At 53.3% G+C, this 139955-nt stretch overlaps 18 long non-coding RNA genes across 18 annotated transcripts; 8 read left to right on the plus strand and 10 right to left on the minus strand.

Annotated features, from left to right (window-relative positions):
- Nucleotides 1–254: 254 nt before the first annotated feature.
- Nucleotides 255–4293, minus strand: LOC141579184 (uncharacterized). The gene is made up of 2 exons (XR_012510356.1): nt 3267–4293; nt 255–2630 (listed from the first exon to the last, which is right to left on the minus strand). It is a non-coding gene; the product is annotated as an uncharacterized LOC141579184 (long non-coding RNA).
- A 1857-nt stretch (nt 4294–6150) lies between these two features.
- On the plus strand, nt 6151–12074 carry LOC141579199 (uncharacterized). The gene is made up of 2 exons (XR_012510371.1): nt 6151–8439; nt 9356–12074. It is a non-coding gene; the product is annotated as an uncharacterized LOC141579199 (long non-coding RNA).
- Nucleotides 12075–12077: 3 nt separating this feature from the next.
- On the minus strand, nt 12078–16116 carry LOC141579187 (uncharacterized). The gene is made up of 3 exons (XR_012510359.1): nt 15090–16116; nt 12588–14453; nt 12078–12264 (listed from the first exon to the last, which is right to left on the minus strand). It is a non-coding gene; the product is annotated as an uncharacterized LOC141579187 (long non-coding RNA).
- Nucleotides 16117–19749: 3633 nt separating this feature from the next.
- Nucleotides 19750–23897, plus strand: LOC141579197 (uncharacterized). The gene is made up of 2 exons (XR_012510369.1): nt 19750–20258; nt 21179–23897. It is a non-coding gene; the product is annotated as an uncharacterized LOC141579197 (long non-coding RNA).
- Nucleotides 23898–23900: 3 nt separating this feature from the next.
- LOC141579186 (uncharacterized) lies at nt 23901–27503 on the minus strand. The gene is made up of 2 exons (XR_012510358.1): nt 26913–27503; nt 23901–26276 (listed from the first exon to the last, which is right to left on the minus strand). It is a non-coding gene; the product is annotated as an uncharacterized LOC141579186 (long non-coding RNA).
- A 1667-nt stretch (nt 27504–29170) lies between these two features.
- LOC141579198 (uncharacterized) lies at nt 29171–35720 on the plus strand. The gene is made up of 2 exons (XR_012510370.1): nt 29171–32084; nt 33002–35720. It is a non-coding gene; the product is annotated as an uncharacterized LOC141579198 (long non-coding RNA).
- Nucleotides 35721–35723: 3 nt separating this feature from the next.
- On the minus strand, nt 35724–39762 carry LOC141579188 (uncharacterized). Its single transcript, XR_012510360.1, has 3 exons — nt 38736–39762; nt 36234–38099; nt 35724–35910 (listed from the first exon to the last, which is right to left on the minus strand). It is a non-coding gene; the product is annotated as an uncharacterized LOC141579188 (long non-coding RNA).
- Nucleotides 39763–40940: 1178 nt separating this feature from the next.
- Nucleotides 40941–47543, plus strand: LOC141579190 (uncharacterized). The gene is made up of 2 exons (XR_012510362.1): nt 40941–43904; nt 44825–47543. It is a non-coding gene; the product is annotated as an uncharacterized LOC141579190 (long non-coding RNA).
- A 3-nt stretch (nt 47544–47546) lies between these two features.
- On the minus strand, nt 47547–51585 carry LOC141579203 (uncharacterized). The gene is made up of 2 exons (XR_012510375.1): nt 50559–51585; nt 47547–49922 (listed from the first exon to the last, which is right to left on the minus strand). It is a non-coding gene; the product is annotated as an uncharacterized LOC141579203 (long non-coding RNA).
- A 769-nt stretch (nt 51586–52354) lies between these two features.
- Nucleotides 52355–59371, plus strand: LOC141579195 (uncharacterized). The gene is made up of 2 exons (XR_012510367.1): nt 52355–55727; nt 56653–59371. It is a non-coding gene; the product is annotated as an uncharacterized LOC141579195 (long non-coding RNA).
- Nucleotides 59372–59374: 3 nt separating this feature from the next.
- Nucleotides 59375–63204, minus strand: LOC141579185 (uncharacterized). The gene is made up of 2 exons (XR_012510357.1): nt 62387–63204; nt 59375–61750 (listed from the first exon to the last, which is right to left on the minus strand). It is a non-coding gene; the product is annotated as an uncharacterized LOC141579185 (long non-coding RNA).
- A 1954-nt stretch (nt 63205–65158) lies between these two features.
- Nucleotides 65159–71035, plus strand: LOC141579207 (uncharacterized). Its single transcript, XR_012510379.1, has 2 exons — nt 65159–67404; nt 68354–71035. It is a non-coding gene; the product is annotated as an uncharacterized LOC141579207 (long non-coding RNA).
- Nucleotides 71036–71038: 3 nt separating this feature from the next.
- LOC141579189 (uncharacterized) lies at nt 71039–74773 on the minus strand. Its single transcript, XR_012510361.1, has 3 exons — nt 74051–74773; nt 71549–73414; nt 71039–71225 (listed from the first exon to the last, which is right to left on the minus strand). It is a non-coding gene; the product is annotated as an uncharacterized LOC141579189 (long non-coding RNA).
- A 1484-nt stretch (nt 74774–76257) lies between these two features.
- On the plus strand, nt 76258–82867 carry LOC141579191 (uncharacterized). The gene is made up of 2 exons (XR_012510363.1): nt 76258–79221; nt 80149–82867. It is a non-coding gene; the product is annotated as an uncharacterized LOC141579191 (long non-coding RNA).
- A 3-nt stretch (nt 82868–82870) lies between these two features.
- Nucleotides 82871–86909, minus strand: LOC141579204 (uncharacterized). Its single transcript, XR_012510376.1, has 2 exons — nt 85883–86909; nt 82871–85246 (listed from the first exon to the last, which is right to left on the minus strand). It is a non-coding gene; the product is annotated as an uncharacterized LOC141579204 (long non-coding RNA).
- A 7775-nt stretch (nt 86910–94684) lies between these two features.
- Nucleotides 94685–98723, minus strand: LOC141579205 (uncharacterized). Its single transcript, XR_012510377.1, has 2 exons — nt 97697–98723; nt 94685–97060 (listed from the first exon to the last, which is right to left on the minus strand). It is a non-coding gene; the product is annotated as an uncharacterized LOC141579205 (long non-coding RNA).
- Nucleotides 98724–99492: 769 nt separating this feature from the next.
- LOC141579192 (uncharacterized) lies at nt 99493–106509 on the plus strand. The gene is made up of 2 exons (XR_012510364.1): nt 99493–102865; nt 103791–106509. It is a non-coding gene; the product is annotated as an uncharacterized LOC141579192 (long non-coding RNA).
- A 3-nt stretch (nt 106510–106512) lies between these two features.
- Nucleotides 106513–110207, minus strand: LOC141579182 (uncharacterized). Its single transcript, XR_012510354.1, has 2 exons — nt 109525–110207; nt 106513–108888 (listed from the first exon to the last, which is right to left on the minus strand). It is a non-coding gene; the product is annotated as an uncharacterized LOC141579182 (long non-coding RNA).
- Between the last annotated feature and the right edge of the window lie 29748 nt (nt 110208–139955).

The following is a 139955-nucleotide window of genomic DNA, read 5'->3' on the forward strand; positions in this document are numbered from 1 at the left end:
TTGTAGCAAAGCGCCCCAGGCGAAAGCAGACTCAGTGCTCTGGGGATAGAAGTCGATGCGGACCCACCTTGGCTGTGCTGAGCAGGAGAACTTCCCCGGTGAGTGACTCTCACCGAGACCTACTGCCCTGCTTCAATTGTCTCCTAGGGATTCAGGGACAACCCCACTGTCCTGTGAGCAGACCTCTTTCTACCCAAATCTACATCACACACACACAAGGCAACATGAATTAAAATATCTCTACTACATTGCACTGATTGTCAAAGTCTTTTATTTAAATAGATATTTACAAACGCAGACGGTTGGAGGGAGAGAGGAAGGGACAGAGGTGGACACAGATGGGTGCTGGACACAGACTAACACATGTCTGTGTATCCCAAGGGACAACTTCCACTCAGTGGCCAACTTCTTTTTGTGAATTACAGTGTATTGAGATTAGACCTGAAATGAGATTGAAGGAAAAAACCAAAGCTCTATAGCTTAAAGAAATCCTCACTTTCTAAAACATGTTCTGAGGAGGGCTAAATTGGGAAGGACCACGTTGGAATGGAACAGTGTTTCTCAGAAGCAGTGACACCCCTCCCTCTGGTGGCCATATGGGAATGGCACGTGAGCTGCTGGCTCCATGGATGTCGGACAAACAGGCAACATTCACACAAACACAACATCAGTCTCACTGCTGGAAAAAAACAAATCCTCTAAGATCAAAATTCGGGGTTGCCTTCTATGTCCTTGTCTTGATCATGACATGACCGGCCACTTACCAAGGGCGGGGTCTCAGGGAGTGTTGATGGAGGCCCTGAGCTGGGCCCTGGGTCCACAGCAGACAAGGGAGAGGAGGCCGCTGCCTCACAGGACCTGCAGGGAGAGATTGGGAACATGCTGGGTTCACTTGTCCACATCCCCACCCGGTGTGCCTGGTACAGAGAAGTGAGTGTATCCAAACAAAGACATGTAGGGCACTTTGATGTTTCTATTAACAATAAAACACAAACACAACAGGCCGCAAGGAATATGTTATCACCTCTAAGAGTAATCCGGAATTGTAAATCACAGACACCTCAAGAACAGTGGGCGTCCCGGGCCTGAAGGCGACGGGAGGCAGCAGAGCCTGACTGATACTTACAGCGCGTCCCTCTGCTCTGGCTCTGGTGCTGTTGCAGGCAGGAGAGCTGGAGCTGGCTCTCCATCCAGAGGGGCTTCCCCAGCGGGTTCTGGAGCTGGTGCTGTAGCTCCAAGAAGGGAAACTCTCATCAATAGGACTGCTTTCCCACGTGTCTCCCAAAGCCAGGGGAGCCCTCACTGCTACTCAGTCAACTCTCACTCCCTGACTCCACCCCCAGGGAGTCTTCCCAGACTCTGCTCTGTGGGGTCCAGTGCCTTCCCCTCCCCACCCACCAGATCCCCCACCCTGCATCCTGCTCACCATCACTGTCTGCCTCTGGGAGCTCCAGTTGCTCCAGCTGTGCCAGGAGGAGGTGGGCCTGCTGCTCCAGGTCGGAGCCAGGCATGCTGAGCTCTACGTAAGCGACAATGGTCTTAAGGCATGGGAATTCTGGAGGCTGGTGGAAATCGTCTGGGTACTGGAACAGCCAGGTGCCCAGGATGGAGGACATGGCCCTGGGGGTAGTCAGGGGGACACCAGGGTCAGAGGCTTGGCCTTTCCTACCATGCTGGGCTCCCAGGGTAGCCCTGCGGGGTCCTGGGCCTTTTTGCCTTTGGCTCCTGCCCATCCAGAGGCCGGCTCTGCTCCATGTCCCATCTCAGCTGGCAGTGTGGGCAGAGGCGGGCTTGGACACAGAGGAGGGGCTGCTACCAGCCTTCTGAAGGGACAGCCCTGGCTCAATGGCGTGACCACCTGTCCACCGCTTCAGGGACAACTGTCACACTGCTATGTCCCTCTCCCTGCCCCTCCCCACTGGATGGCACATCTGTGAGGACAGGCAGGCTGTGCGCTCTGGGCACTGCCCTCTAAGGGACACGGGAGCTGCTCTATCAGTGCCTGAGCCAGGAGGGAACAGACAGGCTGTGTCGGCCATCCAGGCTGCCCACGGGCCTCCTAACTCCACAGACTTTAGCTCCTGCACCTGCTGGCTGCAGAATCCTCCAGGGACCCTGCCTGGGTCTCCTTCTGCCCCTGCCACTCAGCATCATCAGGATGGGCTCAGCTGTCCCCTGAGGCTCACTGGGTCCCCTGAGCACCAGCTGAGTCCCCACCATTGAGGCTCCACTAGATGGTGGGCAGGATGCTCTCCACCCCTTGCGTTCTGTGTCTCCCATAGGGCGTGTGGGCAGGGGTGGGATGTGTAGGGGATGGTTGTGGGTTTTCTTCAGGGTTGACTCTGTCTTCTGACCTCCCAGCTGCCCCTCACAGCACCACAGTCCCATCCACAGCTCTCTGGGTCTCGTCTCCTCTTTGCCAGGGGAAGCCCTAGGACTTTTGCTCTCAAACCAGACTCACTGGATATGTGGGATCCTGGATTCCACCCACCTTGGACCAACCAGAGAGCCCAGAGCTTCACACACTATTTGGGGAAGGAGTCCTTCCCGCTTCAATCCAAAAGACTCACTGTTTCAGCTGGTGCAGGGGTCCCCCGTCCTCCTCAGTAAAAGGGAGGATGCATCCGTATCTAGAGGAGAGCAGGAAGGCATCACATGGACTGTCCCGAGCACACGAGCTGGATGTGCTGTCTAGTGTGACAGTGTGACACCCGAGAGAATGGAAGCCCTGGAGGGCAGGGCTGATGTCTGCTCGATGCATTAAATGATGGTTGTTCCTAGAAAAGCCCCTGTCCCTGGGGGCCCTTCCTATACATTGGGGGAATGAGTGAGTGAGCCCACCCGGCCCCACAGCGCACATCTGAGTGGGCCTGGGACCCCACTTGTCCCTCCCAGGGATCCCTGCTCTCACTCTCCCAGGACAGGGACAGCTAATGGCGTCACAGATCCCCTTTGAAATGGGAAAACAGTTCCACCCAAGGCCAAAGTCCCAGTGACACAGGAGGCAGACGCTAGCTCTTGGGCAGGAGGACAATGACAAATTCGCACAACCACAGCCCCGCCAGCTGCTCTTGCCGTGAGCCAGGTCCCCAGAGAGCACCTTCCGTGAAGGTCTCCCTCTGATCCTACCCTCCTAGGGCCTGATCCTCTCTTGACCCCAGTGTGCAGGGGGGAAACTGAGGCTTAGGGAGGTAGAGGAACAATGCCTCATGGCACTGCTGGTAGGTGGCCAGGTCCCCAATGTCCCATGAAGACAGAGTGCTCACCTCCGGAACAGATGGTCCAGCACCTGCTGGGCGGTGGCAAAAGTTCGATAATTGCCCAGAAATGTGTTCACATAGGAGGGGTGGCCACCCAGGACGGCAGGCACCAGCTTTGCCACCAGCTTCTCCAGCCTGTGTCGCTGGAGGCTCCAAGCCCCGTAGGCTTCATCCCTGCTCCCTGATGGTCCAGCTCCCCCCTGGGGTGGAAAGAGGAGAGATGTGAATCAGAGGCAGCACCGGGGACCCCCAGGCACTTGGGGCTGGAGATTAGACCGAATCCTCAAGCCTCAAGCTCTTGTGACTGAGGTGGAACAGGGGAGCCCTGAGCAGATCCAAGGTTCTCGGCATCACCAGTACAAGGGGCGAAGGGCGATGATGAAATGCATCAGTGCCTCAGATCCCTGCGTCAGCACCGCAGTGCCGGCCCCTCCCTGCATGCACCACTTCATCCCCGTGACTGCTGTCACACATCCCATTCTAGGGATGAGAACACAGCGGCTGAGCCTGGGGTGGGTGGGCTCAGGATCTTCAGTTTAATGTGGACACGTGGGGATGCAGAAGAAACAGGACAGCGTGTAGAAAAATGCAGAAACACCCTTGACTGTACATATACTGAAGTTCTGTCCAAGTCTCTTTCTGAGATTCGGACTCATACGTGGGCACTAACTTTGCATCTGGCTAAGGCAGGGCCTGGGATGTGACGGCAGATGGGGGAGATGGGGCATCAGATCCCTTTGCCAGCAGCTCTCTTAAGAGGCAGCCCAGGGGAGAAGCGGGGCAGCAGTGGGGCCCGGGGCTTCCTGGGTGTGGAGTCTCCTCGCTCGCACTCACCCTCAGCGCGTCCTGGGCTCTGCTGCTGTCGTGGGGCACCTGCGCCTCCTGCAGGGAGGTGGCGCGGGGTTCTCCATGGACCAGGTCCTGTCCCGTCCCGTGTGTTGAGTCCTGTAAATACAGTGCCCACAGGCCAGGCAGCAGCCTCAGAACCCTGTCTGGTTGTCCGACCCATAAGAAATCTCCAGTGCTGACACACATCCACCACTGTCTGCACAGACCTCCTTCAGGGGCAGAAAAGCTGACAAAGTGGGAGCCTTGTATTCCCATTGACACAGAGAAGATGCCCCTCAGGAGTCCTCTTTCCCCCTTCTCAGCCCTGTCCTTGGGTGCGGCCATGACAGGACCACCAGGTTACCAAGTGTTCAACAAGCCATTCCTGCCCAGAGGGGACACCTCCTCTCAAGTCCCCCTTCAGCGACATGGAGATGAGGGAAAGCGGGCCTGCCCAGGGAGGGCCCCCAATGGAGGCCGGTCCCACACTGGCCTTCTCCAGGCCACCCTGCGTTACCTTAGGTGACCTGCGCAAAATAGGCCACAGGCGTCTGGGTGGAGGGTTCCACAGACGCCTACAGCCACCGAAGAACCTCGCAGTCCAGGGTTTCCTGGCGGAGAAGCCCCGGGAGACCGGGAAACAAGAGGAGAACATCCTGTGTCTTCAACTGTCTCCAGCCAAGTGCGCTGGCTCTGGAGCCGTCACTAGAATGTGGGTGCCTGGTAACCAGGTTCCATTTCGGTTGGGGTCTGTGAAGGATGTGATGTCACTTCCTGGGGTCCACTTCCTGGAAGCCCCTCCTCAGACAACACCTCCACACACTGCCCTATGGGCCGCTTGCCTGCTCACGCCCTTCTCCACGCGAACCCGCATCTTGCACAGTTATAGCAGCCCCGCCGTCTCTAGAGCTGCCGGGGAGGGTCTGCATGCAGCTTTGAGGAGACGCCCTGGCTTCCAGACTCCACCCCTCATACTTACCTGTTCTCCATCCTGGGGAAGTCCTGGTGTGTGTCCAGGCCCGTGTGTCTCCCCAGCTGCACAGTGGGAATGATTCTAGCAAGTACTTCTAGGGACGTCCTGAGGTGCAAGTGGAATAAGGCCTAAAAAATTGGAGAGTGATGTCACCTGGAGGTGTTGCCTGCGACCCAAGTTATCTTCCTCTGACTTCCTCCTCCATGGCTGTTCCTCTTAGGATGTGACGCGATAATTCTTATTCAATGTCATTGTACACGGGTGTCTATGTGTGTGTCTTTGTTGGTATGTGTGTGTGTGTGTGTGTGTGTGTTTGTGTGCCTAAACCAGTGCTCACACACTCTGTGTCGCCAGTAGGAAACTGTCCCCGCACAGGAGAAATGGGCAATAGCATCCTGAGGTCTGAGGGTTTCAGTTCTCTAAAGCAAATGGAATGAGAAATTCTGAGGCCCTTGCTGGAAGTTTAGAGCTCGTGAGTCAAGGCCATGCAGGTAGCAGGGCTGGAACTGGGATTATAGACAGCCTGTGTCCACTGTGCACACTCAGTAGCACAGTCCTGGGAGCAGGAAAACTGTCCACTTCTCTGATTACACAGTCTGGCACGCTGAACTTCTCCAGCTGGATATGCAGAGACCCAGGGACAGATGGGCAGATGGAGGCTGACATCACTAGAGTGACGTGACCATCTCGTTGGCTGCTTCCTTGCCTTCATGGAGCTTCCGTCCACGTAGGAGGAAGGCCAGCGGGTAAACTGAATGACAAGGAAGGATGTAATCAGGAAGTAATAACTGCTCTGATGGAATACACTGGGGACGTGAGAGAGAGCAAGGCCACGGGCAGCATGGCACGGAGCAAATGACAGTAGGGACCTCATGACCTGGGGGCCCGAGATCCTCAACTCGGCATCAGAGATAGCAAGGTGAGGCCGAGAGAGGGTGCCCACCCACAGGGAGCTGGCCTCTACCTCTAGCTCCGTGTGGCGCTCTGGCCTAGCTGCTTACCAGGGTCACTGCCTCCTGTTCGTGGGCACAGATGCGGCTGGACTCCATTTCCCGGCCTCCCTGGCAGTCGGGCGTGCTCAGCTGTTGAGGTCTAACGGTGGCATGTGAACTTCAGCACAGCCCATAAAGATCTCCCACACGTTCCCCTTCACGTCCTCCTTCACGTCCTTGAGACCTGAGAAGCCATATGTCGAAGATGATCGATTCAGCGGATAAAAAGAACCTGGATCCCCGAACTCTGGCTAGGAGAAGAGCTACCCACCAAGGAAGATAAACCCATCTTGGACGTTACGCAAGGGAAGAAAAGCCCGGGATTGTATTAAGCCACTGAGATATTGGGGGTTACACGTTCAGGCAGCTCACACGCCACTGAATCGCTGAAGCCACTGTGTCATTGCCACGGCTGCTCATTTGGCCCTTTCTCAGCCTTATCGTATTACCACTTACCTTTTTACTTTCAGGTCACTTTTCCTTCCTATAGGTCCCACTCCCTCAACTGGGATGGCAACAGGGCAGTCAGAGGTTTGCCCTTGTAAGGTGAGTGCTTTCTCTGTTCTCTGCTCCTTAAAGCGGATTCTGCCTTCACTGCTGTAGCATGTCAATGGATGCTCTTAGGGCCCTTGAAGCCATTTGTACTTTTAGGTGGAGGAATGCTTATTGCTCTGTCTTTCAGTTTGCTTAGACGACATGCTTTCTACACTACCACGAATACAGTCCTTATCTCAGTCCTTCCCCAAATTGTGATCATGTCTGAACTAGCGGGGCCCGGGTGAGTATGACAGAACCGCTCATACGCTGCTGTAGCTGCTCATTTCCATGTCCGACTGTACGCTTTTTCAGGACAGGGAGTATTTCCTGGGCACCAGGCACAGTATCAGGCACATAGGAGGCGTTCAACGAATGCTCGCTGAAGGAACGAATAGGGTCACTCCACGTCGTCAAACACACCAGGATGCTATGGAAATAACCCGCAGCTTTTTCTCCCCCCTGCACTTTTTGGTATTTTATTTAAAAAGGTTGATTTATATAGACAGGTATTTGGGCAATTAATGAATCTTTCTTTATAATTTTGTCAATTTCCCATGTAGAGCACAATTTTTCAGGGATACATGAACATACCCATGTTCATTGGAACAATGTCTTTGGCTGTGAGCTACCACAAGATCTTGTATGTATTTCCCTGTGCTATACAGTATAATCTTGTTCATCTATTCTGCATCTGCCTGTCAGTGTGTGCACATTTCGAACTCCCGGTCTGTCCCGTCCCACGCCCCTCCCGCTTGGCAACCACAAGTTTGTTTTCTATTTGTATGAGTCTGTTTCTGTTTTGTATTTATGTTCTTTTCTGTTCCTTTTTTTCCCTTCAAAATCATCTTTAAAGCAACAGCCTAGGGAAGCCTGCTTCCAAGATGTCGAAGGCGTGGCCCGGGCTTCCCGCACAGAGCTTGGGGCAGGGGGCAGGGGCGGTATGGGCTGTGCGGGGAGGGCCAGAACAGGAGGGGAGAAATCTGCGGAGCAGGGGCAGGGGAAGGGCTGGGCCAGGAGCGGAGAGCCCGGTTGGGGCGGTCTCGGCTGTGCGGGGTGAGCTGGGGCGGGGGGCGGCGTCTGCTGCGCGGGGAGAGCCTGGGCAGTGGGCAGCCTCAGCCGGGCGGGGAGATCTGGGGCGGGGAGGACCGAGGCGGGGAGAGCCTGGGCGGGGGTCGTTCTCGGCCTCGCCGGAAAGCCGGGGCTTGTGGGGCGGGGCGATCTCGGCTGTGGCGAGACAGCCTGGGAGGGGGGCGCCCTTGGCCGCTCGGGGAGATCTGGTGCGGGGGTCGTTCTCGGCCGCGCCGGGAAAGCCGGGGCATGGGGCGGGGGGCGATCTCGGCTGTGGCTGGACAGTCTGGTCCGGAGGCGGCCTCTGCCGTGCGGGAGAGCCGTGGCGCGGGGAGAGCCGGGGCGGGGTTCGGTCTCCGCTGCGCAGATCGTGGCGGCTGGGGCCTGCGGGCGGGCTGCTGTGGACAGCGCTGAGCCGCCTGCCGAGACTGTTGAGAGGCGCGCGACTCCCGGAGGCTTGGCCTGAGGTGGCTGCTGGGGGCTCGGTGCCTGCCTGGAGGCCGCAGGGAGAAGGCGGGCCTGGGGCTGGGGCTGGGGCTGGCGGCCCTCCAGCTCCGACAAGGGACCTGTGCCCGCGCACTACCAGCTAGTCTTCACCTGCGATGTCTGTGGGACTGGGTACTCCAAGCATATCTCCAAGCTTGCCTATCACCAGGGTGTGGTCATTGTGACCTGTCCTGGCTGCCAGACCCACCACACCACCCCGGACAACCTGGGTTGGTTCTCGGACCTGGATGGGAAGAGGAATATTGAAGAAATCCTGGCAGTCAGAAGGGAGAAGGTATGCCAAGTGGCTGGCAAGGGGGTCCAGGAGCTTGTTTTAGAGGCTGCGGGGTCCCCCAAATCCACCAGTGCTGTGGCAGGGGCTGAGGACCAGGATCCCACCCACCCTGGCAAGAAGGAGACCAGCTGACTCACCTTCTGCCTTCAAGAACTATACTCTGGCCCTGGGCTGCTCTGGACGTGCCAATTTTTTTTTTTTTTTTTTTTTTTTTTTATCAGTAGCTATCGTTTGCAGATGTGGGGCCTGGGGCTCTCCTGCTCTCCCTGGTTCTGGAGTCAGAAGGACTCCCGAGAACCCTCTGTGGGCTGCAGCTGGGGCCTTCTGCAGCTACAGGCCATGTCCCAGTGGGAAGGGGCTGGACTTGGAGTCTGCGCCCCTCCTGGCTGTGGCTGTGTGGCCTTGGGCAGGTCACTTTGCCCCTGTGGGCCTCTGTCTTCCTGTCTCCAGATGAAAATACTCAGAGCGCCACCTTGTCAGGAGGACAGGCAGAAAGACAAGACTCAGAACAGACATGGGGTGGCTCAGTCCTGCCCCAAATGTCAAGGTCCCCGTCTTGCTGGTTCTCAGGGATTCCAGGAAAGGATGGCCAGTTAGCCAGTGTACTTCCCGGGTGCAGGATCAGCACCCCCACACCCATCTGCAGATCTTGTCCCTCTGGCCAGACACAAGGAGGCCCCACAGATCCTTCTGTGGCACCTGCTGTCCCCTGGACAGCACTGGTGAACAAGTGCCAACTTCAGCCCTGACTTTTGGCCACTGGCCAAGCGGTCAGGAAAGCAGGCCACTCGCTGTCACCACTGACAGGCCAGGCAGCCGTGGTGACAAGGGGAGTGGGTGTGAGGGGTGCTTTCTGATGGGCGGTGGGCCGCGTGCCCCGCGTTTGTCTCCCAGCCTTGTCTGACTGTCTTCTCAGGATGTTCCTGTGTTTATGAGAGCGTGTTTATTTCCAGAAGCCTTCTGGGCAGTGTGAGCTTCAGCATTAATCACCCAGCCACCATCTCACAGGATCCCAGCAGGATGCGCGCTCCCAGTTGCCGACCCCCTCGCCCCCGGGCCTCAGCATGGTTCTCGAGGCACTGGCAGTCTGTGCTCTGACTCGGTTACCCCCGTCCTTCCCCTTGGCGAACAAGCCTGGATTATTCCAGCCCAGAGCCCCCTGTTCCATTTGTGAAGTCCAACCTGGAGGCTGAGCCAGCAGCCCCACCACTGCCTGTTCTCCTGTGCCACAGAAGCCCCAGGCGACCCACAGGCCTTGAAATGCCTGATCTGCAGGGCTGGGTAGAGGCATGGCTGCTTTGCTGACCCTAGACGGTTAGGACCTGAATTCGGGGAGGTCCTGGCGGCTGGCTGGACTCTGAGAGTGCAGGGCTGGACCTTGGAGGGCCACTGGGACCAATCCCGCCCTCCACGCATGCGGAAACAGAGGCCTGTGGTTTGGACATGTATGCTAGCCGTTTTTTATTGTCTGTTTTCTGACACTTTGACATCTGGGTCCCACTGACCCTGGAGGGGCTGCCCCTCCCAGGGCTAGTCAGTTCCTAGAGACAGTGGAAGATGCCAGTGAGCACACCCAGGGCGGGGACAGACAAGTAGGGGCAGCCCCTCCACCCAGAGATGCTGATTCCTCCCACCTGCTAGTCCTGCCTCCCTGTTGCTCGCCAGGGAAACCACAGGAGAGGCTCTTGCCCACTTTTTCCCCTCCCCTGCCTCCTGACCCGCGAGGGCCCTGCTGATGCTCCTCCAAGGGCAGTGCCCCATCTGCACGGATGCTTCTCAGCCCAGCCAGGGCCCAGTGGTCCAAGTGAGCCCACTTTGTGCGAGGCCAGGCTGCCACTGACTTCAAGACTTCAGAAAGACATCTCAGATGCGAAGGGACCCATCACAGGAATGTCCATATGTTTTTCCTTCTAAGCCATGACTCAGGAGTAAAAGCAAAATAACATTGTGTTCAGATCCAAGAGACTCAGAGAGTTTGCCGCTGTCAGGCTGTCACTGAGAGTGAGGACGGTTGGATTGAAGGAAGAAATGAACGAATCCCAGAAGGAACGAGTGGAGAGTGAGACACGAGGTGGGGAAATGGGTGAGTGCAGGTCTGTCTGACAGTCATGACTGTGTAAATCAAGCATCGGGGGTTAGTAAGAACGATTATCATGAGTAATGAGAAGGCAAAAACCTCTGTGGTTCGGTGTTGTGTCCTGGCCATCACCGGCCACCCTACCAGGGCTCAGGAAGCCTGAGCTGAGGTAGAAAGGGCAGAAAAATACCTATATACTAGTCACTCATATCCATCTGTGTAAGAAGAATTGTGCACCATGAACAAGTGGGAAAGATTCCTGGAATGCAGGGTGGCTTCACCCTAGAAAAATGCATGAGTATGTACTCCATTCCATTAACAGTGTGAGGAGAAAAAACAGGATCATCCCAATGAATGCCGAGAAGGAAATGGATGAATTCACCACCATCTTCTGAATTTCATGGAAACATGAGAAATTTAAAGGGTCATATACACACAATGTTTTTTTTTCAATAACTCTAGCCCAACTGGATAATAACAATTTTTAGAAGTATCACAGCATTATATACTGCGTTATAGCACAATATCACTTCAAACTGTTCCTCATGCTGTGCGTCAGGTCTTTTAGAGCCTCATCAGAGAAATGGCTCCATTTAGTAGGGATGCTCATTGCAAGAAAAACATGCTTCCTTTATGCCATCGAATTTAACATAGATTGTTCAAGGAAACCCCCCCATTATGACAGTCATGCAGAGCGGTATTTCTCCACGTGGTGACTGATTCCTAAATTCAGTCCCATAGTGAAACTACAGGTCTGTAGGATCTAATATTCTGACTTTGGATCCCTGAGGGAGTCAGAGGTGTCCCCTGAGTCCTAGAGTGGAGAGCCACACAGCAGGAGAGTCAAGGGGGCCAAAATGAGAACGGAAGTGAGAGCAGATGGTGAGATGTGATGTGGGAGAGCCCTGGGATCATGTGGGTCCTGGCTGAGGGGCTCTGTGGGAAGGCCTTCAGGAGTAAACGGCCTGGCAGGTGAGGAAGGTGCCTATGTATGATGACCTCCTGTCAGGAAAGCTCCAGGAGTGGCCCCATTTCAAATATATTCCCGAACCTGTCCTATCTTCCCTCCCAACTGTATTCACTCAGCAATACGTGTACATCTTCTTGGCCAAGTGCTGGGCTGGAGATCTGTAATATGCTCAAAACCAGGCATAGACTCTGCTCCCAGGTGGCTGAGCGTTCGTTATACTACAATCCAGGGAAAGCCGTTGTAGGTAGAGGAGCAGGTAATTGAAATCAAAACCTGTCCCTCTCCCACAGTTCTTATCATCACTGTTCTTTCTTCTGACACTTTAGGATACACAGGATTGTAGCAAAGCGCCCCAGGCGAAAGCAGACTCAGTGCTCTGGGGATAGAAGTCGATGCGGACCCACCTTGGCTGTGCTGAGCAGGAGAACTTCCCCGGTGAGTGACTCTCACCGAGACCTACTGCCCTGCTTCAATTGTCTCCTAGGGATTCAGGGACAACCCCACTGTCCTGTGAGCAGACCTCTTTCTACCCAAATCTACATCACACACACACAAGGCAACATGAATTAAAATATCTCTACTACATTGCACTGATTGTCAAAGTCTTTTATTTAAATAGATATTTACAAACGCAGACGGTTGGAGGGAGAGAGGAAGGGACAGAGGTGGACACAGATGGGTGCTGGACACAGACTAACACATGTCTGTGTATCCCAAGGGACAACTTCCACTCAGTGGCCAACTTCTTTTTGTGAATTACAGTGTATTGAGATTAGACCTGAAATGAGATTGAAGGAAAAAACCAAAGCTCTATAGCTTAAAGAAATCCTCACTTTCTAAAACATGTTCTGAGGAGGGCTAAATTGGGAAGGACCACGTTGGAATGGAACAGTGTTTCTCAGAAGCAGTGACACCCCTCCCTCTGGTGGCCATATGGGAATGGCACGTGAGCTGCTGGCTCCATGGATGTCGGACAAACAGGCAACATTCACACAAACACAACATCAGTCTCGCTGCTGGAAAAAAACAAATCCTCTAAGATCAAAATTCGGGGTTGCCTTCTATGTCCTTGTCTTGATCATGACATGACCGGCCACTTACCAAGGGCGGGGTCTCAGGGAGTGTTGATGGAGGCCCTGAGCTGGGCCCTGGGTCCACAGCAGACAAGGGAGAGGAGGCCGCTGCCTCACAGGACCTGCAGGGAGAGATTGGGAACATGCTGGGTTCACTTGTCCACATCCCCACCCGGTGTGCCTGGTACAGAGAAGTGAGTGTATCCAAACAAAGACATGTAGGGCACTTTGATGTTTCTATTAACAATAAAACACAAACACAACAGGCCGCAAGGAATATGTTATCACCTCTAAGAGTAATCCGGAATTGTAAATCACAGACACCTCAAGAACAGTGGGCGTCCCGGGCCTGAAGGCGACGGGAGGCAGCAGAGCCTGACTGATACTTACAGCGCGTCCCTCTGCTCTGGCTCTGGTGCTGTTGCAGGCAGGAGAGCTGGAGCTGGCTCTCCATCCAGAGGGGCTTCCCCAGCGGGTTCTGGAGCTGGTGCTGTAGCTCCAAGAAGGGAAACTCTCATCAATAGGACTGCTTTCCCACGTGTCTCCCAAAGCCAGGGGAGCCCTCACTGCTACTCAGTCAACTCTCACTCCCTGACTCCACCCCCAGGGAGTCTTCCCAGACTCTGCTCTGTGGGGTCCAGTGCCTTCCCCTCCCCACCCACCAGATCCCCCACCCTGCATCCTGCTCACCATCACTGTCTGCCTCTGGGAGCTCCAGTTGCTCCAGCTGTGCCAGGAGGAGGTGGGCCTGCTGCTCCAGGTCGGAGCCAGGCATGCTGAGCTCTACGTAAGCGACAATGGTCTTAAGGCATGGGAATTCTGGAGGCTGGTGGAAATCGTCTGGGTACTGGAACAGCCAGGTGCCCAGGATGGAGGACATGGCCCTGGGGGTAGTCAGGGGGACACCAGGGTCAGAGGCTTGGCCTTTCCTACCATGCTGGGCTCCCAGGGTAGCCCTGCGGGGTCCTGGGCCTTTTTGCCTTTGGCTCCTGCCCATCCAGAGGCCGGCTCTGCTCCATGTCCCATCTCAGCTGGCAGTGTGGGCAGAGGCGGGCTTGGACACAGAGGAGGGGCTGCTACCAGCCTTCTGAAGGGACAGCCCTGGCTCAATGGCGTGACCACCTGTCCACCGCTTCAGGGACAACTGTCACACTGCTATGTCCCTCTCCCTGCCCCTCCCCACTGGATGGCACATCTGTGAGGACAGGCAGGCTGTGCGCTCTGGGCACTGCCCTCTAAGGGACACGGGAGCTGCTCTATCAGTGCCTGAGCCAGGAGGGAACAGACAGGCTGTGTCGGCCATCCAGGCTGCCCACGGGCCTCCTAACTCCACAGACTTTAGCTCCTGCACCTGCTGGCTGCAGAATCCTCCAGGGACCCTGCCTGGGTCTCCTTCTGCCCCTGCCACTCAGCATCATCAGGATGGGCTCAGCTGTCCCCTGAGGCTCACTGGGTCCCCTGAGCACCAGCTGAGTCCCCACCATTGAGGCTCCACTAGATGGTGGGCAGGATGCTCTCCACCCCTTGCGTTCTGTGTCTCCCATAGGGCGTGTGGGCAGGGGTGGGATGTGTAGGGGATGGTTGTGGGTTTTCTTCAGGGTTGACTCTGTCTTCTGACCTCCCAGCTGCCCCTCACAGCACCACAGTCCCATCCACAGCTCTCTGGGTCTCGTCTCCTCTTTGCCAGGGGAAGCCCTAGGACTTTTGCTCTCAAACCAGACTCACTGGATATGTGGGATCCTGGATTCCACCCACCTTGGACCAACCAGAGAGCCCAGAGCTTCACACACTATTTGGGGAAGGAGTCCTTCCCGCTTCAATCCAAAAGACTCACTGTTTCAGCTGGTGCAGGGGTCCCCCGTCCTCCTCAGTAAAAGGGAGGATGCATCCGTATCTAGAGGAGAGCAGGAAGGCATCACATGGACTGTCCCGAGCACACGAGCTGGATGTGCTGTCTAGTGTGACAGTGTGACACCCGAGAGAATGGAAGCCCTGGAGGGCAGGGCTGATGTCTGCTCGATGCATTAAATGATGGTTGTTCCTAGAAAAGCCCCTGTCCCTGGGGGCCCTTCCTATACATTGGGGGAATGAGTGAGTGAGCCCACCCGGCCCCACAGCGCACATCTGAGTGGGCCTGGGACCCCACTTGTCCCTCCCAGGGATCCCTGCTCTCACTCTCCCAGGACAGGGACAGCTAATGGCGTCACAGATCCCCTTTGAAATGGGAAAACAGTTCCACCCAAGGCCAAAGTCCCAGTGACACAGGAGGCAGACGCTAGCTCTTGGGCAGGAGGACAATGACAAATTCGCACAACCACAGCCCCGCCAGCTGCTCTTGCCGTGAGCCAGGTCCCCAGAGAGCACCTTCCGTGAAGGTCTCCCTCTGATCCTACCCTCCTAGGGCCTGATCCTCTCTTGACCCCAGTGTGCAGGGGGGAAACTGAGGCTTAGGGAGGTAGAGGAACAATGCCTCATGGCACTGCTGGTAGGTGGCCAGGTCCCCAATGTCCCATGAAGACAGAGTGCTCACCTCCGGAACAGATGGTCCAGCACCTGCTGGGCGGTGGCAAAAGTTCGATAATTGCCCAGAAATGTGTTCACATAGGAGGGGTGGCCACCCAGGACGGCAGGCACCAGCTTTGCCACCAGCTTCTCCAGCCTGTGTCGCTGGAGGCTCCAAGCCCCGTAGGCTTCATCCCTGCTCCCTGATGGTCCAGCTCCCCCCTGGGGTGGAAAGAGGAGAGATGTGAATCAGAGGCAGCACCGGGGACCCCCAGGCACTTGGGGCTGGAGATTAGACCGAATCCTCAAGCCTCAAGCTCTTGTGACTGAGGTGGAACAGGGGAGCCCTGAGCAGATCCAAGGTTCTCGGCATCACCAGTACAAGGGGCGAAGGGCGATGATGAAATGCATCAGTGCCTCAGATCCCTGCGTCAGCACCGCAGTGCCGGCCCCTCCCTGCATGCACCACTTCATCCCCGTGACTGCTGTCACACATCCCATTCTAGGGATGAGAACACAGCGGCTGAGCCTGGGGTGGGTGGGCTCAGGATCTTCAGTTTAATGTGGACACGTGGGGATGCAGAAGAAACAGGACAGCGTGTAGAAAAATGCAGAAACACCCTTGACTGTACATATACTGAAGTTCTGTCCAAGTCTCTTTCTGAGATTCGGACTCATACGTGGGCACTAACTTTGCATCTGGCTAAGGCAGGGCCTGGGATGTGACGGCAGATGGGGGAGATGGGGCATCAGATCCCTTTGCCAGCAGCTCTCTTAAGAGGCAGCCCAGGGGAGAAGCGGGGCAGCAGTGGGGCCCGGGGCTTCCTGGGTGTGGAGTCTCCTCGCTCGCACTCACCCTCAGCGCGTCCTGGGCTCTGCTGCTGTCGTGGGGCACCTGCGCCTCCTGCAGGGAGGTGGCGCGGGGTTCTCCATGGACCAGGTCCTGTCCCGTCCCGTGTGTTGAGTCCTGTAAATACAGTGCCCACAGGCCAGGCAGCAGCCTCAGAACCCTGTCTGGTTGTCCGACCCATAAGAAATCTCCAGTGCTGACACACATCCACCACTGTCTGCACAGACCTCCTTCAGGGGCAGAAAAGCTGACAAAGTGGGAGCCTTGTATTCCCATTGACACAGAGAAGATGCCCCTCAGGAGTCCTCTTTCCCCCTTCTCAGCCCTGTCCTTGGGTGCGGCCATGACAGGACCACCAGGTTACCAAGTGTTCAACAAGCCATTCCTGCCCAGAGGGGACACCTCCTCTCAAGTCCCCCTTCAGCGACATGGAGATGAGGGAAAGCGGGCCTGCCCAGGGAGGGCCCCCAATGGAGGCCGGTCCCACACTGGCCTTCTCCAGGCCACCCTGCGTTACCTTAGGTGACCTGCGCAAAATAGGCCACAGGCGTCTGGGTGGAGGGTTCCACAGACGCCTACAGCCACCGAAGAACCTCGCAGTCCAGGGTTTCCTGGCGGAGAAGCCCCGGGAGACCGGGAAACAAGAGGAGAACATCCTGTGTCTTCAACTGTCTCCAGCCAAGTGCGCTGGCTCTGGAGCCGTCACTAGAATGTGGGTGCCTGGTAACCAGGTTCCATTTCGGTTGGGGTCTGTGAAGGATGTGATGTCACTTCCTGGGGTCCACTTCCTGGAAGCCCCTCCTCAGACAACACCTCCACACACTGCCCTATGGGCCGCTTGCCTGCTCACGCCCTTCTCCACGCGAACCCGCATCTTGCACAGTTATAGCAGCCCCGCCGTCTCTAGAGCTGCCGGGGAGGGTCTGCATGCAGCTTTGAGGAGACGCCCTGGCTTCCAGACTCCACCCCTCATACTTACCTGTTCTCCATCCTGGGGAAGTCCTGGTGTGTGTCCAGGCCCGTGTGTCTCCCCAGCTGCACAGTGGGAATGATTCTAGCAAGTACTTCTAGGGACGTCCTGAGGTGCAAGTGGAATAAGGCCTAAAAAATTGGAGAGTGATGTCACCTGGAGGTGTTGCCTGCGACCCAAGTTATCTTCCTCTGACTTCCTCCTCCATGGCTGTTCCTCTTAGGATGTGACGCGATAATTCTTATTCAATGTCATTGTACACGGGTGTCTATGTGTGTGTCTTTGTTGGTATGTGTGTGTGTGTGTGTGTGTGTGTTTGTGTGCCTAAACCAGTGCTCACACACTCTGTGTCGCCAGTAGGAAACTGTCCCCGCACAGGAGAAATGGGCAATAGCATCCTGAGGTCTGAGGGTTTCAGTTCTCTAAAGCAAATGGAATGAGAAATTCTGAGGCCCTTGCTGGAAGTTTAGAGCTCGTGAGTCAAGGCCATGCAGGTAGCAGGGCTGGAACTGGGATTATAGACAGCCTGTGTCCACTGTGCACACTCAGTAGCACAGTCCTGGGAGCAGGAAAACTGTCCACTTCTCTGATTACACAGTCTGGCACGCTGAACTTCTCCAGCTGGATATGCAGAGACCCAGGGACAGATGGGCAGATGGAGGCTGACATCACTAGAGTGACGTGACCATCTCGTTGGCTGCTTCCTTGCCTTCATGGAGCTTCCGTCCACGTAGGAGGAAGGCCAGCGGGTAAACTGAATGACAAGGAAGGATGTAATCAGGAAGTAATAACTGCTCTGATGGAATACACTGGGGACGTGAGAGAGAGCAAGGCCACGGGCAGCATGGCACGGAGCAAATGACAGTAGGGACCTCATGACCTGGGGGCCCGAGATCCTCAACTCGGCATCAGAGATAGCAAGGTGAGGCCGAGAGAGGGTGCCCACCCACAGGGAGCTGGCCTCTACCTCTAGCTCCGTGTGGCGCTCTGGCCTAGCTGCTTACCAGGGTCACTGCCTCCTGTTCGTGGGCACAGATGCGGCTGGACTCCATTTCCCGGCCTCCCTGGCAGTCGGGCGCGCTCAGCTGTTGAGGTCTAACGGTGGCATGTGAACTTCAGCACAGCCCATAAAGATCTCCCACACGTTCCCCTTCACGTCCTCCTTCACGTCCTTGAGACCTGAGAAGCCATATGTCGAAGATGATCGATTCAGCGGATAAAAAGAACCTGGATCCCCGAACTCTGGCTAGGAGAAGAGCTACCCACCAAGGAAGATAAACCCATCTTGGACGTTACGCAAGGGAAGAAAAGCCCGGGATTGTATTAAGCCACTGAGATATTGGGGGTTACACGTTCAGGCAGCTCACACGCCACTGAATCGCTGAAGCCACTGTGTCATTGCCACGGCTGCTCATTTGGCCCTTTCTCAGCCTTATCGTATTACCACTTACCTTTTTACTTTCAGGTCACTTTTCCTTCCTATAGGTCCCACTCCCTCAACTGGGATGGCAACAGGGCAGTCAGAGGTTTGCCCTTGTAAGGTGAGTGCTTTCTCTGTTCTCTGCTCCTTAAAGCGGATTCTGCCTTCACTGCTGTATCTTAGGGCCCTTGAAGCCATTTGTACTTTTAGGTGGAGGAATGCTTATTGCTCTGTCTTTCAGTTTGCTTAGACGACATGCTTTCTACACTACCACGAATACAGTCCTTATCTCAGTCCTTCCCCAAATTGTGATCATGTCTGAACTAGCGGGGCCCGGGTGAGTATGACAGAACCGCTCATACGCTGCTGTAGCTGCTCATTTCCATGTCCGACTGTACGCTTTTTCAGGACAGGGAGTAGTATCCTGGGCACCAGGCACAGTGTCAGCAGCACATAGGAGGCGTTCAACGAATGCTCGCTGAAGGAACGAATAGGGTCACTCCACGTCGTCAAACACACCAGGATGCTATGGAAATAACCCGCAGCTTTTTCTCCCCCCTGCACTTTTTGGTATTTTATTTAAAAAGGTTGATTTATATAGACAGGTATTTGGGCAATTAATGAATCTTTCTTTATAATTTTGTCAATTTCCCATGTAGAGCACAATTTTTCAGGGATACATGAACATACCCATGTTCATTGGAACAATGTCTTTGGCTGTGAGCTACCACAAGATCTTGTATGTATTTCCCTGTGCTATACAGTATAATCTTGTTCATCTATTCTGCATCTGCCTGTCAGTGTGTGCACATTTCGAACTCCCGGTCTGTCCCGTCCCACGCCCCTCCCCGCTTGGCAACCACAAGTTTGTTTTCTATTTGTATGAGTCTGTTTCTGTTTTGTATTTATGTTCTTTTCTGTTCCTTTTTTTCCCTTCAAAATCATCTTTAAAGCAACAGCCCTAGGGAAGCCTGCTTCCAAGATGTCGAAGGCGTGGCCCGGGCTTCCCGCACAGAGCTTGGGGCAGGGGGCAGGGGCGGTATGGGCTGTGCGGGGAGGGGCCAGAACAGGAGGGGAGAAAATCTGCGGAGCAGGGGCAGGGGAAGGGCTGGGCCAGGAGCGGAGAGCCCGGTTGGGGCGGTCTCGGCTGTGCGGGGTGAGCTGGGGCGGGGGGGCGGCGTCTGCTGCGCGGGGAGAGCCTGGGCAGTGGGCAGCCTCAGCCGGGCGGGGAGATCTGGGGCGGGGGAGGACCGAGGCGGGGAGAGCCTGGGCGGGGGTCGTTCTCGGCCTCAGCCGGAAAGCCGGGGCTTGTGGGGCGGGGCGATCTCGGCTGTGGCGAGACAGCCTGGGAGGGGGGCGCCCTTGGCCGCTCGGGGAGATCTGGTGCGGGGGTCGTTCTCGGCCGCGCCGGGAGAAGCCGGGGCATGGGGCGGGGGGCGAATCTCGGCTGTGGCTGGACAGTCTGGTCCGGAGGCGGCCTCTGCCGTGCGGGAGAGCCGTGGCGCGGGGAGAGCCGGGGCGGGGTTCGGTCTCCGCTGCGCAGATCGTGGCGGCTGGGGCCTGCGGGCGGGCTGCTGTGGACAGCGCTGAGCCGCCTGCCGAGACTGTTGAGAGGCGCGCGACTCCCGGAGGCTTGGCCTGAGGTGGCTGCTGGGGGCTCGGTGCCTGCCTGGAGGCCGCAGGGAGAAGGCGGGCCTGGGGCTGGGGCTGGGGCTGGCGGCCCTCCAGCTCCGACAAGGGACCTGTGCCCGCGCACTACCAGCTAGTCTTCACCTGCGATGTCTGTGGGACTGGGTACTCCAAGCATATCTCCAAGCTTGCCTATCACCAGGGTGTGGTCATTGTGACCTGTCCTGGCTGCCAGACCCACCACACCACCCCGGACAACCTGGGTTGGTTCTCGGACCTGGATGGGAAGAGGAATATTGAAGAAATCCTGGCAGTCAGAAGGGAGAAGGTATGCCAAGTGGCTGGCAAGGGGGTCCAGGAGCTTGTTTTAGAGGCTGCGGGGTCCCCCAAATCCACCAGTGCTGTGGCAGGGGCTGAGGACCAGGATCCCACCCACCCTGGCAAGAAGGAGACCAGCTGACTCACCTTCTGCCTTCAAGAACTATACTCTGGCCCTGGGCTGCTCTGGACGTGCCAATTTTTTTTTTTTTTTTTTTTTTTTTTTTTTTATCAGTAGCTATCGTTTGCAGATGTGGGGCCTGGGGCTCTCCTGCTCTCCCTGGTTCTGGAGTCAGAAGGACTCCCGAGAACCCTCTGTGGGCTGCAGCTGGGGCCTTCTGCAGCTACAGGCCATGTCCCAGTGGGAAGGGGCTGGACTTGGAGTCTGCGCCCCTCCTGGCTGTGGCTGTGTGGCCTTGGGCAGGTCACTTTGCCCCTGTGGGCCTCTGTCTTCCTGTCTCCAGATGAAAATACTCAGAGCGCCACCTTGTCAGGAGGACAGGCAGAAAGACAAGACTCAGAACAGACATGGGGTGGCTCAGTCCTGCCCCAAATGTCAAGGTCCCCGTCTTGCTGGTTCTCAGGGATTCCAGGAAAGGATGGCCAGTTAGCCAGTGTACTTCCCGGGTGCAGGATCAGCACCCCCACACCCATCTGCAGATCTTGTCCCTCTGGCCAGACACAAGGAGGCCCCACAGATCCTTCTGTGGCACCTGCTGTCCCCTGGACAGCACTGGTGAACAAGTGCCAACTTCAGCCCTGACTTTTGGCCACTGGCCAAGCGGTCAGGAAAGCAGGCCACTCGCTGTCACCACTGACAGGCCAGGCAGCCGTGGTGACAAGGGGAGTGGGTGTGAGGGGTGCTTTCTGATGGGCGGTGGGCCGCGTGCCCCGCGTTTGTCTCCCAGCCTTGTCTGACTGTCTTCTCAGGATGTTCCTGTGTTTATGAGAGCGTGTTTATTTCCAGAAGCCTTCTGGGCAGTGTGAGCTTCAGCATTAATCACCCAGCCACCATCTCACAGGATCCCAGCAGGATGCGCGCTCCCAGTTGCCGACCCCCTCGCCCCCGGGCCTCAGCATGGTTCTCGAGGCACTGGCAGTCTGTGCTCTGACTCGGTTACCCCCGTCCTTCCCCTTGGCGAACAAGCCTGGATTATTCCAGCCCAGAGCCCCCTGTTCCATTTGTGAAGTCCAACCTGGAGGCTGAGCCAGCAGCCCCACCACTGCCTGTTCTCCTGTGCCACAGAAGCCCCAGGCGACCCACAGGCCTTGAAATGCCTGATCTGCAGGGCTGGGTAGAGGCATGGCTGCTTTGCTGACCCTAGACGGTTAGGACCTGAATTCGGGGAGGTCCTGGCGGCTGGCTGGACTCTGAGAGTGCAGGGCTGGACCTTGGAGGGCCACTGGGACCAATCCCGCCCTCCACGCATGCGGAAACAGAGGCCTGTGGTTTGGACATGTATGCTAGCCGTTTTTTATTGTCTGTTTTCTGACACTTTGACATCTGGGTCCCACTGACCCTGGAGGGGCTGCCCCTCCCAGGGCTAGTCAGTTCCTAGAGACAGTGGAAGATGCCAGTGAGCACACCCAGGGCGGGGACAGACAAGTAGGGGCAGCCCCTCCACCCAGAGATGCTGATTCCTCCCACCTGCTAGTCCTGCCTCCCTGTTGCTCGCCAGGGAAACCACAGGAGAGGCTCTTGCCCACTTTTTCCCCTCCCCTGCCTCCTGACCCGCGAGGGCCCTGCTGATGCTCCTCCAAGGGCAGTGCCCCATCTGCACGGATGCTTCTCAGCCCAGCCAGGGCCCAGTGGTCCAAGTGAGCCCACTTTGTGCGAGGCCAGGCTGCCACTGACTTCAAGACTTCAGAAAGACATCTCAGATGCGAAGGGACCCATCACAGGAATGTCCATATGTTTTTCCTTCTAAGCCATGACTCAGGAGTAAAAGCAAAATAACATTGTGTTCAGATCCAAGAGACTCAGAGAGTTTGCCGCTGTCAGGCTGTCACTGAGAGTGAGGACGGTTGGATTGAAGGAAGAAATGAACGAATCCCAGAAGGAACGAGTGGAGAGTGAGACACGAGGTGGGGAAATGGGTGAGTGCAGGTCTGTCTGACAGTCATGACTGTGTAAATCAAGCATCGGGGGTTAGTAAGAACGATTATCATGAGTAATGAGAAGGCAAAAACCTCTGTGGTTCGGTGTTGTGTCCTGGCCATCACCGGCCACCCTACCAGGGCTCAGGAAGCCTGAGCTGAGGTAGAAAGGGCAGAAAAATACCTATATACTAGTCACTCATATCCATCTGTGTAAGAAGAATTGTGCACCATGAACAAGTGGGAAAGATTCCTGGAATGCAGGGTGGCTTCACCCTAGAAAAATGCATGAGTATGTACTCCATTCCATTAACAGTGTGAGGAGAAAAAACAGGATCATCCCAATGAATGCCGAGAAGGAAATGGATGAATTCACCACCATCTTCTGAATTTCATGGAAACATGAGAAATTTAAAGGGTCATATACACACAATGTTTTTTTTTCAATAACTCTAGCCCAACTGGATAATAACAATTTTTAGAAGTATCACAGCATTATATACTGCGTTATAGCACAATATCACTTCAAACTGTTCCTCATGCTGTGCGTCAGGTCTTTTAGAGCCTCATCAGAGAAATGGCTCCATTTAGTAGGGATGCTCATTGCAAGAAAAACATGCTTCCTTTATGCCATCGAATTTAACATAGATTGTTCAAGGAAACCCCCCCATTATGACAGTCATGCAGAGCGGTATTTCTCCACGTGGTGACTGATTCCTAAATTCAGTCCCATAGTGAAACTACAGGTCTGTAGGATCTAATATTCTGACTTTGGATCCCTGAGGGAGTCAGAGGTGTCCCCTGAGTCCTAGAGTGGAGAGCCACACAGCAGGAGAGTCAAGGGGGCCAAAATGAGAACGGAAGTGAGAGCAGATGGTGAGATGTGATGTGGGAGAGCCCTGGGATCATGTGGGTCCTGGCTGAGGGGCTCTGTGGGAAGGCCTTCAGGAGTAAACGGCCTGGCAGGTGAGGAAGGTGCCTATGTATGATGACCTCCTGTCAGGAAAGCTCCAGGAGTGGCCCCATTTCAAATATATTCCCGAACCTGTCCTATCTTCCCTCCCAACTGTATTCACTCAGCAATACGTGTACATCTTCTTGGCCAAGTGCTGGGCTGGAGATCTGTAATATGCTCAAAACCAGGCATAGACTCTGCTCCCAGGTGGCTGAGCGTTCGTTATACTACAATCCAGGGAAAGCCGTTGTAGGTAGAGGAGCAGGTAATTGAAATCAAAACCTGTCCCTCTCCCACAGTTCTTATCATCACTGTTCTTTCTTCTGACACTTTAGGATACACAGGATTGTAGCAAAGCGCCCCAGGCGAAAGCAGACTCAGTGCTCTGGGGATAGAAGTCGATGCGGACCCACCTTGGCTGTGCTGAGCAGGAGAACTTCCCCGGTGAGTGACTCTCACCGAGACCTACTGCCCTGCTTCAATTGTCTCCTAGGGATTCAGGGACAACCCCACTGTCCTGTGAGCAGACCTCTTTCTACCCAAATCTACATCACACACACACAAGGCAACATGAATTAAAATATCTCTACTACATTGCACTGATTGTCAAAGTCTTTTATTTAAATAGATATTTACAAACGCAGACGGTTGGAGGGAGAGAGGAAGGGACAGAGGTGGACACAGATGGGTGCTGGACACAGACTAACACATGTCTGTGTATCCCAAGGGACAACTTCCACTCAGTGGCCAACTTCTTTTTGTGAATTACAGTGTATTGAGATTAGACCTGAAATGAGATTGAAGGAAAAAACCAAAGCTCTATAGCTTAAAGAAATCCTCACTTTCTAAAACATGTTCTGAGGAGGGCTAAATTGGGAAGGACCACGTTGGAATGGAACAGTGTTTCTCAGAAGCAGTGACACCCCTCCCTCTGGTGGCCATATGGGAATGGCACGTGAGCTGCTGGCTCCATGGATGTCGGACAAACAGGCAACATTCACACAAACACAACATCAGTCTCACTGCTGGAAAAAAACAAATCCTCTAAGATCAAAATTCGGGGTTGCCTTCTATGTCCTTGTCTTGATCATGACATGACCGGCCACTTACCAAGGGCGGGGTCTCAGGGAGTGTTGATGGAGGCCCTGAGCTGGGCCCTGGGTCCACAGCAGACAAGGGAGAGGAGGCCGCTGCCTCACAGGACCTGCAGGGAGAGATTGGGAACATGCTGGGTTCACTTGTCCACATCCCCACCCGGTGTGCCTGGTACAGAGAAGTGAGTGTATCCAAACAAAGACATGTAGGGCACTTTGATGTTTCTATTAACAATAAAACACAAACACAACAGGCCGCAAGGAATATGTTATCACCTCTAAGAGTAATCCGGAATTGTAAATCACAGACACCTCAAGAACAGTGGGCGTCCCGGGCCTGAAGGCGACGGGAGGCAGCAGAGCCTGACTGATACTTACAGCGCGTCCCTCTGCTCTGGCTCTGGTGCTGTTGCAGGCAGGAGAGCTGGAGCTGGCTCTCCATCCAGAGGGGCTTCCCCAGCGGGTTCTGGAGCTGGTGCTGTAGCTCCAAGAAGGGAAACTCTCATCAATAGGACTGCTTTCCCACGTGTCTCCCAAAGCCAGGGGAGCCCTCACTGCTACTCAGTCAACTCTCACTCCCTGACTCCACCCCCAGGGAGTCTTCCCAGACTCTGCTCTGTGGGGTCCAGTGCCTTCCCCTCCCCACCCACCAGATCCCCCACCCTGCATCCTGCTCACCATCACTGTCTGCCTCTGGGAGCTCCAGTTGCTCCAGCTGTGCCAGGAGGAGGTGGGCCTGCTGCTCCAGGTCGGAGCCAGGCATGCTGAGCTCTACGTAAGCGACAATGGTCTTAAGGCATGGGAATTCTGGAGGCTGGTGGAAATCGTCTGGGTACTGGAACAGCCAGGTGCCCAGGATGGAGGACATGGCCCTGGGGGTAGTCAGGGGGACACCAGGGTCAGAGGCTTGGCCTTTCCTACCATGCTGGGCTCCCAGGGTAGCCCTGCGGGGTCCTGGGCCTTTTTGCCTTTGGCTCCTGCCCATCCAGAGGCCGGCTCTGCTCCATGTCCCATCTCAGCTGGCAGTGTGGGCAGAGGCGGGCTTGGACACAGAGGAGGGGCTGCTACCAGCCTTCTGAAGGGACAGCCCTGGCTCAATGGCGTGACCACCTGTCCACCGCTTCAGGGACAACTGTCACACTGCTATGTCCCTCTCCCTGCCCCTCCCCACTGGATGGCACATCTGTGAGGACAGGCAGGCTGTGCGCTCTGGGCACTGCCCTCTAAGGGACACGGGAGCTGCTCTATCAGTGCCTGAGCCAGGAGGGAACAGACAGGCTGTGTCGGCCATCCAGGCTGCCCACGGGCCTCCTAACTCCACAGACTTTAGCTCCTGCACCTGCTGGCTGCAGAATCCTCCAGGGACCCTGCCTGGGTCTCCTTCTGCCCCTGCCACTCAGCATCATCAGGATGGGCTCAGCTGTCCCCTGAGGCTCACTGGGTCCCCTGAGCACCAGCTGAGTCCCCACCATTGAGGCTCCACTAGATGGTGGGCAGGATGCTCTCCACCCCTTGCGTTCTGTGTCTCCCATAGGGCGTGTGGGCAGGGGTGGGATGTGTAGGGGATGGTTGTGGGTTTTCTTCAGGGTTGACTCTGTCTTCTGACCTCCCAGCTGCCCCTCACAGCACCACAGTCCCATCCACAGCTCTCTGGGTCTCGTCTCCTCTTTGCCAGGGGAAGCCCTAGGACTTTTGCTCTCAAACCAGACTCACTGGATATGTGGGATCCTGGATTCCACCCACCTTGGACCAACCAGAGAGCCCAGAGCTTCACACACTATTTGGGGAAGGAGTCCTTCCCGCTTCAATCCAAAAGACTCACTGTTTCAGCTGGTGCAGGGGTCCCCCGTCCTCCTCAGTAAAAGGGAGGATGCATCCGTATCTAGAGGAGAGCAGGAAGGCATCACATGGACTGTCCCGAGCACACGAGCTGGATGTGCTGTCTAGTGTGACAGTGTGACACCCGAGAGAATGGAAGCCCTGGAGGGCAGGGCTGATGTCTGCTCGATGCATTAAATGATGGTTGTTCCTAGAAAAGCCCCTGTCCCTGGGGGCCCTTCCTATACATTGGGGGAATGAGTGAGTGAGCCCACCCGGCCCCACAGCGCACATCTGAGTGGGCCTGGGACCCCACTTGTCCCTCCCAGGGATCCCTGCTCTCACTCTCCCAGGACAGGGACAGCTAATGGCGTCACAGATCCCCTTTGAAATGGGAAAACAGTTCCACCCAAGGCCAAAGTCCCAGTGACACAGGAGGCAGACGCTAGCTCTTGGGCAGGAGGACAATGACAAATTCGCACAACCACAGCCCCGCCAGCTGCTCTTGCCGTGAGCCAGGTCCCCAGAGAGCACCTTCCGTGAAGGTCTCCCTCTGATCCTACCCTCCTAGGGCCTGATCCTCTCTTGACCCCAGTGTGCAGGGGGGAAACTGAGGCTTAGGGAGGTAGAGGAACAATGCCTCATGGCACTGCTGGTAGGTGGCCAGGTCCCCAATGTCCCATGAAGACAGAGTGCTCACCTCCGGAACAGATGGTCCAGCACCTGCTGGGCGGTGGCAAAAGTTCGATAATTGCCCAGAAATGTGTTCACATAGGAGGGGTGGCCACCCAGGACGGCAGGCACCAGCTTTGCCACCAGCTTCTCCAGCCTGTGTCGCTGGAGGCTCCAAGCCCCGTAGGCTTCATCCCTGCTCCCTGATGGTCCAGCTCCCCCCTGGGGTGGAAAGAGGAGAGATGTGAATCAGAGGCAGCACCGGGGACCCCCAGGCACTTGGGGCTGGAGATTAGACCGAATCCTCAAGCCTCAAGCTCTTGTGACTGAGGTGGAACAGGGGAGCCCTGAGCAGATCCAAGGTTCTCGGCATCACCAGTACAAGGGGCGAAGGGCGATGATGAAATGCATCAGTGCCTCAGATCCCTGCGTCAGCACCGCAGTGCCGGCCCCTCCCTGCATGCACCACTTCATCCCCGTGACTGCTGTCACACATCCCATTCTAGGGATGAGAACACAGCGGCTGAGCCTGGGGTGGGTGGGCTCAGGATCTTCAGTTTAATGTGGACACGTGGGGATGCAGAAGAAACAGGACAGCGTGTAGAAAAATGCAGAAACACCCTTGACTGTACATATACTGAAGTTCTGTCCAAGTCTCTTTCTGAGATTCGGACTCATACGTGGGCACTAACTTTGCATCTGGTAAGGCAGGGCCTGGGATGTGACGGCAGATGGGGGAGATGGGGCATCAGATCCCTTTGCCAGCAGCTCTCTTAAGAGGCAGCCCAGGGGAGAAGCGGGGCAGCAGTGGGGCCCGGGGCTTCCTGGGTGTGGAGTCTCCTCGCTCGCACTCACCCTCAGCGCGTCCTGGGCTCTGCTGCTGTCGTGGGGCACCTGCGCCTCCTGCAGGGAGGTGGCGCGGGGTTCTCCATGGACCAGGTCCTGTCCCGTCCCGTGTGTTGAGTCCTGTAAATACAGTGCCCACAGGCCAGGCAGCAGCCTCAGAACCCTGTCTGGTTGTCCGACCCATAAGAAATCTCCAGTGCTGACACACATCCACCACTGTCTGCACAGACCTCCTTCAGGGGCAGAAAAGCTGACAAAGTGGGAGCCTTGTATTCCCATTGACACAGAGAAGATGCCCCTCAGGAGTCCTCTTTCCCCCTTCTCAGCCCTGTCCTTGGGTGCGGCCATGACAGGACCACCAGGTTACCAAGTGTTCAACAAGCCATTCCTGCCCAGAGGGGACACCTCCTCTCAAGTCCCCCTTCAGCGACATGGAGATGAGGGAAAGCGGGCCTGCCCAGGGAGGGCCCCCAATGGAGGCCGGTCCCACACTGGCCTTCTCCAGGCCACCCTGCGTTACCTTAGGTGACCTGCGCAAAATAGGCCACAGGCGTCTGGGTGGAGGGTTCCACAGACGCCTACAGCCACCGAAGAACCTCGCAGTCCAGGGTTTCCTGGCGGAGAAGCCCCGGGAGACCGGGAAACAAGAGGAGAACATCCTGTGTCTTCAACTGTCTCCAGCCAAGTGCGCTGGCTCTGGAGCCGTCACTAGAATGTGGGTGCCTGGTAACCAGGTTCCATTTCGGTTGGGGTCTGTGAAGGATGTGATGTCACTTCCTGGGGTCCACTTCCTGGAAGCCCCTCCTCAGACAACACCTCCACACACTGCCCTATGGGCCGCTTGCCTGCTCACGCCCTTCTCCACGCGAACCCGCATCTTGCACAGTTATAGCAGCCCCGCCGTCTCTAGAGCTGCCGGGGAGGGTCTGCATGCAGCTTTGAGGAGACGCCCTGGCTTCCAGACTCCACCCCTCATACTTACCTGTTCTCCATCCTGGGGAAGTCCTGGTGTGTGTCCAGGCCCGTGTGTCTCCCCAGCTGCACAGTGGGAATGATTCTAGCAAGTACTTCTAGGGACGTCCTGAGGTGCAAGTGGAATAAGGCCTAAAAAATTGGAGAGTGATGTCACCTGGAGGTGTTGCCTGCGACCCAAGTTATCTTCCTCTGACTTCCTCCTCCATGGCTGTTCCTCTTAGGATGTGACGCGATAATTCTTATTCAATGTCATTGTACACGGGTGTCTATGTGTGTGTCTTTGTTGGTATGTGTGTGTGTGTGTGTGTGTGTGTTTGTGTGCCTAAACCAGTGCTCACACACTCTGTGTCGCCAGTAGGAAACTGTCCCCGCACAGGAGAAATGGGCAATAGCATCCTGAGGTCTGAGGGTTTCAGTTCTCTAAAGCAAATGGAATGAGAAATTCTGAGGCCCTTGCTGGAAGTTTAGAGCTCGTGAGTCAAGGCCATGCAGGTAGCAGGGCTGGAACTGGGATTATAGACAGCCTGTGTCCACTGTGCACACTCAGTAGCACAGTCCTGGGAGCAGGAAAACTGTCCACTTCTCTGATTACACAGTCTGGCACGCTGAACTTCTCCAGCTGGATATGCAGAGACCCAGGGACAGATGGGCAGATGGAGGCTGACATCACTAGAGTGACGTGACCATCTCGTTGGCTGCTTCCTTGCCTTCATGGAGCTTCCGTCCACGTAGGAGGAAGGCCAGCGGGTAAACTGAATGACAAGGAAGGATGTAATCAGGAAGTAATAACTGCTCTGATGGAATACACTGGGGACGTGAGAGAGAGCAAGGCCACGGGCAGCATGGCACGGAGCAAATGACAGTAGGGACCTCATGACCTGGGGGCCCGAGATCCTCAACTCGGCATCAGAGATAGCAAGGTGAGGCCGAGAGAGGGTGCCCACCCACAGGGAGCTGGCCTCTACCTCTAGCTCCGTGTGGCGCTCTGGCCTAGCTGCTTACCAGGGTCACTGCCTCCTGTTCGTGGGCACAGATGCGGCTGGACTCCATTTCCCGGCCTCCCTGGCAGTCGGGCGCGCTCAGCTGTTGAGGTCTAACGGTGGCATGTGAACTTCAGCACAGCCCATAAAGATCTCCCACACGTTCCCCTTCACGTCCTCCTTCACGTCCTTGAGACCTGAGAAGCCATATGTCGAAGATGATCGATTCAGCGGATAAAAAGAACCTGGATCCCCGAACTCTGGCTAGGAGAAGAGCTACCCACCAAGGAAGATAAACCCATCTTGGACGTTACGCAAGGGAAGAAAAGCCCGGGATTGTATTAAGCCACTGAGATATTGGGGGTTACACGTTCAGGCAGCTCACACGCCACTGAATCGCTGAAGCCACTGTGTCATTGCCACGGCTGCTCATTTGGCCCTTTCTCAGCCTTATCGTATTACCACTTACCTTTTTACTTTCAGGTCACTTTTCCTTCCTATAGGTCCCACTCCCTCAACTGGGATGGCAACAGGGCAGTCAGAGGTTTGCCCTTGTAAGGTGAGTGCTTTCTCTGTTCTCTGCTCCTTAAAGCGGATTCTGCCTTCACTGCTGTAGCATGTCAATGGATGCTCTTAGGGCCCTTGAAGCCATTTGTACTTTTAGGTGGAGGAATGCTTATTGCTCTGTCTTTCAGTTTGCTTAGACGACATGCTTTCTACACTACCACGAATACAGTCCTTATCTCAGTCCTTCCCCAAATTGTGATCATGTCTGAACTAGCGGGGCCCGGGTGAGTATGACAGAACCGCTCATACGCTGCTGTAGCTGCTCATTTCCATGTCCGACTGTACGCTTTTTCAGGACAGGGAGTATTTCCTGGGCACCAGGCACAGTATCAGGCACATAGGAGGCGTTCAACGAATGCTCGCTGAAGGAACGAATAGGGTCACTCCACGTCGTCAAACACACCAGGATGCTATGGAAATAACCCGCAGCTTTTTCTCCCCCCTGCACTTTTTGGTATTTTATTTAAAAAGGTTGATTTATATAGACAGGTATTTGGGCAATTAATGAATCTTTCTTTATAATTTTGTCAATTTCCCATGTAGAGCACAATTTTTCAGGGATACATGAACATACCCATGTTCATTGGAACAATGTCTTTGGCTGTGAGCTACCACAAGATCTTGTATGTATTTCCCTGTGCTATACAGTATAATCTTGTTCATCTATTCTGCATCTGCCTGTCAGTGTGTGCACATTTCGAACTCCCGGTCTGTCCCGTCCCACGCCCCTCCCGCTTGGCAACCACAAGTTTGTTTTCTATTTGTATGAGTCTGTTTCTGTTTTGTATTTATGTTCTTTTCTGTTCCTTTTTTTCCCTTCAAAATCATCTTTAAAGCAACAGCCTAGGGAAGCCTGCTTCCAAGATGTCGAAGGCGTGGCCCGGGCTTCCCGCACAGAGCTTGGGGCAGGGGGCAGGGGCGGTATGGGCTGTGCGGGGAGGGCCAGAACAGGAGGGGAGAAATCTGCGGAGCAGGGGCAGGGGAAGGGCTGGGCCAGGAGCGGAGAGCCCGGTTGGGGCGGTCTCGGCTGTGCGGGGTGAGCTGGGGCGGGGGGCGGCGTCTGCTGCGCGGGGAGAGCCTGGGCAGTGGGCAGCCTCAGCCGGGCGGGGAGATCTGGGGCGGGGAGGACCGAGGCGGGGAGAGCCTGGGCGGGGGTCGTTCTCGGCCTCGCCGGAAAGCCGGGGCTTGTGGGGCGGGGCGATCTCGGCTGTGGCGAGACAGCCTGGGAGGGGGGCGCCCTTGGCCGCTCGGGGAGATCTGGTGCGGGGGTCGTTCTCGGCCGCGCCGGGAAAGCCGGGGCATGGGGCGGGGGGCGATCTCGGCTGTGGCTGGACAGTCTGGTCCGGAGGCGGCCTCTGCCGTGCGGGAGAGCCGTGGCGCGGGGAGAGCCGGGGCGGGGTTCGGTCTCCGCTGCGCAGATCGTGGCGGCTGGGGCCTGCGGGCGGGCTGCTGTGGACAGCGCTGAGCCGCCTGCCGAGACTGTTGAGAGGCGCGCGACTCCCGGAGGCTTGGCCTGAGGTGGCTGCTGGGGGCTCGGTGCCTGCCTGGAGGCCGCAGGGAGAAGGCGGGCCTGGGGCTGGGGCTGGGGCTGGCGGCCCTCCAGCTCCGACAAGGGACCTGTGCCCGCGCACTACCAGCTAGTCTTCACCTGCGATGTCTGTGGGACTGGGTACTCCAAGCATATCTCCAAGCTTGCCTATCACCAGGGTGTGGTCATTGTGACCTGTCCTGGCTGCCAGACCCACCACACCACCCCGGACAACCTGGGTTGGTTCTCGGACCTGGATGGGAAGAGGAATATTGAAGAAATCCTGGCAGTCAGAAGGGAGAAGGTATGCCAAGTGGCTGGCAAGGGGGTCCAGGAGCTTGTTTTAGAGGCTGCGGGGTCCCCCAAATCCACCAGTGCTGTGGCAGGGGCTGAGGACCAGGATCCCACCCACCCTGGCAAGAAGGAGACCAGCTGACTCACCTTCTGCCTTCAAGAACTATACTCTGGCCCTGGGCTGCTCTGGACGTGCCAATTTTTTTTTTTTTTTTTTTTTTTTTTTTATCAGTAGCTATCGTTTGCAGATGTGGGGCCTGGGGCTCTCCTGCTCTCCCTGGTTCTGGAGTCAGAAGGACTCCCGAGAACCCTCTGTGGGCTGCAGCTGGGGCCTTCTGCAGCTACAGGCCATGTCCCAGTGGGAAGGGGCTGGACTTGGAGTCTGCGCCCCTCCTGGCTGTGGCTGTGTGGCCTTGGGCAGGTCACTTTGCCCCTGTGGGCCTCTGTCTTCCTGTCTCCAGATGAAAATACTCAGAGCGCCACCTTGTCAGGAGGACAGGCAGAAAGACAAGACTCAGAACAGACATGGGGTGGCTCAGTCCTGCCCCAAATGTCAAGGTCCCCGTCTTGCTGGTTCTCAGGGATTCCAGGAAAGGATGGCCAGTTAGCCAGTGTACTTCCCGGGTGCAGGATCAGCACCCCCACACCCATCTGCAGATCTTGTCCCTCTGGCCAGACACAAGGAGGCCCCACAGATCCTTCTGTGGCACCTGCTGTCCCCTGGACAGCACTGGTGAACAAGTGCCAACTTCAGCCCTGACTTTTGGCCACTGGCCAAGCGGTCAGGAAAGCAGGCCACTCGCTGTCACCACTGACAGGCCAGGCAGCCGTGGTGACAAGGGGAGTGGGTGTGAGGGGTGCTTTCTGATGGGCGGTGGGCCGCGTGCCCCGCGTTTGTCTCCCAGCCTTGTCTGACTGTCTTCTCAGGATGTTCCTGTGTTTATGAGAGCGTGTTTATTTCCAGAAGCCTTCTGGGCAGTGTGAGCTTCAGCATTAATCACCCAGCCACCATCTCACAGGATCCCAGCAGGATGCGCGCTCCCAGTTGCCGACCCCCTCGCCCCCGGGCCTCAGCATGGTTCTCGAGGCACTGGCAGTCTGTGCTCTGACTCGGTTACCCCCGTCCTTCCCCTTGGCGAACAAGCCTGGATTATTCCAGCCCAGAGCCCCCTGTTCCATTTGTGAAGTCCAACCTGGAGGCTGAGCCAGCAGCCCCACCACTGCCTGTTCTCCTGTGCCACAGAAGCCCCAGGCGACCCACAGGCCTTGAAATGCCTGATCTGCAGGGCTGGGTAGAGGCATGGCTGCTTTGCTGACCCTAGACGGTTAGGACCTGAATTCGGGGAGGTCCTGGCGGCTGGCTGGACTCTGAGAGTGCAGGGCTGGACCTTGGAGGGCCACTGGGACCAATCCCGCCCTCCACGCATGCGGAAACAGAGGCCTGTGGTTTGGACATGTATGCTAGCCGTTTTTTATTGTCTGTTTTCTGACACTTTGACATCTGGGTCCCACTGACCCTGGAGGGGCTGCCCCTCCCAGGGCTAGTCAGTTCCTAGAGACAGTGGAAGATGCCAGTGAGCACACCCAGGGCGGGGACAGACAAGTAGGGGCAGCCCCTCCACCCAGAGATGCTGATTCCTCCCACCTGCTAGTCCTGCCTCCCTGTTGCTCGCCAGGGAAACCACAGGAGAGGCTCTTGCCCACTTTTTCCCCTCCCCTGCCTCCTGACCCGCGAGGGCCCTGCTGATGCTCCTCCAAGGGCAGTGCCCCATCTGCACGGATGCTTCTCAGCCCAGCCAGGGCCCAGTGGTCCAAGTGAGCCCACTTTGTGCGAGGCCAGGCTGCCACTGACTTCAAGACTTCAGAAAGACATCTCAGATGCGAAGGGACCCATCACAGGAATGTCCATATGTTTTTCCTTCTAAGCCATGACTCAGGAGTAAAAGCAAAATAACATTGTGTTCAGATCCAAGAGACTCAGAGAGTTTGCCGCTGTCAGGCTGTCACTGAGAGTGAGGACGGTTGGATTGAAGGAAGAAATGAACGAATCCCAGAAGGAACGAGTGGAGAGTGAGACACGAGGTGGGGAAATGGGTGAGTGCAGGTCTGTCTGACAGTCATGACTGTGTAAATCAAGCATCGGGGGTTAGTAAGAACGATTATCATGAGTAATGAGAAGGCAAAAACCTCTGTGGTTCGGTGTTGTGTCCTGGCCATCACCGGCCACCCTACCAGGGCTCAGGAAGCCTGAGCTGAGGTAGAAAGGGCAGAAAAATACCTATATACTAGTCACTCATATCCATCTGTGTAAGAAGAATTGTGCACCATGAACAAGTGGGAAAGATTCCTGGAATGCAGGGTGGCTTCACCCTAGAAAAATGCATGAGTATGTACTCCATTCCATTAACAGTGTGAGGAGAAAAAACAGGATCATCCCAATGAATGCCGAGAAGGAAATGGATGAATTCACCACCATCTTCTGAATTTCATGGAAACATGAGAAATTTAAAGGGTCATATACACACAATGTTTTTTTTTCAATAACTCTAGCCCAACTGGATAATAACAATTTTTAGAAGTATCACAGCATTATATACTGCGTTATAGCACAATATCACTTCAAACTGTTCCTCATGCTGTGCGTCAGGTCTTTTAGAGCCTCATCAGAGAAATGGCTCCATTTAGTAGGGATGCTCATTGCAAGAAAAACATGCTTCCTTTATGCCATCGAATTTAACATAGATTGTTCAAGGAAACCCCCCCATTATGACAGTCATGCAGAGCGGTATTTCTCCACGTGGTGACTGATTCCTAAATTCAGTCCCATAGTGAAACTACAGGTCTGTAGGATCTAATATTCTGACTTTGGATCCCTGAGGGAGTCAGAGGTGTCCCCTGAGTCCTAGAGTGGAGAGCCACACAGCAGGAGAGTCAAGGGGGCCAAAATGAGAACGGAAGTGAGAGCAGATGGTGAGATGTGATGTGGGAGAGCCCTGGGATCATGTGGGTCCTGGCTGAGGGGCTCTGTGGGAAGGCCTTCAGGAGTAAACGGCCTGGCAGGTGAGGAAGGTGCCTATGTATGATGACCTCCTGTCAGGAAAGCTCCAGGAGTGGCCCCATTTCAAATATATTCCCGAACCTGTCCTATCTTCCCTCCCAACTGTATTCACTCAGCAATACGTGTACATCTTCTTGGCCAAGTGCTGGGCTGGAGATCTGTAATATGCTCAAAACCAGGCATAGACTCTGCTCCCAGGTGGCTGAGCGTTCGTTATACTACAATCCAGGGAAAGCCGTTGTAGGTAGAGGAGCAGGTAATTGAAATCAAAACCTGTCCCTCTCCCACAGTTCTTATCATCACTGTTCTTTCTTCTGACACTTTAGGATACACAGGATTGTAGCAAAGCGCCCCAGGCGAAAGCAGACTCAGTGCTCTGGGGATAGAAGTCGATGCGGACCCACCTTGGCTGTGCTGAGCAGGAGAACTTCCCCGGTGAGTGACTCTCACCGAGACCTACTGCCCTGCTTCAATTGTCTCCTAGGGATTCAGGGACAACCCCACTGTCCTGTGAGCAGACCTCTTTCTACCCAAATCTACATCACACACACACAAGGCAACATGAATTAAAATATCTCTACTACATTGCACTGATTGTCAAAGTCTTTTATTTAAATAGATATTTACAAACGCAGACGGTTGGAGGGAGAGAGGAAGGGACAGAGGTGGACACAGATGGGTGCTGGACACAGACTAACACATGTCTGTGTATCCCAAGGGACAACTTCCACTCAGTGGCCAACTTCTTTTTGTGAATTACAGTGTATTGAGATTAGACCTGAAATGAGATTGAAGGAAAAAACCAAAGCTCTATAGCTTAAAGAAATCCTCACTTTCTAAAACATGTTCTGAGGAGGGCTAAATTGGGAAGGACCACGTTGGAATGGAACAGTGTTTCTCAGAAGCAGTGACACCCCTCCCTCTGGTGGCCATATGGGAATGGCACGTGAGCTGCTGGCTCCATGGATGTCGGACAAACAGGCAACATTCACACAAACACAACATCAGTCTCGCTGCTGGAAAAAAACAAATCCTCTAAGATCAAAATTCGGGGTTGCCTTCTATGTCCTTGTCTTGATCATGACATGACCGGCCACTTACCAAGGGCGGGGTCTCAGGGAGTGTTGATGGAGGCCCTGAGCTGGGCCCTGGGTCCACAGCAGACAAGGGAGAGGAGGCCGCTGCCTCACAGGACCTGCAGGGAGAGATTGGGAACATGCTGGGTTCACTTGTCCACATCCCCACCCGGTGTGCCTGGTACAGAGAAGTGAGTGTATCCAAACAAAGACATGTAGGGCACTTTGATGTTTCTATTAACAATAAAACACAAACACAACAGGCCGCAAGGAATATGTTATCACCTCTAAGAGTAATCCGGAATTGTAAATCACAGACACCTCAAGAACAGTGGGCGTCCCGGGCCTGAAGGCGACGGGAGGCAGCAGAGCCTGACTGATACTTACAGCGCGTCCCTCTGCTCTGGCTCTGGTGCTGTTGCAGGCAGGAGAGCTGGAGCTGGCTCTCCATCCAGAGGGGCTTCCCCAGCGGGTTCTGGAGCTGGTGCTGTAGCTCCAAGAAGGGAAACTCTCATCAATAGGACTGCTTTCCCACGTGTCTCCCAAAGCCAGGGGAGCCCTCACTGCTACTCAGTCAACTCTCACTCCCTGACTCCACCCCCAGGGAGTCTTCCCAGACTCTGCTCTGTGGGGTCCAGTGCCTTCCCCTCCCCACCCACCAGATCCCCCACCCTGCATCCTGCTCACCATCACTGTCTGCCTCTGGGAGCTCCAGTTGCTCCAGCTGTGCCAGGAGGAGGTGGGCCTGCTGCTCCAGGTCGGAGCCAGGCATGCTGAGCTCTACGTAAGCGACAATGGTCTTAAGGCATGGGAATTCTGGAGGCTGGTGGAAATCGTCTGGGTACTGGAACAGCCAGGTGCCCAGGATGGAGGACATGGCCCTGGGGGTAGTCAGGGGGACACCAGGGTCAGAGGCTTGGCCTTTCCTACCATGCTGGGCTCCCAGGGTAGCCCTGCGGGGTCCTGGGCCTTTTTGCCTTTGGCTCCTGCCCATCCAGAGGCCGGCTCTGCTCCATGTCCCATCTCAGCTGGCAGTGTGGGCAGAGGCGGGCTTGGACACAGAGGAGGGGCTGCTACCAGCCTTCTGAAGGGACAGCCCTGGCTCAATGGCGTGACCACCTGTCCACCGCTTCAGGGACAACTGTCACACTGCTATGTCCCTCTCCCTGCCCCTCCCCACTGGATGGCACATCTGTGAGGACAGGCAGGCTGTGCGCTCTGGGCACTGCCCTCTAAGGGACACGGGAGCTGCTCTATCAGTGCCTGAGCCAGGAGGGAACAGACAGGCTGTGTCGGCCATCCAGGCTGCCCACGGGCCTCCTAACTCCACAGACTTTAGCTCCTGCACCTGCTGGCTGCAGAATCCTCCAGGGACCCTGCCTGGGTCTCCTTCTGCCCCTGCCACTCAGCATCATCAGGATGGGCTCAGCTGTCCCCTGAGGCTCACTGGGTCCCCTGAGCACCAGCTGAGTCCCCACCATTGAGGCTCCACTAGATGGTGGGCAGGATGCTCTCCACCCCTTGCGTTCTGTGTCTCCCATAGGGCGTGTGGGCAGGGGTGGGATGTGTAGGGGATGGTTGTGGGTTTTCTTCAGGGTTGACTCTGTCTTCTGACCTCCCAGCTGCCCCTCACAGCACCACAGTCCCATCCACAGCTCTCTGGGTCTCGTCTCCTCTTTGCCAGGGGAAGCCCTAGGACTTTTGCTCTCAAACCAGACTCACTGGATATGTGGGATCCTGGATTCCACCCACCTTGGACCAACCAGAGAGCCCAGAGCTTCACACACTATTTGGGGAAGGAGTCCTTCCCGCTTCAATCCAAAAGACTCACTGTTTCAGCTGGTGCAGGGGTCCCCCGTCCTCCTCAGTAAAAGGGAGGATGCATCCGTATCTAGAGGAGAGCAGGAAGGCATCACATGGACTGTCCCGAGCACACGAGCTGGATGTGCTGTCTAGTGTGACAGTGTGACACCCGAGAGAATGGAAGCCCTGGAGGGCAGGGCTGATGTCTGCTCGATGCATTAAATGATGGTTGTTCCTAGAAAAGCCCCTGTCCCTGGGGGCCCTTCCTATACATTGGGGGAATGAGTGAGTGAGCCCACCCGGCCCCACAGCGCACATCTGAGTGGGCCTGGGACCCCACTTGTCCCTCCCAGGGATCCCTGCTCTCACTCTCCCAGGACAGGGACAGCTAATGGCGTCACAGATCCCCTTTGAAATGGGAAAACAGTTCCACCCAAGGCCAAAGTCCCAGTGACACAGGAGGCAGACGCTAGCTCTTGGGCAGGAGGACAATGACAAATTCGCACAACCACAGCCCCGCCAGCTGCTCTTGCCGTGAGCCAGGTCCCCAGAGAGCACCTTCCGTGAAGGTCTCCCTCTGATCCTACCCTCCTAGGGCCTGATCCTCTCTTGACCCCAGTGTGCAGGGGGGAAACTGAGGCTTAGGGAGGTAGAGGAACAATGCCTCATGGCACTGCTGGTAGGTGGCCAGGTCCCCAATGTCCCATGAAGACAGAGTGCTCACCTCCGGAACAGATGGTCCAGCACCTGCTGGGCGGTGGCAAAAGTTCGATAATTGCCCAGAAATGTGTTCACATAGGAGGGGTGGCCACCCAGGACGGCAGGCACCAGCTTTGCCACCAGCTTCTCCAGCCTGTGTCGCTGGAGGCTCCAAGCCCCGTAGGCTTCATCCCTGCTCCCTGATGGTCCAGCTCCCCCCTGGGGTGGAAAGAGGAGAGATGTGAATCAGAGGCAGCACCGGGGACCCCCAGGCACTTGGGGCTGGAGATTAGACCGAATCCTCAAGCCTCAAGCTCTTGTGACTGAGGTGGAACAGGGGAGCCCTGAGCAGATCCAAGGTTCTCGGCATCACCAGTACAAGGGGCGAAGGGCGATGATGAAATGCATCAGTGCCTCAGATCCCTGCGTCAGCACCGCAGTGCCGGCCCCTCCCTGCATGCACCACTTCATCCCCGTGACTGCTGTCACACATCCCATTCTAGGGATGAGAACACAGCGGCTGAGCCTGGGGTGGGTGGGCTCAGGATCTTCAGTTTAATGTGGACACGTGGGGATGCAGAAGAAACAGGACAGCGTGTAGAAAAATGCAGAAACACCCTTGACTGTACATATACTGAAGTTCTGTCCAAGTCTCTTTCTGAGATTCGGACTCATACGTGGGCACTAACTTTGCATCTGGCTAAGGCAGGGCCTGGGATGTGACGGCAGATGGGGGAGATGGGGCATCAGATCCCTTTGCCAGCAGCTCTCTTAAGAGGCAGCCCAGGGGAGAAGCGGGGCAGCAGTGGGGCCCGGGGCTTCCTGGGTGTGGAGTCTCCTCGCTCGCACTCACCCTCAGCGCGTCCTGGGCTCTGCTGCTGTCGTGGGGCACCTGCGCCTCCTGCAGGGAGGTGGCGCGGGGTTCTCCATGGACCAGGTCCTGTCCCGTCCCGTGTGTTGAGTCCTGTAAATACAGTGCCCACAGGCCAGGCAGCAGCCTCAGAACCCTGTCTGGTTGTCCGACCCATAAGAAATCTCCAGTGCTGACACACATCCACCACTGTCTGCACAGACCTCCTTCAGGGGCAGAAAAGCTGACAAAGTGGGAGCCTTGTATTCCCATTGACACAGAGAAGATGCCCCTCAGGAGTCCTCTTTCCCCCTTCTCAGCCCTGTCCTTGGGTGCGGCCATGACAGGACCACCAGGTTACCAAGTGTTCAACAAGCCATTCCTGCCCAGAGGGGACACCTCCTCTCAAGTCCCCCTTCAGCGACATGGAGATGAGGGAAAGCGGGCCTGCCCAGGGAGGGCCCCCAATGGAGGCCGGTCCCACACTGGCCTTCTCCAGGCCACCCTGCGTTACCTTAGGTGACCTGCGCAAAATAGGCCACAGGCGTCTGGGTGGAGGGTTCCACAGACGCCTACAGCCACCGAAGAACCTCGCAGTCCAGGGTTTCCTGGCGGAGAAGCCCCGGGAGACCGGGAAACAAGAGGAGAACATCCTGTGTCTTCAACTGTCTCCAGCCAAGTGCGCTGGCTCTGGAGCCGTCACTAGAATGTGGGTGCCTGGTAACCAGGTTCCATTTCGGTTGGGGTCTGTGAAGGATGTGATGTCACTTCCTGGGGTCCACTTCCTGGAAGCCCCTCCTCAGACAACACCTCCACACACTGCCCTATGGGCCGCTTGCCTGCTCACGCCCTTCTCCACGCGAACCCGCATCTTGCACAGTTATAGCAGCCCCGCCGTCTCTAGAGCTGCCGGGGAGGGTCTGCATGCAGCTTTGAGGAGACGCCCTGGCTTCCAGACTCCACCCCTCATACTTACCTGTTCTCCATCCTGGGGAAGTCCTGGTGTGTGTCCAGGCCCGTGTGTCTCCCCAGCTGCACAGTGGGAATGATTCTAGCAAGTACTTCTAGGGACGTCCTGAGGTGCAAGTGGAATAAGGCCTAAAAAATTGGAGAGTGATGTCACCTGGAGGTGTTGCCTGCGACCCAAGTTATCTTCCTCTGACTTCCTCCTCCATGGCTGTTCCTCTTAGGATGTGACACGATAATTCTTATTCAATGTCATTGTACACGGGTGTCTATGTGTGTGTCTTTGTTGGTATGTGTGTGTGTGTGTGTGTGTGTTTGTGTGCCTAAACCAGTGCTCACACTCTGTGTCGCCAGTAGGAAACTGTCCCCGCACAGGAGAAATGGGCAATAGCATCCTGAGGTCTGAGGGTTTCAGTTCTCTAAAGCAAATGGAATGAGAAATTCTGAGGCCCTTGCTGGAAGTTTAGAGCTCGTGAGTCAAGGCCATGCAGGTAGCAGGGCTGGAACTGGGATTATAGACAGCCTGTGTCCACTGTGCACACTCAGTAGCACAGTCCTGGGAGCAGGAAAACTGTCCACTTCTCTGATTACACAGTCTGGCACGCTGAACTTCTCCAGCTGGATATGCAGAGACCCAGGGACAGATGGGCAGATGGAGGCTGACATCACTAGAGTGACGTGACCATCTCGTTGGCTGCTTCCTTGCCTTCATGGAGCTTCCGTCCACGTAGGAGGAAGGCCAGCGGGTAAACTGAATGACAAGGAAGGATGTAATCAGGAAGTAATAACTGCTCTGATGGAATACACTGGGGACGTGAGAGAGAGCAAGGCCACGGGCAGCATGGCACGGAGCAAATGACAGTAGGGACCTCATGACCTGGGGGCCCGAGATCCTCAACTCGGCATCAGAGATAGCAAGGTGAGGCCGAGAGAGGGTGCCCACCCACAGGGAGCTGGCCTCTACCTCTAGCTCCGTGTGGCGCTCTGGCCTAGCTGCTTACCAGGGTCACTGCCTCCTGTTCGTGGGCACAGATGCGGCTGGACTCCATTTCCCGGCCTCCCTGGCAGTCGGGCGCGCTCAGCTGTTGAGGTCTAACGGTGGCATGTGAACTTCAGCACAGCCCATAAAGATCTCCCACACGTTCCCCTTCACGTCCTCCTTCACGTCCTTGAGACCTGAGAAGCCATATGTCGAAGATGATCGATTCAGCGGATAAAAAGAACCTGGATCCCCGAACTCTGGCTAGGAGAAGAGCTACCCACCAAGGAAGATAAACCCATCTTGGACGTTACGCAAGGGAAGAAAAGCCCGGGATTGTATTAAGCCACTGAGATATTGGGGGTTACACGTTCAGGCAGCTCACACGCCACTGAATCGCTGAAGCCACTGTGTCATTGCCACGGCTGCTCATTTGGCCCTTTCTCAGCCTTATCGTATTACCACTTACCTTTTTACTTTCAGGTCACTTTTCCTTCCTATAGGTCCCACTCCCTCAACTGGGATGGCAACAGGGCAGTCAGAGGTTTGCCCTTGTAAGGTGAGTGCTTTCTCTGTTCTCTGCTCCTTAAAGCGGATTCTGCCTTCACTGCTGTAGCATGTCAATGGATGCTCTTAGGGCCCTTGAAGCCATTTGTACTTTTAGGTGGAGGAATGCTTATTGCTCTGTCTTTCAGTTTGCTTAGACGACATGCTTTCTACACTACCACGAATACAGTCCTTATCTCAGTCCTTCCCCAAATTGTGATCATGTCTGAACTAGCGGGGCCCGGGTGAGTATGACAGAACCGCTCATACGCTGCTGTAGCTGCTCATTTCCATGTCCGACTGTACGCTTTTTCAGGACAGGGAGTATTTCCTGGGCACCAGGCACAGTATCAGGCACATAGGAGGCGTTCAACGAATGCTCGCTGAAGGAACGAATAGGGTCACTCCACGTCGTCAAACACACCAGGATGCTATGGAAATAACCCGCAGCTTTTTCTCCCCCCTGCACTTTTTGGTATTTTATTTAAAAAGGTTGATTTATATAGACAGGTATTTGGGCAATTAATGAATCTTTCTTTATAATTTTGTCAATTTCCCATGTAGAGCACAATTTTTCAGGGATACATGAACATACCCATGTTCATTGGAACAATGTCTTTGGCTGTGAGCTACCACAAGATCTTGTATGTATTTCCCTGTGCTATACAGTATAATCTTGTTCATCTATTCTGCATCTGCCTGTCAGTGTGTGCACATTTCGAACTCCCGGTCTGTCCCGTCCCACGCCCCTCCCGCTTGGCAACCACAAGTTTGTTTTCTATTTGTATGAGTCTGTTTCTGTTTTGTATTTATGTTCTTTTCTGTTCCTTTTTTTCCCTTCAAAATCATCTTTAAAGCAACAGCCTAGGGAAGCCTGCTTCCAAGATGTCGAAGGCGTGGCCCGGGCTTCCCGCACAGAGCTTGGGGCAGGGGGCAGGGGCGGTATGGGCTGTGCGGGGAGGGCCAGAACAGGAGGGGAGAAATCTGCGGAGCAGGGGCAGGGGAAGGGCTGGGCCAGGAGCGGAGAGCCCGGTTGGGGCGGTCTCGGCTGTGCGGGGTGAGCTGGGGCGGGGGGCGGCGTCTGCTGCGCGGGGAGAGCCTGGGCAGTGGGCAGCCTCAGCCGGGCGGGGAGATCTGGGGCGGGGAGGACCGAGGCGGGGAGAGCCTGGGCGGGGGTCGTTCTCGGCCTCGCCGGAAAGCCGGGGCTTGTGGGGCGGGGCGATCTCGGCTGTGGCGAGACAGCCTGGGAGGGGGGCGCCCTTGGCCGCTCGGGGAGATCTGGTGCGGGGGTCGTTCTCGGCCGCGCCGGGAAAGCCGGGGCATGGGGCGGGGGGCGATCTCGGCTGTGGCTGGACAGTCTGGTCCGGAGGCGGCCTCTGCCGTGCGGGAGAGCCGTGGCGCGGGGAGAGCCGGGGCGGGGTTCGGTCTCCGCTGCGCAGATCGTGGCGGCTGGGGCCTGCGGGCGGGCTGCTGTGGACAGCGCTGAGCCGCCTGCCGAGACTGTTGAGAGGCGCGCGACTCCCGGAGGCTTGGCCTGAGGTGGCTGCTGGGGGCTCGGTGCCTGCCTGGAGGCCGCAGGGAGAAGGCGGGCCTGGGGCTGGGGCTGGGGCTGGCGGCCCTCCAGCTCCGACAAGGGACCTGTGCCCGCGCACTACCAGCTAGTCTTCACCTGCGATGTCTGTGGGACTGGGTACTCCAAGCATATCTCCAAGCTTGCCTATCACCAGGGTGTGGTCATTGTGACCTGTCCTGGCTGCCAGACCCACCACACCACCCCGGACAACCTGGGTTGGTTCTCGGACCTGGATGGGAAGAGGAATATTGAAGAAATCCTGGCAGTCAGAAGGGAGAAGGTATGCCAAGTGGCTGGCAAGGGGGTCCAGGAGCTTGTTTTAGAGGCTGCGGGGTCCCCCAAATCCACCAGTGCTGTGGCAGGGGCTGAGGACCAGGATCCCACCCACCCTGGCAAGAAGGAGACCAGCTGACTCACCTTCTGCCTTCAAGAACTATACTCTGGCCCTGGGCTGCTCTGGACGTGCCAATTTTTTTTTTTTTTTTTTTTTTTTTTTTTTTATCAGTAGCTATCGTTTGCAGATGTGGGGCCTGGGGCTCTCCTGCTCTCCCTGGTTCTGGAGTCAGAAGGACTCCCGAGAACCCTCTGTGGGCTGCAGCTGGGGCCTTCTGCAGCTACAGGCCATGTCCCAGTGGGAAGGGGCTGGACTTGGAGTCTGCGCCCCTCCTGGCTGTGGCTGTGTGGCCTTGGGCAGGTCACTTTGCCCCTGTGGGCCTCTGTCTTCCTGTCTCCAGATGAAAATACTCAGAGCGCCACCTTGTCAGGAGGACAGGCAGAAAGACAAGACTCAGAACAGACATGGGGTGGCTCAGTCCTGCCCCAAATGTCAAGGTCCCCGTCTTGCTGGTTCTCAGGGATTCCAGGAAAGGATGGCCAGTTAGCCAGTGTACTTCCCGGGTGCAGGATCAGCACCCCCACACCCATCTGCAGATCTTGTCCCTCTGGCCAGACACAAGGAGGCCCCACAGATCCTTCTGTGGCACCTGCTGTCCCCTGGACAGCACTGGTGAACAAGTGCCAACTTCAGCCCTGACTTTTGGCCACTGGCCAAGCGGTCAGGAAAGCAGGCCACTCACTATCACCACTGACAGGCCAGGCAGCCGTGGTGACAAGGGGAGTGGGTGTGAGGGGTGCTTTCTGATGGGCGGTGGGCCGCGTGCCCCGCATTTGTCTCCCAGCCTTGTCTGACTGTCTTCTCAGGATGTTCCTGTGTTTATGAGAGCGTGTTTATTTCCAGAAGCCTTCTGGGCAGTGTGAGCTTCAGCATTAATCACCCAGCCACCATCTCACAGGATCCCAGCAGGATGCGCGCTCCCAGTTGCCGACCCCCTCGCCCCCGGGCCTCAGCATGGTTCTCGAGGCACTGGCAGTCTGTGCTCTGACTCGGTTACCCCCGTCCTTCCCCTTGGCGAACAAGCCTGGATTATTCCAGCCCAGAGCCCCCTGTTCCATTTGTGAAGTCCAACCTGGAGGCTGAGCCAGCAGCCCCACCACTGCCTGTTCTCCTGTGCCACAGAAGCCCCAGGCGACCCACAGGCCTTGAAATGCCTGATCTGCAGGGCTGGGTAGAGGCATGGCTGCTTTGCTGACCCTAGACGGTTAGGACCTGAATTCGGGGAGGTCCTGGCGGCTGGCTGGACTCTGAGAGTGCAGGGCTGGACCTTGGAGGGCCACTGGGACCAATCCCGCCCTCCACGCATGCGGAAACAGAGGCCTGTGGTTTGGACATGTATGCTAGCCGTTTTTTATTGTCTGTTTTCTGACACTTTGACATCTGGGTCCCACTGACCCTGGAGGGGCTGCCCCTCCCAGGGCTAGTCAGTTCCTAGAGACAGTGGAAGATGCCAGTGAGCACACCCAGGGCGGGGACAGACAAGTAGGGGCAGCCCCTCCACCCAGAGATGCTGATTCCTCCCACCTGCTAGTCCTGCCTCCCTGTTGCTCGCCAGGGAAACCACAGGAGAGGCTCTTGCCCACTTTTTCCCCTCCCCTGCCTCCTGACCCGCGAGGGCCCTGCTGATGCTCCTCCAAGGGCAGTGCCCCATCTGCACGGATGCTTCTCAGCCCAGCCAGGGCCCAGTGGTCCAAGTGAGCCCACTTTGTGCGAGGCCAGGCTGCCACTGACTTCAAGACTTCAGAAAGACATCTCAGATGCGAAGGGACCCATCACAGGAATGTCCATATGTTTTTCCTTCTAAGCCATGACTCAGGAGTAAAAGCAAAATAACATTGTGTTCAGATCCAAGAGACTCAGAGAGTTTGCCGCTGTCAGGCTGTCACTGAGAGTGAGGACGGTTGGATTGAAGGAAGAAATGAACGAATCCCAGAAGGAACGAGTGGAGAGTGAGACACGAGGTGGGGAAATGGGTGAGTGCAGGTCTGTCTGACAGTCATGACTGTGTAAATCAAGCATCGGGGGTTAGTAAGAACGATTATCATGAGTAATGAGAAGGCAAAAACCTCTGTGGTTCGGTGTTGTGTCCTGGCCATCACCGGCCACCCTACCAGGGCTCAGGAAGCCTGAGCTGAGGTAGAAAGGGCAGAAAAATACCTATATACTAGTCACTCATATCCATCTGTGTAAGAAGAATTGTGCACCATGAACAAGTGGGAAAGATTCCTGGAATGCAGGGTGGCTTCACCCTAGAAAAATGCATGAGTATGTACTCCATTCCATTAACAGTGTGAGGAGAAAAAACAGGATCATCCCAATGAATGCCGAGAAGGAAATGGATGAATTCACCACCATCTTCTGAATTTCATGGAAACATGAGAAATTTAAAGGGTCATATACACACAATGTTTTTTTTTCAATAACTCTAGCCCAACTGGATAATAACAATTTTTAGAAGTATCACAGCATTATATACTGCGTTATAGCACAATATCACTTCAAACTGTTCCTCATGCTGTGCGTCAGGTCTTTTAGAGCCTCATCAGAGAAATGGCTCCATTTAGTAGGGATGCTCATTGCAAGAAAAACATGCTTCCTTTATGCCATCGAATTTAACATAGATTGTTCAAGGAAACCCCCCCATTATGACAGTCATGCAGAGCGGTATTTCTCCACGTGGTGACTGATTCCTAAATTCAGTCCCATAGTGAAACTACAGGTCTGTAGGATCTAATATTCTGACTTTGGATCCCTGAGGGAGTCAGAGGTGTCCCCTGAGTCCTAGAGTGGAGAGCCACACAGCAGGAGAGTCAAGGGGGCCAAAATGAGAACGGAAGTGAGAGCAGATGGTGAGATGTGATGTGGGAGAGCCCTGGGATCATGTGGGTCCTGGCTGAGGGGCTCTGTGGGAAGGCCTTCAGGAGTAAACGGCCTGGCAGGTGAGGAAGGTGCCTATGTATGATGACCTCCTGTCAGGAAAGCTCCAGGAGTGGCCCCATTTCAAATATATTCCCGAACCTGTCCTATCTTCCCTCCCAACTGTATTCACTCAGCAATACGTGTACATCTTCTTGGCCAAGTGCTGGGCTGGAGATCTGTAATATGCTCAAAACCAGGCATAGACTCTGCTCCCAGGTGGCTGAGCGTTCGTTATACTACAATCCAGGGAAAGCCGTTGTAGGTAGAGGAGCAGGTAATTGAAATCAAAACCTGTCCCTCTCCCACAGTTCTTATCATCACTGTTCTTTCTTCTGACACTTTAGGATACACAGGATTGTAGCAAAGCGCCCCAGGCGAAAGCAGACTCAGTGCTCTGGGGATAGAAGTCGATGCGGACCCACCTTGGCTGTGCTGAGCAGGAGAACTTCCCCGGTGAGTGACTCTCACCGAGACCTACTGCCCTGCTTCAATTGTCTCCTAGGGATTCAGGGACAACCCCACTGTCCTGTGAGCAGACCTCTTTCTACCCAAATCTACATCACACACACACAAGGCAACATGAATTAAAATATCTCTACTACATTGCACTGATTGTCAAAGTCTTTTATTTAAATAGATATTTACAAACGCAGACGGTTGGAGGGAGAGAGGAAGGGACAGAGGTGGACACAGATGGGTGCTGGACACAGACTAACACATGTCTGTGTATCCCAAGGGACAACTTCCACTCAGTGGCCAACTTCTTTTTGTGAATTACAGTGTATTGAGATTAGACCTGAAATGAGATTGAAGGAAAAAACCAAAGCTCTATAGCTTAAAGAAATCCTCACTTTCTAAAACATGTTCTGAGGAGGGCTAAATTGGGAAGGACCACGTTGGAATGGAACAGTGTTTCTCAGAAGCAGTGACACCCCTCCCTCTGGTGGCCATATGGGAATGGCACGTGAGCTGCTGGCTCCATGGATGTCGGACAAACAGGCAACATTCACACAAACACAACATCAGTCTCACTGCTGGAAAAAAACAAATCCTCTAAGATCAAAATTCGGGGTTGCCTTCTATGTCCTTGTCTTGATCATGACATGACCGGCCACTTACCAAGGGTGGGGTCTCAGGGAGTGTTGATGGAGGCCCTGAGCTGGGCCCTGGGTCCACAGCAGACAAGGGAGAGGAGGCCGCTGCCTCACAGGACCTGCAGGGAGAGATTGGGAACATGCTGGGTTCACTTGTCCACATCCCCACCCGGTGTGCCTGGTACAGAGAAGTGAGTGTATCCAAACAAAGACATGTAGGGCACTTTGATGTTTCTATTAACAATAAAACACAAACACAACAGGCCGCAAGGAATATGTTATCACCTCTAAGAGTAATCCGGAATTGTAAATCACAGACACCTCAAGAACAGTGGGCGTCCCGGGCCTGAAGGCGACGGGAGGCAGCAGAGCCTGACTGATACTTACAGCGCGTCCCTCTGCTCTGGCTCTGGTGCTGTTGCAGGCAGGAGAGCTGGAGCTGGCTCTCCATCCAGAGGGGCTTCCCCAGCGGGTTCTGGAGCTGGTGCTGTAGCTCCAAGAAGGGAAACTCTCATCAATAGGACTGCTTTCCCACGTGTCTCCCAAAGCCAGGGGAGCCCTCACTGCTACTCAGTCAACTCTCACTCCCTGACTCCACCCCCAGGGAGTCTTCCCAGACTCTGCTCTGTGGGGTCCAGTGCCTTCCCCTCCCCACCCACCAGATCCCCCACCCTGCATCCTGCTCACCATCACTGTCTGCCTCTGGGAGCTCCAGTTGCTCCAGCTGTGCCAGGAGGAGGTGGGCCTGCTGCTCCAGGTCGGAGCCAGGCATGCTGAGCTCTACGTAAGCGACAATGGTCTTAAGGCATGGGAATTCTGGAGGCTGGTGGAAATCGTCTGGGTACTGGAACAGCCAGGTGCCCAGGATGGAGGACATGGCCCTGGGGGTAGTCAGGGGGACACCAGGGTCAGAGGCTTGGCCTTTCCTACCATGCTGGGCTCCCAGGGTAGCCCTGCGGGGTCCTGGGCCTTTTTGCCTTTGGCTCCTGCCCATCCAGAGGCCGGCTCTGCTCCATGTCCCATCTCAGCTGGCAGTGTGGGCAGAGGCGGGCTTGGACACAGAGGAGGGGCTGCTACCAGCCTTCTGAAGGGACAGCCCTGGCTCAATGGCGTGACCACCTGTCCACCGCTTCAGGGACAACTGTCACACTGCTATGTCCCTCTCCCTGCCCCTCCCCACTGGATGGCACATCTGTGAGGACAGGCAGGCTGTGCGCTCTGGGCACTGCCCTCTAAGGGACACGGGAGCTGCTCTATCAGTGCCTGAGCCAGGAGGGAACAGACAGGCTGTGTCGGCCATCCAGGCTGCCCACGGGCCTCCTAACTCCACAGACTTTAGCTCCTGCACCTGCTGGCTGCAGAATCCTCCAGGGACCCTGCCTGGGTCTCCTTCTGCCCCTGCCACTCAGCATCATCAGGATGGGCTCAGCTGTCCCCTGAGGCTCACTGGGTCCCCTGAGCACCAGCTGAGTCCCCACCATTGAGGCTCCACTAGATGGTGGGCAGGATGCTCTCCACCCCTTGCGTTCTGTGTCTCCCATAGGGCGTGTGGGCAGGGGTGGGATGTGTAGGGGATGGTTGTGGGTTTTCTTCAGGGTTGACTCTGTCTTCTGACCTCCCAGCTGCCCCTCACAGCACCACAGTCCCATCCACAGCTCTCTGGGTCTCGTCTCCTCTTTGCCAGGGGAAGCCCTAGGACTTTTGCTCTCAAACCAGACTCACTGGATATGTGGGATCCTGGATTCCACCCACCTTGGACCAACCAGAGAGCCCAGAGCTTCACACACTATTTGGGGAAGGAGTCCTTCCCGCTTCAATCCAAAAGACTCACTGTTTCAGCTGGTGCAGGGGTCCCCCGTCCTCCTCAGTAAAAGGGAGGATGCATCCGTATCTAGAGGAGAGCAGGAAGGCATCACATGGACTGTCCCGAGCACACGAGCTGGATGTGCTGTCTAGTGTGACAGTGTGACACCCGAGAGAATGGAAGCCCTGGAGGGCAGGGCTGATGTCTGCTCGATGCATTAAATGATGGTTGTTCCTAGAAAAGCCCCTGTCCCTGGGGGCCCTTCCTATACATTGGGGGAATGAGTGAGTGAGCCCACCCGGCCCCACAGCGCACATCTGAGTGGGCCTGGGACCCCACTTGTCCCTCCCAGGGATCCCTGCTCTCACTCTCCCAGGACAGGGACAGCTAATGGCGTCACAGATCCCCTTTGAAATGGGAAAACAGTTCCACCCAAGGCCAAAGTCCCAGTGACACAGGAGGCAGACGCTAGCTCTTGGGCAGGAGGACAATGACAAATTCGCACAACCACAGCCCCGCCAGCTGCTCTTGCCGTGAGCCAGGTCCCCAGAGAGCACCTTCCGTGAAGGTCTCCCTCTGATCCTACCCTCCTAGGGCCTGATCCTCTCTTGACCCCAGTGTGCAGGGGGGAAACTGAGGCTTAGGGAGGTAGAGGAACAATGCCTCATGGCACTGCTGGTAGGTGGCCAGGTCCCCAATGTCCCATGAAGACAGAGTGCTCACCTCCGGAACAGATGGTCCAGCACCTGCTGGGCGGTGGCAAAAGTTCGATAATTGCCCAGAAATGTGTTCACATAGGAGGGGTGGCCACCCAGGACGGCAGGCACCAGCTTTGCCACCAGCTTCTCCAGCCTGTGTCGCTGGAGGCTCCAAGCCCCGTAGGCTTCATCCCTGCTCCCTGATGGTCCAGCTCCCCCCTGGGGTGGAAAGAGGAGAGATGTGAATCAGAGGCAGCACCGGGGACCCCCAGGCACTTGGGGCTGGAGATTAGACCGAATCCTCAAGCCTCAAGCTCTTGTGACTGAGGTGGAACAGGGGAGCCCTGAGCAGATCCAAGGTTCTCGGCATCACCAGTACAAGGGGCGAAGGGCGATGATGAAATGCATCAGTGCCTCAGATCCCTGCGTCAGCACCGCAGTGCCGGCCCCTCCCTGCATGCACCACTTCATCCCCGTGACTGCTGTCACACATCCCATTCTAGGGATGAGAACACAGCGGCTGAGCCTGGGGTGGGTGGGCTCAGGATCTTCAGTTTAATGTGGACACGTGGGGATGCAGAAGAAACAGGACAGCGTGTAGAAAAATGCAGAAACACCCTTGACTGTACATATACTGAAGTTCTGTCCAAGTCTCTTTCTGAGATTCGGACTCATACGTGGGCACTAACTTTGCATCTGGCTAAGGCAGGGCCTGGGATGTGACGGCAGATGGGGGAGATGGGGCATCAGATCCCTTTGCCAGCAGCTCTCTTAAGAGGCAGCCCAGGGGAGAAGCGGGGCAGCAGTGGGGCCCGGGGCTTCCTGGGTGTGGAGTCTCCTCGCTCGCACTCACCCTCAGCGCGTCCTGGGCTCTGCTGCTGTCGTGGGGCACCTGCGCCTCCTGCAGGGAGGTGGCGCGGGGTTCTCCATGGACCAGGTCCTGTCCCGTCCCGTGTGTTGAGTCCTGTAAATACAGTGCCCACAGGCCAGGCAGCAGCCTCAGAACCCTGTCTGGTTGTCCGACCCATAAGAAATCTCCAGTGCTGACACACATCCACCACTGTCTGCACAGACCTCCTTCAGGGGCAGAAAAGCTGACAAAGTGGGAGCCTTGTATTCCCATTGACACAGAGAAGATGCCCCTCAGGAGTCCTCTTTCCCCCTTCTCAGCCCTGTCCTTGGGTGCGGCCATGACAGGACCACCAGGTTACCAAGTGTTCAACAAGCCATTCCTGCCCAGAGGGGACACCTCCTCTCAAGTCCCCCTTCAGCGACATGGAGATGAGGGAAAGCGGGCCTGCCCAGGGAGGGCCCCCAATGGAGGCCGGTCCCACACTGGCCTTCTCCAGGCCACCCTGCGTTACCTTAGGTGACCTGCGCAAAATAGGCCACAGGCGTCTGGGTGGAGGGTTCCACAGACGCCTACAGCCACCGAAGAACCTCGCAGTCCAGGGTTTCCTGGCGGAGAAGCCCCGGGAGACCGGGAAACAAGAGGAGAACATCCTGTGTCTTCAACTGTCTCCAGCCAAGTGCGCTGGCTCTGGAGCCGTCACTAGAATGTGGGTGCCTGGTAACCAGGTTCCATTTCGGTTGGGGTCTGTGAAGGATGTGATGTCACTTCCTGGGGTCCACTTCCTGGAAGCCCCTCCTCAGACAACACCTCCACACACTGCCCTATGGGCCGCTTGCCTGCTCACGCCCTTCTCCACGCGAACCCGCATCTTGCACAGTTATAGCAGCCCCGCCGTCTCTAGAGCTGCCGGGGAGGGTCTGCATGCAGCTTTGAGGAGACGCCCTGGCTTCCAGACTCCACCCCTCATACTTACCTGTTCTCCATCCTGGGGAAGTCCTGGTGTGTGTCCAGGCCCGTGTGTCTCCCCAGCTGCACAGTGGGAATGATTCTAGCAAGTACTTCTAGGGACGTCCTGAGGTGCAAGTGGAATAAGGCCTAAAAAATTGGAGAGTGATGTCACCTGGAGGTGTTGCCTGCGACCCAAGTTATCTTCCTCTGACTTCCTCCTCCATGGCTGTTCCTCTTAGGATGTGACGCGATAATTCTTATTCAATGTCATTGTACACGGGTGTCTATGTGTGTGTCTTTGTTGGTATGTGTGTGTGTGTGTGTGTGTGTTTGTGTGCCTAAACCAGTGCTCACACTCTGTGTCGCCAGTAGGAAACTGTCCCCGCACAGGAGAAATGGGCAATAGCATCCTGAGGTCTGAGGGTTTCAGTTCTCTAAAGCAAATGGAATGAGAAATTCTGAGGCCCTTGCTGGAAGTTTAGAGCTCGTGAGTCAAGGCCATGCAGGTAGCAGGGCTGGAACTGGGATTATAGACAGCCTGTGTCCACTGTGCACACTCAGTAGCACAGTCCTGGGAGCAGGAAAACTGTCCACTTCTCTGATTACACAGTCTGGCACGCTGAACTTCTCCAGCTGGATATGCAGAGACCCAGGGACAGATGGGCAGATGGAGGCTGACATCACTAGAGTGACGTGACCATCTCGTTGGCTGCTTCCTTGCCTTCATGGAGCTTCCGTCCACGTAGGAGGAAGGCCAGCGGGTAAACTGAATGACAAGGAAGGATGTAATCAGGAAGTAATAACTGCTCTGATGGAATACACTGGGGACGTGAGAGAGAGCAAGGCCACGGGCAGCATGGCACGGAGCAAATGACAGTAGGGACCTCATGACCTGGGGGCCCGAGATCCTCAACTCGGCATCAGAGATAGCAAGGTGAGGCCGAGAGAGGGTGCCCACCCACAGGGAGCTGGCCTCTACCTCTAGCTCCGTGTGGCGCTCTGGCCTAGCTGCTTACCAGGGTCACTGCCTCCTGTTCGTGGGCACAGATGCGGCTGGACTCCATTTCCCGGCCTCCCTGGCAGTCGGGCGCGCTCAGCTGTTGAGGTCTAACGGTGGCATGTGAACTTCAGCACAGCCCATAAAGATCTCCCACACGTTCCCCTTCACGTCCTCCTTCACGTCCTTGAGACCTGAGAAGCCATATGTCGAAGATGATCGATTCAGCGGATAAAAAGAACCTGGATCCCCGAACTCTGGCTAGGAGAAGAGCTACCCACCAAGGAAGATAAACCCATCTTGGACGTTACGCAAGGGAAGAAAAGCCCGGGATTGTATTAAGCCACTGAGATATTGGGGGTTACACGTTCAGGCAGCTCACACGCCACTGAATCGCTGAAGCCACTGTGTCATTGCCACGGCTGCTCATTTGGCCCTTTCTCAGCCTTATCGTATTACCACTTACCTTTTTACTTTCAGGTCACTTTTCCTTCCTATAGGTCCCACTCCCTCAACTGGGATGGCAACAGGGCAGTCAGAGGTTTGCCCTTGTAAGGTGAGTGCTTTCTCTGTTCTCTGCTCCTTAAAGCGGATTCTGCCTTCACTGCTGTAGCATGTCAATGGATGCTCTTAGGGCCCTTGAAGCCATTTGTACTTTTAGGTGGAGGAATGCTTATTGCTCTGTCTTTCAGTTTGCTTAGACGACATGCTTTCTACACTACCACGAATACAGTCCTTATCTCAGTCCTTCCCCAAATTGTGATCATGTCTGAACTAGCGGGGCCCGGGTGAGTATGACAGAACCGCTCATACGCTGCTGTAGCTGCTCATTTCCATGTCCGACTGTACGCTTTTTCAGGACAGGGAGTATTTCCTGGGCACCAGGCACAGTATCAGGCACATAGGAGGCGTTCAACGAATGCTCGCTGAAGGAACGAATAGGGTCACTCCACGTCGTCAAACACACCAGGATGCTATGGAAATAACCCGCAGCTTTTTCTCCCCCCTGCACTTTTTGGTATTTTATTTAAAAAGGTTGATTTATATAGACAGGTATTTGGGCAATTAATGAATCTTTCTTTATAATTTTGTCAATTTCCCATGTAGAGCACAATTTTTCAGGGATACATGAACATACCCATGTTCATTGGAACAATGTCTTTGGCTGTGAGCTACCACAAGATCTTGTATGTATTTCCCTGTGCTATACAGTATAATCTTGTTCATCTATTCTGCATCTGCCTGTCAGTGTGTGCACATTTCGAACTCCCGGTCTGTCCCGTCCCACGCCCCTCCCGCTTGGCAACCACAAGTTTGTTTTCTATTTGTATGAGTCTGTTTCTGTTTTGTATTTATGTTCTTTTCTGTTCCTTTTTTTCCCTTCAAAATCATCTTTAAAGCAACAGCCTAGGGAAGCCTGCTTCCAAGATGTCGAAGGCGTGGCCCGGGCTTCCCGCACAGAGCTTGGGGCAGGGGGCAGGGGCGGTATGGGCTGTGCGGGGAGGGCCAGAACAGGAGGGGAGAAATCTGCGGAGCAGGGGCAGGGGAAGGGCTGGGCCAGGAGCGGAGAGCCCGGTTGGGGCGGTCTCGGCTGTGCGGGGTGAGCTGGGGCGGGGGGCGGCGTCTGCTGCGCGGGGAGAGCCTGGGCAGTGGGCAGCCTCAGCCGGGCGGGGAGATCTGGGGCGGGGAGGACCGAGGCGGGGAGAGCCTGGGCGGGGGTCGTTCTCGGCCTCGCCGGAAAGCCGGGGCTTGTGGGGCGGGGCGATCTCGGCTGTGGCGAGACAGCCTGGGAGGGGGGCGCCCTTGGCCGCTCGGGGAGATCTGGTGCGGGGGTCGTTCTCGGCCGCGCCGGGAAAGCCGGGGCATGGGGCGGGGGGCGATCTCGGCTGTGGCTGGACAGTCTGGTCCGGAGGCGGCCTCTGCCGTGCGGGAGAGCCGTGGCGCGGGGAGAGCCGGGGCGGGGTTCGGTCTCCGCTGCGCAGATCGTGGCGGCTGGGGCCTGCGGGCGGGCTGCTGTGGACAGCGCTGAGCCGCCTGCCGAGACTGTTGAGAGGCGCGCGACTCCCGGAGGCTTGGCCTGAGGTGGCTGCTGGGGGCTCGGTGCCTGCCTGGAGGCCGCAGGGAGAAGGCGGGCCTGGGGCTGGGGCTGGGGCTGGCGGCCCTCCAGCTCCGACAAGGGACCTGTGCCCGCGCACTACCAGCTAGTCTTCACCTGCGATGTCTGTGGGACTGGGTACTCCAAGCATATCTCCAAGCTTGCCTATCACCAGGGTGTGGTCATTGTGACCTGTCCTGGCTGCCAGACCCACCACACCACCCCGGACAACCTGGGTTGGTTCTCGGACCTGGATGGGAAGAGGAATATTGAAGAAATCCTGGCAGTCAGAAGGGAGAAGGTATGCCAAGTGGCTGGCAAGGGGGTCCAGGAGCTTGTTTTAGAGGCTGCGGGGTCCCCCAAATCCACCAGTGCTGTGGCAGGGGCTGAGGACCAGGATCCCACCCACCCTGGCAAGAAGGAGACCAGCTGACTCACCTTCTGCCTTCAAGAACTATACTCTGGCCCTGGGCTGCTCTGGACGTGCCAATTTTTTTTTTTTTTTTTTTTTTTTTTTTTTTTTTTTATCAGTAGCTATCGTTTGCAGATGTGGGGCCTGGGGCTCTCCTGCTCTCCCTGGTTCTGGAGTCAGAAGGACTCCCGAGAACCCTCTGTGGGCTGCAGCTGGGGCCTTCTGCAGCTACAGGCCATGTCCCAGTGGGAAGGGGCTGGACTTGGAGTCTGCGCCCCTCCTGGCTGTGGCTGTGTGGCCTTGGGCAGGTCACTTTGCCCCTGTGGGCCTCTGTCTTCCTGTCTCCAGATGAAAATACTCAGAGCGCCACCTTGTCAGGAGGACAGGCAGAAAGACAAGACTCAGAACAGACATGGGGTGGCTCAGTCCTGCCCCAAATGTCAAGGTCCCCGTCTTGCTGGTTCTCAGGGATTCCAGGAAAGGATGGCCAGTTAGCCAGTGTACTTCCCGGGTGCAGGATCAGCACCCCCACACCCATCTGCAGATCTTGTCCCTCTGGCCAGACACAAGGAGGCCCCACAGATCCTTCTGTGGCACCTGCTGTCCCCTGGACAGCACTGGTGAACAAGTGCCAACTTCAGCCCTGACTTTTGGCCACTGGCCAAGCGGTCAGGAAAGCAGGCCACTCGCTGTCACCACTGACAGGCCAGGCAGCCGTGGTGACAAGGGGAGTGGGTGTGAGGGGTGCTTTCTGATGGGCGGTGGGCCGCGTGCCCCGCGTTTGTCTCCCAGCCTTGTCTGACTGTCTTCTCAGGATGTTCCTGTGTTTATGAGAGCGTGTTTATTTCCAGAAGCCTTCTGGGCAGTGTGAGCTTCAGCATTAATCACCCAGCCACCATCTCACAGGATCCCAGCAGGATGCGCGCTCCCAGTTGCCGACCCCCTCGCCCCCGGGCCTCAGCATGGTTCTCGAGGCACTGGCAGTCTGTGCTCTGACTCGGTTACCCCCGTCCTTCCCCTTGGCGAACAAGCCTGGATTATTCCAGCCCAGAGCCCCCTGTTCCATTTGTGAAGTCCAACCTGGAGGCTGAGCCAGCAGCCCCACCACTGCCTGTTCTCCTGTGCCACAGAAGCCCCAGGCGACCCACAGGCCTTGAAATGCCTGATCTGCAGGGCTGGGTAGAGGCATGGCTGCTTTGCTGACCCTAGACGGTTAGGACCTGAATTCGGGGAGGTCCTGGCGGCTGGCTGGACTCTGAGAGTGCAGGGCTGGACCTTGGAGGGCCACTGGGACCAATCCCGCCCTCCACGCATGCGGAAACAGAGGCCTGTGGTTTGGACATGTATGCTAGCCGTTTTTTATTGTCTGTTTTCTGACACTTTGACATCTGGGTCCCACTGACCCTGGAGGGGCTGCCCCTCCCAGGGCTAGTCAGTTCCTAGAGACAGTGGAAGATGCCAGTGAGCACACCCAGGGCGGGGACAGACAAGTAGGGGCAGCCCCTCCACCCAGAGATGCTGATTCCTCCCACCTGCTAGTCCTGCCTCCCTGTTGCTCGCCAGGGAAACCACAGGAGAGGCTCTTGCCCACTTTTTCCCCTCCCCTGCCTCCTGACCCGCGAGGGCCCTGCTGATGCTCCTCCAAGGGCAGTGCCCCATCTGCACGGATGCTTCTCAGCCCAGCCAGGGCCCAGTGGTCCAAGTGAGCCCACTTTGTGCGAGGCCAGGCTGCCACTGACTTCAAGACTTCAGAAAGACATCTCAGATGCGAAGGGACCCATCACAGGAATGTCCATATGTTTTTCCTTCTAAGCCATGACTCAGGAGTAAAAGCAAAATAACATTGTGTTCAGATCCAAGAGACTCAGAGAGTTTGCCGCTGTCAGGCTGTCACTGAGAGTGAGGACGGTTGGATTGAAGGAAGAAATGAACGAATCCCAGAAGGAACGAGTGGAGAGTGAGACACGAGGTGGGGAAATGGGTGAGTGCAGGTCTGTCTGACAGTCATGACTGTGTAAATCAAGCATCGGGGGTTAGTAAGAACGATTATCATGAGTAATGAGAAGGCAAAAACCTCTGTGGTTCGGTGTTGTGTCCTGGCCATCACCGGCCACCCTACCAGGGCTCAGGAAGCCTGAGCTGAGGTAGAAAGGGCAGAAAAATACCTATATACTAGTCACTCATATCCATCTGTGTAAGAAGAATTGTGCACCATGAACAAGTGGGAAAGATTCCTGGAATGCAGGGTGGCTTCACCCTAGAAAAATGCATGAGTATGTACTCCATTCCATTAACAGTGTGAGGAGAAAAAACAGGATCATCCCAATGAATGCCGAGAAGGAAATGGATGAATTCACCACCATCTTCTGAATTTCATGGAAACATGAGAAATTTAAAGGGTCATATACACACAATGTTTTTTTTTCAATAACTCTAGCCCAACTGGATAATAACAATTTTTAGAAGTATCACAGCATTATATACTGCGTTATAGCACAATATCACTTCAAACTGTTCCTCATGCTGTGCGTCAGGTCTTTTAGAGCCTCATCAGAGAAATGGCTCCATTTAGTAGGGATGCTCATTGCAAGAAAAACATGCTTCCTTTATGCCATCGAATTTAACATAGATTGTTCAAGGAAACCCCCCCATTATGACAGTCATGCAGAGCGGTATTTCTCCACGTGGTGACTGATTCCTAAATTCAGTCCCATAGTGAAACTACAGGTCTGTAGGATCTAATATTCTGACTTTGGATCCCTGAGGGAGTCAGAGGTGTCCCCTGAGTCCTAGAGTGGAGAGCCACACAGCAGGAGAGTCAAGGGGGCCAAAATGAGAACGGAAGTGAGAGCAGATGGTGAGATGTGATGTGGGAGAGCCCTGGGATCATGTGGGTCCTGGCTGAGGGGCTCTGTGGGAAGGCCTTCAGGAGTAAACGGCCTGGCAGGTGAGGAAGGTGCCTATGTATGATGACCTCCTGTCAGGAAAGCTCCAGGAGTGGCCCCATTTCAAATATATTCCCGAACCTGTCCTATCTTCCCTCCCAACTGTATTCACTCAGCAATACGTGTACATCTTCTTGGCCAAGTGCTGGGCTGGAGATCTGTAATATGCTCAAAACCAGGCATAGACTCTGCTCCCAGGTGGCTGAGCGTTCGTTATACTACAATCCAGGGAAAGCCGTTGTAGGTAGAGGAGCAGGTAATTGAAATCAAAACCTGTCCCTCTCCCACAGTTCTTATCATCACTGTTCTTTCTTCTGACACTTTAGGATACACAGGATTGTAGCAAAGCGCCCCAGGCGAAAGCAGACTCAGTGCTCTGGGGATAGAAGTCGATGCGGACCCACCTTGGCTGTGCTGAGCAGGAGAACTTCCCCGGTGAGTGACTCTCACCGAGACCTACTGCCCTGCTTCAATTGTCTCCTAGGGATTCAGGGACAACCCCACTGTCCTGTGAGCAGACCTCTTTCTACCCAAATCTACATCACACACACACAAGGCAACATGAATTAAAATATCTCTACTACATTGCACTGATTGTCAAAGTCTTTTATTTAAATAGATATTTACAAACGCAGACGGTTGGAGGGAGAGAGGAAGGGACAGAGGTGGACACAGATGGGTGCTGGACACAGACTAACACATGTCTGTGTATCCCAAGGGACAACTTCCACTCAGTGGCCAACTTCTTTTTGTGAATTACAGTGTATTGAGATTAGACCTGAAATGAGATTGAAGGAAAAAACCAAAGCTCTATAGCTTAAAGAAATCCTCACTTTCTAAAACATGTTCTGAGGAGGGCTAAATTGGGAAGGACCACGTTGGAATGGAACAGTGTTTCTCAGAAGCAGTGACACCCCTCCCTCTGGTGGCCATATGGGAATGGCACGTGAGCTGCTGGCTCCATGGATGTCGGACAAACAGGCAACATTCACACAAACACAACATCAGTCTCACTGCTGGAAAAAAACAAATCCTCTAAGATCAAAATTCGGGGTTGCCTTCTATGTCCTTGTCTTGATCATGACATGACCGGCCACTTACCAAGGGCGGGGTCTCAGGGAGTGTTGATGGAGGCCCTGAGCTGGGCCCTGGGTCCACAGCAGACAAGGGAGAGGAGGCCGCTGCCTCACAGGACCTGCAGGGAGAGATTGGGAACATGCTGGGTTCACTTGTCCACATCCCCACCCGGTGTGCCTGGTACAGAGAAGTGAGTGTATCCAAACAAAGACATGTAGGGCACTTTGATGTTTCTATTAACAATAAAACACAAACACAACAGGCCGCAAGGAATATGTTATCACCTCTAAGAGTAATCCGGAATTGTAAATCACAGACACCTCAAGAACAGTGGGCGTCCCGGGCCTGAAGGCGACGGGAGGCAGCAGAGCCTGACTGATACTTACAGCGCGTCCCTCTGCTCTGGCTCTGGTGCTGTTGCAGGCAGGAGAGCTGGAGCTGGCTCTCCATCCAGAGGGGCTTCCCCAGCGGGTTCTGGAGCTGGTGCTGTAGCTCCAAGAAGGGAAACTCTCATCAATAGGACTGCTTTCCCACGTGTCTCCCAAAGCCAGGGGAGCCCTCACTGCTACTCAGTCAACTCTCACTCCCTGACTCCACCCCCAGGGAGTCTTCCCAGACTCTGCTCTGTGGGGTCCAGTGCCTTCCCCTCCCCACCCACCAGATCCCCCACCCTGCATCCTGCTCACCATCACTGTCTGCCTCTGGGAGCTCCAGTTGCTCCAGCTGTGCCAGGAGGAGGTGGGCCTGCTGCTCCAGGTCGGAGCCAGGCATGCTGAGCTCTACGTAAGCGACAATGGTCTTAAGGCATGGGAATTCTGGAGGCTGGTGGAAATCGTCTGGGTACTGGAACAGCCAGGTGCCCAGGATGGAGGACATGGCCCTGGGGGTAGTCAGGGGGACACCAGGGTCAGAGGCTTGGCCTTTCCTACCATGCTGGGCTCCCAGGGTAGCCCTGCGGGGTCCTGGGCCTTTTTGCCTTTGGCTCCTGCCCATCCAGAGGCCGGCTCTGCTCCATGTCCCATCTCAGCTGGCAGTGTGGGCAGAGGCGGGCTTGGACACAGAGGAGGGGCTGCTACCAGCCTTCTGAAGGGACAGCCCTGGCTCAATGGCGTGACCACCTGTCCACCGCTTCAGGGACAACTGTCACACTGCTATGTCCCTCTCCCTGCCCCTCCCCACTGGATGGCACATCTGTGAGGACAGGCAGGCTGTGCGCTCTGGGCACTGCCCTCTAAGGGACACGGGAGCTGCTCTATCAGTGCCTGAGCCAGGAGGGAACAGACAGGCTGTGTCGGCCATCCAGGCTGCCCACGGGCCTCCTAACTCCACAGACTTTAGCTCCTGCACCTGCTGGCTGCAGAATCCTCCAGGGACCCTGCCTGGGTCTCCTTCTGCCCCTGCCACTCAGCATCATCAGGATGGGCTCAGCTGTCCCCTGAGGCTCACTGGGTCCCCTGAGCACCAGCTGAGTCCCCACCATTGAGGCTCCACTAGATGGTGGGCAGGATGCTCTCCACCCCTTGCGTTCTGTGTCTCCCATAGGGCGTGTGGGCAGGGGTGGGATGTGTAGGGGATGGTTGTGGGTTTTCTTCAGGGTTGACTCTGTCTTCTGACCTCCCAGCTGCCCCTCACAGCACCACAGTCCCATCCACAGCTCTCTGGGTCTCGTCTCCTCTTTGCCAGGGGAAGCCCTAGGACTTTTGCTCTCAAACCAGACTCACTGGATATGTGGGATCCTGGATTCCACCCACCTTGGACCAACCAGAGAGCCCAGAGCTTCACACACTATTTGGGGAAGGAGTCCTTCCCGCTTCAATCCAAAAGACTCACTGTTTCAGCTGGTGCAGGGGTCCCCCGTCCTCCTCAGTAAAAGGGAGGATGCATCCGTATCTAGAGGAGAGCAGGAAGGCATCACATGGACTGTCCCGAGCACACGAGCTGGATGTGCTGTCTAGTGTGACAGTGTGACACCCGAGAGAATGGAAGCCCTGGAGGGCAGGGCTGATGTCTGCTCGATGCATTAAATGATGGTTGTTCCTAGAAAAGCCCCTGTCCCTGGGGGCCCTTCCTATACATTGGGGGAATGAGTGAGTGAGCCCACCCGGCCCCACAGCGCACATCTGAGTGGGCCTGGGACCCCACTTGTCCCTCCCAGGGATCCCTGCTCTCACTCTCCCAGGACAGGGACAGCTAATGGCGTCACAGATCCCCTTTGAAATGGGAAAACAGTTCCACCCAAGGCCAAAGTCCCAGTGACACAGGAGGCAGACGCTAGCTCTTGGGCAGGAGGACAATGACAAATTCGCACAACCACAGCCCCGCCAGCTGCTCTTGCCGTGAGCCAGGTCCCCAGAGAGCACCTTCCGTGAAGGTCTCCCTCTGATCCTACCCTCCTAGGGCCTGATCCTCTCTTGACCCCAGTGTGCAGGGGGGAAACTGAGGCTTAGGGAGGTAGAGGAACAATGCCTCATGGCACTGCTGGTAGGTGGCCAGGTCCCCAATGTCCCATGAAGACAGAGTGCTCACCTCCGGAACAGATGGTCCAGCACCTGCTGGGCGGTGGCAAAAGTTCGATAATTGCCCAGAAATGTGTTCACATAGGAGGGGTGGCCACCCAGGACGGCAGGCACCAGCTTTGCCACCAGCTTCTCCAGCCTGTGTCGCTGGAGGCTCCAAGCCCCGTAGGCTTCATCCCTGCTCCCTGATGGTCCAGCTCCCCCCTGGGGTGGAAAGAGGAGAGATGTGAATCAGAGGCAGCACCGGGGACCCCCAGGCACTTGGGGCTGGAGATTAGACCGAATCCTCAAGCCTCAAGCTCTTGTGACTGAGGTGGAACAGGGGAGCCCTGAGCAGATCCAAGGTTCTCGGCATCACCAGTACAAGGGGCGAAGGGCGATGATGAAATGCATCAGTGCCTCAGATCCCTGCGTCAGCACCGCAGTGCCGGCCCCTCCCTGCATGCACCACTTCATCCCCGTGACTGCTGTCACACATCCCATTCTAGGGATGAGAACACAGCGGCTGAGCCTGGGGTGGGTGGGCTCAGGATCTTCAGTTTAATGTGGACACGTGGGGATGCAGAAGAAACAGGACAGCGTGTAGAAAAATGCAGAAACACCCTTGACTGTACATATACTGAAGTTCTGTCCAAGTCTCTTTCTGAGATTCGGACTCATACGTGGGCACTAACTTTGCATCTGGCTAAGGCAGGGCCTGGGATGTGACGGCAGATGGGGGAGATGGGGCATCAGATCCCTTTGCCAGCAGCTCTCTTAAGAGGCAGCCCAGGGGAGAAGCGGGGCAGCAGTGGGGCCCGGGGCTTCCTGGGTGTGGAGTCTCCTCGCTCGCACTCACCCTCAGCGCGTCCTGGGCTCTGCTGCTGTCGTGGGGCACCTGCGCCTCCTGCAGGGAGGTGGCGCGGGGTTCTCCATGGACCAGGTCCTGTCCCGTCCCGTGTGTTGAGTCCTGTAAATACAGTGCCCAGAGGCCAGGCAGCAGCCTCAGAACCCTGTCTGGTTGTCCGACCCATAAGAAATCTCCAGTCCTGACACACATCCACCACTGTCTGCACAGACCTCCTTCAGGGGCAGAAAAGCTGACAAAGTGGGAGCCTTGTATTCCCATTGACACAGAGAAGATGCCCCTCAGGAGTCCTCTTTCCCCCTTCTCAGCCCTGTCCTTGGGTGCGGCCATGACAGGACCACCAGGTTACCAAGTGTTCAACAAGCCATTCCTGCCCAGAGGGGACACCTCCTCTCAAGTCCCCCTTCAGCGACATGGAGATGAGGGAAAGCGGGCCTGCCCAGGGAGGGCCCCCAATGGAGGCCGGTCCCACACTGGCCTTCTCCAGGCCACCCTGCGTTACCTTAGGTGACCTGTGCAAAATAGGCCACAGGCGTCTGGGTGGAGGGTTCCACAGACGCCTACAGCCACCGAAGAACCTCGCAGTCCAGGGTTTCCTGGCGGAGAAGCCCCGGGAGACCGGGAAACAAGAGGAGAACATCCTGTGTCTTCAACTGTCTCCAGCCAAGTGCGCTGGCTCTGGAGCCGTCACTAGAATGTGGGTGCCTGGTAACCAGGTTCCATTTCGGTTGGGGTCTGTGAAGGATGTGATGTCACTTCCTGGGGTCCACTTCCTGGAAGCCCCTCCTCAGACAACACCTCCACACACTGCCCTATGGGCCACTTGCCTGCTCACGCCCTTCTCCACGCGAACCCGCATCTTGCACAGTTATAGCAGCCCCGCCGTCTCTAGAGCTGCCGGGGAGGGTCTGCATGCAGCTTTGAGGAGACGCCCTGGCTTCCAGACTCCACCCCTCATACTTACCTGTTCTCCATCCTGGGGAAGTCCTGGTGTGTGTCCAGGCCCGTGTGTCTCCCCAGCTGCACAGTGGGAATGATTCTAGCAAGTACTTCTAGGGACGTCCTGAGGTGCAAGTGGAATAAGGCCTAAAAAATTGGAGAGTGATGTCACCTGGAGGTGTTGCCTGCGACCCAAGTTATCTTCCTCTGACTTCCTCCTCCATGGCTGTTCCTCTTAGGATGTGACGCGATAATTCTTATTCAATGTCATTGTACACGGGTGTCTATGTGTGTGTCTTTGTTGGTATGTGTGTGTGTGTGTGTGTGTGTTTGTGTGCCTAAACCAGTGCTCACACTCTGTGTCGCCAGTAGGAAACTGTCCCCGCACAGGAGAAATGGGCAATAGCATCCTGAGGTCTGAGGGTTTCAGTTCTCTAAAGCAAATGGAATGAGAAATTCTGAGGCCCTTGCTGGAAGTTTAGAGCTCGTGAGTCAAGGCCATGCAGGTAGCAGGGCTGGAACTGGGATTATAGACAGCCTGTGTCCACTGTGCACACTCAGTAGCACAGTCCTGGGAGCAGGAAAACTGTCCACTTCTCTGATTACACAGTCTGGCACGCTGAACTTCTCCAGCTGGATATGCAGAGACCCAGGGACAGATGGGCAGATGGAGGCTGACATCACTAGAGTGACGTGACCATCTCGTTGGCTGCTTCCTTGCCTTCATGGAGCTTCCGTCCACGTAGGAGGAAGGCCAGCGGGTAAACTGAATGACAAGGAAGGATGTAATCAGGAAGTAATAACTGCTCTGATGGAATACACTGGGGACGTGAGAGAGAGCAAGGCCACGGGCAGCATGGCACGGAGCAAATGACAGTAGGGACCTCATGACCTGGGGGCCCGAGATCCTCAACTCGGCATCAGAGATAGCAAGGTGAGGCCGAGAGAGGGTGCCCACCCACAGGGAATGTGAACTTCAGCACAGCCCATAAAGATCTCCCACACGTTCCCCTTCACGTCCTCCTTCACGTCCTTGAGACCTGAGAAGCCATATGTCGAAGATGATCGATTCAGCGGATAAAAAGAACCTGGATCCCCGAACTCTGGCTAGGAGAAGAGCTACCCACCAAGGAAGATAAACCCATCTTGGACGTTACGCAAGGGAAGAAAAGCCCGGGATTGTATTAAGCCACTGAGATATTGGGGGTTACACGTTCAGGCAGCTCACACGCCACTGAATCGCTGAAGCCACTGTGTCATTGCCACGGCTGCTCATTTGGCCCTTTCTCAGCCTTATCGTATTACCACTTACCTTTTTACTTTCAGGTCACTTTTCCTTCCTATAGGTCCCACTCCCTCAACTGGGATGGCAACAGGGCAGTCAGAGGTTTGCCCTTGTAAGGTGAGTGCTTTCTCTGTTCTCTGCTCCTTAAAGCGGATTCTGCCTTCACTGCTGTAGCATGTCAATGGATGCTCTTAGGGCCCTTGAAGCCATTTGTACTTTTAGGTGGAGGAATGCTTATTGCTCTGTCTTTCAGTTTGCTTAGACGACATGCTTTCTACACTACCACGAATACAGTCCTTATCTCAGTCCTTCCCCAAATTGTGATCATGTCTGAACTAGCGGGGCCCGGGTGAGTATGACAGAACCGCTCATACGCTGCTGTAGCTGCTCATTTCCATGTCCGACTGTACGCTTTTTCAGGACAGGGAGTATTTCCTGGGCACCAGGCACAGTATCAGGCACATAGGAGGCGTTCAACGAATGCTCGCTGAAGGAACGAATAGGGTCACTCCACGTCGTCAAACACACCAGGATGCTATGGAAATAACCCGCAGCTTTTTCTCCCCCCTGCACTTTTTGGTATTTTATTTAAAAAGGTTGATTTATATAGACAGGTATTTGGGCAATTAATGAATCTTTCTTTATAATTTTGTCAATTTCCCATGTAGAGCACAATTTTTCAGGGATACATGAACATACCCATGTTCATTGGAACAATGTCTTTGGCTGTGAGCTACCACAAGATCTTGTATGTATTTCCCTGTGCTATACAGTATAATCTTGTTCATCTATTCTGCATCTGCCTGTCAGTGTGTGCACATTTCGAACTCCCGGTCTGTCCCGTCCCACGCCCCTCCCGCTTGGCAACCACAAGTTTGTTTTCTATTTGTATGAGTCTGTTTCTGTTTTGTATTTATGTTCTTTTCTGTTCCTTTTTTTCCCTTCAAAATCATCTTTAAAGCAACAGCCTAGGGAAGCCTGCTTCCAAGATGTCGAAGGCGTGGCCCGGGCTTCCCGCACAGAGCTTGGGGCAGGGGGCAGGGGCGGTATGGGCTGTGCGGGGAGGGCCAGAACAGGAGGGGAGAAATCTGCGGAGCAGGGGCAGGGGAAGGGCTGGGCCAGGAGCGGAGAGCCCGGTTGGGGCGGTCTCGGCTGTGCGGGGTGAGCTGGGGCGGGGGGCGGCGTCTGCTGCGCGGGGAGAGCCTGGGCAGTGGGCAGCCTCAGCCGGGCGGGGAGATCTGGGGCGGGGAGGACCGAGGCGGGGAGAGCCTGGGCGGGGGTCGTTCTCGGCCTCGCCGGAAAGCCGGGGCTTGTGGGGCGGGGCGATCTCGGCTGTGGCGAGACAGCCTGGGAGGGGGGCGCCCTTGGCCGCTCGGGGAGATCTGGTGCGGGGGTCGTTCTCGGCCGCGCCGGGAAAGCCGGGGCATGGGGCGGGGGGCGATCTCGGCTGTGGCTGGACAGTCTGGTCCGGAGGCGGCCTCTGCCGTGCGGGAGAGCCGTGGCGCGGGGAGAGCCGGGGCGGGGTTCGGTCTCCGCTGCGCAGATCGTGGCGGCTGGGGCCTGCGGGCGGGCTGCTGTGGACAGCGCTGAGCCGCCTGCCGAGACTGTTGAGAGGCGCGCGACTCCCGGAGGCTTGGCCTGAGGTGGCTGCTGGGGGCTCGGTGCCTGCCTGGAGGCCGCAGGGAGAAGGCGGGCCTGGGGCTGGGGCTGGGGCTGGCGGCCCTCCAGCTCCGACAAGGGACCTGTGCCCGCGCACTACCAGCTAGTCTTCACCTGCGATGTCTGTGGGACTGGGTACTCCAAGCATATCTCCAAGCTTGCCTATCACCAGGGTGTGGTCATTGTGACCTGTCCTGGCTGCCAGACCCACCACACCACCCCGGACAACCTGGGTTGGTTCTCGGACCTGGATGGGAAGAGGAATATTGAAGAAATCCTGGCAGTCAGAAGGGAGAAGGTATGCCAAGTGGCTGGCAAGGGGGTCCAGGAGCTTGTTTTAGAGGCTGCGGGGTCCCCCAAATCCACCAGTGCTGTGGCAGGGGCTGAGGACCAGGATCCCACCCACCCTGGCAAGAAGGAGACCAGCTGACTCACCTTCTGCCTTCAAGAACTATACTCTGGCCCTGGGCTGCTCTGGACGTGCCAATTTTTTTTTTTTTTTTTTTTTTTATCAGTAGCTATCGTTTGCAGATGTGGGGCCTGGGGCTCTCCTGCTCTCCCTGGTTCTGGAGTCAGAAGGACTCCCGAGAACCCTCTGTGGGCTGCAGCTGGGGCCTTCTGCAGCTACAGGCCATGTCCCAGTGGGAAGGGGCTGGACTTGGAGTCTGCGCCCCTCCTGGCTGTGGCTGTGTGGCCTTGGGCAGGTCACTTTGCCCCTGTGGGCCTCTGTCTTCCTGTCTCCAGATGAAAATACTCAGAGCGCCACCTTGTCAGGAGGACAGGCAGAAAGACAAGACTCAGAACAGACATGGGGTGGCTCAGTCCTGCCCCAAATGTCAAGGTCCCCGTCTTGCTGGTTCTCAGGGATTCCAGGAAAGGATGGCCAGTTAGCCAGTGTACTTCCCGGGTGCAGGATCAGCACCCCCACACCCATCTGCAGATCTTGTCCCTCTGGCCAGACACAAGGAGGCCCCACAGATCCTTCTGTGGCACCTGCTGTCCCCTGGACAGCACTGGTGAACAAGTGCCAACTTCAGCCCTGACTTTTGGCCACTGGCCAAGCGGTCAGGAAAGCAGGCCACTCACTATCACCACTGACAGGCCAGGCAGCCGTGGTGACAAGGGGAGTGGGTGTGAGGGGTGCTTTCTGATGGGCGGTGGGCCGCGTGCCCCGCATTTGTCTCCCAGCCTTGTCTGACTGTCTTCTCAGGATGTTCCTGTGTTTATGAGAGCGTGTTTATTTCCAGAAGCCTTCTGGGCAGTGTGAGCTTCAGCATTAATCACCCAGCCACCATCTCACAGGATCCCAGCAGGATGCGCGCTCCCAGTTGCCGACCCCCTCGCCCCCGGGCCTCAGCATGGTTCTCGAGGCACTGGCAGTCTGTGCTCTGACTCGGTTACCCCCGTCCTTCCCCTTGGCGAACAAGCCTGGATTATTCCAGCCCAGAGCCCCCTGTTCCATTTGTGATGTCCAACCTGGAGGCTGAGCCAGCAGCCCCACCACTGCCTGTTCTCCTGTGCCACAGAAGCCCCAGGCGACCCACAGGCCTTGAAATGCCTGATCTGCAGGGCTGGGTAGAGGCATGGCTGCTTTGCTGACCCTAGACGGTTAGGACCTGAATTCGGGGAGGTCCTGGCGGCTGGCTGGACTCTGAGAGTGCAGGGCTGGACCTTGGAGGGCCACTGGGACCAATCCCGCCCTCCACGCATGCGGAAACAGAGGCCTGTGGTTTGGACATGTATGCTAGCCGTTTTTTATTGTCTGTTTTCTGACACTTTGACATCTGGGTCCCACTGACCCTGGAGGGGCTGCCCCTCCCAGGGCTAGTCAGTTCCTAGAGACAGTGGAAGATGCCAGTGAGCACACCCAGGGCGGGGACAGACAAGTAGGGGCAGCCCCTCCACCCAGAGATGCTGATTCCTCCCACCTGCTAGTCCTGCCTCCCTGTTGCTCGCCAGGGAAACCACAGGAGAGGCTCTTGCCCACTTTTTCCCCTCCCCTGCCTCCTGACCCGCGAGGGCCCTGCTGATGCTCCTCCAAGGGCAGTGCCCCATCTGCACGGATGCTTCTCAGCCCAGCCAGGGCCCAGTGGTCCAAGTGAGCCCACTTTGTGCGAGGCCAGGCTGCCACTGACTTCAAGACTTCAGAAAGACATCTCAGATGCGAAGGGACCCATCACAGGAATGTCCATATGTTTTTCCTTCTAAGCCATGACTCAGGAGTAAAAGCAAAATAACATTGTGTTCAGATCCAAGAGACTCAGAGAGTTTGCCGCTGTCAGGCTGTCACTGAGAGTGAGGACGGTTGGATTGAAGGAAGAAATGAACGAATCCCAGAAGGAACGAGTGGAGAGTGAGACACGAGGTGGGGAAATGGGTGAGTGCAGGTCTGTCTGACAGTCATGACTGTGTAAATCAAGCATCGGGGGTTAGTAAGAACGATTATCATGAGTAATGAGAAGGCAAAAACCTCTGTGGTTCGGTGTTGTGTCCTGGCCATCACCGGCCACCCTACCAGGGCTCAGGAAGCCTGAGCTGAGGTAGAAAGGGCAGAAAAATACCTATATACTAGTCACTCATATCCATCTGTGTAAGAAGAATTGTGCACCATGAACAAGTGGGAAAGATTCCTGGAATGCAGGGTGGCTTCACCCTAGAAAAATGCATGAGTATGTACTCCATTCCATTAACAGTGTGAGGAGAAAAAACAGGATCATCCCAATGAATGCCGAGAAGGAAATGGATGAATTCACCACCATCTTCTGAATTTCATGGAAACATGAGAAATTTAAAGGGTCATATACACACAATGTTTTTTTTTCAATAACTCTAGCCCAACTGGATAATAACAATTTTTAGAAGTATCACAGCATTATATACTGCGTTATAGCACAATATCACTTCAAACTGTTCCTCATGCTGTGCGTCAGGTCTTTTAGAGCCTCATCAGAGAAATGGCTCCATTTAGTAGGGATGCTCATTGCAAGAAAAACATGCTTCCTTTATGCCATCGAATTTAACATAGATTGTTCAAGGAAACCCCCCCATTATGACAGTCATGCAGAGCGGTATTTCTCCACGTGGTGACTGATTCCTAAATTCAGTCCCATAGTGAAACTACAGGTCTGTAGGATCTAATATTCTGACTTTGGATCCCTGAGGGAGTCAGAGGTGTCCCCTGAGTCCTAGAGTGGAGAGCCACACAGCAGGAGAGTCAAGGGGGCCAAAATGAGAACGGAAGTGAGAGCAGATGGTGAGATGTGATGTGGGAGAGCCCTGGGATCATGTGGGTCCTGGCTGAGGGGCTCTGTGGGAAGGCCTTCAGGAGTAAACGGCCTGGCAGGTGAGGAAGGTGCCTATGTATGATGACCTCCTGTCAGGAAAGCTCCAGGAGTGGCCCCATTTCAAATATATTCCCGAACCTGTCCTATCTTCCCTCCCAACTGTATTCACTCAGCAATACGTGTACATCTTCTTGGCCAAGTGCTGGGCTGGAGATCTGTAATATGCTCAAAACCAGGCATAGACTCTGCTCCCAGGTGGCTGAGCGTTCGTTATACTACAATCCAGGGAAAGCCGTTGTAGGTAGAGGAGCAGGTAATTGAAATCAAAACCTGTCCCTCTCCCACAGTTCTTATCATCACTGTTCTTTCTTCTGACACTTTAGGATACACAGGATTGTAGCAAAGCGCCCCAGGCGAAAGCAGACTCAGTGCTCTGGGGATAGAAGTCGATGCGGACCCACCTTGGCTGTGCTGAGCAGGAGAACTTCCCCGGTGAGTGACTCTCACCGAGACCTACTGCCCTGCTTCAATTGTCTCCTAGGGATTCAGGGACAACCCCACTGTCCTGTGAGCAGACCTCTTTCTACCCAAATCTACATCACACACACACAAGGCAACATGAATTAAAATATCTCTACTACATTGCACTGATTGTCAAAGTCTTTTATTTAAATAGATATTTACAAACGCAGACGGTTGGAGGGAGAGAGGAAGGGACAGAGGTGGACACAGATGGGTGCTGGACACAGACTAACACATGTCTGTGTATCCCAAGGGACAACTTCCACTCAGTGGCCAACTTCTTTTTGTGAATTACAGTGTATTGAGATTAGACCTGAAATGAGATTGAAGGAAAAAACCAAAGCTCTATAGCTTAAAGAAATCCTCACTTTCTAAAACATGTTCTGAGGAGGGCTAAATTGGGAAGGACCACGTTGGAATGGAACAGTGTTTCTCAGAAGCAGTGACACCCCTCCCTCTGGTGGCCATATGGGAATGGCACGTGAGCTGCTGGCTCCATGGATGTCGGACAAACAGGCAACATTCACACAAACACAACATCAGTCTCGCTGCTGGAAAAAAACAAATCCTCTAAGATCAAAATTCGGGGTTGCCTTCTATGTCCTTGTCTTGATCATGACATGACCGGCCACTTACCAAGGGCGGGGTCTCAGGGAGTGTTGATGGAGGCCCTGAGCTGGGCCCTGGGTCCACAGCAGACAAGGGAGAGGAGGCCGCTGCCTCACAGGACCTGCAGGGAGAGATTGGGAACATGCTGGGTTCACTTGTCCACATCCCCACCCGGTGTGCCTGGTACAGAGAAGTGAGTGTATCCAAACAAAGACATGTAGGGCACTTTGATGTTTCTATTAACAATAAAACACAAACACAACAGGCCGCAAGGAATATGTTATCACCTCTAAGAGTAATCCGGAATTGTAAATCACAGACACCTCAAGAACAGTGGGCGTCCCGGGCCTGAAGGCGACGGGAGGCAGCAGAGCCTGACTGATACTTACAGCGCGTCCCTCTGCTCTGGCTCTGGTGCTGTTGCAGGCAGGAGAGCTGGAGCTGGCTCTCCATCCAGAGGGGCTTCCCCAGCGGGTTCTGGAGCTGGTGCTGTAGCTCCAAGAAGGGAAACTCTCATCAATAGGACTGCTTTCCCACGTGTCTCCCAAAGCCAGGGGAGCCCTCACTGCTACTCAGTCAACTCTCACTCCCTGACTCCACCCCCAGGGAGTCTTCCCAGACTCTGCTCTGTGGGGTCCAGTGCCTTCCCCTCCCCACCCACCAGATCCCCCACCCTGCATCCTGCTCACCATCACTGTCTGCCTCTGGGAGCTCCAGTTGCTCCAGCTGTGCCAGGAGGAGGTGGGCCTGCTGCTCCAGGTCGGAGCCAGGCATGCTGAGCTCTACGTAAGCGACAATGGTCTTAAGGCATGGGAATTCTGGAGGCTGGTGGAAATCGTCTGGGTACTGGAACAGCCAGGTGCCCAGGATGGAGGACATGGCCCTGGGGGTAGTCAGGGGGACACCAGGGTCAGAGGCTTGGCCTTTCCTACCATGCTGGGCTCCCAGGGTAGCCCTGCGGGGTCCTGGGCCTTTTTGCCTTTGGCTCCTGCCCATCCAGAGGCCGGCTCTGCTCCATGTCCCATCTCAGCTGGCAGTGTGGGCAGAGGCGGGCTTGGACACAGAGGAGGGGCTGCTACCAGCCTTCTGAAGGGACAGCCCTGGCTCAATGGCGTGACCACCTGTCCACCGCTTCAGGGACAACTGTCACACTGCTATGTCCCTCTCCCTGCCCCTCCCCACTGGATGGCACATCTGTGAGGACAGGCAGGCTGTGCGCTCTGGGCACTGCCCTCTAAGGGACACGGGAGCTGCTCTATCAGTGCCTGAGCCAGGAGGGAACAGACAGGCTGTGTCGGCCATCCAGGCTGCCCACGGGCCTCCTAACTCCACAGACTTTAGCTCCTGCACCTGCTGGCTGCAGAATCCTCCAGGGACCCTGCCTGGGTCTCCTTCTGCCCCTGCCACTCAGCATCATCAGGATGGGCTCAGCTGTCCCCTGAGGCTCACTGGGTCCCCTGAGCACCAGCTGAGTCCCCACCATTGAGGCTCCACTAGATGGTGGGCAGGATGCTCTCCACCCCTTGCGTTCTGTGTCTCCCATAGGGCGTGTGGGCAGGGGTGGGATGTGTAGGGGATGGTTGTGGGTTTTCTTCAGGGTTGACTCTGTCTTCTGACCTCCCAGCTGCCCCTCACAGCACCACAGTCCCATCCACAGCTCTCTGGGTCTCGTCTCCTCTTTGCCAGGGGAAGCCCTAGGACTTTTGCTCTCAAACCAGACTCACTGGATATGTGGGATCCTGGATTCCACCCACCTTGGACCAACCAGAGAGCCCAGAGCTTCACACACTATTTGGGGAAGGAGTCCTTCCCGCTTCAATCCAAAAGACTCACTGTTTCAGCTGGTGCAGGGGTCCCCCGTCCTCCTCAGTAAAAGGGAGGATGCATCCGTATCTAGAGGAGAGCAGGAAGGCATCACATGGACTGTCCCGAGCACACGAGCTGGATGTGCTGTCTAGTGTGACAGTGTGACACCCGAGAGAATGGAAGCCCTGGAGGGCAGGGCTGATGTCTGCTCGATGCATTAAATGATGGTTGTTCCTAGAAAAGCCCCTGTCCCTGGGGGCCCTTCCTATACATTGGGGGAATGAGTGAGTGAGCCCACCCGGCCCCACAGCGCACATCTGAGTGGGCCTGGGACCCCACTTGTCCCTCCCAGGGATCCCTGCTCTCACTCTCCCAGGACAGGGACAGCTAATGGCGTCACAGATCCCCTTTGAAATGGGAAAACAGTTCCACCCAAGGCCAAAGTCCCAGTGACACAGGAGGCAGACGCTAGCTCTTGGGCAGGAGGACAATGACAAATTCGCACAACCACAGCCCCGCCAGCTGCTCTTGCCGTGAGCCAGGTCCCCAGAGAGCACCTTCCGTGAAGGTCTCCCTCTGATCCTACCCTCCTAGGGCCTGATCCTCTCTTGACCCCAGTGTGCAGGGGGGAAACTGAGGCTTAGGGAGGTAGAGGAACAATGCCTCATGGCACTGCTGGTAGGTGGCCAGGTCCCCAATGTCCCATGAAGACAGAGTGCTCACCTCCGGAACAGATGGTCCAGCACCTGCTGGGCGGTGGCAAAAGTTCGATAATTGCCCAGAAATGTGTTCACATAGGAGGGGTGGCCACCCAGGACGGCAGGCACCAGCTTTGCCACCAGCTTCTCCAGCCTGTGTCGCTGGAGGCTCCAAGCCCCGTAGGCTTCATCCCTGCTCCCTGATGGTCCAGCTCCCCCCTGGGGTGGAAAGAGGAGAGATGTGAATCAGAGGCAGCACCGGGGACCCCCAGGCACTTGGGGCTGGAGATTAGACCGAATCCTCAAGCCTCAAGCTCTTGTGACTGAGGTGGAACAGGGGAGCCCTGAGCAGATCCAAGGTTCTCGGCATCACCAGTACAAGGGGCGAAGGGCGATGATGAAATGCATCAGTGCCTCAGATCCCTGCGTCAGCACCGCAGTGCCGGCCCCTCCCTGCATGCACCACTTCATCCCCGTGACTGCTGTCACACATCCCATTCTAGGGATGAGAACACAGCGGCTGAGCCTGGGGTGGGTGGGCTCAGGATCTTCAGTTTAATGTGGACACGTGGGGATGCAGAAGAAACAGGACAGCGTGTAGAAAAATGCAGAAACACCCTTGACTGTACATATACTGAAGTTCTGTCCAAGTCTCTTTCTGAGATTCGGACTCATATGTGGGCACTAACTTTGCATCTGGCTAAGGCAGGGCCTGGGATGTGACGGCAGATGGGGGAGATGGGGCATCAGATCCCTTTGCCAGCAGCTCTCTTAAGAGGCAGCCCAGGGGAGAAGCGGGGCAGCAGTGGGGCCCGGGGCTTCCTGGGTGTGGAGTCTCCTCGCTCGCACTCACCCTCAGCGCGTCCTGGGCTCTGCTGCTGTCGTGGGGCACCTGCGCCTCCTGCAGGGAGGTGGCGCGGGGTTCTCCATGGACCAGGTCCTGTCCCATCCCGTGTGTTGAGTCCTGTAAATACAGTGCCCAGAGGCCAGGCAGCAGCCTCAGAACCCTGTCTGGTTGTCCGACCCATAAGAAATCTCCAGTGCTGACACACATCCACCACTGTCTGCACAGACCTCCTTCAGGGGCAGAAAAGCTGACAAAGTGGGAGCCTTGTATTCCCATTGACACAGAGAAGATGCCCCTCAGGAGTCCTCTTTCCCCCTTCTCAGCCCTGTCCTTGGGTGCGGCCATGACAGGACCACCAGGTTACCAAGTGTTCAACAAGCCATTCCTGCCCAGAGGGGACACCTCCTCTCAAGTCCCCCTTCAGCGACATGGAGATGAGGGAAAGCGGGCCTGCCCAGGGAGGGCCCCCAATGGAGGCCGGTCCCACACTGGCCTTCTCCAGGCCACCCTGCGTTACCTTAGGTGACCTGCGCAAAATAGGCCACAGGCGTCTGGGTGGAGGGTTCCACAGACGCCTACAGCCACCGAAGAACCTCGCAGTCCAGGGTTTCCTGGCGGAGAAGCCCCGGGAGACCGGGAAACAAGAGGAGAACATCCTGTGTCTTCAACTGTCTCCAGCCAAGTGCGCTGGCTCTGGAGCCGTCACTAGAATGTGGGTGCCTGGTAACCAGGTTCCATTTCGGTTGGGGTCTGTGAAGGATGTGATGTCACTTCCTGGGGTCCACTTCCTGGAAGCCCCTCCTCAGACAACACCTCCACACACTGCCCTATGGGCCGCTTGCCTGCTCACGCCCTTCTCCACGCGAACCCGCATCTTGCACAGTTATAGCAGCCCCGCCGTCTCTAGAGCTGCCGGGGAGGGTCTGCATGCAGCTTTGAGGAGACGCCCTGGCTTCCAGACTCCACCCCTCATACTTACCTGTTCTCCATCCTGGGGAAGTCCTGGTGTGTGTCCAGGCCCGTGTGTCTCCCCAGCTGCACAGTGGGAATGATTCTAGCAAGTACTTCTAGGGACGTCCTGAGGTGCAAGTGGAATAAGGCCTAAAAAATTGGAGAGTGATGTCACCTGGAGGTGTTGCCTGCGACCCAAGTTATCTTCCTCTGACTTCCTCCTCCATGGCTGTTCCTCTTAGGATGTGACGCGATAATTCTTATTCAATGTCATTGTACACGGGTGTCTATGTGTGTGTCTTTGTTGGTATGTGTGTGTGTGTGTGTGTGTGTGTTTGTGTGCCTAAACCAGTGCTCACACTCTGTGTCGCCAGTAGGAAACTGTCCCCGCACAGGAGAAATGGGCAATAGCATCCTGAGGTCTGAGGGTTTCAGTTCTCTAAAGCAAATGGAATGAGAAATTCTGAGGCCCTTGCTGGAAGTTTAGAGCTCGTGAGTCAAGGCCATGCAGGTAGCAGGGCTGGAACTGGGATTATAGACAGCCTGTGTCCACTGTGCACACTCAGTAGCACAGTCCTGGGAGCAGGAAAACTGTCCACTTCTCTGATTACACAGTCTGGCACGCTGAACTTCTCCAGCTGGATATGCAGAGACCCAGGGACAGATGGGCAGATGGAGGCTGACATCACTAGAGTGACGTGACCATCTCGTTGGCTGCTTCCTTGCCTTCATGGAGCTTCCGTCCACGTAGGAGGAAGGCCAGCGGGTAAACTGAATGACAAGGAAGGATGTAATCAGGAAGTAATAACTGCTCTGATGGAATACACTGGGGACGTGAGAGAGAGCAAGGCCACGGGCAGCATGGCACGGAGCAAATGACAGTAGGGACCTCATGACCTGGGGGCCCGAGATCCTCAACTCGGCATCAGAGATAGCAAGGTGAGGCCGAGAGAGGGTGCCCACCCACAGGGAGCTGGCCTCTACCTCTAGCTCCGTGTGGCGCTCTGGCCTAGCTGCTTACCAGGGTCACTGCCTCCTGTTCGTGGGCACAGATGCGGCTGGACTCCATTTCCCGGCCTCCCTGGCAGTCGGGCGCGCTCAGCTGTTGAGGTCTAACGGTGGCATGTGAACTTCAGCACAGCCCATAAAGATCTCCCACACGTTCCCCTTCACGTCCTCCTTCACGTCCTTGAGACCTGAGAAGCCATATGTCGAAGATGATCGATTCAGCGGATAAAAAGAACCTGGATCCCCGAACTCTGGCTAGGAGAAGAGCTACCCACCAAGGAAGATAAACCCATCTTGGACGTTACGCAAGGGAAGAAAAGCCCGGGATTGTATTAAGCCACTGAGATATTGGGGGTTACACGTTCAGGCAGCTCACACGCCACTGAATCGCTGAAGCCACTGTGTCATTGCCACGGCTGCTCATTTGGCCCTTTCTCAGCCTTATCGTATTACCACTTACCTTTTTACTTTCAGGTCACTTTTCCTTCCTATAGGTCCCACTCCCTCAACTGGGATGGCAACAGGGCAGTCAGAGGTTTGCCCTTGTAAGGTGAGTGCTTTCTCTGTTCTCTGCTCCTTAAAGCGGATTCTGCCTTCACTGCTGTAGCATGTCAATGGATGCTCTTAGGGCCCTTGAAGCCATTTGTACTTTTAGGTGGAGGAATGCTTATTGCTCTGTCTTTCAGTTTGCTTAGACGACATGCTTTCTACACTACCACGAATACAGTCCTTATCTCAGTCCTTCCCCAAATTGTGATCATGTCTGAACTAGCGGGGCCCGGGTGAGTATGACAGAACCGCTCATACGCTGCTGTAGCTGCTCATTTCCATGTCCGACTGTACGCTTTTTCAGGACAGGGAGTATTTCCTGGGCACCAGGCACAGTATCAGGCACATAGGAGGCGTTCAACGAATGCTCGCTGAAGGAACGAATAGGGTCACTCCACGTCGTCAAACACACCAGGATGCTATGGAAATAACCCGCAGCTTTTTCTCCCCCCTGCACTTTTTGGTATTTTATTTAAAAAGGTTGATTTATATAGACAGGTATTTGGGCAATTAATGAATCTTTCTTTATAATTTTGTCAATTTCCCATGTAGAGCACAATTTTTCAGGGATACATGAACATACCCATGTTCATTGGAACAATGTCTTTGGCTGTGAGCTACCACAAGATCTTGTATGTATTTCCCTGTGCTATACAGTATAATCTTGTTCATCTATTCTGCATCTGCCTGTCAGTGTGTGCACATTTCGAACTCCCGGTCTGTCCCGTCCCACGCCCCTCCCGCTTGGCAACCACAAGTTTGTTTTCTATTTGTATGAGTCTGTTTCTGTTTTGTATTTATGTTCTTTTCTGTTCCTTTTTTTCCCTTCAAAATCATCTTTAAAGCAACAGCCTAGGGAAGCCTGCTTCCAAGATGTCGAAGGCGTGGCCCGGGCTTCCCGCACAGAGCTTGGGGCAGGGGGCAGGGGCGGTATGGGCTGTGCGGGGAGGGCCAGAACAGGAGGGGAGAAATCTGCGGAGCAGGGGCAGGGGAAGGGCTGGGCCAGGAGCGGAGAGCCCGGTTGGGGCGGTCTCGGCTGTGCGGGGTGAGCTGGGGCGGGGGGCGGCGTCTGCTGCGCGGGGAGAGCCTGGGCAGTGGGCAGCCTCAGCCGGGCGGGGAGATCTGGGGCGGGGAGGACCGAGGCGGGGAGAGCCTGGGCGGGGGTCGTTCTCGGCCTCGCCGGAAAGCCGGGGCTTGTGGGGCGGGGCGATCTCGGCTGTGGCGAGACAGCCTGGGAGGGGGGCGCCCTTGGCCGCTCGGGGAGATCTGGTGCGGGGGTCGTTCTCGGCCGCGCCGGGAAAGCCGGGGCATGGGGCGGGGGGCGATCTCGGCTGTGGCTGGACAGTCTGGTCCGGAGGCGGCCTCTGCCGTGCGGGAGAGCCGTGGCGCGGGGAGAGCCGGGGCGGGGTTCGGTCTCCGCTGCGCAGATCGTGGCGGCTGGGGCCTGCGGGCGGGCTGCTGTGGACAGCGCTGAGCCGCCTGCCGAGACTGTTGAGAGGCGCGCGACTCCCGGAGGCTTGGCCTGAGGTGGCTGCTGGGGGCTCGGTGCCTGCCTGGAGGCCGCAGGGAGAAGGCGGGCCTGGGGCTGGGGCTGGGGCTGGCGGCCCTCCAGCTCCGACAAGGGACCTGTGCCCGCGCACTACCAGCTAGTCTTCACCTGCGATGTCTGTGGGACTGGGTACTCCAAGCATATCTCCAAGCTTGCCTATCACCAGGGTGTGGTCATTGTGACCTGTCCTGGCTGCCAGACCCACCACACCACCCCGGACAACCTGGGTTGGTTCTCGGACCTGGATGGGAAGAGGAATATTGAAGAAATCCTGGCAGTCAGAAGGGAGAAGGTATGCCAAGTGGCTGGCAAGGGGGTCCAGGAGCTTGTTTTAGAGGCTGCGGGGTCCCCCAAATCCACCAGTGCTGTGGCAGGGGCTGAGGACCAGGATCCCACCCACCCTGGCAAGAAGGAGACCAGCTGACTCACCTTCTGCCTTCAAGAACTATACTCTGGCCCTGGGCTGCTCTGGACGTGCCAATTTTTTTTTTTTTTTTTTTTTTTTTTTTTTTTTTTTTTATCAGTAGCTATCGTTTGCAGATGTGGGGCCTGGGGCTCTCCTGCTCTCCCTGGTTCTGGAGTCAGAAGGACTCCCGAGAACCCTCTGTGGGCTGCAGCTGGGGCCTTCTGCAGCTACAGGCCATGTCCCAGTGGGAAGGGGCTGGACTTGGAGTCTGCGCCCCTCCTGGCTGTGGCTGTGTGGCCTTGGGCAGGTCACTTTGCCCCTGTGGGCCTCTGTCTTCCTGTCTCCAGATGAAAATACTCAGAGCGCCACCTTGTCAGGAGGACAGGCAGAAAGACAAGACTCAGAACAGACATGGGGTGGCTCAGTCCTGCCCCAAATGTCAAGGTCCCCGTCTTGCTGGTTCTCAGGGATTCCAGGAAAGGATGGCCAGTTAGCCAGTGTACTTCCCGGGTGCAGGATCAGCACCCCCACACCCATCTGCAGATCTTGTCCCTCTGGCCAGACACAAGGAGGCCCCACAGATCCTTCTGTGGCACCTGCTGTCCCCTGGACAGCACTGGTGAACAAGTGCCAACTTCAGCCCTGACTTTTGGCCACTGGCCAAGCGGTCAGGAAAGCAGGCCACTCACTATCACCACTGACAGGCCAGGCAGCCGTGGTGACAAGGGGAGTGGGTGTGAGGGGTGCTTTCTGATGGGCGGTGGGCCGCGTGCCCCGCATTTGTCTCCCAGCCTTGTCTGACTGTCTTCTCAGGATGTTCCTGTGTTTATGAGAGCGTGTTTATTTCCAGAAGCCTTCTGGGCAGTGTGAGCTTCAGCATTAATCACCCAGCCACCATCTCACAGGATCCCAGCAGGATGCGCGCTCCCAGTTGCCGACCCCCTCGCCCCCGGGCCTCAGCATGGTTCTCGAGGCACTGGCAGTCTGTGCTCTGACTCGGTTACCCCCGTCCTTCCCCTTGGCGAACAAGCCTGGATTATTCCAGCCCAGAGCCCCCTGTTCCATTTGTGAAGTCCAACCTGGAGGCTGAGCCAGCAGCCCCACCACTGCCTGTTCTCCTGTGCCACAGAAGCCCCAGGCGACCCACAGGCCTTGAAATGCCTGATCTGCAGGGCTGGGTAGAGGCATGGCTGCTTTGCTGACCCTAGACGGTTAGGACCTGAATTCGGGGAGGTCCTGGCGGCTGGCTGGACTCTGAGAGTGCAGGGCTGGACCTTGGAGGGCCACTGGGACCAATCCCGCCCTCCACGCATGCGGAAACAGAGGCCTGTGGTTTGGACATGTATGCTAGCCGTTTTTTATTGTCTGTTTTCTGACACTTTGACATCTGGGTCCCACTGACCCTGGAGGGGCTGCCCCTCCCAGGGCTAGTCAGTTCCTAGAGACAGTGGAAGATGCCAGTGAGCACACCCAGGGCGGGGACAGACAAGTAGGGGCAGCCCCTCCACCCAGAGATGCTGATTCCTCCCACCTGCTAGTCCTGCCTCCCTGTTGCTCGCCAGGGAAACCACAGGAGAGGCTCTTGCCCACTTTTTCCCCTCCCCTGCCTCCTGACCCGCGAGGGCCCTGCTGATGCTCCTCCAAGGGCAGTGCCCCATCTGCACGGATGCTTCTCAGCCCAGCCAGGGCCCAGTGGTCCAAGTGAGCCCACTTTGTGCGAGGCCAGGCTGCCACTGACTTCAAGACTTCAGAAAGACATCTCAGATGCGAAGGGACCCATCACAGGAATGTCCATATGTTTTTCCTTCTAAGCCATGACTCAGGAGTAAAAGCAAAATAACATTGTGTTCAGATCCAAGAGACTCAGAGAGTTTGCCGCTGTCAGGCTGTCACTGAGAGTGAGGACGGTTGGATTGAAGGAAGAAATGAACGAATCCCAGAAGGAACGAGTGGAGAGTGAGACACGAGGTGGGGAAATGGGTGAGTGCAGGTCTGTCTGACAGTCATGACTGTGTAAATCAAGCATCGGGGGTTAGTAAGAACGATTATCATGAGTAATGAGAAGGCAAAAACCTCTGTGGTTCGGTGTTGTGTCCTGGCCATCACCGGCCACCCTACCAGGGCTCAGGAAGCCTGAGCTGAGGTAGAAAGGGCAGAAAAATACCTATATACTAGTCACTCATATCCATCTGTGTAAGAAGAATTGTGCACCATGAACAAGTGGGAAAGATTCCTGGAATGCAGGGTGGCTTCACCCTAGAAAAATGCATGAGTATGTACTCCATTCCATTAACAGTGTGAGGAGAAAAAACAGGATCATCCCAATGAATGCCGAGAAGGAAATGGATGAATTCACCACCATCTTCTGAATTTCATGGAAACATGAGAAATTTAAAGGGTCATATACACACAATGTTTTTTTTTCAATAACTCTAGCCCAACTGGATAATAACAATTTTTAGAAGTATCACAGCATTATATACTGCGTTATAGCACAATATCACTTCAAACTGTTCCTCATGCTGTGCGTCAGGTCTTTTAGAGCCTCATCAGAGAAATGGCTCCATTTAGTAGGGATGCTCATTGCAAGAAAAACATGCTTCCTTTATGCCATCGAATTTAACATAGATTGTTCAAGGAAACCCCCCCATTATGACAGTCATGCAGAGCGGTATTTCTCCACGTGGTGACTGATTCCTAAATTCAGTCCCATAGTGAAACTACAGGTCTGTAGGATCTAATATTCTGACTTTGGATCCCTGAGGGAGTCAGAGGTGTCCCCTGAGTCCTAGAGTGGAGAGCCACACAGCAGGAGAGTCAAGGGGGCCAAAATGAGAACGGAAGTGAGAGCAGATGGTGAGATGTGATGTGGGAGAGCCCTGGGATCATGTGGGTCCTGGCTGAGGGGCTCTGTGGGAAGGCCTTCAGGAGTAAACGGCCTGGCAGGTGAGGAAGGTGCCTATGTATGATGACCTCCTGTCAGGAAAGCTCCAGGAGTGGCCCCATTTCAAATATATTCCCGAACCTGTCCTATCTTCCCTCCCAACTGTATTCACTCAGCAATACGTGTACATCTTCTTGGCCAAGTGCTGGGCTGGAGATCTGTAATATGCTCAAAACCAGGCATAGACTCTGCTCCCAGGTGGCTGAGCGTTCGTTATACTACAATCCAGGGAAAGCCGTTGTAGGTAGAGGAGCAGGTAATTGAAATCAAAACCTGTCCCTCTCCCACAGTTCTTATCATCACTGTTCTTTCTTCTGACACTTTAGGATACACAGGATTGTAGCAAAGCGCCCCAGGCGAAAGCAGACTCAGTGCTCTGGGGATAGAAGTCGATGCGGACCCACCTTGGCTGTGCTGAGCAGGAGAACTTCCCCGGTGAGTGACTCTCACCGAGACCTACTGCCCTGCTTCAATTGTCTCCTAGGGATTCAGGGACAACCCCACTGTCCTGTGAGCAGACCTCTTTCTACCCAAATCTACATCACACACACACAAGGCAACATGAATTAAAATATCTCTACTACATTGCACTGATTGTCAAAGTCTTTTATTTAAATAGATATTTACAAACGCAGACGGTTGGAGGGAGAGAGGAAGGGACAGAGGTGGACACAGATGGGTGCTGGACACAGACTAACACATGTCTGTGTATCCCAAGGGACAACTTCCACTCAGTGGCCAACTTCTTTTTGTGAATTACAGTGTATTGAGATTAGACCTGAAATGAGATTGAAGGAAAAAACCAAAGCTCTATAGCTTAAAGAAATCCTCACTTTCTAAAACATGTTCTGAGGAGGGCTAAATTGGGAAGGACCACGTTGGAATGGAACAGTGTTTCTCAGAAGCAGTGACACCCCTCCCTCTGGTGGCCATATGGGAATGGCACGTGAGCTGCTGGCTCCATGGATGTCGGACAAACAGGCAACATTCACACAAACACAACATCAGTCTCACTGCTGGAAAAAAACAAATCCTCTAAGATCAAAATTCGGGGTTGCCTTCTATGTCCTTGTCTTGATCATGACATGACCGGCCACTTACCAAGGGTGGGGTCTCAGGGAGTGTTGATGGAGGCCCTGAGCTGGGCCCTGGGTCCACAGCAGACAAGGGAGAGGAGGCCGCTGCCTCACAGGACCTGCAGGGAGAGATTGGGAACATGCTGGGTTCACTTGTCCACATCCCCACCCGGTGTGCCTGGTACAGAGAAGTGAGTGTATCCAAACAAAGACATGTAGGGCACTTTGATGTTTCTATTAACAATAAAACACAAACACAACAGGCCGCAAGGAATATGTTATCACCTCTAAGAGTAATCCGGAATTGTAAATCACAGACACCTCAAGAACAGTGGGCGTCCCGGGCCTGAAGGCGACGGGAGGCAGCAGAGCCTGACTGATACTTACAGCGCGTCCCTCTGCTCTGGCTCTGGTGCTGTTGCAGGCAGGAGAGCTGGAGCTGGCTCTCCATCCAGAGGGGCTTCCCCAGCGGGTTCTGGAGCTGGTGCTGTAGCTCCAAGAAGGGAAACTCTCATCAATAGGACTGCTTTCCCACGTGTCTCCCAAAGCCAGGGGAGCCCTCACTGCTACTCAGTCAACTCTCACTCCCTGACTCCACCCCCAGGGAGTCTTCCCAGACTCTGCTCTGTGGGGTCCAGTGCCTTCCCCTCCCCACCCACCAGATCCCCCACCCTGCATCCTGCTCACCATCACTGTCTGCCTCTGGGAGCTCCAGTTGCTCCAGCTGTGCCAGGAGGAGGTGGGCCTGCTGCTCCAGGTCGGAGCCAGGCATGCTGAGCTCTACGTAAGCGACAATGGTCTTAAGGCATGGGAATTCTGGAGGCTGGTGGAAATCGTCTGGGTACTGGAACAGCCAGGTGCCCAGGATGGAGGACATGGCCCTGGGGGTAGTCAGGGGGACACCAGGGTCAGAGGCTTGGCCTTTCCTACCATGCTGGGCTCCCAGGGTAGCCCTGCGGGGTCCTGGGCCTTTTTGCCTTTGGCTCCTGCCCATCCAGAGGCCGGCTCTGCTCCATGTCCCATCTCAGCTGGCAGTGTGGGCAGAGGCGGGCTTGGACACAGAGGAGGGGCTGCTACCAGCCTTCTGAAGGGACAGCCCTGGCTCAATGGCGTGACCACCTGTCCACCGCTTCAGGGACAACTGTCACACTGCTATGTCCCTCTCCCTGCCCCTCCCCACTGGATGGCACATCTGTGAGGACAGGCAGGCTGTGCGCTCTGGGCACTGCCCTCTAAGGGACACGGGAGCTGCTCTATCAGTGCCTGAGCCAGGAGGGAACAGACAGGCTGTGTCGGCCATCCAGGCTGCCCACGGGCCTCCTAACTCCACAGACTTTAGCTCCTGCACCTGCTGGCTGCAGAATCCTCCAGGGACCCTGCCTGGGTCTCCTTCTGCCCCTGCCACTCAGCATCATCAGGATGGGCTCAGCTGTCCCCTGAGGCTCACTGGGTCCCCTGAGCACCAGCTGAGTCCCCACCATTGAGGCTCCACTAGATGGTGGGCAGGATGCTCTCCACCCCTTGCGTTCTGTGTCTCCCATAGGGCGTGTGGGCAGGGGTGGGATGTGTAGGGGATGGTTGTGGGTTTTCTTCAGGGTTGACTCTGTCTTCTGACCTCCCAGCTGCCCCTCACAGCACCACAGTCCCATCCACAGCTCTCTGGGTCTCGTCTCCTCTTTGCCAGGGGAAGCCCTAGGACTTTTGCTCTCAAACCAGACTCACTGGATATGTGGGATCCTGGATTCCACCCACCTTGGACCAACCAGAGAGCCCAGAGCTTCACACACTATTTGGGGAAGGAGTCCTTCCCGCTTCAATCCAAAAGACTCACTGTTTCAGCTGGTGCAGGGGTCCCCCGTCCTCCTCAGTAAAAGGGAGGATGCATCCGTATCTAGAGGAGAGCAGGAAGGCATCACATGGACTGTCCCGAGCACACGAGCTGGATGTGCTGTCTAGTGTGACAGTGTGACACCCGAGAGAATGGAAGCCCTGGAGGGCAGGGCTGATGTCTGCTCGATGCATTAAATGATGGTTGTTCCTAGAAAAGCCCCTGTCCCTGGGGGCCCTTCCTATACATTGGGGGAATGAGTGAGTGAGCCCACCCGGCCCCACAGCGCACATCTGAGTGGGCCTGGGACCCCACTTGTCCCTCCCAGGGATCCCTGCTCTCACTCTCCCAGGACAGGGACAGCTAATGGCGTCACAGATCCCCTTTGAAATGGGAAAACAGTTCCACCCAAGGCCAAAGTCCCAGTGACACAGGAGGCAGACGCTAGCTCTTGGGCAGGAGGACAATGACAAATTCGCACAACCACAGCCCCGCCAGCTGCTCTTGCCGTGAGCCAGGTCCCCAGAGAGCACCTTCCGTGAAGGTCTCCCTCTGATCCTACCCTCCTAGGGCCTGATCCTCTCTTGACCCCAGTGTGCAGGGGGGAAACTGAGGCTTAGGGAGGTAGAGGAACAATGCCTCATGGCACTGCTGGTAGGTGGCCAGGTCCCCAATGTCCCATGAAGACAGAGTGCTCACCTCCGGAACAGATGGTCCAGCACCTGCTGGGCGGTGGCAAAAGTTCGATAATTGCCCAGAAATGTGTTCACATAGGAGGGGTGGCCACCCAGGACGGCAGGCACCAGCTTTGCCACCAGCTTCTCCAGCCTGTGTCGCTGGAGGCTCCAAGCCCCGTAGGCTTCATCCCTGCTCCCTGATGGTCCAGCTCCCCCCTGGGGTGGAAAGAGGAGAGATGTGAATCAGAGGCAGCACCGGGGACCCCCAGGCACTTGGGGCTGGAGATTAGACCGAATCCTCAAGCCTCAAGCTCTTGTGACTGAGGTGGAACAGGGGAGCCCTGAGCAGATCCAAGGTTCTCGGCATCACCAGTACAAGGGGCGAAGGGCGATGATGAAATGCATCAGTGCCTCAGATCCCTGCGTCAGCACCGCAGTGCCGGCCCCTCCCTGCATGCACCACTTCATCCCCGTGACTGCTGTCACACATCCCATTCTAGGGATGAGAACACAGCGGCTGAGCCTGGGGTGGGTGGGCTCAGGATCTTCAGTTTAATGTGGACACGTGGGGATGCAGAAGAAACAGGACAGCGTGTAGAAAAATGCAGAAACACCCTTGACTGTACATATACTGAAGTTCTGTCCAAGTCTCTTTCTGAGATTCGGACTCATACGTGGGCACTAACTTTGCATCTGGCTAAGGCAGGGCCTGGGATGTGACGGCAGATGGGGGAGATGGGGCATCAGATCCCTTTGCCAGCAGCTCTCTTAAGAGGCAGCCCAGGGGAGAAGCGGGGCAGCAGTGGGGCCCGGGGCTTCCTGGGTGTGGAGTCTCCTCGCTCGCACTCACCCTCAGCGCGTCCTGGGCTCTGCTGCTGTCGTGGGGCACCTGCGCCTCCTGCAGGGAGGTGGCGCGGGGTTCTCCATGGACCAGGTCCTGTCCCGTCCCGTGTGTTGAGTCCTGTAAATACAGTGCCCACAGGCCAGGCAGCAGCCTCAGAACCCTGTCTGGTTGTCCGACCCATAAGAAATCTCCAGTGCTGACACACATCCACCACTGTCTGCACAGACCTCCTTCAGGGGCAGAAAAGCTGACAAAGTGGGAGCCTTGTATTCCCATTGACACAGAGAAGATGCCCCTCAGGAGTCCTCTTTCCCCCTTCTCAGCCCTGTCCTTGGGTGCGGCCATGACAGGACCACCAGGTTACCAAGTGTTCAACAAGCCATTCCTGCCCAGAGGGGACACCTCCTCTCAAGTCCCCCTTCAGCGACATGGAGATGAGGGAAAGCGGGCCTGCCCAGGGAGGGCCCCCAATGGAGGCCGGTCCCACACTGGCCTTCTCCAGGCCACCCTGCGTTACCTTAGGTGACCTGCGCAAAATAGGCCACAGGCGTCTGGGTGGAGGGTTCCACAGACGCCTACAGCCACCGAAGAACCTCGCAGTCCAGGGTTTCCTGGCGGAGAAGCCCCGGGAGACCGGGAAACAAGAGGAGAACATCCTGTGTCTTCAACTGTCTCCAGCCAAGTGCGCTGGCTCTGGAGCCGTCACTAGAATGTGGGTGCCTGGTAACCAGGTTCCATTTCGGTTGGGGTCTGTGAAGGATGTGATGTCACTTCCTGGGGTCCACTTCCTGGAAGCCCCTCCTCAGACAACACCTCCACACACTGCCCTATGGGCCGCTTGCCTGCTCACGCCCTTCTCCACGCGAACCCGCATCTTGCACAGTTATAGCAGCCCCGCCGTCTCTAGAGCTGCCGGGGAGGGTCTGCATGCAGCTTTGAGGAGACGCCCTGGCTTCCAGACTCCACCCCTCATACTTACCTGTTCTCCATCCTGGGGAAGTCCTGGTGTGTGTCCAGGCCCGTGTGTCTCCCCAGCTGCACAGTGGGAATGATTCTAGCAAGTACTTCTAGGGACGTCCTGAGGTGCAAGTGGAATAAGGCCTAAAAAATTGGAGAGTGATGTCACCTGGAGGTGTTGCCTGCGACCCAAGTTATCTTCCTCTGACTTCCTCCTCCATGGCTGTTCCTCTTAGGATGTGACGCGATAATTCTTATTCAATGTCATTGTACACGGGTGTCTATGTGTGTGTCTTTGTTGGTATGTGTGTGTGTGTGTGTGTGTGTTTGTGTGCCTAAACCAGTGCTCACACTCTGTGTCGCCAGTAGGAAACTGTCCCCGCACAGGAGAAATGGGCAATAGCATCCTGAGGTCTGAGGGTTTCAGTTCTCTAAAGCAAATGGAATGAGAAATTCTGAGGCCCTTGCTGGAAGTTTAGAGCTCGTGAGTCAAGGCCATGCAGGTAGCAGGGCTGGAACTGGGATTATAGACAGCCTGTGTCCACTGTGCACACTCAGTAGCACAGTCCTGGGAGCAGGAAAACTGTCCACTTCTCTGATTACACAGTCTGGCACGCTGAACTTCTCCAGCTGGATATGCAGAGACCCAGGGACAGATGGGCAGATGGAGGCTGACATCACTAGAGTGACGTGACCATCTCGTTGGCTGCTTCCTTGCCTTCATGGAGCTTCCGTCCACGTAGGAGGAAGGCCAGCGGGTAAACTGAATGACAAGGAAGGATGTAATCAGGAAGTAATAACTGCTCTGATGGAATACACTGGGGACGTGAGAGAGAGCAAGGCCACGGGCAGCATGGCACGGAGCAAATGACAGTAGGGACCTCATGACCTGGGGGCCCGAGATCCTCAACTCGGCATCAGAGATAGCAAGGTGAGGCCGAGAGAGGGTGCCCACCCACAGGGAGCTGGCCTCTACCTCTAGCTCCGTGTGGCGCTCTGGCCTAGCTGCTTACCAGGGTCACTGCCTCCTGTTCGTGGGCACAGATGCGGCTGGACTCCATTTCCCGGCCTCCCTGGCAGTCGGGCGCGCTCAGCTGTTGAGGTCTAACGGTGGCATGTGAACTTCAGCACAGCCCATAAAGATCTCCCACACGTTCCCCTTCACGTCCTCCTTCACGTCCTTGAGACCTGAGAAGCCATATGTCGAAGATGATCGATTCAGCGGATAAAAAGAACCTGGATCCCCGAACTCTGGCTAGGAGAAGAGCTACCCACCAAGGAAGATAAACCCATCTTGGACGTTACGCAAGGGAAGAAAAGCCCGGGATTGTATTAAGCCACTGAGATATTGGGGGTTACACGTTCAGGCAGCTCACACGCCACTGAATCGCTGAAGCCACTGTGTCATTGCCACGGCTGCTCATTTGGCCCTTTCTCAGCCTTATCGTATTACCACTTACCTTTTTACTTTCAGGTCACTTTTCCTTCCTATAGGTCCCACTCCCTCAACTGGGATGGCAACAGGGCAGTCAGAGGTTTGCCCTTGTAAGGTGAGTGCTTTCTCTGTTCTCTGCTCCTTAAAGCGGATTCTGCCTTCACTGCTGTAGCATGTCAATGGATGCTCTTAGGGCCCTTGAAGCCATTTGTACTTTTAGGTGGAGGAATGCTTATTGCTCTGTCTTTCAGTTTGCTTAGACGACATGCTTTCTACACTACCACGAATACAGTCCTTATCTCAGTCCTTCCCCAAATTGTGATCATGTCTGAACTAGCGGGGCCCGGGTGAGTATGACAGAACCGCTCATACGCTGCTGTAGCTGCTCATTTCCATGTCCGACTGTACGCTTTTTCAGGACAGGGAGTATTTCCTGGGCACCAGGCACAGTATCAGGCACATAGGAGGCGTTCAACGAATGCTCGCTGAAGGAACGAATAGGGTCACTCCACGTCGTCAAACACACCAGGATGCTATGGAAATAACCCGCAGCTTTTTCTCCCCCCTGCACTTTTTGGTATTTTATTTAAAAAGGTTGATTTATATAGACAGGTATTTGGGCAATTAATGAATCTTTCTTTATAATTTTGTCAATTTCCCATGTAGAGCACAATTTTTCAGGGATACATGAACATACCCATGTTCATTGGAACAATGTCTTTGGCTGTGAGCTACCACAAGATCTTGTATGTATTTCCCTGTGCTATACAGTATAATCTTGTTCATCTATTCTGCATCTGCCTGTCAGTGTGTGCACATTTCGAACTCCCGGTCTGTCCCGTCCCACGCCCCTCCCGCTTGGCAACCACAAGTTTGTTTTCTATTTGTATGAGTCTGTTTCTGTTTTGTATTTATGTTCTTTTCTGTTCCTTTTTTTCCCTTCAAAATCATCTTTAAAGCAACAGCCTAGGGAAGCCTGCTTCCAAGATGTCGAAGGCGTGGCCCGGGCTTCCCGCACAGAGCTTGGGGCAGGGGGCAGGGGCGGTATGGGCTGTGCGGGGAGGGCCAGAACAGGAGGGGAGAAATCTGCGGAGCAGGGGCAGGGGAAGGGCTGGGCCAGGAGCGGAGAGCCCGGTTGGGGCGGTCTCGGCTGTGCGGGGTGAGCTGGGGCGGGGGGCGGCGTCTGCTGCGCGGGGAGAGCCTGGGCAGTGGGCAGCCTCAGCCGGGCGGGGAGATCTGGGGCGGGGAGGACCGAGGCGGGGAGAGCCTGGGCGGGGGTCGTTCTCGGCCTCGCCGGAAAGCCGGGGCTTGTGGGGCGGGGCGATCTCGGCTGTGGCGAGACAGCCTGGGAGGGGGGCGCCCTTGGCCGCTCGGGGAGATCTGGTGCGGGGGTCGTTCTCGGCCGCGCCGGGAAAGCCGGGGCATGGGGCGGGGGGCGATCTCGGCTGTGGCTGGACAGTCTGGTCCGGAGGCGGCCTCTGCCGTGCGGGAGAGCCGTGGCGCGGGGAGAGCCGGGGCGGGGTTCGGTCTCCGCTGCGCAGATCGTGGCGGCTGGGGCCTGCGGGCGGGCTGCTGTGGACAGCGCTGAGCCGCCTGCCGAGACTGTTGAGAGGCGCGCGACTCCCGGAGGCTTGGCCTGAGGTGGCTGCTGGGGGCTCGGTGCCTGCCTGGAGGCCGCAGGGAGAAGGCGGGCCTGGGGCTGGGGCTGGGGCTGGCGGCCCTCCAGCTCCGACAAGGGACCTGTGCCCGCGCACTACCAGCTAGTCTTCACCTGCGATGTCTGTGGGACTGGGTACTCCAAGCATATCTCCAAGCTTGCCTATCACCAGGGTGTGGTCATTGTGACCTGTCCTGGCTGCCAGACCCACCACACCACCCCGGACAACCTGGGTTGGTTCTCGGACCTGGATGGGAAGAGGAATATTGAAGAAATCCTGGCAGTCAGAAGGGAGAAGGTATGCCAAGTGGCTGGCAAGGGGGTCCAGGAGCTTGTTTTAGAGGCTGCGGGGTCCCCCAAATCCACCAGTGCTGTGGCAGGGGCTGAGGACCAGGATCCCACCCACCCTGGCAAGAAGGAGACCAGCTGACTCACCTTCTGCCTTCAAGAACTATACTCTGGCCCTGGGCTGCTCTGGACGTGCCAATTTTTTTTTTTTTTTTTTTTTTATCAGTAGCTATCGTTTGCAGATGTGGGGCCTGGGGCTCTCCTGCTCTCCCTGGTTCTGGAGTCAGAAGGACTCCCGAGAACCCTCTGTGGGCTGCAGCTGGGGCCTTCTGCAGCTACAGGCCATGTCCCAGTGGGAAGGGGCTGGACTTGGAGTCTGCGCCCCTCCTGGCTGTGGCTGTGTGGCCTTGGGCAGGTCACTTTGCCCCTGTGGGCCTCTGTCTTCCTGTCTCCAGATGAAAATACTCAGAGCGCCACCTTGTCAGGAGGACAGGCAGAAAGACAAGACTCAGAACAGACATGGGGTGGCTCAGTCCTGCCCCAAATGTCAAGGTCCCCGTCTTGCTGGTTCTCAGGGATTCCAGGAAAGGATGGCCAGTTAGCCAGTGTACTTCCCGGGTGCAGGATCAGCACCCCCACACCCATCTGCAGATCTTGTCCCTCTGGCCAGACACAAGGAGGCCCCACAGATCCTTCTGTGGCACCTGCTGTCCCCTGGACAGCACTGGTGAACAAGTGCCAACTTCAGCCCTGACTTTTGGCCACTGGCCAAGCGGTCAGGAAAGCAGGCCACTCACTATCACCACTGACAGGCCAGGCAGCCGTGGTGACAAGGGGAGTGGGTGTGAGGGGTGCTTTCTGATGGGCGGTGGGCCGCGTGCCCCGCATTTGTCTCCCAGCCTTGTCTGACTGTCTTCTCAGGATGTTCCTGTGTTTATGAGAGCGTGTTTATTTCCAGAAGCCTTCTGGGCAGTGTGAGCTTCAGCATTAATCACCCAGCCACCATCTCACAGGATCCCAGCAGGATGCGCGCTCCCAGTTGCCGACCCCCTCGCCCCCGGGCCTCAGCATGGTTCTCGAGGCACTGGCAGTCTGTGCTCTGACTCGGTTACCCCCGTCCTTCCCCTTGGCGAACAAGCCTGGATTATTCCAGCCCAGAGCCCCCTGTTCCATTTGTGAAGTCCAACCTGGAGGCTGAGCCAGCAGCCCCACCACTGCCTGTTCTCCTGTGCCACAGAAGCCCCAGGCGACCCACAGGCCTTGAAATGCCTGATCTGCAGGGCTGGGTAGAGGCATGGCTGCTTTGCTGACCCTAGACGGTTAGGACCTGAATTCGGGGAGGTCCTGGCGGCTGGCTGGACTCTGAGAGTGCAGGGCTGGACCTTGGAGGGCCACTGGGACCAATCCCGCCCTCCACGCATGCGGAAACAGAGGCCTGTGGTTTGGACATGTATGCTAGCCGTTTTTTATTGTCTGTTTTCTGACACTTTGACATCTGGGTCCCACTGACCCTGGAGGGGCTGCCCCTCCCAGGGCTAGTCAGTTCCTAGAGACAGTGGAAGATGCCAGTGAGCACACCCAGGGCGGGGACAGACAAGTAGGGGCAGCCCCTCCACCCAGAGATGCTGATTCCTCCCACCTGCTAGTCCTGCCTCCCTGTTGCTTGCCAGGGAAACCACAGGAGAGGCTCTTGCCCACTTTTTCCCCTCCCCTGCCTCCTGACCCGCGAGGGCCCTGCTGATGCTCCTCCAAGGGCAGTGCCCCATCTGCACGGATGCTTCTCAGCCCAGCCAGGGCCCAGTGGTCCAAGTGAGCCCACTTTGTGCGAGGCCAGGCTGCCACTGACTTCAAGACTTCAGAAAGACATCTCAGATGCGAAGGGACCCATCACAGGAATGTCCATATGTTTTTCCTTCTAAGCCATGACTCAGGAGTAAAAGCAAAATAACATTGTGTTCAGATCCAAGAGACTCAGAGAGTTTGCCGCTGTCAGGCTGTCACTGAGAGTGAGGACGGTTGGATTGAAGGAAGAAATGAACGAATCCCAGAAGGAACGAGTGGAGAGTGAGACACGAGGTGGGGAAATGGGTGAGTGCAGGTCTGTCTGACAGTCATGACTGTGTAAATCAAGCATCGGGGGTTAGTAAGAACGATTATCATGAGTAATGAGAAGGCAAAAACCTCTGTGGTTCGGTGTTGTGTCCTGGCCATCACCGGCCACCCTACCAGGGCTCAGGAAGCCTGAGCTGAGGTAGAAAGGGCAGAAAAATACCTATATACTAGTCACTCATATCCATCTGTGTAAGAAGAATTGTGCACCATGAACAAGTGGGAAAGATTCCTGGAATGCAGGGTGGCTTCACCCTAGAAAAATGCATGAGTATGTACTCCATTCCATTAACAGCGTGAGGAGAAAAAACAGGATCATCCCAATGAATGCCGAGAAGGAAATGGATGAATTCACCACCATCTTCTGAATTTCATGGAAACATGAGAAATTTAAAGGGTCATATACACACAATGTTTTTTTTTCAATAACTCTAGCCCAACTGGATAATAACAATTTTTAGAAGTATCACAGCATTATATACTACGTTATAGCACAATATCACTTCAAACTGTTCCTCATGCTGTGCGTCAGGTCTTTTAGAGCCTCATCAGAGAAATGGCTCCATTTAGTAGGGATGCTCATTGCAAGAAAAACATGCTTCCTTTATGCCATCGAATTTAACATAGATTGTTCAAGGAAACCCCCCCATTATGACAGTCATGCAGAGCGGTATTTCTCCACGTGGTGACTGATTCCTAAATTCAGTCCCATAGTGAAACTACAGGTCTGTAGGATCTAATATTCTGACTTTGGATCCCTGAGGGAGTCAGAGGTGTCCCCTGAGTCCTAGAGTGGAGAGCCACACAGCAGGAGAGTCAAGGGGGCCAACATGAGAACGGAAGTGAGAGCAGATGGTGAGATGTGATGTGGGAGAGCCCTGGGATCATGTGGGTCCTGGCTGAGGGGCTCTGTGGGAAGGCCTTCAGGAGTAAACGGCCTGGCAGGTGAGGAAGGTGCCTATGTATGATGACCTCCTGTCAGGAAAGCTCCAGGAGTGGCCCCATTTCAAATATATTCCCGAACCTGTCCTATCTTCCCTCCCAACTGTATTCACTCAGCAATACGTGTACATCTTCTTGGCCAAGTGCTGGGCTGGAGATCTGTAATATGCTCAAAACCAGGCATAGACTCTGCTCCCAGGTGGCTGAGCGTTCGTTATACTACAATCCAGGGAAAGCCGTTGTAGGTAGAGGAGCAGGTAATTGAAATCAAAACCTGTCCCTCTCCCACAGTTCTTATCATCACTGTTCTTTCTTCTGACACTTTAGGATACACAGGATTGTAGCAAAGCGCCCCAGGCGAAAGCAGACTCAGTGCTCTGGGGATAGAAGTCGATGCGGACCCACCTTGGCTGTGCTGAGCAGGAGAACTTCCCCGGTGAGTGACTCTCACCGAGACCTACTGCCCTGCTTCAATTGTCTCCTAGGGATTCAGGGACAACCCCACTGTCCTGTGAGCAGACCTCTTTCTACCCAAATCTACATCACACACACACAAGGCAACATGAATTAAAATATCTCTACTACATTGCACTGATTGTCAAAGTCTTTTATTTAAATAGATATTTACAAACGCAGACGGTTGGAGGGAGAGAGGAAGGGACAGAGGTGGACACAGATGGGTGCTGGACACAGACTAACACATGTCTGTGTATCCCAAGGGACAACTTCCACTCAGTGGCCAACTTCTTTTTGTGAATTACAGTGTATTGAGATTAGACCTGAAATGAGATTGAAGGAAAAAACCAAAGCTCTATAGCTTAAAGAAATCCTCACTTTCTAAAACATGTTCTGAGGAGGGCTAAATTGGGAAGGACCACGTTGGAATGGAACAGTGTTTCTCAGAAGCAGTGACACCCCTCCCTCTGGTGGCCATATGGGAATGGCACGTGAGCTGCTGGCTCCATGGATGTCGGACAAACAGGCAACATTCACACAAACACAACATCAGTCTCACTGCTGGAAAAAAACAAATCCTCTAAGATCAAAATTCGGGGTTGCCTTCTATGTCCTTGTCTTGATCATGACATGACCGGCCACTTACCAAGGGTGGGGTCTCAGGGAGTGTTGATGGAGGCCCTGAGCTGGGCCCTGGGTCCACAGCAGACAAGGGAGAGGAGGCCGCTGCCTCACAGGACCTGCAGGGAGAGATTGGGAACATGCTGGGTTCACTTGTCCACATCCCCACCCGGTGTGCCTGGTACAGAGAAGTGAGTGTATCCAAACAAAGACATGTAGGGCACTTTGATGTTTCTATTAACAATAAAACACAAACACAACAGGCCGCAAGGAATATGTTATCACCTCTAAGAGTAATCCGGAATTGTAAATCACAGACACCTCAAGAACAGTGGGCGTCCCGGGCCTGAAGGCGACGGGAGGCAGCAGAGCCTGACTGATACTTACAGCGCGTCCCTCTGCTCTGGCTCTGGTGCTGTTGCAGGCAGGAGAGCTGGAGCTGGCTCTCCATCCAGAGGGGCTTCCCCAGCGGGTTCTGGAGCTGGTGCTGTAGCTCCAAGAAGGGAAACTCTCATCAATAGGACTGCTTTCCCACGTGTCTCCCAAAGCCAGGGGAGCCCTCACTGCTACTCAGTCAACTCTCACTCCCTGACTCCACCCCCAGGGAGTCTTCCCAGACTCTGCTCTGTGGGGTCCAGTGCCTTCCCCTCCCCACCCACCAGATCCCCCACCCTGCATCCTGCTCACCATCACTGTCTGCCTCTGGGAGCTCCAGTTGCTCCAGCTGTGCCAGGAGGAGGTGGGCCTGCTGCTCCAGGTCGGAGCCAGGCATGCTGAGCTCTACGTAAGCGACAATGGTCTTAAGGCATGGGAATTCTGGAGGCTGGTGGAAATCGTCTGGGTACTGGAACAGCCAGGTGCCCAGGATGGAGGACATGGCCCTGGGGGTAGTCAGGGGGACACCAGGGTCAGAGGCTTGGCCTTTCCTACCATGCTGGGCTCCCAGGGTAGCCCTGCGGGGTCCTGGGCCTTTTTGCCTTTGGCTCCTGCCCATCCAGAGGCCGGCTCTGCTCCATGTCCCATCTCAGCTGGCAGTGTGGGCAGAGGCGGGCTTGGACACAGAGGAGGGGCTGCTACCAGCCTTCTGAAGGGACAGCCCTGGCTCAATGGCGTGACCACCTGTCCACCGCTTCAGGGACAACTGTCACACTGCTATGTCCCTCTCCCTGCCCCTCCCCACTGGATGGCACATCTGTGAGGACAGGCAGGCTGTGCGTTCTGGGCACTGCCCTCTAAGGGACACGGGAGCTGCTCTATCAGTGCCTGAGCCAGGAGGGAACAGACAGGCTGTGTCGGCCATCCAGGCTGCCCACGGGCCTCCTAACTCCACAGACTTTAGCTCCTGCACCTGCTGGCTGCAGAATCCTCCAGGGACCCTGCCTGGGTCTCCTTCTGCCCCTGCCACTCAGCATCATCAGGATGGGCTCAGCTGTCCCCTGAGGCTCACTGGGTCCCCTGAGCACCAGCTGAGTCCCCACCATTGAGGCTCCACTAGATGGTGGGCAGGATGCTCTCCACCCCTTGCGTTCTGTGTCTCCCATAGGGCGTGTGGGCAGGGGTGGGATGTGTAGGGGATGGTTGTGGGTTTTCTTCAGGGTTGACTCTGTCTTCTGACCTCCCAGCTGCCCCTCACAGCACCACAGTCCCATCCACAGCTCTCTGGGTCTCGTCTCCTCTTTGCCAGGGGAAGCCCTAGGACTTTTGCTCTCAAACCAGACTCACTGGATATGTGGGATCCTGGATTCCACCCACCTTGGACCAACCAGAGAGCCCAGAGCTTCACACACTATTTGGGGAAGGAGTCCTTCCCGCTTCAATCCAAAAGACTCACTGTTTCAGCTGGTGCAGGGGTCCCCCGTCCTCCTCAGTAAAAGGGAGGATGCATCCGTATCTAGAGGAGAGCAGGAAGGCATCACATGGACTGTCCCGAGCACACGAGCTGGATGTGCTGTCTAGTGTGACAGTGTGACACCCGAGAGAATGGAAGCCCTGGAGGGCAGGGCTGATGTCTGCTCGATGCATTAAATGATGGTTGTTCCTAGAAAAGCCCCTGTCCCTGGGGGCCCTTCCTATACATTGGGGGAATGAGTGAGTGAGCCCACCCGGCCCCACAGCGCACGTCTGAGTGGGCCTGGGACCCCACTTGTCCCTCCCAGGGATCCCTGCTCTCACTCTCCCAGGACAGGGACAGCTAATGGCGTCACAGATCCCCTTTGAAATGGGAAAACAGTTCCACCCAAGGCCAAAGTCCCAGTGACACAGGAGGCAGACGCTAGCTCTTGGGCAGGAGGACAATGACAAATTCGCACAACCACAGCCCCGCCAGCTGCTCTTGCCGTGAGCCAGGTCCCCAGAGAGCACCTTCCGTGAAGGTCTCCCTCTGATCCTACCCTCCTAGGGCCTGATCCTCTCTTGACCCCAGTGTGCAGGGGGGAAACTGAGGCTTAGGGAGGTAGAGGAACAATGCCTCATGGCACTGCTGGTAGGTGGCCAGGTCCCCAATGTCCCATGAAGACAGAGTGCTCACCTCCGGAACAGATGGTCCAGCACCTGCTGGGCGGTGGCAAAAGTTCGATAATTGCCCAGAAATGTGTTCACATAGGAGGGGTGGCCACCCAGGACGGCAGGCACCAGCTTTGCCACCAGCTTCTCCAGCCTGTGTCGCTGGAGGCTCCAAGCCCCGTAGGCTTCATCCCTGCTCCCTGATGGTCCAGCTCCCCCCTGGGGTGGAAAGAGGAGAGATGTGAATCAGAGGCAGCACCGGGGACCCCCAGGCACTTGGGGCTGGAGATTAGACCGAATCCTCAAGCCTCAAGCTCTTGTGACTGAGGTGGAACAGGGGAGCCCTGAGCAGATCCAAGGTTCTCGGCATCACCAGTACAAGGGGCGAAGGGCGATGATGAAATGCATCAGTGCCTCAGATCCCTGCGTCAGCACCGCAGTGCCGGCCCCTCCCTGCATGCACCACTTCATCCCCGTGACTGCTGTCACACATCCCATTCTAGGGATGAGAACACAGCGGCTGAGCCTGGGGTGGGTGGGCTCAGGATCTTCAGTTTAATGTGGACACGTGGGGATGCAGAAGAAACAGGACAGCGTGTAGAAAAATGCAGAAACACCCTTGACTGTACATATACTGAAGTTCTGTCCAAGTCTCTTTCTGAGATTCGGACTCATACGTGGGCACTAACTTTGCATCTGGCTAAGGCAGGGCCTGGGATGTGACGGCAGATGGGGGAGATGGGGCATCAGATCCCTTTGCCAGCAGCTCTCTTAAGAGGCAGCCCAGGGGAGAAGCGGGGCAGCAGTGGGGCCCGGGGCTTCCTGGGTGTGGAGTCTCCTCGCTCGCACTCACCCTCAGCGCGTCCTGGGCTCTGCTGCTGTCGTGGGGCACCTGCGCCTCCTGCAGGGAGGTGGCGCGGGGTTCTCCATGGACCAGGTCCTGTCCCGTCCCGTGTGTTGAGTCCTGTAAATACAGTGCCCACAGGCCAGGCAGCAGCCTCAGAACCCTGTCTGGTTGTCCGACCCATAAGAAATCTCCAGTGCTGACACACATCCACCACTGTCTGCACAGACCTCCTTCAGGGGCAGAAAAGCTGACAAAGTGGGAGCCTTGTATTCCCATTGACACAGAGAAGATGCCCCTCAGGAGTCCTCTTTCCCCCTTCTCAGCCCTGTCCTTGGGTGCGGCCATGACAGGACCACCAGGTTACCAAGTGTTCAACAAGCCATTCCTGCCCAGAGGGGACACCTCCTCTCAAGTCCCCCTTCAGCGACATGGAGATGAGGGAAAGCGGGCCTGCCCAGGGAGGGCCCCCAATGGAGGCCGGTCCCACACTGGCCTTCTCCAGGCCACCCTGCGTTACCTTAGGTGACCTGCGCAAAATAGGCCACAGGCGTCTGGGTGGAGGGTTCCACAGACGCCTACAGCCACCGAAGAACCTCGCAGTCCAGGGTTTCCTGGCGGAGAAGCCCCGGGAGACCGGGAAACAAGAGGAGAACATCCTGTGTCTTCAACTGTCTCCAGCCAAGTGCGCTGGCTCTGGAGCCGTCACTAGAATGTGGGTGCCTGGTAACCAGGTTCCATTTCGGTTGGGGTCTGTGAAGGATGTGATGTCACTTCCTGGGGTCCACTTCCTGGAAGCCCCTCCTCAGACAACACCTCCACACACTGCCCTATGGGCCGCTTGCCTGCTCACGCCCTTCTCCACGCGAACCCGCATCTTGCACAGTTATAGCAGCCCCGCCGTCTCTAGAGCTGCCGGGGAGGGTCTGCATGCAGCTTTGAGGAGACGCCCTGGCTTCCAGACTCCACCCCTCATACTTACCTGTTCTCCATCCTGGGGAAGTCCTGGTGTGTGTCCAGGCCCGTGTGTCTCCCCAGCTGCACAGTGGGAATGATTCTAGCAAGTACTTCTAGGGACGTCCTGAGGTGCAAGTGGAATAAGGCCTAAAAAATTGGAGAGTGATGTCACCTGGAGGTGTTGCCTGCGACCCAAGTTATCTTCCTCTGACTTCCTCCTCCATGGCTGTTCCTCTTAGGATGTGACGCGATAATTCTTATTCAATGTCATTGTACACGGGTGTCTATGTGTGTGTCTTTGTTGGTATGTGTGTGTGTGTGTGTGTGTGTTTGTGTGCCTAAACCAGTGCTCACACTCTGTGTCGCCAGTAGGAAACTGTCCCCGCACAGGAGAAATGGGCAATAGCATCCTGAGGTCTGAGGGTTTCAGTTCTCTAAAGCAAATGGAATGAGAAATTCTGAGGCCCTTGCTGGAAGTTTAGAGCTCGTGAGTCAAGGCCATGCAGGTAGCAGGGCTGGAACTGGGATTATAGACAGCCTGTGTCCACTGTGCACACTCAGTAGCACAGTCCTGGGAGCAGGAAAACTGTCCACTTCTCTGATTACACAGTCTGGCACGCTGAACTTCTCCAGCTGGATATGCAGAGACCCAGGGACAGATGGGCAGATGGAGGCTGACATCACTAGAGTGACGTGACCATCTCGTTGGCTGCTTCCTTGCCTTCATGGAGCTTCCGTCCACGTAGGAGGAAGGCCAGCGGGTAAACTGAATGACAAGGAAGGATGTAATCAGGAAGTAATAACTGCTCTGATGGAATACACTGGGGACGTGAGAGAGAGCAAGGCCACGGGCAGCATGGCACGGAGCAAATGACAGTAGGGACCTCATGACCTGGGGGCCCGAGATCCTCAACTCGGCATCAGAGATAGCAAGGTGAGGCCGAGAGAGGGTGCCCACCCACAGGGAGCTGGCCTCTACCTCTAGCTCCGTGTGGCGCTCTGGCCTAGCTGCTTACCAGGGTCACTGCCTCCTGTTCGTGGGCACAGATGCGGCTGGACTCCATTTCCCGGCCTCCCTGGCAGTCGGGCGCGCTCAGCTGTTGAGGTCTAACGGTGGCATGTGAACTTCAGCACAGCCCATAAAGATCTCCCACACGTTCCCCTTCACGTCCTCCTTCACGTCCTTGAGACCTGAGAAGCCATATGTCGAAGATGATCGATTCAGCGGATAAAAAGAACCTGGATCCCCGAACTCTGGCTAGGAGAAGAGCTACCCACCAAGGAAGATAAACCCATCTTGGACGTTACGCAAGGGAAGAAAAGCCCGGGATTGTATTAAGCCACTGAGATATTGGGGGTTACACGTTCAGGCAGCTCACACGCCACTGAATCGCTGAAGCCACTGTGTCATTGCCACGGCTGCTCATTTGGCCCTTTCTCAGCCTTATCGTATTACCACTTACCTTTTTACTTTCAGGTCACTTTTCCTTCCTATAGGTCCCACTCCCTCAACTGGGATGGCAACAGGGCAGTCAGAGGTTTGCCCTTGTAAGGTGAGTGCTTTCTCTGTTCTCTGCTCCTTAAAGCGGATTCTGCCTTCACTGCTGTAGCATGTCAATGGATGCTCTTAGGGCCCTTGAAGCCATTTGTACTTTTAGGTGGAGGAATGCTTATTGCTCTGTCTTTCAGTTTGCTTAGACGACATGCTTTCTACACTACCACGAATACAGTCCTTATCTCAGTCCTTCCCCAAATTGTGATCATGTCTGAACTAGCGGGGCCCGGGTGAGTATGACAGAACCGCTCATACGCTGCTGTAGCTGCTCATTTCCATGTCCGACTGTACGCTTTTTCAGGACAGGGAGTATTTCCTGGGCACCAGGCACAGTATCAGGCACATAGGAGGCGTTCAACGAATGCTCGCTGAAGGAACGAATAGGGTCACTCCACGTCGTCAAACACACCAGGATGCTATGGAAATAACCCGCAGCTTTTTCTCCCCCCTGCACTTTTTGGTATTTTATTTAAAAAGGTTGATTTATATAGACAGGTATTTGGGCAATTAATGAATCTTTCTTTATAATTTTGTCAATTTCCCATGTAGAGCACAATTTTTCAGGGATACATGAACATACCCATGTTCATTGGAACAATGTCTTTGGCTGTGAGCTACCACAAGATCTTGTATGTATTTCCCTGTGCTATACAGTATAATCTTGTTCATCTATTCTGCATCTGCCTGTCAGTGTGTGCACATTTCGAACTCCCGGTCTGTCCCGTCCCACGCCCCTCCCGCTTGGCAACCACAAGTTTGTTTTCTATTTGTATGAGTCTGTTTCTGTTTTGTATTTATGTTCTTTTCTGTTCCTTTTTTTCCCTTCAAAATCATCTTTAAAGCAACAGCCTAGGGAAGCCTGCTTCCAAGATGTCGAAGGCGTGGCCCGGGCTTCCCGCACAGAGCTTGGGGCAGGGGGCAGGGGCGGTATGGGCTGTGCGGGGAGGGCCAGAACAGGAGGGGAGAAATCTGCGGAGCAGGGGCAGGGGAAGGGCTGGGCCAGGAGCGGAGAGCCCGGTTGGGGCGGTCTCGGCTGTGCGGGGTGAGCTGGGGCGGGGGGCGGCGTCTGCTGCGCGGGGAGAGCCTGGGCAGTGGGCAGCCTCAGCCGGGCGGGGAGATCTGGGGCGGGGAGGACCGAGGCGGGGAGAGCCTGGGCGGGGGTCGTTCTCGGCCTCGCCGGAAAGCCGGGGCTTGTGGGGCGGGGCGATCTCGGCTGTGGCGAGACAGCCTGGGAGGGGGGCGCCCTTGGCCGCTCGGGGAGATCTGGTGCGGGGGTCGTTCTCGGCCGCGCCGGGAAAGCCGGGGCATGGGGCGGGGGGCGATCTCGGCTGTGGCTGGACAGTCTGGTCCGGAGGCGGCCTCTGCCGTGCGGGAGAGCCGTGGCGCGGGGAGAGCCGGGGCGGGGTTCGGTCTCCGCTGCGCAGATCGTGGCGGCTGGGGCCTGCGGGCGGGCTGCTGTGGACAGCGCTGAGCCGCCTGCCGAGACTGTTGAGAGGCGCGCGACTCCCGGAGGCTTGGCCTGAGGTGGCTGCTGGGGGCTCGGTGCCTGCCTGGAGGCCGCAGGGAGAAGGCGGGCCTGGGGCTGGGGCTGGGGCTGGCGGCCCTCCAGCTCCGACAAGGGACCTGTGCCCGCGCACTACCAGCTAGTCTTCACCTGCGATGTCTGTGGGACTGGGTACTCCAAGCATATCTCCAAGCTTGCCTATCACCAGGGTGTGGTCATTGTGACCTGTCCTGGCTGCCAGACCCACCACACCACCCCGGACAACCTGGGTTGGTTCTCGGACCTGGATGGGAAGAGGAATATTGAAGAAATCCTGGCAGTCAGAAGGGAGAAGGTATGCCAAGTGGCTGGCAAGGGGGTCCAGGAGCTTGTTTTAGAGGCTGCGGGGTCCCCCAAATCCACCAGTGCTGTGGCAGGGGCTGAGGACCAGGATCCCACCCACCCTGGCAAGAAGGAGACCAGCTGACTCACCTTCTGCCTTCAAGAACTATACTCTGGCCCTGGGCTGCTCTGGACGTGCCAATTTTTTTTTTTTTTTTTTTTTTTTTTTTTTTTTTTTATCAGTAGCTATCGTTTGCAGATGTGGGGCCTGGGGCTCTCCTGCTCTCCCTGGTTCTGGAGTCAGAAGGACTCCCGAGAACCCTCTGTGGGCTGCAGCTGGGGCCTTCTGCAGCTACAGGCCATGTCCCAGTGGGAAGGGGCTGGACTTGGAGTCTGCGCCCCTCCTGGCTGTGGCTGTGTGGCCTTGGGCAGGTCACTTTGCCCCTGTGGGCCTCTGTCTTCCTGTCTCCAGATGAAAATACTCAGAGCGCCACCTTGTCAGGAGGACAGGCAGAAAGACAAGACTCAGAACAGACATGGGGTGGCTCAGTCCTGCCCCAAATGTCAAGGTCCCCGTCTTGCTGGTTCTCAGGGATTCCAGGAAAGGATGGCCAGTTAGCCAGTGTACTTCCCGGGTGCAGGATCAGCACCCCCACACCCATCTGCAGATCTTGTCCCTCTGGCCAGACACAAGGAGGCCCCACAGATCCTTCTGTGGCACCTGCTGTCCCCTGGACAGCACTGGTGAACAAGTGCCAACTTCAGCCCTGACTTTTGGCCACTGGCCAAGCGGTCAGGAAAGCAGGCCACTCACTATCACCACTGACAGGCCAGGCAGCCGTGGTGACAAGGGGAGTGGGTGTGAGGGGTGCTTTCTGATGGGCGGTGGGCCGCGTGCCCCGCATTTGTCTCCCAGCCTTGTCTGACTGTCTTCTCAGGATGTTCCTGTGTTTATGAGAGCGTGTTTATTTCCAGAAGCCTTCTGGGCAGTGTGAGCTTCAGCATTAATCACCCAGCCACCATCTCACAGGATCCCAGCAGGATGCGCGCTCCCAGTTGCCGACCCCCTCGCCCCCGGGCCTCAGCATGGTTCTCGAGGCACTGGCAGTCTGTGCTCTGACTCGGTTACCCCCGTCCTTCCCCTTGGCGAACAAGCCTGGATTATTCCAGCCCAGAGCCCCCTGTTCCATTTGTGAAGTCCAACCTGGAGGCTGAGCCAGCAGCCCCACCACTGCCTGTTCTCCTGTGCCACAGAAGCCCCAGGCGACCCACAGGCCTTGAAATGCCTGATCTGCAGGGCTGGGTAGAGGCATGGCTGCTTTGCTGACCCTAGACGGTTAGGACCTGAATTCGGGGAGGTCCTGGCGGCTGGCTGGACTCTGAGAGTGCAGGGCTGGACCTTGGAGGGCCACTGGGACCAATCCCGCCCTCCACGCATGCGGAAACAGAGGCCTGTGGTTTGGACATGTATGCTAGCCGTTTTTTATTGTCTGTTTTCTGACACTTTGACATCTGGGTCCCACTGACCCTGGAGGGGCTGCCCCTCCCAGGGCTAGTCAGTTCCTAGAGACAGTGGAAGATGCCAGTGAGCACACCCAGGGCGGGGACAGACAAGTAGGGGCAGCCCCTCCACCCAGAGATGCTGATTCCTCCCACCTGCTAGTCCTGCCTCCCTGTTGCTTGCCAGGGAAACCACAGGAGAGGCTCTTGCCCACTTTTTCCCCTCCCCTGCCTCCTGACCCGCGAGGGCCCTGCTGATGCTCCTCCAAGGGCAGTGCCCCATCTGCACGGATGCTTCTCAGCCCAGCCAGGGCCCAGTGGTCCAAGTGAGCCCACTTTGTGCGAGGCCAGGCTGCCACTGACTTCAAGACTTCAGAAAGACATCTCAGATGCGAAGGGACCCATCACAGGAATGTCCATATGTTTTTCCTTCTAAGCCATGACTCAGGAGTAAAAGCAAAATAACATTGTGTTCAGATCCAAGAGACTCAGAGAGTTTGCCGCTGTCAGGCTGTCACTGAGAGTGAGGACGGTTGGATTGAAGGAAGAAATGAACGAATCCCAGAAGGAACGAGTGGAGAGTGAGACACGAGGTGGGGAAATGGGTGAGTGCAGGTCTGTCTGACAGTCATGACTGTGTAAATCAAGCATCGGGGGTTAGTAAGAACGATTATCATGAGTAATGAGAAGGCAAAAACCTCTGTGGTTCGGTGTTGTGTCCTGGCCATCACCGGCCACCCTACCAGGGCTCAGGAAGCCTGAGCTGAGGTAGAAAGGGCAGAAAAATACCTATATACTAGTCACTCATATCCATCTGTGTAAGAAGAATTGTGCACCATGAACAAGTGGGAAAGATTCCTGGAATGCAGGGTGGCTTCACCCTAGAAAAATGCATGAGTATGTACTCCATTCCATTAACAGTGTGAGGAGAAAAAACAGGATCATCCCAATGAATGCCGAGAAGGAAATGGATGAATTCACCACCATCTTCTGAATTTCATGGAAACATGAGAAATTTAAAGGGTCATATACACACAATGTTTTTTTTTCAATAACTCTAGCCCAACTGGATAATAACAATTTTTAGAAGTATCACAGCATTATATACTGCGTTATAGCACAATATCACTTCAAACTGTTCCTCATGCTGTGCGTCAGGTCTTTTAGAGCCTCATCAGAGAAATGGCTCCATTTAGTAGGGATGCTCATTGCAAGAAAAACATGCTTCCTTTATGCCATCGAATTTAACATAGATTGTTCAAGGAAACCCCCCCATTATGACAGTCATGCAGAGCGGTATTTCTCCACGTGGTGACTGATTCCTAAATTCAGTCCCATAGTGAAACTACAGGTCTGTAGGATCTAATATTCTGACTTTGGATCCCTGAGGGAGTCAGAGGTGTCCCCTGAGTCCTAGAGTGGAGAGCCACACAGCAGGAGAGTCAAGGGGGCCAACATGAGAACGGAAGTGAGAGCAGATGGTGAGATGTGATGTGGGAGAGCCCTGGGATCATGTGGGTCCTGGCTGAGGGGCTCTGTGGGAAGGCCTTCAGGAGTAAACGGCCTGGCAGGTGAGGAAGGTGCCTATGTATGATGACCTCCTGTCAGGAAAGCTCCAGGAGTGGCCCCATTTCAAATATATTCCCGAACCTGTCCTATCTTCCCTCCCAACTGTATTCACTCAGCAATACGTGTACATCTTCTTGGCCAAGTGCTGGGCTGGAGATCTGTAATATGCTCAAAACCAGGCATAGACTCTGCTCCCAGGTGGCTGAGCGTTCGTTATACTACAATCCAGGGAAAGCCGTTGTAGGTAGAGGAGCAGGTAATTGAAATCAAAACCTGTCCCTCTCCCACAGTTCTTATCATCACTGTTCTTTCTTCTGACACTTTAGGATACACAGGATTGTAGCAAAGCGCCCCAGGCGAAAGCAGACTCAGTGCTCTGGGGATAGAAGTCGATGCGGACCCACCTTGGCTGTGCTGAGCAGGAGAACTTCCCCGGTGAGTGACTCTCACCGAGACCTACTGCCCTGCTTCAATTGTCTCCTAGGGATTCAGGGACAACCCCACTGTCCTGTGAGCAGACCTCTTTCTACCCAAATCTACATCACACACACACAAGGCAACATGAATTAAAATATCTCTACTACATTGCACTGATTGTCAAAGTCTTTTATTTAAATAGATATTTACAAACGCAGACGGTTGGAGGGAGAGAGGAAGGGACAGAGGTGGACACAGATGGGTGCTGGACACAGACTAACACATGTCTGTGTATCCCAAGGGACAACTTCCACTCAGTGGCCAACTTCTTTTTGTGAATTACAGTGTATTGAGATTAGACCTGAAATGAGATTGAAGGAAAAAACCAAAGCTCTATAGCTTAAAGAAATCCTCACTTTCTAAAACATGTTCTGAGGAGGGCTAAATTGGGAAGGACCACGTTGGAATGGAACAGTGTTTCTCAGAAGCAGTGACACCCCTCCCTCTGGTGGCCATATGGGAATGGCACGTGAGCTGCTGGCTCCATGGATGTCGGACAAACAGGCAACATTCACACAAACACAACATCAGTCTCACTGCTGGAAAAAAACAAATCCTCTAAGATCAAAATTCGGGGTTGCCTTCTATGTCCTTGTCTTGATCATGACATGACCGGCCACTTACCAAGGGCGGGGTCTCAGGGAGTGTTGATGGAGGCCCTGAGCTGGGCCCTGGGTCCACAGCAGACAAGGGAGAGGAGGCCGCTGCCTCACAGGACCTGCAGGGAGAGATTGGGAACATGCTGGGTTCACTTGTCCACATCCCCACCCGGTGTGCCTGGTACAGAGAAGTGAGTGTATCCAAACAAAGACATGTAGGGCACTTTGATGTTTCTATTAACAATAAAACACAAACACAACAGGCCGCAAGGAATATGTTATCACCTCTAAGAGTAATCCGGAATTGTAAATCACAGACACCTCAAGAACAGTGGGCGTCCCGGGCCTGAAGGCGACGGGAGGCAGCAGAGCCTGACTGATACTTACAGCGCGTCCCTCTGCTCTGGCTCTGGTGCTGTTGCAGGCAGGAGAGCTGGAGCTGGCTCTCCATCCAGAGGGGCTTCCCCAGCGGGTTCTGGAGCTGGTGCTGTAGCTCCAAGAAGGGAAACTCTCATCAATAGGACTGCTTTCCCACGTGTCTCCCAAAGCCAGGGGAGCCCTCACTGCTACTCAGTCAACTCTCACTCCCTGACTCCACCCCCAGGGAGTCTTCCCAGACTCTGCTCTGTGGGGTCCAGTGCCTTCCCCTCCCCACCCACCAGATCCCCCACCCTGCATCCTGCTCACCATCACTGTCTGCCTCTGGGAGCTCCAGTTGCTCCAGCTGTGCCAGGAGGAGGTGGGCCTGCTGCTCCAGGTCGGAGCCAGGCATGCTGAGCTCTACGTAAGCGACAATGGTCTTAAGGCATGGGAATTCTGGAGGCTGGTGGAAATCGTCTGGGTACTGGAACAGCCAGGTGCCCAGGATGGAGGACATGGCCCTGGGGGTAGTCAGGGGGACACCAGGGTCAGAGGCTTGGCCTTTCCTACCATGCTGGGCTCCCAGGGTAGCCCTGCGGGGTCCTGGGCCTTTTTGCCTTTGGCTCCTGCCCATCCAGAGGCCGGCTCTGCTCCATGTCCCATCTCAGCTGGCAGTGTGGGCAGAGGCGGGCTTGGACACAGAGGAGGGGCTGCTACCAGCCTTCTGAAGGGACAGCCCTGGCTCAATGGCGTGACCACCTGTCCACCGCTTCAGGGACAACTGTCACACTGCTATGTCCCTCTCCCTGCCCCTCCCCACTGGATGGCACATCTGTGAGGACAGGCAGGCTGTGCGTTCTGGGCACTGCCCTCTAAGGGACACGGGAGCTGCTCTATCAGTGCCTGAGCCAGGAGGGAACAGACAGGCTGTGTCGGCCATCCAGGCTGCCCACGGGCCTCCTAACTCCACAGACTTTAGCTCCTGCACCTGCTGGCTGCAGAATCCTCCAGGGACCCTGCCTGGGTCTCCTTCTGCCCCTGCCACTCAGCATCATCAGGATGGGCTCAGCTGTCCCCTGAGGCTCACTGGGTCCCCTGAGCACCAGCTGAGTCCCCACCATTGAGGCTCCACTAGATGGTGGGCAGGATGCTCTCCACCCCTTGCGTTCTGTGTCTCCCATAGGGCGTGTGGGCAGGGGTGGGATGTGTAGGGGATGGTTGTGGGTTTTCTTCAGGGTTGACTCTGTCTTCTGACCTCCCAGCTGCCCCTCACAGCACCACAGTCCCATCCACAGCTCTCTGGGTCTCGTCTCCTCTTTGCCAGGGGAAGCCCTAGGACTTTTGCTCTCAAACCAGACTCACTGGATATGTGGGATCCTGGATTCCACCCACCTTGGACCAACCAGAGAGCCCAGAGCTTCACACACTATTTGGGGAAGGAGTCCTTCCCGCTTCAATCCAAAAGACTCACTGTTTCAGCTGGTGCAGGGGTCCCCCGTCCTCCTCAGTAAAAGGGAGGATGCATCCGTATCTAGAGGAGAGCAGGAAGGCATCACATGGACTGTCCCGAGCACACGAGCTGGATGTGCTGTCTAGTGTGACAGTGTGACACCCGAGAGAATGGAAGCCCTGGAGGGCAGGGCTGATGTCTGCTCGATGCATTAAATGATGGTTGTTCCTAGAAAAGCCCCTGTCCCTGGGGGCCCTTCCTATACATTGGGGGAATGAGTGAGTGAGCCCACCCGGCCCCACAGCGCACGTCTGAGTGGGCCTGGGACCCCACTTGTCCCTCCCAGGGATCCCTGCTCTCACTCTCCCAGGACAGGGACAGCTAATGGCGTCACAGATCCCCTTTGAAATGGGAAAACAGTTCCACCCAAGGCCAAAGTCCCAGTGACACAGGAGGCAGACGCTAGCTCTTGGGCAGGAGGACAATGACAAATTCGCACAACCACAGCCCCGCCAGCTGCTCTTGCCGTGAGCCAGGTCCCCAGAGAGCACCTTCCGTGAAGGTCTCCCTCTGATCCTACCCTCCTAGGGCCTGATCCTCTCTTGACCCCAGTGTGCAGGGGGGAAACTGAGGCTTAGGGAGGTAGAGGAACAATGCCTCATGGCACTGCTGGTAGGTGGCCAGGTCCCCAATGTCCCATGAAGACAGAGTGCTCACCTCCGGAACAGATGGTCCAGCACCTGCTGGGCGGTGGCAAAAGTTCGATAATTGCCCAGAAATGTGTTCACATAGGAGGGGTGGCCACCCAGGACGGCAGGCACCAGCTTTGCCACCAGCTTCTCCAGCCTGTGTCGCTGGAGGCTCCAAGCCCCGTAGGCTTCATCCCTGCTCCCTGATGGTCCAGCTCCCCCCTGGGGTGGAAAGAGGAGAGATGTGAATCAGAGGCAGCACCGGGGACCCCCAGGCACTTGGGGCTGGAGATTAGACCGAATCCTCAAGCCTCAAGCTCTTGTGACTGAGGTGGAACAGGGGAGCCCTGAGCAGATCCAAGGTTCTCGGCATCACCAGTACAAGGGGCGAAGGGCGATGATGAAATGCATCAGTGCCTCAGATCCCTGCGTCAGCACCGCAGTGCCGGCCCCTCCCTGCATGCACCACTTCATCCCCGTGACTGCTGTCACACATCCCATTCTAGGGATGAGAACACAGCGGCTGAGCCTGGGGTGGGTGGGCTCAGGATCTTCAGTTTAATGTGGACACGTGGGGATGCAGAAGAAACAGGACAGCGTGTAGAAAAATGCAGAAACACCCTTGACTGTACATATACTGAAGTTCTGTCCAAGTCTCTTTCTGAGATTCGGACTCATACGTGGGCACTAACTTTGCGTCTGGCTAAGGCAGGGCCTGGGATGTGACGGCAGATGGGGGAGATGGGGCATCAGATCCCTTTGCCAGCAGCTCTCTTAAGAGGCAGCCCAGGGGAGAAGCGGGGCAGCAGTGGGGCCCGGGGCTTCCTGGGTGTGGAGTCTCCTCGCTCGCACTCACCCTCAGCGCGTCCTGGGCTCTGCTGCTGTCGTGGGGCACCTGCGCCTCCTGCAGGGAGGTGGCGCGGGGTTCTCCATGGACCAGGTCCTGTCCCGTCCCGTGTGTTGAGTCCTGTAAATACAGTGCCCAGAGGCCAGGCAGCAGCCTCAGAACCCTGTCTGGTTGTCCGACCCATAAGAAATCTCCAGTGCTGACACACATCCACCACTGTCTGCACAGACCTCCTTCAGGGGCAGAAAAGCTGACAAAGTGGGAGCCTTGTATTCCCATTGACACAGAGAAGATGCCCCTCAGGAGTCCTCTTTCCCCCTTCTCAGCCCTGTCCTTGGGTGCGGCCATGACAGGACCACCAGGTTACCAAGTGTTCAACAAGCCATTCCTGCCCAGAGGGGACACCTCCTCTCAAGTCCCCCTTCAGCGACATGGAGATGAGGGAAAGCGGGCCTGCCCAGGGAGGGCCCCCAATGGAGGCCGGTCCCACACTGGCCTTCTCCAGGCCACCCTGCGTTACCTTAGGTGACCTGCGCAAAATAGGCCACAGGCGTCTGGGTGGAGGGTTCCACAGACGCCTACAGCCACCGAAGAACCTCGCAGTCCAGGGTTTCCTGGCGGAGAAGCCCCGGGAGACCGGGAAACAAGAGGAGAACATCCTGTGTCTTCAACTGTCTCCAGCCAAGTGCGCTGGCTCTGGAGCCGTCACTAGAATGTGGGTGCCTGGTAACCAGGTTCCATTTCGGTTGGGGTCTGTGAAGGATGTGATGTCACTTCCTGGGGTCCACTTCCTGGAAGCCCCTCCTCAGACAACACCTCCACACACTGCCCTATGGGCCGCTTGCCTGCTCACGCCCTTCTCCACGCGAACCCGCATCTTGCACAGTTATAGCAGCCCCGCCGTCTCTAGAGCTGCCGGGGAGGGTCTGCATGCAGCTTTGAGGAGACGCCCTGGCTTCCAGACTCCACCCCTCATACTTACCTGTTCTCCATCCTGGGGAAGTCCTGGTGTGTGTCCAGGCCCGTGTGTCTCCCCAGCTGCACAGTGGGAATGATTCTAGCAAGTACTTCTAGGGACGTCCTGAGGTGCAAGTGGAATAAGGCCTAAAAAATTGGAGAGTGATGTCACCTGGAGGTGTTGCCTGCGACCCAAGTTATCTTCCTCTGACTTCCTCCTCCATTTCTGTTCCTCTTCTGATCCTACCTTATAATCCTTATGTAATGTACAGTGGTGCATTTCTGTCTGTGTTTGTCTTTGTGTGTGTGTGTGTGTGTGTGTGTGTGTGTGTGTGTGTGTTTCTAAGCCAGTATTCATCCTTTGTGTGACCAGCAGAACACTGCTCCTGAATGGGAGGGATTTGCAAGAGCACCCTGAAGTCTCAGGGTTTCTAATTTCCAAAGCAAACTAAATGAGTGGTCTTAGGCCCTGGCTTGGATTTCAGAGCTCACAACTGAAGGCCATGCAGGTAGCAGGGCTGAACCTGGGTGCAAAGCAGTCTGGTTCCACTGTGCACACTTATTGCCATGGTGCTGTGGGCAGGGAAACTGTCCACTTCTCTGGTCAAACTGTCTGCCATCTTAACTTCGGTTGGACATGCAGTGACCTGGGGACACACGGGCTTATGGTGGCTGTCATCACCAGACAGACTTGAAAATCTCATTTGCTAGTTCCATTTTGTTCCTGTCTTTAAATACCTCTCCCCAAGACTGAGGCTGGCTGTCAGGTTTTATCCAGGCCCAGTCCTGGTAGAACCAGAGGTGAGGTCACCAGGAACAAGAGGCTCTTTACTCAGCTGGAGTAGCTCAGCTTGCTTGTAACCCCCTGAGGAGCAGTTTCTCCCAGTGACTTCATTATAAAGTGGTCTCAAATTTGCAGTTTGTTTAGATGCCTTGTGTCATTTATATCATGTAGTATGTATTCTTGTCTGTCTGACTGACTTCCATTAGTATGACTGTCTCTAGGTTTCCTAGACATACACCCAAATGTTCACAGCAGCACTATGTATGACAGCCAAGACAGAGAAGGAACCTAAATGTTCACTGACAGATGAGTGAATAAGGAAGACATCATATATGCACACAATGAAATACTACTGAGCCATAAAAAAGAATGAAGTAATGTCATTTCCAGGAACATGGTTGGACATGGTGTTTATCATATTCAGTGAAGTAAGTCAGGCAGAGAAAGACAAATACTTCACTGGTATGTGGAATCTAAAAAAATGATACACATTGACTTATTTATAAAACAGAAACAGTCTCACACACATAGAAAACAAACTATGGTTACCAGGATGAAAGTGTTGGTGAGGAGGGTTAAAGTAGGAGTGTGGGATTAGCAGGTTCACATGACTATACAGAAAACAGATAAACAACAAGGACCACTTTATAGTACAGGAAACTATATCCAGTAACTATTAATAACCTATAATGACAAGAATATGAAGAACAATATATATACATGTATAACTGAATCACTGTGCTATACAGCAGGAACTAACACAACACTGTAAACCTGATACACTTCAATAAGCCATGGGGATGGAGAGGGTGCAGGGATCCCAGAGGACACACAGCTGCCCAGCCCTGATGGTGGTGGGGGCTGAAGAATGATGATGGGAGGCCTCCAGGCAGAAGTTCTCCTGAAGGGAATGAATGGGGAATCCTATGATGGGTTTGATGGCTTAGCTCATCAGGACCATGGTACCAAGTGACACGGAGAATGGACCAGAACAGGTGAGGAGGGAAGCTGGTGCCTCCTTGGGAGGCTGTCACAGGAACAGACAGGAGGGAGGGAGTGTGAATGAGTCTGGGCCCAGGCCCTGAGGTGGGGGAGAAGGGGAAGAATCAGAGGGGGAAGATTGAGGAGAGGTGACACTAAGGATCTGGTGATCAGTTAGCCCAGAAGTGGAGGGAGACAAAAGGGAGACAATCCCCAGATTTCTGGCAGAGGAAACTGGGTGGATGGTGCTGCCATTCCCCACACACAACACACAGAAAGAGCAGGTTGAGGGAAAGATGATGGCTTTCCTTTTGGACGTGATGCTAACTTGTCTGTAGGGCTCTGACTCTGAGTCCAGCTGCCTCGTGTCACTGTTAACTTTTAGAAATGCAATTTCTCAGGCCCTACCCCAGACCTCTTAGATGAGGAACCATCTGGGTGTGTAGGGTGAGCAATCTGGGTGTTAACAAACCCTCCAGCCCTCCCAGGAAGGGTGTGCTGGTCAGTGTTTAACAACTCATTCCTGGGGAGAGGGTAGGAGCCCTGATTTTAGTGTCTGCCAACTCAGTGGTGGGAACCATCCCACCACAGTTTACTTCTAGCCACTCATCTGACTTCAGACCGAGTTGAGAAGAGACACAGCAATTGTCACCCTCAGGCAGCATGGTAGCTCCAGGTGGTTGTGCTGTGAACCTGGGGCCCCAGGACCACTGCTGGAGGCCAACTGCATGGACGTATCTACTAGGAAGGCAGATGTGTGGGCGTAAAGCTCAAGAGGGAGGACCTGGGGTGCAGAAGGTATTTGGGAGACATCAGCAGAGATATTAACTCTGACCAGGTCAACACAGGGACACAAACATGAGTAATGAGCCTTGCTTACTGCCTTGAAAGAGTGTGCAGTCACTCAGACAGAAAGACAAAGAACCAACCATTGCAGAGAGAATGGCAGAAGTGCCGAGGGTGTGAGCCCCTCAACCTGGGAGGTTTCCTGGAGGAGGTGGCAGGACCTGGGTTTTCAAACACAGGAAGGGAATTAGGCAGGTAGAGAAGATGGAGGCCAGTGTCCCAGGCAGAAGGGAAGGCAGAGGGGAGAAAAGAACCATCAATGTCCAGGGGCTGCATGGGGGTGAGCACGGCTGATGGGAAGGGTGTGCACTGTCATGACAGAGGGGGAGGCCAGGGAAGTCAGGACCAGGATGGAACTTGTCTCAAGAGTGCAGAAATTAAACTTTATTTTCAAACCTATGAGCAATGGGTAAAGAATTGAAAGGAGTGGGGGCCTATGATCAAAACTGAAAGGTCATGCAACCTCCTTAATCATCATGCTCTATTTACTATGAAATAGCTTCTGCTCTTCAAACACATCAAGCTATTTTTCACCTCCAGGCCTCTTTGTGCGCACTTCTATCTGCCTGGGAACCTCTTACACTAGCTCACCTCTGGGTTGACTTTGACAAAGTTCCACCCAAGTGTCACCTCCTCCGAAGGGCCCTCTGGGGCCATGACAGGAGTTAGAACAGGCTCCCTCAGTTCTCTCCATCACAGGGCCTCCTCCAGTTCCTTGTGGGAAATGGCATGAATCACAAGCTACAAGGATCTTAGTGGTTTCTGTGACTGAGTTTAAAATGTGTGCATTTCGACTACAATGTCAAAAGGAAAAACCCACTTGATTTCCCACAAATGAAAAAAAATAATTAATTGTGTTTAATGGCATTGAACTTTGCTCTCAAGGCCCTATTATAATGTTCTCCTAGCTCAGGATACTTGGTCCAATTTAGTAGGTATTTTTCAGAACTGTTTAAATGTTCTCTGCCCAGTTTAGAGTTTGACATAAATTTTAACAAAAACCCTCAGTTACTCAAGGTGTCTTCATATTCCTCTTCCCTTGTCTTCCCTTCCAATGGGCCCCTTAGGCACAGGGGAAGCTCACACACCACAATCCTTGGAAGGGGGACTGGAGAGGGAAAGGCCTGATGTGCTACTTCTGGATGCCAGCCTGTAACCTCTGACAGCCTCAGCTGCAGTGAGGAGGGGCAGGGCTTCCAAAATTAAACACAGAATTACCAACTGATCCAGCAATTCCACTTGTACAGCTAAATTTCCAAAAGAATTGTAACCAGGGTCCATGTTCACAGTAGCATTATTCTCAACAGCCTAAAGGGGGCAAACAGCATGTGTCCATCTGCCAATGAATGGTGGAATCATGTGTGGTGAACTCATATAGTGGAATATTATTCAGCCTTGAAAAGGAATTCAGTTCTAAACTTAGGTTTAGCAGCGGGTAATGTGGGTGGGAAGGTATAAGCTGGGTATTTAAATTTGCTCCTCTTGGGGAGTGATGGAAATGTTAGCTTTCTTGAGTGTGGTGATGGTGTCATTGGTGTATACAACTATCAAAATTCATCAAATTGTACATCTGAAGTAAGCGTCATTTACTGTTCAGGAATCTACCACAATAAAGGTGTTAAAAAAAAAAGAAAAAAATTAACATAATGGGAATGCAAAAAGGAAACATAGGGATTAAGTTCTGATACCTCCTACAACATGGGTGAATCTTGAAGAAGTGCACTAAGCAAAGTATGCCAGACTTTGGAAAGGAAAAATATTGCAAGATTCTGTTGCTGATGGATGTAACTGGTGTTCCAGTTTCTTGTTCTGTCCCAGAAAGAATTCAGAGGCAAGACACTGTGGTTAAAAAAGTCAAGTGAGAATTTTTTAAAGGATGGATAGTACACTCCCAGGGGAAGAGCAGGCAGCCTCAGGTGAGGGGCTGTCCCGAGTTTCTTTGGCAAGTTGGTTACATAGGGTGTAAAAATAAATGGTTTGTGTATTATTTAGGGAGGGAAGGATCTGAGGTTATATTCCTTGATTTTTCAATCCCAACTCCACCTCCCCAAATGGAGGAGGGATTTTTGTCCTTATTTAGTCTGGATGGGAAGTGTCATGGTGTTGGCCAGTGGTGAGTTCTTCTAATCTGCAAGTCTAGTTTTATTGAAATGAGGGCATAATGTGCAAAATGTTACATTCGGACACTGGAAATTCCTGCCTTTTCCCACCTTTCTTTGTTGCTTATCACCCCCAAAGTTGTGACCACTTATCAGCCCAGAGGTTCCTGCTTTTCTTTCTCTGCCCAGGGACCCCTGGTGCTTATATGATGTATGGTTTCCTGCATCTGGCCTGTGGCCCTCCTTTCTGTCCAAATCTGCCATTATTTCTGTGTCTTTCTCTGCTCTTATCCAGCTATCTGCCTGCTTTAACATCACTGCAGGACTTCTCACCAGCCTGAGCATTGGCAGGGAAGGAGCAGGTGGCTAGATCCCCCAGGACTCCCAGCCAGGCCTGTGATCACTGTGCTACAGAAGGTGGCACAGTCCTTGCCATGTGCCCAGGGTGGGGATTGGGAGGGGCTTCTGGTACTTTTAACACCCAAGTATTCTCCAGAGCAGTGTTTTTTCCCCACAGCCCTGTCCAGGCCATGAGTTTGGGGCCACACACAGGTTGGGATGGGAGGTGAGGGGCTGACCGCAGGTAGTGTTGCTCAAGATGGGCCGGTAGCCCCGCCATCCACATTCCACAGTGGGACCAGGGCAGGCTTTGTGTGCATCTTAATAAACTGTATGGACAGCAGCCCCTTACCCGTGTCCATAATTGCCCTGACCCACGGGCAAGCCACAACCAGGCAGGCCCTGTGTAGCTAGGGATCCCCCACCCCACTGATATGAGCCTGGTGCCCAGAGCAGAGTTCCTGGATGTAGGCGGGCCTGGGTGATCTGCCCTTGTCCAGCCAGATGGGGAATCTTGTGCCTGCAGATTTTAGCTGGAAAACCTCAATGAGATGAGCTCCAAGCAGTGGCAGAGAAGAGCCTTGAGCCTCCCTGACCCACCCCCACTTCTGTGGCCTCCTCACCCAGCCTCAAGGCCTCCCTCTCCCTCAGGGATGTCCTCACCAATAGGAGTTCAGCTCCATCTTTCCTGTTACCTTTTTGTTCCTGGGAACTTTGCCTATTAAGTGTGACTCTCATAGATTTTGTGAATAAAGTAGGCTGGGCCCAGAATTAGAGAAATGGTTAAACTGCACCAAACCACCTCAAAGAAAGGGGTGGGACTTCCTGAGGACAAGACTGATGGGGAGTGTGAGGGCTGTGGGTCTAGGGGTTCAGGTTGGGGATGGGGTCTGGGAGAAAACAGCATGCTCCCTTCATGTGTCTGTGTCACACTCTGGTAATTCTCACAATATTTCATACTATTTCTTACTTTTTCACTTGTTATGATAATTTGTGATCAGTGATCCCTGATGTTACCATTACAAAAAGATTGCAAGTTGCTGAATGCTCATATGATGGTTAGCATTTTTTAGAAATAGAGTATCTTTTTAATTAAGGCAAGTACTTTTTTTAGACATAAAACCATGGCACACTTTATAAACTATGGTGTAATTATAACTTCTTATATGACTGGAAAACCAAAAAAATTATGACCCATTTTACTGTGATATTTACTTTATTGCAGTGGTCCAAAACGAAGCCCACAGTGACTCTGAGGTGTGCCTGTAACAGTCTTGTTGTTTAGCCCTCTAAGTCCTGTAGACTGACTTTGCCATTTTCAGATTGACGTAGCTGTTGGTGGTCACTGAATCTGCATATACTATTTACATTCAGACTTGCTAATTTCCAACAACAAAACCAGCTGTTGGATGGTGATTAGGGGAGCACTGAATCAACCAATCTGGGAAGAAACCAGACTTCAAAGTCATCAAAAGTCCTTTTTGTCTTTTAACTTCTCAATTTTGTGATGCAGTTTTTAGATTTCTTTCTTTTTCTTTTCTTTTCTTTTTTTTTTAAGTTTTTAGATTTCTGGTACTGTTTTAGGCCTGTTATAAATTTAACAGCAATGTAACACAGTATTTAAAATGCACATATTTGAATTGTACAACTTGATACAGTTTAACAAATATACCCGTGTAACCATCACAATGCAGTGACTTGAAAATAATTATTTTTGTTTTCTTTTACCCAATTTTGTCAGGTGGGAGGGTAAGTCTGGCCCATGCTACCCAATCCAGAAAGGGTACAATTGTCCTGGTATCACTTAATTTTTCTATTTGTTGATTATACACAAAAATATGATTTTTATATAGTCAGTTTGCTAAATTAACTTATTTCTAATATCTCTTCCATAGAATTTTTTGACTTTTTGATGAATACAATGATATCACTTGAAAATGAGTTTTATTTCAATCTTAAATGTTTTTACACCTTTTCTAAAAATCTTTTTGGCCTTACTGATCTGACCAAGCTAGAGCTTTCAGTCCAATGTTGAATAGAAGTGGCAGTAACAAGCCTTCTTGTCTCATTATTAATATCAGGAAGAAACAGTCCAGTATTTATCTTAGTATGATTTTTATTTTGTTTGTTTTGTTTTTAATGAAGTTTCCTTTCATTCCTAGTTTAGTTTTGTTTTTTTTTCTGATCATGAAGGTGTGTGAAGTTTTTTCAAATGTTTTCTGCATCTACTGAGATACTAACAAGGCTTCACTTGTCTTTTTCTACTAATGTGTTAGGCTACATCAATTAACTTAAATGTTTACATATTTACTTTGAAATGACTTCAGACTTTAAGTCACAGGCAGTGTACAGAAAACTCACTTTTCCCCAACTGTGCACTGCATTTCCTCCATGTCCCTCACACACTTGCTTGCACTCCTACCTCTACACTCACTCACACACTTTCCTCTTTCTCTAAAGCATTTGAAAACAACCTGCAGACATGAGACTCTATTTCTGCTAAATATTGGAGTGTGTATTTTCCACAAACAAAAACACTTGCTTACTGAACCAAGTCAGGAAAGAGACACTACCATTGAACCCACACACTCTGAATTAGGCCAATGTTCTATTCTTCCTTTTTGTTTTCTTGTTAAGTATCTTCATCCTCCTTCAATCTGGAAGTCTTTTCCTTGCATGTCCTTGCCAATTTAAACATAGACTTTCCATTCTGTGAAAGATCCTTTCAAGTGAATTCATCTAATGTTTCCTTGTGAGCACACTCTGGCCACGCATCCTTAGCAGGAATACAGCACGAGTGATGCTGGCTCTTCTCAGTGCATCTCATCAGGGGTACAACACACTGATGTGCTCTGCTGCTGGTGAAGTGAACTTTGATCATCTGATTATGTTGTTGTCACCATTTTCACCTTTGTGGTTTAGTATTTTGTGGGGAAATATTTGGAGATTATGCCAACATCCTGTCCATCAAACCTCTACCCACAAACACTAGACTGTGTCATCAACTATGTACTGAATCAACAACCAGTATGATGGCTACAAGATAGTGTTTTTCTATTGCCATTGTTCCTCCTACATTTATTAGCTGGCATTGTATAAAGCTTTCCTTTGTTTATGGATTCAAATATTTATGTCAGTACAAATTAATGGATTCCTATTTCATCTGTTGCATTTTGACGCTGTTCATTTGTTTTCATGTTCAAATTGTCTCAGACTTGGCCATTGGAAGCTGCACAAGATGGTTCTTTTGTCCTTTTAACATGTCTCCATAATTCTTTGACATTTTATTGTCTAATAGCTAAGATGATTCAGGATCATCTTGTATTTCTCCCCATCTCTGACTTTCAATAAGCCATCACTTCAGGGGCCTGGTCTTTTATTGGTGGGAGGATAGTATTTAAAATTAATCACCTGGCACCTGGTGTGCTCAACGCTACTGGGGTGTCATTGTGTTTATGCCCTCTCAGCACACAAATGCAAAAACACAACCACAAGCACTATTCGATTTGTGTACTTAAAATCTGAATTACATTCCAATCCAACACTTCAGGTGGTTTTCTAGCTTTCCCCTTCTGTGTTTACAGATACCACAGTGAGAAAGCTGGCTCTCACCACCCTCAGTACATTTATTTACTGCCCAGTGTTACCAGCATCTCAGCCATGCTGATCATGTCTTCCATCTGCCCTCAGCACTTTTGATGCAAGGAGGCACATCACCTCAACACCTTTCTCATCCCCCATGTCAGGGCTGTTCTGACTCCCACTCTAGGACAGGAAAGCAGGAGAGAAATGTACAAATTGCAAGGGAGAAGGCAGAATCTGAGAGGAAGGGGAATAGAAGGCCAAATCAAGTGATTTTAAATATTAAATTCATCCTTTGATTCCTCTAATAAATATCATTTAGTCAAGATATGTTATCCACTGATATAGCTGGAATTTTTTTTTTCATTTCAGGATTTGCATCTAAATTCATAAGATAGTGAAATGTACATTTACTTTCCTGAAATATCTTATAGGTTTTGGTATCAATGTTGTACTAGCCTCATAAAATGAACAGGAAAACCCCTCTCATCCTTTCTCTGGAAGAGCTTATAAAAGCTTGGTACTATTTCTTTAAATATTTGGAATAACTGGAGTGAAGTCATCTGTTCCCGTGAGTTTTCTTTCTGGGAGGTATTTTAAATATGAGTCAGGAATTGTTTGCAGTTTTGGTAAGGTATGGTCTACCTCTGGTTTGACCCTGCGCTGTCACTGAGAGCATGCTGTGCTCACCAAGGGCCCAGCCTGCTGGCAGTTCCTGAATTCTATTCATTTTTCCCTCAGTAATGGAAGAAAAACTAATCGTGTTTTTCAGCTTAGGTTTTCAGATTCCTGCCCTGTGTCAGTCTTCTGAAAATCCTGAGAAACTGGCCATGGGTTTGAAGCCTCCCATGTTTCAAAAATTTTCACTCCAGCCTTGACTGCCAAAGTTCTGCTGGTCACTGGTTTCTGGTCTCCCTGCACCCTACATCTCCCCTCCCCTGCCACCAAGTCATAACCCTCTGCCTGAGCCAAGCTCAATATTCAGGCTCCTCCCTATAGCCAGAACTGGCAAGTGCTCCCAGGTAAAACAGCTACATTTTCCTGTTTACTTTCTGTCTTTCACTCCCCTCCTGAATTTTAGCATACCCGCCCTCTCTGCTTTTGCAACAACAGGTTGCATTTAAATATACTTTTTGTGAACTGCTTTTCTAGTTGTCCTTAGTGAGTGCACTGGTCTGCTGAAAGCTACTATAGCCTATTGAGTAGTAGAATCTATTTGTGCTTTTTAAAGCTCCGTACTTGACAATGTGTATGTTTGTACATGAATTTTTGCTTTTAAAAAATCATTGTATCTCATGTGAGAAGTGTTAAGTATGTGGAGAAATAACGTTGGGTGCAATAAGTCACTCACAGCAGGATGACAGCTGGCCAAACTGGTAAGACACTGGCAGGGCAGAAACCACCTACGTTCTATACTCACCCACTTCCGCTACAGCTAGTAAGTTACATTCAAGGCAACCTACCTTGCCCCTTCAATCCACCACTTCCGGACAAGCCACTCAAAATTAGTCTACCCCAGAATTATTTTAAAAATCCTGCTGGCAGTCTCCTGTCCTATATATGTCACCAAGACCAGGATTGCTCTCTCTCTGCTTGGACATCGGAATGTCTTCTTGTTGGTGGGTCCACTGCAAAAACCTTTCCTTATTTCACATATGCCTGAGCAATAAACCTTCAAATTGTTTACAACCGCCAGCTCCAGGTCACATCTAAAACCTTAAGTTGAAAGGAACAGTATACCAGGCAATGGTCCAGATTGTATTTTAACAAAGCAAAGTGCTAAAATGGAAACACTCTCCACGTTTCCTAAATTGCTAGACACTGCAATTGAACATCTCTGATGTATGATAATCTTAGGTTTAACTTAAAGCTTCCATTCACTTAAAAGTATTTTTCTAGTAACTACTATCTGATATCCACTGAGATGCTACTTAAAATATTTCACACAAATCCAATAAAATATCACCTCTTAGTAAATGTTTTCCTATAATTTTCTATAGCTTGTGCATTTCCTCTAGCCTGTGTGTAGTCTTCTCAGCAAATGCTTATAGAGGTTTCTACCCTATTTGATTTCTCTGATGTTTAGTAAGGTGTGGCTTTGGGCAAAAGGTGCCCTGTATTCCTTCAACAATAGGTTTTCTCCACTCAGTTGTCTCATATACAGTATGGTCCAAATTTCAGTAGAAAATGTTCCTATGTCCAGATGTGATTTTCTCCCCTATATAAGTTCTCTGCTCTGTATTGTAAGAACTGATTGTAGATCAAAGGTGTTCTCAAAATCATTATATAAATAGATTTTCCTCTCCATTTTGTGTTCTATGTTCTATAAACACTGGACTTCACACGGAGTGATTTCCTTCATTTATTATGTTTATAGAGTTTCTCTTTAAATGTGTTCTCTGATGTGCATGAGTTTTGACTTCACACAGAATGATTTTCCACATTCATTACATTCATAGGATTTCTATCTTACGTGAGTTCTCTCATGAACAATTAGGGCTGACTTCTGATGAAAGTTTTGCCCACATTCATTACATCCAAAAGGTTTCTCTCCTGTGTGTCTCCTATGATGTTCTGTGAAACCTGAGATGTAGCAGAAACATTTTCCACATTATACATTTATAGGGCTTATCAGCTGTATGAGTTCTCAAATATTTAGTGAGAGTTGATTTTTCAGAGAAGGATTTCCCACATTCGTTATATTCATAAGGCTTTCCCCTTGTGTGAGTTCTCTGATGTTTAATGAGGTCTGATTTTCTGAGAAAGGCTTTCCCACATTCACAGCATTCATAGGGCTAATCCCTTGTATGTGATTTCTGATGTACAGTAAGGACTGATTTAAATGAGAATGATTTCCCACATTCACAGCATCCATATGGTTTCTCTCCAGTGTGTGTTCTATAATGTTGGGTAAGAGTACTTAATCTTTCTGGGATTGCTTCCTGAACCAGGAACAACAGCCACCTTAGGGAATGTGGCAAAGAAATGAATGCTTACACGAATTCCATTGGCTCCCCTACATTTCCCAAACCCTTTGCAGCTAGGCAGGGTCATGTGACCAGTGCTAGCCAATAAAAGAGTGAGCAGAAATGACATATAAAGCAGTGAAAAAAACATGTGTCATGATCCCACCTCTCTCTTCTCTGATCCATGGGATTGAGAAGACCACATATTTTTTTCAAATGATGGAGTTTACAAGATGGTGAAACCTCTTTCAGCCTGAGTCTCTGAGTGGCTTTGTGGGGCACAGCATTCACTTCTTCAGGTCCCCACCTCAATCCCCTCATGGACCCTTAATGAATAGATAGTTTGCATGAGAAATAATTTGGATAATATGGTAGCATGGAGATTTTTGAGTTCTTAAGGGATTTCTTTTGAGAAATTTCCAGGTTATTTCCTCCATCCTCAGTGTATCATAGCCCACCCTCCCTAACAGCCAAGGTCATGGTGAGGCAGTCACAGATCTCCCTGCAGCTGGCCATCTGAATCCTGCCCTTGCCTGGCCTGGCCTGGAGGGCAGACCTGCCTCACTTTCCCCGGGATCGTCAGAGGCTGTCCAGGGCCTGGCACATCATAGGGCTCAGTGAAGGCTACTGAATAAATGACCCATCTGTCGAGCTACACTGACCAAGGGAGGGAGGCCAAGCAGCTGGCACACCTGGCAGCAAGGAGACTCCGATGCAGGGAAGGATTTTGTACACCCCAAGGCATTGGATTAAACACTAACTTCTGTCATCCTGCACCTGTTTACAGAGCAGCAGCCCTCTGGGCTCTGGCCATCCATCTATACATGTCCCAGCAGGGGGAGGAGCCCCAGTGGCCCCAGGATGATACTTCCTCCCTCTTATGGTCTACCATGTGTCCACACGCTCTCTCCTGGTGATCTCCAGGTCTTTCTGCAGCTAGATTTATTCTTCATCCAGACCTCTCCTCTGAGCTCCGGACACCTACGTCTGCCCAGCCAACAACACACTGGGTGTCTAGCAGATCTCAAAACTAACAAGGCCCAAACTCTGGACCTTCCCCGAAGCCTGCCCCCATAGCCTCTCTGTCTCAGTGATGACAGCAGCACTCTCCTGACACTCAAGCTAGAACCTCCAGTCATTCCCAACTCCTTCTTCTCAGCCCCCATCCAGGAAATCCTGCCAGCAACACCTTTGAAACTCATCCAGATTATGGACCCCTCCCAGCACCTCATGGCTACCCACCTGCAGGCACCAGTACCTCTTGCCTGGAGTCCCTGCAAGAGCCTCCTCCCTGGCCACCCTGCTCCACCCTGGCTCCCAATGGTCTGTGCTCATCACGCTGGCAGGAATCTGCTAGAGCACCAATCGGATTGTGTCCTTCCCTTTTCCAGAGCCCCACAGTAGCCGCATCTCACTCAAGGTAAAAGCTGAGATCCTCACAACAGCCTTTGATCCAGCCCCCATCACTCAGGTGACCATGTCCTGCTGCCGCCCCTTGGTCAATCTGCTGCAGCCCCACTGGCCTCTCTGCTGTTCTTCAAACATGCGTGCCTCATTCCTGCCCCAGGGCCTTTGCACCTGCCATCACCTCTGCCTGGAATGCTTTTCCCTACAATAGGCCCATGTTCATCCTTCAGCTTCTTCAGGTCTGCTTGTTCAAATGTCCCTGGCCACTCAACTTAAAATAGCAAATCCTACCCCCTCCCCAGCCCCCAGCACTTCTTCTCCCCTTTCCTGGCTTTATTTTTCTCCAGAGCACTTATCACGTCAGGTATTAAGTCATTTACAGGCATACCTCGGAGAGACTGCAGGTTCAGTTCCAGGCCACCACAATAAAGCAAATATCGAAATAAAGCAAGTCACATGAATTTTTTGATTTCCCAGTGCATATAAAAATTATGTTTACACTATACTGGAGTCTATTAGGTGTTCAATAGAATTATGTTTAAAAACAATGGGGGGCAGTATATAGCTCAGTGGTCACGTATGTGCTTAGCATACACAAGGCCCTGGGTTCAATCCCCAGTACCTCCACTAAAAAATAAATCAATAAATAAGCCTAATTACCTACCCCCACCAAAACACCCCAAATTCACCAAGCCACATTCTGAAGATTTATTCACCATATGTGCAACACCTCAATTTAATAGTCATGGAATGAATGAAATTTTTTTAAAAAATGTACATACCTCAATTAAAAAATGCTGTACTGCTAAAAAAATGTTAACCATCATCTGAGCCTTCAGCAAGTCATAATCTTTTTTCAATAGTCACAGATTACCATAAAACATAATAAAATAAAAAATGTTATAAATATTGCGAGAATTATCAAAATGTGACAGAAACGCAAAGTAGGCAATTACTGCTGGAAAAATGGTGCCAACAGACTGGCTGGAGGCAGGGTTGCAACAAACCTTCTGTTTGGCAAAACATAACACCTGTGAGACTCAATAAAGCAAAGCACAGTATAGATGAGGTTATGCCTGTACTAACTTCTTGTTAATTATCTGACTGCCTCAATCTACTGTATTTCCATAACCTAGAATTGGGCCACACATAGAGAGGTTCTCAAAATACTGGTTAGATGAAAGAACTCCAAATATTTATTGAGCACCCATTTTTGCACCAGGCACTGTCTTGGCCATTGCTGAATTCCCAGACAGTGCCTCATGGGGCTCACAGACTCACGGAGGAGCAAACATTGAAGGACTGGGGTGGGTAACATGACAAGTTAACACACAGGGGTGGCATCAAGAGGCCCTGCTCTAGACTGAGGTGGAGGTCAGGGAGGGCTTCCTGGAAGAAGAGGCATGAGGATCAATTTAGCTCTCACTGGCTGAGAAGGGCATGGGGGGCCTGCAGACTCAGGGACTGAGCAAAGAGGGGCTTCAGGAAACTTCATTTCTGTTACCAGCACCTGCACCCCCTAAGGCTGTAAGCCCACCCACCTCTATCTCAGCTAGTGTCTGGAGTGACTTCCAGAGAGGGCAGGGGGTGCTTCCTCCTTGTATGGGGCAGCGAGTGTGGAGCTGGGCAGGGGCAGCCATCCTACCATCCTTCCTTCAGGAGATCTTGGGGAAGGGGATGCCCTGACATTCTCAGGACAGCCTGGCAGGGTGCCCCTCAGTCACAGTCAGGGTCCAGGGCTCCCATGAGGGGAACACTGGAGGGACTGAGTAAAAGCAGAGAGGAGATGAGGGGGCAGGAAGCTTTTGGCTGGAATGAGAACAGGACCCCACAGGATAAGGTGAGGTGGAGGGCTGTATTCTGGGACCCATCCGAGACAGCATTCCACCCACACCCAGGGCTTGAGAGCCAGCCTCACAGGGGCAGGGGAGGGACCCCCGCCCAGCCCAGGAGACCCTCACCCCTGACATTTAGGTTGTAGTGTTTCTCCGAGCGGCCCACCTGGTTCAGTGCCTTACAGGTGTAGCAGCCTGCATCCCACACCTCTGCTCTGTCCACCTGGCCAAGAGCAGAACAACCCATCAGCGGGGGCTGCACAGAGATGGGATTACCCCTGGACATGTCACTTGACCTCACTGAGTCCCATCCTCCCACTTGGGACCTGGGGGCAACGACAGCACCTGCTGTGACACTTATACTGGGAAGGTTCTGGAAGCCAGTGCCTTGGAGGTCTGACACATCTTGGGCACAAATGGTGGCCCTGCCAGCCTCACCCCACTTCACATCCACAGCCCAGCCCTGTTTCAAAGAGGAGGCAGACGGAGCCCTGTCATCAGGAGTCAAATCCTGACCTGGGGGAGATGGAGCTAGGCTGTGGCTTTGAAGAATGAAGGGAAGAGGAAACCATACGGATGTGCTCAGAGTTGGGAATGGTCATATCACAAGGTGTAGAGGGGTGGGAGAAGGAGGAGCAGGGTGGAGTGGAGGGTTCTTCCCAACAGCTTGGAGAGGTACCTCCCCTTCCCCAGCTGACATGGATGAGCTGCTCTCTGGGGCAGGTGAGGACCTCACAGGTCACACACCTCCAGCAAGGCCTTGTCTGCAGACCGGTGGACTCCGGCTGAGGCTCCAGTGGGTGGCCGTCCTTCCGTCAGCTCAGCACAGGAGAGGGCACAGTGTGCCTCTGGAATTCCATGGCCACTGACTCGTGGCCATGACAGACACGTTCAGCTATTCTCCAAGGATGCTTGGGGGCACTGCAGGAGGGGGCATGAGAGGGACTGTGTCAGGCACGTGAGTGGGGCTCGCAGGACAGGGCCACGACCTGGGTCAGGTCTGCCCCTTCCAGCAGCCAGGAGCCAACGCCAGGGGATGGGCTGTCATCACTAGGTTGGGGGCCACCCCCTGAGCTGCAGCCTTCTTGTCATCCCCTCAATGACCTTCAGAGGAGGCCCCCAAACCTGAATAGGATGGTGGATTATAACGACATCAGTGTCCCGAATACGACTGTGTACTTTAGTTGTACCTGATGTTACCACTGTTGAAAAGGGACCTAGGATCTCTCTGTTTCATTTCTTACAACTGTATGTGAATTTACAATATCTTAAATTTTTTTTAATTAATATATTTTTTTAAGTTTTTAAAAATCACATGCCAGAACCACCTTCTTCCCTGTGGCTAAATCAACCAGTACAGTGTCGGAGTTAAGAAGGCAGGGTCCGGAGTCAGTGCTCCTGGGTTGAAGCCCTGCGAGCTATCCTTGGTCACACTGGGAGGCCCTGGAGACCTTACTCAGCCTCTCTGGGCCTGAGTTTCCTCTTCTGTCAAATGGGGCCTAGCTTGTGGGGCCACATGAGATTAAACACAATGACGCAGATGAGTGCCCAGCACAGAATATCTATTATCTTGACTCCAGCAAAGGGAAAGAACTAGAACCAGATACTACCTCACTCCTCCTGCCCAAGGCTCTGCATTTGCCAGAATTCTCACGTTTTCCTCCACAGATCCCCACAAAATCCCCGACAAGGAAATTTTTCAATAATAGCGACTATAACTGGGTGTTCCATGAGCTTAGTGAATCCCATGACACCCTCTGAGGTGGGTGCTATCTTATCCCCATTTTATGGATGAGGAAATGGAGGCTCAGAGAAACAAAGCAACCCGCCCAAGGTCACGGAGCTAGAAAGTTGCGAGGCAGGATTTGAATTCAGGTCTGCGGCACTAGAGAGCCAGTGTTCCTAACCACCACCCCATACTGCCTTTCCCCAAACAGATGGTAACCCCCATTTGACCCAGGACAGTGAGATTGTCCAGCCCCCTGACTCTTGGCCTGGTGCTCCTCCTGCTACGTCCTGCTCCCTGATACAGAGCTTCTGGCTGAGCTGGGTGATGCACCTGCCTACCTGCCCACCTGTCCATGATGAGGGGGTTCACACTCTAAGACAGGCCTCTGGGGGTCCAACTGACCCCCACATGAAGGCAGCCACAGTCTCAGGCCAGACATACCACATCCAGCTGCACCCTCCCCCTTTGGATGTGGCTGTGGATGCCCTAGATCCATGTTCTTAAGCTGCTGGCCTGGACCTGGCAGCCTCCAGGGCCTGACACTCACTGTGGACATTTAGGATGATGTCCCGGCGATCCTTGCCCCCTGCACTCATTGCCATGCAGGAGTAGCTGCCTGAGTCTGAGGCCTGGGCACAGGCCAGCATGAGAACCCAGCCCCAGGGAAGACCTGTGCCCCAGAAGGAAGCCCACATGAGGTCATGCAGCTTCACAAGCTGGCCCTGCTGCCCGGCACAACTGGGCAGCCTACCTCAGACCTCCAGAGTCCCCCACAATGCAGGGGAGCTGTGAGCTGTACCCAGACCTCAGGACCTTTGCCACTGATGGCCACTTGCATTGGATCTCAGAATGAGTTCCAAGGAGCAGGGCTGTGGCTGGGGACCTTTTGAAACCAGGCTTGTCTCAGAGTATAAGAGGCACAACAGATTTCAAAGACTTTGTACAAAAAGAAGAATGTGACATGTCTAGTTGATAATTTTCTTTAATGATCCATGTGATGAAATCATGCTTTTTGGGTATATTGTGTTAACTAAAAGGTATGATTAAAATTGGTTTCGCCTGTTTCTTTTTATGCATCTTAGCACAACTACCAGGAAATTTACAATTCCATGTTTGGCTCATGTTTGTGGCACGCGTTGTGTTTCTGGAGACCATCTGACTCTAGACTCTGTTTAGCAGCTCCAGCCAGCCAACCCTTCTGGACCATCACTGTTTCCCTCACACCTCGCCGCTCCCAGACCCTGACCTCTGCTCCCAGCACCTGCTTGGGCACCAGGGAGGTGAGCCAGGAACACTCAGCCCTACTGACCTGGAGGCTGGAGGTCCCTGCAATGGACACAGGGTTTCCATCCCTCAGCCACATCAGCATGGGGCTGGGGACTCTGGTGGCATTGCAGGTCAGCCTAACCGGGGTGTGGAGCAGCATGGAGCATGGCAGGCTGGGCGGCAGTGTGATGCACAGAGCCACTGCAAAGCCAGGGCGACACAGGGCACAGGCTGAGCCCCGCAGGGGTGAAGCAGGGAGGGCCCCTGGCTGGGCACCACCACAGGAGCACACAGCCACACCCAAGAGCATAGGGCATGCCACTCCACAGTTCTCATTTCATCCTTCTAACTCCATAAGGCTTCCGCAGATGGAAAACTAAGGCTCGGAGAGGGCAAGTCACCTGCCCAAGGTTGACCAGCTAGGAACTGGCAGAAGCAGCACTTGATCTTGGGCCTCTGGTCAGCATGAGGTCATTACCATGGGAATGGTGCAGGGTAACAAGGGTTAGGGATCCCTGGGCAGGTTTTGTTTCCCACCTCAGTGGTATCAGCCAACAGGTGCCCAGTCTTGGGCAGAAAATGGCCAGAAGATTCAGTTGCATCTGCGGGGCCTGAGCCATGATGCTCAGGGCCCAGCCTCGTGTCAATCTACCCTCTTCTCTTAGGATACAGACCCGATCTCTCCAGCTGCATCTGGACACCAGCACACCTGGCCCCTCCTCTCATGGTTCTGTTAGCTCCAGGCGCCTGGCTTCCTTTCAGTTTCTCAAATTCTCTACAGCCTCAGGGCTTGGCAGGTGGTCTCTGTTTAGCTATCCAGCTCTCACAGATGCCTCCCGGGACTCCCCAGGCCAGGTCAGTGCCCCAGTTCCAGGCACTCACCTTTCCTAGGTCTTATCACTGCAGTCATGAAACAGCACTTGGGTAAGTGTCAAGTTACTGTATCCTTGACTAGACTGACAGCTCCCGCGTCTGTTTGGTTCAGGGCTGCAGCCCCAGGGTCTGCCCAGGACACGTACGGGCACACCTCGTCTTACTGGGCTGCACTCCACTGCACTTTGCAGATGTTGAGTTTTTTTTACACACTGAAGGTTTGTGGCAACCCCGCGCTGAGCAAGATTGTTGGTGCCATTTTTCTAACAGCATTTGCTTACTTCTGATCTCCTTGTCACATGGTGGTAATTCTCACAATATTTCAAACTTTTCCTTTATTGTTATATTTGTCGTGGTGATCTGCGATCAGTGGTCTCTGCTCTTACTACTACAACTCACCAAAGGCTCAGATGATGGTTAGCATTTTTTAGCAATAAAATATTTTAAATTAAGGAATGTACGTTGTTTCTTTAGACATAATGCTACAGCACACTTACTAGACTACAGTACAATGTAAGTATAACTTTTGTATGCACTGGGAAACCAAAAAATTCATGTGACTTGCTTAATTGTGCTATTTGCTTCGTTGTGGTGGTCTGGAACTGAACAAGCAATGTCTCCAGGGTCCGCCTGTGCTCAATAAATGTGGTTGGATAGAAGATGGATAGATGGAGGAATGAATGTTAAATAGATGAATGGTTGGGTAGATGGACAACTGGATGGTTAGACGGGTGGCTGGATGGATAGGCAGGGGATTGGATGGATGGTTGGATCAATGGATGGGCAGGTAGGTGTTTCCATGCATAGATGGAAGAATGGATGGATGGATGATGGGTGGAAGAAAGAAAGGATGGATGACAGATGGATGAATAGACTAATGGAAAAATGGATGGAAGACAACTTTTCAGACAAGGCTTCTTTTAGTTACAGGGCAGGTCACCATTGACCCGTAGGCCATACTGCAGTTCTGGGCTGCCTGCCACATTCAATGCCACACAGCGGTAGCTCCCAGTATCAGAAAATCGGGCTTGCTCAATGCAGAGAGCTCTTCCATCAGCTGACACCGTCACTCCCTTCCAGGCAGAGACAGGCTGGCGGCCCTTGAACCAGGAGATATCTGGAGAAGAGAGGAGAGATGCTAGGGGCCCTGCCAGCCCTTTAGACCTTGCCGGTGTCATGGGCATCTGAGAGAGGCTTCCAGGGTGGCCACATGGTGGGCCACTATTTCAGGCACTGGAGGAAGCCAGTGTTCTCCAGGAAGTGGGGCGGAGGCAGAACAGGGCAGTGTTGTCTGAGATGGAACCCAAGGCAGAGGGGGATGCAGCCTGAGGCAGCTAGAAGCAAAGAAAGTCAAAGCCAGCCGCACCCCCTCACTTCCTCCCCCTGCCAGGAGCCCACTCTTGAGAGCCAGCTTTAGAGGAGGACACGGTGCACCCAAGACAGCAGCCTCCGAAGTATGGACCAACTGTATCTTCACCTCCTTACATCCTGCCAGGACCCGTCCCAGAATAGGGTTCCCCCAAGGGAGAGGGCAAATACCTCCAGGGCTCAATGCACCAGACAAGGCAGGGTAGACGTGGTTCACTTGGGGGACAGGAAATGGATCCTTTTCCTGGGCTCATTCTGTCTACCGAACACTCACCCCAGCTCCCAGCCCTTTCTTTAGCTGCTGGTCCGGAGCAGAGGCCCAGACAGAGGGCAACTCAGAGTATTTGACTTTCAGTATTTCAGACCCTGCCTGTTCGTTTGTATGTGGTACAGCCCTGGGATGTTGAATTAAATGAGGAGGGGGTTTGGTAAGATTTTTGGAGAGAATCTGGTGACCGGAGGGGAGAAGACCCATTTGGGGATGGATTCACTACACTTGCATCTGAGCAGTTTGATGGACACAAGGGCCATGTTTGGGGAGAGAATAAAGAACAAATTACAGAAATTAGAGCAAGGAAGTGACAGAGCCCAGAGTTCAGACTAAGCAGTTTGACCCCAGAGCCTGCACTCTTAACCACCACCCCCTCGGACCTCTGAAGTGCCTGGGTTTTTGGGGAAAGGGAGTTCTTAAAGGTCATTTGGTTCTACACCATCAACTTTCAGATAAAGAAGTGGAGGGTACCACAGGGATTAAGTGTCAGCTTTCAGCCATGAACACTGATCTTCTGGTATAGCCAACGCTAAACATTAAAACAAAAATCCAAGTACTGCTTTAAAATTTTCTGGGATTATAATTCTAATTTTATAGGAGGAGGGCCCTCAGAATAGCATGGATTCTCTCTTATGGTTTCTAAAGAAGAGGCATCCTAATAGTTGAAAGGAACTGATTATTTGAAGAATTCCTTCAGGCTGCTTCTGCTTGGAGTCTTAGGATAGAAAGTAATTCTGTGAAAGCAATATTTTAATAGCAACAGCAGCATGTCTCTGGAAGGAAGGGATACATATAAAGCTCTTCTTTCCTCAGCCTTTTTCCCTTCTTCATTTCTTTACCTCTTCAGGACAAATCCAATGTGAGGCTTTCAAAAGCAACACGGGGTAAGACCCAGGGAGAAGCTTAAATAAATCTAATTAAGCATTATTGTCTCCTAACTTCAAAGGGAAGCCATGGTTGAGGGACATTTGTGAAGATTCAGCAGGCTTTCAGGCATCTCGTGACAGTTTGCTTGAGTGGGTAGCAATTCTAAGTGTTAGGAGCATCTAACAAAGCCAGAAGAAGCCTTGAGGGAAAACTCGGTACTACCAGACTCTCAGAGATGTTAGTAGTCATCAAATCAGGTTGATAGATTATCTGGTAACTCTGTGTGAAGGGTTTGATATTCAAAACAGCGATCTGATTACATCTTCATTTGTTTGAACCAATCCATCACTGTCTCATAACTGTTCATTTCCATTAGATTGACAGGTTGAGAGGTTTGGGGGCAAAGACCAGATACAGAACAGAAGATGAAAGGCTTCTGCAGAGAACATGCATTTGAATTTCAGTGCAGCTGTTTGCTATTTAATCTTCCTTTCAGTCAGAATCGGTTCCTATCTACCTCCCTATGGAGGCTCTAACCATTAACCTCAGTGGCCTCAAGTCCTTTATGTGTGCACAAACTAAGACCTAGGAAGGTAAAATGGTTCGTCTTGGCCACATGTCCAGGTGGCTGCAAAGCCAGAGCACGGGCTCCGGTTTGTAATACTTGTCCATGGTGTCAAGGTTCTTAGTTCCCAATCCGGTTCGTATATAATGACTTCACAAAGGGAAAAAAAGAAAAGATAAAATGAGATGATCAAATGCACCTGAGAAGAGGAATGAACTTTACTGATATTTTATTTCCATCCAAGCACTGATCTTTAGCCTGAAAATTTTGCAACTTCTTTAAAATTTAGGAGGCTGACTGGATGCTATCAGACTTAATTATTGACTGAAATATATTTTGAAATCCTTAGATGAAAGCTGTTGCATAAATTTAAAGTATTCTTATTCCAGAGTAGCTGCGTGGAGCCGGATACGTGTTTGGATGGGATGCATCTCACTTGGGTAGCCAGCAGTCAGGTTATTTGGGGAGATTATGTCTTCCTGTTGCAATAACAGGAGCAGAGAGGGGGTGGCCCTGGCACTAAGTCTTCTTAGAGCAAGCCCTAGGGTGAGCCCCACCCAAACCTCTCCTCCCACTAATTGTAAGTCAGTTTTGCTTTTTTTGCCTTTTGTTAAATGTCATTGTGTTTTAAGGTTATAACAACTTACCTGGCCACAGCACTTTATAGTTAACCAAATGTTCTTACAGGTTATCCCTTTTGAGAATCTTTAAGTCTAGGTAGGCAGGTAGGTATCACCAGCCTGTGTGTGTGTATAAGTATAGACCATTCTTAGAAACACTGCCGGAAATGAAATTCCTTACCAGAACAAGGCTGCTTCCCTAACTGAGCCTCAGCCTTGAGCAGAGGTAATGATGTCGTCCCTCCTGGGGCGTGCTGGGGCATCACTCCTGAGTGGGAGGTTGGCAGCTCTGGGAGGATTACTGAGAGGGATTCAGGTTATCCCAGTTCTAAGTGCCAGGAAGTTAGGTCTCTCCCTTTGGTTTTTATCATCATATGTTATGAGGTTTTATGGAAAAATTGTCTCATTCTTCTGGGCCTCAGGTCCACGTCTGACCTCATCTAGGTGACTCTGCCCTGGAGCAGTGGGAGACAGGCACCAGGGACAGCTTCCCAGGGCTGCTGTGTATGGTTGTACAAGCTATGTACTACAGAATTTTAGGGATACCATTCAACTCAAAGACATTATAAATGTTCACATTTGTTATGATATTGTTCAAACAGATTGAAGGAAAGTGTTCAGGAAGAGGTTTTTTTTTTTTTTTTTTTTTTTTTTTTTACTTTTAACTGACATATAGTCAATTTACAATGTTGTATCAACTTGTGGTGTACAGCATAATGTTTGGTCATACGTACACATACATATAATCATTTTTGTATTGTTTTTCATTATATATTACTTCAAGATATTGAATATAGTTCCCTGTGCTACACAATATAAACTTGTTGTTCATTTTATATGTAATCTCAAACTCCCAATTTGTCTCTTTCCACACCCTTTCCCCTCTGGTAACCTTAAGTTTGTTTTCTATGTCTGTGATCTGTTTCTGTTTTGTAAATAAGTTCATTTCTATCTTTTTTTATTTTTAGATTCCACATATAAATGATATCATATGGTATTTTTCTTTCTCTTTCTGACTTACTTCACTTAGAATGACATTCTCCAGGTCCATCCATGCTGCTGCAAATGGCATCATTTTATTATTTTTTATGGCTGAGTAGTATTCTATTGTATAAATAGGCTACATTTTCTTTAGTCATCGGTTGGTGGATATTTAGGTTGTAGGAAAGGTGTTTTTCTGATTTATACAAAAGTTCGAGGCAAGTAGGGCCCTGAATCAGGACAAATTTATAGAAAAAGATGAGAATTAAGCCAAAAAGAAGGGTTATTAGAATTCTTTACTTCACAATCAATTCATTTAGGAGGCAATGAATCAGAATACAATTCAATTTATATTTAAGGACAAAAAGACAATCAGTAAATTCTGCATATAATAGGTGTCCCATCAGATAACACTATGAACACAGAAATTTCAGGTGCTATGCCTAATTTTCAAGAAAATTTAGAATTAATTAGAAAACAAGTCTACACAGCTTCAAGTATCAAGAAATTTAAGAAAAGAGGAATTTTCCCCCACCTGTATTTCACAGGTGACTGAGAGACCTAGTTCAAAAGATTCTAGATCATTAGAAGAACTTGCCCAAGGTATTCCATTTTTTTGCCAGCTCTATATCTCTTTAAGAGTGACTACTCTCTACTCAATACTTCCTCAAATTATATCAACAGTGAAAAATGAATATAGTCATAAAGGAGTAATGGTTTAAAATATTTTAGCTTGGGTGGGGTTTGATTGAACTGAAGCTTGACTAATAGAAATCTGAAGTCAAAATTGAGTGCAAAATTATAAATCAGTACACCAAGGAGGGCCCAACATTACCAAGAATGAATGTATCAAAACAGATAAAACAAGGTAATTTGTATGTTGAACACAGCAATAAATAACTGCAACAGAAGAGCAGCCATCATGCATTTTCTCCAAAATTCTATAAAATCCCTATTTTTCAGTTATATTTCCAATCGATTCCTTATATCACATGGACGAGATTGCAGATATTTCTCAAAGAACTGCAAAAGCTCTCATTTTTTAAAATCACATTAACCAAAAATTAATCTCTGGTTTCAATTGTTCAATGAAACCTCTCCATAATGTCCCTCAAGCCAAATCTACTCTCTTTTCCTTCAGTCTTGACATTGTTCTGACCACCTTTTCATCGGATGCTCTTGATTTCAAAGTTTCTGTGCTTGCTTCACCACCCTCATACTTCTCTTATTTCTCCTTTTGTTCACGCTTTCCTGGACTCTTCTCATTCTCTGCCTTATAATCTATCTACATGCATGTATTTTTTGCATGTACTTCTCAAGCATCTTTATCTGTGTTGACATTTCTCCAGGTTTCTTTTTTGAACTTTTTCCCCATCCCCACATTGCTGGTCATGTCACTGTATTGGTTTGCTTGACTGGCCAACAATCAATTTACTGTCCATCCTGTATTTTTTTCCCTCAGATATTTCCAAATCCACCATTGGCATCTTTTCATTCTACAGTCGCAGAGCTTCCAGCTTGCTGCCTTTAGCAACCTCCTTGCCAGTTTCCTTGTCTTTAGTCTATCTTCATCTGAAATCAGCATTCACACCCAAAAAAATATCATTTTCTTCATTTTACATGACCTCTTTTGTAGTAATTTCCAGTAACATGTCACATCAAGTTTAAGTATCTTCTCAAGAGATTCTGGTCTTTCCATTGCTCTCTTCCTTCTAATCTCATTGCCCTCTGCTCTCTGTAAGGAATTATATATCCTGATTCACCCAGGCTAGTCCTGATTTATGCCTGTTGTTCCTGAGCACTTATTAATTGTGCCCTCTTACTCTCAAAAGTGTCCTGTTTGGATATTAAATTATAGGGTTATCCTGTCTATATGGGACCTTGGCCATGACTGTGCCTGCTGCACAAATCTCCTTTGCAATTCTCTGTATTTGAGTTGTCCTCATGCTTGTAAGTAATGACACACCACACCTTGTGAATTTTTTTCTCATGTTCTCCTTATCGTGACTCTCATGTCTAGCAAACTATGTTCAAGTTCCATGTGGTAAAACCTTCCATTCTCTCTCCTAGTCACCAGATTCTCTCCAGAAACTCTAATATATTTCATCTCCATTCATCAAGGCTGCACCCCACACATCAGTGAGAGCCTGGAAGTTCTACTTTCTCTTCTTAATAATGTGGCCACGTAGAACCAGAGTCCTTTTTTTTTTTTTTTTTTTTTTTTTGGCACCACCTAATGGTACAAATATTCAGGAGCCATCTTTGATCCATGTCTTAATTTGTAATGTTACCTGGTATATTTCTGTGTAAAATAATGTAGATCTGAGCTTTTTTATTTCATTTCCTCAGAAAAAGAGTCCTGCACCATCTCCAGTTAAAGAATATCCCAGCTATAAAGAATTTTTTAAAGAATTGCACTTTTGCCATTTAGAATAAATAAAGGATGTTGAAGTTCTTCCTTATATAGGTGGTCCCTGACTTACTGTAGTTTGACTTTACAGTGGTGTGAATATGATTTGCATTCAGTAGAAGCCATACTTTGAATTTTGATTTTTTTCTGGACTAGTGATATCCAGTAGGTACTCTCTTGTGACACTGGGTGGGGCAGTGAGCCGTGGCTCCCAGTCAGCTGCATGATCACAACAGTAAACAACCTATACACTTACAACCGTTCTGTACCCATAGAACCATTCTGTTTTTTACTTTCAGTTCAGCATTCAATAAATTACATGAGATATCTAACACTTTATTATAAAATAGACTTTGTATTAGATGATTTTGCCCAACTAGAGGCTAATTATTGTAAGTGTTCTGAGCACATTTAAGGTAGACTAGGCTAAGCTATGATGTTCAGTTAATTAGATGTATTAAATGCATTTTTGACTTAACAATATTTTCAGTTTAGATGATTTTATCAGGATGTAACTGCTTCATAAGTCGAGAAAGATACATACAAAACTTAGAGATTCTAACACCTTTAGTTTTTGTACTTCGGTTGAAAGTCAAACATGATCTGGAATTGTTTTTGCCTCCCTCTTGGGTTCTTAACTTTAAAAAATAGTGAGGTTGCCAAGTATTCAGTTAGCATCATGCAGATTTATCATTACCTATGAAGTGTTCCAATGGAATTTGGGACAAATGTTAGTCATCATTAGGGAGGGACAAATGACTGAAAGCTACAATTTCTGTCTCTTGTTCCTAAAGGAATTCTGTTGGGCCTTATCAGAGTGGCTGGAAGAAAACAGCTGGGGATTGAGCACAGTGAACTTTCCCCCACATCCCTCAATAAGCAGTAGTTGGGGAAAAGGAATGTAAACATTCTTGTGGTAAAAAGAGTTCAAAAAGAAGCCCTAAATCCTTAAAATTCATAAACCAGTAAACCAAAACGTAAAACTGCACAACTATTTGCATGGCTGATAAGAAGGAAAAGAAATTCAGATATCTTTTTGAAAAAAGGGATAATGAAACAGTAGATTAAAAACTAAAACCATATTAAATACTATACAATAGAAAAGATATAGAAGGCACCGAATGAAAGTAAACATAAGCTCCTGCTGACAGAGAGTGCCTTTAAGAGTGATAATTCAAGTTGTTGACTTCCTTTACTTCCAGATCCCTTGTCTAAAACTTCTGCATTTTCCCCTGTTTTTCTTTAAACCTGATCTTGGACCGTTCACCTTTCCCTGTTCATCAGGGCATTTCAGAAAGCTACATTTTCTGAGTTACTTACTCCTTACATGCTGCAGCTACGGCTACATGTTTTTCAGGTGTTAGCACTGGCACTGAACTCTCAGCATCCCACCTCTGGGTTTGTTTGATTGTTTTCTAATAAAGTTACCTTTCACTTTACTAAGGTGATACTACTGATTAGCCATCAATGTTAGGTACTTCTTGCTGTTTTCTGGGAGTGATGACGGATTTACGTTGCCTGCTCATATTTTTCCAGTGTGGTTCCCTGGGCATTAGTTTAAGTGATTTTCCAGGGCTGGGGGTGCAGTCTAGGGTCATGGAATAGAATGGTTGTTCTTAAATTTTGCTGCATATAAAATCACATAAGGAACTTTTAAAAAATCTTGTTATCCCGGTCATATCACTTCCCAATTAAATTCAAATTTCTGGGTGAGGGAACTTGGGATCAGGTTTATGGTTCTTGTTTCAGCTATGTTCATGAGGGGTATGAGACTGTAGTTTTGTTTTCCTGTAATGTATTTCTTTTTAAAAACCTCTTTATTAGATATGATTAATATATAATAAGTTTGACGTATGTATATACTGGTGAAACCGTCACCACAATTAAGATAAAGAACACATCCATATGTTTTCCTCGTGCCCCTTTGTAAACTGTCCCTTCTGCCGTTCTCTGACGTTCCCAGGCAACCACCAATCTGCCTTTTGTTACTACAGATTAGTCTGCATTTTCTATAATTCTGTGGAAATGGAATCATACAATATATACTTTGGTATATATTGGTCTGGCTTCTTTTACCAGAGAGAGGTTGCATGTATCAGTGGTTCCTTTTTTATTGCTAAGTAGTATTCCACTGTGTGGAAAAACCAAAATTTGCTTATCAGCTCATTTGTTGATGGACATCTGAATAGGAGCTATTACAAATAAAGCTACTATTAACATTCATGTACAAGTTTTTGTATAAGTGTAGGCTTTCATTTTTCTTGTATAAATATCTATGATTGGATCATATGATAAGTAGATGTTTAAGTTAAGAATCTAACAAATTGTTTTCCAAAGTGGCTGTATCATTTTACAACATCAACATCACCAGAAATGAGATATATTTAACATAACGTACCTACTAATATTAGGCACTGAGAAGGGCAGACCACTTCTGTAGTATTCTGGCAAAAATGAAAAACCTTAATCTAATAATCATTTTAGAGATGCTCCCAATTGAGGAACATTCTACAAATCAACTGACCAGTACTCTTAAAAAGTGTTAAGGTCATGAAAGACAAGTGAAGGATGGGAACCATCACAAAATGGGGAGACTGAGGAGATAGGACAGCTAAATGAAATGTGGAATCCCGGATTGTGATGCTAGAACAAAAAAAAAAAAAAAAAAGGACATTCCTGCAAAACCGGTAAAATCTGAATCACCTTGTAGTTTGGTTAAGAGTTTCGTACCAACGTTCATTTCTTAGTTTTGATAAGTATACTATAGTTTTGTAAGATGCTAACATTAGGGGAGGCAGTTCTACTTTTGCAACTTCTATGTAAGTTTAAATTTATTTTAAAATAAAAAGGTGTTTTAAAAGCTATG

This window comes from Camelus bactrianus, chromosome 11, assembly GCF_048773025.1.
Source record: "Camelus bactrianus isolate YW-2024 breed Bactrian camel chromosome 11, ASM4877302v1, whole genome shotgun sequence".
NCBI classification, from domain to species: domain Eukaryota; kingdom Metazoa; phylum Chordata; class Mammalia; order Artiodactyla; family Camelidae; genus Camelus; species Camelus bactrianus.